Source organism: Larus michahellis, chromosome Z, assembly GCF_964199755.1.
Source record: "Larus michahellis chromosome Z, bLarMic1.1, whole genome shotgun sequence".
Classification (NCBI taxonomy): domain Eukaryota; kingdom Metazoa; phylum Chordata; class Aves; order Charadriiformes; family Laridae; genus Larus; species Larus michahellis.
In genome coordinates this window covers 19,888,644-19,996,573 of record NC_133930.1, presented here as the reverse complement: position 1 = coordinate 19,996,573, position 107,930 = coordinate 19,888,644, and the positions used below count along the sequence as shown (strand labels likewise).

Here is a 107,930-nt window from a genome sequence, read left to right as displayed (position 1 = left end):
TCTCCCATCTCCAGGACCTCTCCCTACTTCCAAGATCTTTCTTCCTGCAGGATGTTCACCTCCTTCAGCACCCAGAGGCTGGTGGTAAACATCTCCTTTTCAAACTGGCCACCTGTCACAAGTGGCCCAACGCTGTTTAGCATCTTCATAAGTGATCTGGATGATGGGAACAAGTGTACTGTGACGAAAGTTTGCTGATGACACCAAACTGAGTGGGGATGCGGACACCTTGGTAAGGAGAGCCACCCTGCAGGAAGACCCAGGTAGACTGGAAGAGTGGGATAACAAGAACCTTACGAAGTTCAACAAGGACAAGTGTAAGGTCTTGCACCTGGGAAAACACAATCCAGGAGTGCAGCACAGACTGGGATCTACCTTGCTGGGAAGCAGCTCTGTGGAAAGGGACCTGGGGGTTCCAGTGGACAACAAGCTCAATATGAGCAAACAGTGTGCTGCTGTGGCAAAGAGAGCCAACAGGACGCTGGGTTGCATCAGCAAAGGCATCACCAGCAGAGACAAAGAAGTCATTATCGCACTCTACTCAGTGCTTGTCAGGCTACACCGGGAATACTGTGGTCAGTTTTGGTCCCCTCTATGCAAAAAAGATGTGACAGGCTGGAGAAGGTCAAAAGAAGGGCCGCAAAGATGCTCAAAGGACTGGGAAGCCTGCCATATGAGGAAAGGCTGAGAGAACAGGCTTTGTTCAACCTTGAGAAATGAAGGCTTAGGTGAGACCTTACCATCATGTTCCAGTATTTAAATGGTGGCTACAAAGAAGATGGAGACTCCCTTTTTAGAAAGAGTCACATGGAGAAGACAAGGGGTAATGGGTACAAGTTGCTCCTGGGGAGATTCCAATTGGACAGGAAAATTTTTCACAATGAGAACAAGTAGCCATTGGAATAATCTCCCCAGGGAAGTGGTGAACTCTCCAATATTGGACACTTTTAAGATTCGGCTGGACAGGGTGCTGGGCCATCTTGTCCAGACTGTGCTTTGCCAAGAAAGGTTGGACAAGGTGATGCCCAAAGCCCCTTCCAACCTGGTATTCTATGATTCTTTCCACGCCCCAAGCCCCTGGCTTCCCCATGTGACAGTCTACATGCAAAAGCACAAGGCATGGTCACCCTACTCACTGGCTAATGCCAATTCGTTAATGGGAGGATTCAGGAAATGCCATTTTTGTTTAGTTGAGCTGTTACAAGAAGTCACAAGCAGCCCACACAGCTGCAGTCATCAAGCAGCAGGTTTGTGCTTGAGAGTTCAAAAGTTCAATTTCAGACCCTCACTCTGCACATGCACCACAATGACTTGTGGTAATTACCCATCAGCATCCACAGTTTAAGTTTTTTGTTGGTTTTGGGGTTTTTTGCCTTCACAACTACCCAGTCCACCTTCTCCCTGCTAATTGCAGTCTGTAAGTGACCAGGCTGTCTGAGAGCAAAATTCCCCCAGCACAAGCCCTGTGTCTCAGGCCAAGCTGTTGGTGGTGTGATGCCCACTTCATTGGCTTGTTCCTACTCCCATGACTTGTACGGCTTTTTCTTTGCATGCCTCTTTCCCTCCATTTGAATACACAAACTCAGCACCCGCTCCAACTTTTGGAGCGCTCATTAGGCTTCACCCTCGTTACCTAATCATCAGATTCAGCCTGGTAGCCTATTAAGTCCCTTTTTTTTTTCATATGATGTTGCCAACTCCCCATCATCCACAACCCCGGTGTAAGGCTGCACTGCAGGCTGCAGTTTTGAAATGGTTTTGAAATTCCCTCTGCTATTTAGAAGTACTGTAGTACATCAGCATGTATACCAATTGTCATGGTTTCACCTGGGAAACAGCTCCTTTTGCCATGAAAGGAGTGTCAATAATACCTATTGTTTCTAGTTGTCACTACGTCATGTTTACACTATTCAAGGACTTTTTTTTCAGCTTCCCAGAGAAGCAAAGACAGAATGATGGAATTGCCAAAGGACTATTCCATACCACAGATGTGATGCTCAGTACATAAATGGGAGTCAGCTGGCGGCGGGAATCTGTGATCATTGCTTGTGATGGTCCCAATTCACTGAGCAGTGAGAGTGACCTATGCCATTATTATTGTTATTTTTCCTTTTCTCTTATTGTTTCTATTAAACTGTCTTTATCTCAGCCCAAGAGTTTTTTTTCCCTCTCTCCCCCTCCTGCCCTCCCACTTTTTTTTAATATTTCTCTCCTCCCCTCCACCCCCTTCCTGAGGGTGGAAAAGGGGAGGGGGGTGAGCGAGTGGCTGCGTGGTTCTAGTTGCCAGCTAGCGCTAAACCACGCCACCAATATTTTGAAAACTTCCATTTATTTTACTACTAGGCAATACATAAAACAGAAGTGTGATTCAACAGAAACAGACTCAAACTGTAACCTAAACTCTCCTTGACAGACCAGGCTACCATTTTTTTCTTTACTGAGCACAAAAGAAAGGTCAGGGCTGGACTTTTTTTTTTTTAATTGTTTGGAGCTGTATTCTGGTCTAATAGTTGCCTGTGCTGACAGATTAATACATTCTTTTTATCGACTTACTGAAAAATGGCTTCTCAGTCTTTCAAAGTGATTAAAAATTGCTTCAGACCTAACAGAACAGTTAGGCAAGTGCTTAACTTTTAAAAAACTTGAGTCATCCTTCTGACTGCCTCAGGACTACTTACACGCTTAAATTAAAGCTCCCATATTGTTAAATGTTTTCGTGTGGACTGGGTTGCAGCACTTAAAGAGATTCCAGGATGCAGAAGGCACTTAATGAAAGTGGCAGTAACTGTTCCAACTACCACCATTTGTAATGATTTAATAGTAAAGGAAAAAACATCTCACAAGAAAAGGTGATGTGATTTACCAAAAGTCATTTTCCACGGAAGACAGGAAACCTTTACACTATAATAGAAGTCATGCCAAAAATGCGTTTCCATATTCACAGACGCTTTTATCCAGTTTGCACATGAACGCTCTAAAAGCGCCAAGTCTTCTGTCGTGAGAGTGGGAGGAAAGTGAAGCTGCTGTTCCTGAAACAGGGGAAGAAAGCGCCTGTTTTCACTGCCCACCCCTCCCTGCCAGTGTTCTTTTGGCTGGTGATTCAGGAATGGCTGCTCCAGGGACTGTCCAATTCCAGATGCCACCCCGTCTTGTCCCTGTTGGCAGGGTGACACCAGGACACTGCAGAACTACTGCTAAAAATTTGACCCTCAACATGCATTAATTTGTTACCTTACAGTAGCTCAGTTTGGAAAAGCATTTGTCTTCTGTATTATGTGTGACCACACCTATAAAGTTACTAATCACGGTATAATTACGGTGAGTCTGTAGAAATGAACGCTTTGGCACAGAACAGAGAACTGTGTGGTTAAGCGGCAAAATGAGGTGCATTTCCACTGGCCAGTATGCAAGTTGACCTTGCAGCATTTAATTGTGCTGTCTTGATAAAAGCAGATTTGATGGAAAACATATACAGAATTTTAGTTCAAGAAGTCGTCACAAAGTTGGTTTTAACCATGAAATCACTGAAGACCCAGTGGTAACTTAAGAAAAGCGGGGACATGCACACACACCAGTAACTGCTAACACGTGAGACTAACATTTTCTAAAACTCACCCACACACAGAGGAAGCCCTCAAGCATTCGGAACTGTAATTTCAAGGAGGACTTAAACTTGGCCCCGCTTTGAGCTGCATGTACATCCTTCTGTGATCCATCCACTCCAGATGCAAAACTTGTACTATCGAAGATACCTCAGTGACAGAGTTGCACAAGAAACAAAACATTTCAAAATTTCAGGGACAACTTCGTCAGATTCTCATTCAAGGAAGAAAAAAAAAGGTAAGACACTTTATGTACACCTCACTTGTTCAGCCATTTCCAATAATTTTAAATAATTTGAAAGTCATGTACTGAAACACATTCAGTGGCAGAGCTGAGGGTTGTGATCAGCGGCGCAGAGTCCAGTTGGAGACCTGTAACCAGTGGTGTTCCCCAGGGGTCAGTACTGGGTCCAGTCTTGTTCAATATATTCATCAACGACCTGGATGAGGGGACAGAGAGTACCCTCAGCAAGTTTGCTGATGATACAAAACTGGAAGGGGTGGCTGACACACCAGAAGGCTGTGCTGCCGTTCAGCGAGTGTCTCCAACCTGGACAGGCTGGAGAGCTGGGTGGAGAGAAACATAATGAAGTTTAATGATGTCTAGTGTAGGGTCCTGCATGTGGGGAGGAATAACCCCATATACTGGTACAGGTTGGGGACTGACTTTCTGGAGAGCAGCTCTGCAGAGAGGAACCTGAGAGTCCTGGTGGACAACAAGCTGACCACAAGCTAGCAATGTGCCCTCATGGCCAATAAGGCCAATGGTCTCCTGGGGCACATTAAAAAGAGCATGGCCAGCAGGTTGAGGGAGGTCATCCTCCCCCTCTACACTGCCCTGGTGAGGCCACATCTGGAGTACTGTGTCCAGGTCTGGGTCCACCAGGTCAGGAAGGACAGGGAACTACTAGAGAGAGTCCAGTGGAGGGCTATGAAGATGATCAGGGGACTGGAGCACCTCTCTTATGAGGAAAGGCTGAGAGACCTGGGTCTGTTTAGCCTGGAGATGATTGAGAGGGGATCTCATCAATGGTTATAAATATCTAAAGGGCAGGAGTCAAGAGGATGGGGCCAGACTGTTTTCAGTACTGCCCAGTGACAGGAAAAGAGGCAACAGGCACAAACTGGAACACAGGAAATTCCAACTGAACATAAGGAAAAACTTCTTTACTTTGAGGGTGACAGAGCACTGGAACAGGCTGCTCAGAGAGACTGTGGAGTCTCCTTCTCTGGAGATACTCAAAACCCACCTGGATGCATTCCTGTCCTGCTCTGGCAGGGCGGCTGGACTAGATGTTCTCCAGAGGTCCCTTCCAACCCCTACTATTCTGTGATTCCATGAAAGCAGTTCTAGGCTAAACACCCCTACCAGCCCAACCATCAGTGACCTGGAAGCAGAAATGAGTGAATCAGGGAGATCTACATGAATGGGCAAAACAATAATGACCAGGAGAATCAAACTGGCCTTGCCCACATTAACTGTTTCACCAGCATCCTGAAAAGCCATTCCTTATTGCTGTTGGCAGGGAAGAAGTCAACACACATGCGACAGTGACACATGTTGAGAAGGTAGCATTGCCTGAGCTGCTCTGATGAAATTGCTACCTTGCTTCACAAACTTCTAGCCAAAGCAACATCAAACCTAGCTCTTCTTTTAACTCTGCCTGTGGCTCCCCAAGCCACACAGGGTCCCCAGTCCTTACAGCAATACTTTCTTTTTACTATCTTTCTACAAAGTCTTCAGTCAGATCTTGCTGAGCCATTCTCTTGAAAAAAAGACACTTTCCCCCCACTTGACGCAAAGTATTGACTAAGTCAAATACCAAAGCCATAACTTTATTTTCATGTAGTCTGGGAATTGCAATGTAGTTGTGAAAGGAAGCATTAAAAAACTCCATCTTTGGTTTCTAAACCAAAGACTTTTATAATGAGTCCTTTTTGTTTACATTCTCAAGTCTACATTAATGCTAATGTTAATAAAGCCTGCAAAAGACCATCTGGTTAATTGAGACTTGAATTTATTTTTACAGAAGTTCAAAGGTAGCCAGGCCACATTTTTTGTGGACAGGTTTTGTAGCTAAAAAAAGGATTAACATAAAAGCAATCTGTAACTTCTACTTCATTTTTATCTAACTATTTTAATTATTTCTATAAAAACATAGTTCTTAAATGTTAATCTATATTTCTAACTACTGAAGGGATAGCAGCACATCTTTGAAAAAAAGGCGTTCCTGATATGCACAACAGCAAATAAAATTGATAGTGTGCATTCACATTTGGAAGTTCTAACTGCTTCAGAACCTACAGCTTCCTCACACAGTAACATTAAAACTCCTGTGACTTCAGATCTGGCAGGTTAATGTCATAGAGATGAGGAGCACGGTTTTAAAGTTATATTGCAAACTGAGCCATGTTGTGACTGCTTTACAAGATCACCAAATACACATAATCGTAAAGCTATACCATATAGTGGAAACCATCACTGGAAGAGTATTTTTTTTTCCCCTGTCAGTAGCAGGATAAAACTTTCTTCTGCGTACGAAGATGCATTGTTACCAGTTCTGCAGCAACACAAGCCAGTAACAGCTGGCACTACCCTGTCCCTCCTTAACCTCATTGACATTCCTGACTTGTCTCTTAGGCCAGTGCTCCCGCTCACCAGACCCCATATAAGCTAACTCGCTCCTACATCACTTGTTACGTTGATTTTTTCCTGTGCCAATGACCTGAACCACCTCATTCCCTTAAATGCGAAGAGGAGGAGCTGGGGACTGACTTTCATTGATTTAAGCCATTGCAGAACAACACACAAATAAAAACCATGAATGTCCTTGTATTCCCTATTGATTTAGCTTGTGAGGGGGGAAAATCCAGTGAAAATAGTCAGATTCTGTTATCAATTTCTGAGTATATACAGCTCTGTTCTTCAGTAAATAACTAGTCAGCAGAAACCTACTGGCATCAACCTCCACGCAAGGCTGCATTTAACGGGTGAAAAATTAACTATGTTCTTCTTAAATTTTATTTTAGGGTAACACAAAAATTCCACAACAGTAGCACAATCGAAACCATGCTCTTAAATTACTGATTTATTACTATATCCTTTGTTTCAATATATCAGCAAAGCTTATAACTAACTGATCACTGAATACACAACGATAATGTGCAACAACTGTATCACTCTGATTTGACATAGTTTTAGAGGCAGACCTACAAACTGTCAGAAACTAACAGAAGGGGTAAGAATTGTGCCAAATGCTATGCTGTGCAGTGTGCAACTGTCCATATTTAATATAAGCAGAAAAGTTTTAATAGCTAAGTGTAATTATTTGTGAATCTTCTTAATCTCTGTTCTAGAGAGGATTTATTCCTCAAGAAAAGAATCAGGTGTTTTCCTAAGAAGGCCACAAAGCCGTTAGCCATTTCAGAATAAGGAACTATGCAATACTTCCTTCCCGTCACATCTTCCTTCACAGTATTGCAACACCATAACATCAGCTGCAATTGCAATGTGTTAAAATGCTGGCAAAGAAGGGACGCTTTATACACAGAGTGCTGCTTTCGGAAGTTTACTACAGAAGTTTTTAAAATGTTTTCATCCTATGGTAGATCAAGCTTCCCAAACCTTTTACTACAATTACAAAGACAGAGAAATGTAATCAAATCCATTTGTACAAACAGACTAAGAGAATCACTGACAATCTCATGTGGCTTTAATAGCAGGAGTACAAGATGCCATTTCCTATGGTTTTCCCTCCCAAGGCCACAGCAAGCAGGCTCCCAATGATGACCACAACCAGCATGAGTTACTCCCAACACAGTCACAGTGATTTATAGTAACCACCGGCACTGAAAGCTAGTGTCTCACAAATGTACATTTTAACAAAGATCAAAAGAGTAAGAGCTACATAGCCGAGAACGGCTTATCATACAGATACTCCTCTCTTCCCACACACACATTTGGCTTTGAATAGATTCATTTTTTTTCTGGAGCTGGCATCTTTCAAAGGCTGTACATCCAACAGCACCACACTTCTCCAAATTAAAGGACAGGACACGCAACACCACACAGGTGATACGTACAAAACTTCCAAGAGCCGAAATAGCCTCCTCAAAGGCAAATTGTGTTAATTATCAGATTTGCAAACTCTTGGATCTCTGGTAAGCAAAGCTCCTTACTGAGCTGGCCCTGAAAGGACAGTGGGGCTGTTACTTCTTGGCTTTCTTGCCTTAAATCAACACGGCTCCTGCCGCACCACATGCCACCCCAGGCTGGCCGCAGGGTTTGGGTGTCAGGAGCCTGCAGGGGTGAGGAGAGGCCAGGGCTGCCCAGTGACAGAGCCAGCCAGTGCCAGCCAGCCCAGCAGGGCCACCACAGGGCACAGCTGAGCCCCTCAGCAGAGCTGCTGGTGCCTCAGGGAAAGTCTGTTTAAGAAAGGGCAAAAACGTGAAGACAGGCAGAGGAAGAGGGATCAAAGAGGAGCAAGAAGCAACAGAGGCAACACCAGGGCCAGAGACAGAGGAGCTCCATGGCAGAGCAGGTATTTCCTGCAGCTCACAGAGGACCCACATCAGAGCACAGCCTCCGCAGCCTGTGAAGAACCTGGGCCACAGCAAAGGAAAAGTGGGAACAGTAAGGAACAGAGTGAAACCCCTACATACTGACCAAAATGCCCCACACCCCTCATTGCTGCTCTAAAGGGAGCAAGTGTAACCTGTGGCGATAACAGGGCAAGAAGTCCCTGGAGTAAAGCTGAGCTTGGAAGAGGGGGACAAAAGGTGTCTTCCCTGTTACGATGTTTGTCTTTTACTGAATCAGTAATTAAAGATATATGTATTCATTGGCAATAAACTCAGTTTTCCCCTAGTCAAGTCTGTTTTGCCTGCAATGGCAATTGGTACACAATTTGTCTTCATCTTGATGAGCCTTCTTGTTCCTGTTTCTCATTATTCTTGCCGGCTATAGAGTGGCAAGGCAGTGAGCGAGCAGCTGGGCAGGAATTCAGCTGTTACCTTGGGCCAAAACGTCATATTCATATATATTCCACCTTCTGCTGCCTCTCAAATTAACTGGATGACATATGCTGATAAAAGTGAGGGCACTTCAGACATGAAGCTTCGCTGACAATCCTGAAACCACCTTGTCTGTACAGAAAAACTCATGGGAGGTTCAGCTATGACCTCCTCATACTGAAGGGGCAGCACCCAGAAACAAACCTAAGGGTAAGCCGGTACAATCAAGCAGCAGTCCACCAAGAACTTCAACAAGAACTCTGGCATCTCAGCTAGAGCACCAACAGGGCAGTGCCATTTTGCCTGGCAGGCCCACACACATGCTGTATTTAGCGTCTGTTGTCATTAACAGCTCACCATGGAATGCTACAAACTCTGTGCACTGGCAATGACATTTTAGTCCACAGAGCGTTCTATCTAGAAGAAGAGACTGTCGACCTCCAGATGGGCAGCTTGGGAACAGCCACTGCAGCAGCTATGAGCCGGCTTTCTTCTCAAGTATCCTGGCATTGTGATGAAGTGCTTTGTGAAACTTTCCGGAGTGGTTAAACCACTTCACTAATGAATCTCTAGCCCTGCAAATCTGAGGTAAATCTTGGTGACTGAAGATACGATATGGAAGTGTAACTGCTCTTTATAAAAATAAAGAAACATCCCCAGCTTAGACAGATGGAGTTACAGAAGCAGGTATAACCAACCTGAATTTGAGACTGCGCAGGTACTTGCTAAGTCACCATGTTTAGGAAATGTGTCTGATACAAATTACTTATTTTCAAATCCTTGAAATTTTCATGAAGGATTCATTGAGCTCTTCCCTTGCTATATGGATACCCATAACTGTACCTCTCCCAAGGAGTCAGGACAAGTCCTTACTTGGTCAGACTAGGCATTTCTGTTGCTGTGTTCTGAGGTCAGGTTCTTCCCTCGTGACTTATCAGATGTCTTATGAAGGGAATATTAACATTTAGCTAGGACTAACATGCTACCAGTTATCTACACCTTCCAATAAATCATTGCTTTCTATTCTTAAGTTGTGTATATTGTACTTCTAGTCTTTGTGCACAAGAAAAATTCCCACAGAAAAGCGTCTCAGTCAGAGTACATTACATATTCACTGGTATAGACAGCAGATGTGAATAACGCAAGTGTGCTCAGTTCTAGAAGTGATGTCTCAAGTTTGAGCAGACAAACTGCTACAAAAAAGCTTCTAGTGTATGCTCAGCAATTCGTTCATTCTGGTGAAGAATGAGACCTGCTGCTTTGCACATTTGAGTATGCTGCACATGACCCTCAAAATTCAGAATCTCCTAAAGAAAAACAGATCTTTCCATTAACATGATTTAGTTTATTATATGACTAGCATGTTTAGAGAGGTAGTTCCACAGTTTCAAATGATACATCATAATGGATTTAGAGGCAGAAAAGCAGCATTTTGAAGCGGGGGAGAGTTGATTGTTTGGATTTTTTGAGTTTATCAAGACAAAGAATTACTGGTAAGTCACCTGCCTGCTTTCACCTCCCTGCTGCTAGTGGTAAAAGAGAAGTGCACCAAAAGGCCAAAATTGAGTAAATTTCTTTCAGTTCAAATCTCATCCATCTTCCCAGGAAAAAAAAAAAATATCTTTGTAAACAGCCATCCCATCTCCTCTGACTATGTCCATATTTCTGCACATAGTGGTGGAATGGTAGAGGAAGAGCAAAACACAGCATTCTTTAAAGTACAGAGCTATTTAGTAAGGATTAGATATTGAAACCTATTTTAGCTGACTCAGTTTAAAAAAAAGGGAAAGACAACAGTGCAAGGAAATCCTGCTTGATAGCATTAACCCTGCAGCAGTGATGACAAGTTAGTACACTAAAATCAGTTAACTCCAGCCACTGTCCGTAGTTTTCTCAGACAATACCAGCACACAACAGGCACATTTATGGTGAGTTCCAAAGAAAATATTATTCTTCATTCATATACAGAAATCAGGCTCTGACAGATGAGCCATATTTCTACCACTATTTGGAAGCATAAAGGGGAAGAAAGGTATTTTCAGTACTGTCTGGCTTCCAAATAATCTGTCCAGTCAACTGTGAACAAAGAGCTGACTCCCAAGTCTTGAACACAAAGTAGTTCCTCTAAGTATCCTTACTCACCATAATATTTTCACTTCTGCTTAATACAAAGAAATAAAAGCCAAACTCATTACACTCAGAGATGCCAGAGACTGCACTGTACAGTTACTTTGAAGAAAATAAACAGCACAAAATGAAAAACATTTAATATTTGTATTTCAAGTACTACTGAACTATAGCCTAGAATTACTGTCCCGCTTCATTCCAACATTTTGGAAAAAACACAAAGATCAGATAAATTTGAAAAGAATGCGCTGAAATATAAGACTACCACGTCCTTGGTCCACATTCCATAGGCATATGATTTCTTCTACTGTTGCTTATTGGCTACTGCAGTTAAGAGATGGAAACAATCATACTATAAAAAAAAAATCTCTAAAAACTGCGGGTTTATAAGAAATGTCATTGCCAAAAACTGAAACTAAACACACATGACAATAGTCAAAGTAAAATCTGCAGTGACAGAACTAAACACTGTGTTCATCTTTGACGATTCCTAACGTACAGCACCACATACAAACACCCATATCTGACCACAGACCCATCCATATTTGGTGTTACTGAGGACAAAGTTGTGACAGATGTCACAACATTCCGTCTTTTCTCACCAGGGAATTCCCTGGAACTGCTGAACAGCACACTCAAACGACTGAATTGGATAACACAAGGGAAAAACCCCACTTATTACAACCTAGCATTACAGGTTTACAGTTTGTCTTAAATCAGAGAGAAATGTAGATTTTGTACAAAGCCAGGGACACACCAACAATGTCCGGTGAGCTCACCTTCTACTCCCTGCCTGAGACCAGTAAGGAGAGACAGGTCCACTCTATGGTATTTTTTAAGATAATTTGCAGGAGAATGCAAATTCCAACAAATATTACCAACAATTAGAAAGACATTTTCAAAACGGGCTATTCATAAAGCCTTCTCTATAGTTTGCTTTCCTATTTGCCAAAACACCGTGAAGAACTTAAATAAATCTGGTATTAAATAGTTTTGAGGAGATACTATTGTATTTTTCTGTTGGTCTGAACTGTTGTTTACAATGCTTCAATTCCTTCACCCTTAATTTTTGGTGGAGATGCAGCCCTTAATCAGCAAATTTAGACATACCATCAGAACATCTGCTTTTCTCAGCTACTACCTGTAGGTCCCTTGGAACTAGTCCATAGTTTGTAAGTAGCTGCAGATCAAAGGCTGTAAGCCACCAATTTACATTTTCCTTTAGTGACAAGCACTGGACATCATTTGTACTCAAACTAGCATCCCATTAGCATGAAAAGCAGAATACTTGCTGTCAATGTTGTTTTATTTTTGTCCCACAAAAATCAAATCCCACTTTAGCTTGGGAAAAAAATCCCAGCTACGCTTCTCTGGACTACCATTGCCTGCTGTTTCTTTGACTACCCTAGAAATTATTTGCTGGATGCACTACTACTTCAATTCATTCCTCTTTAAGACTCATGACTACAATCACACCCTGAAATCAGAAGAGACTGTCCCCAGCCTTCTTCACTCCTACAGCTACCTGAAATCGTACCTTTACTTTGATACCTTACTTTTACCTTTACTGATTACCAACCCTCTTCCCACCCATCCCAAATTCCATAAAGATGAATACTCTTTTCTCAAAATACTGAAGCAGAGCCCCTGTGTTCTGATAAACATCCTGTATACGCTTTTAACTCTTGTAGGAATAGTTGGAGATGTTATATTGGATAAAGTGGAGTAGGTACTAAAAAGATACTTTATTAATTACTTTCCAAGTTACAAATAAAATGCAAGCCTGAGATTGCTGCAGCGTTAACTTCCATCCACCACATCTTGTGGCCTTTAGTCAGGTATGACAAGTTGTACCTTTAACTCCTCTAAAGAAGATAAAACTCCACTGTGTTTAGTTTTTCATGCACTGCTGCTGAAGGAAGATGTTGAGCAATTTGAGCACTTAACAGTTGCCAGCAGCAAAATGTGACACAGCACTACATGGCAGCAGTTCTAAGGTAGAACAGCACCGTTTTTTTTTTAATCTAGCTTTCAGTGCAAGCGGTTAAGAACAAGAGGAACAGAACAGCTCTTTAAACAGTTACAGAACTCCCTCTGTGCCCCCCCCCCCTCCAACTCAAAGAAGCAAAACAGAAAAGACCCAGTGACCTAAGCTGTCCTTTAAACAAGGCTAAGCCACGTTCCCTTCATAGGTTTATTCCGGGTTACAACTGGCCCATGACTGTACTTCATTTGGTTTCTTTTCACAGAAATGAAGACTTTATCAGCTGTACAGCTTCCTCCAAAAATTACAGTTCATGGACATTTGTTGCAGCCAGCAACCTGAAATTCAGAATGGATGCAAAAATCCTCAAGGAGACTTGTGAAGAAAAGCAGTCATGCTGCCCAGGGTATTGTACTTTGAATTACAGGCTTCAAGCTTAAACACATCCACTGCTTACGAGTTGCAACTTACATACACTATCCCTTCAGCTCACTTCTAATGACACAATTAAGACTTACTTTACTTTTTCGCACATTATGTATCAGTAAAACTGCAGTGTACAAAAATAAGTGTTTTTCTAAGTAGATATTTAAGTAGATAAATCCTCTTCAAAAAATATTCATGTAAGTAGTAAAACAACAGCCCACTTTTCCACAGAACAGATTCCATAATACTGCCCCAAGTCCATTCTGATTCTTACAAACCTGGCCATTAAACCTTCAGTCTTGTTAGCAGAGCTTAAAAGTACTATTTGCCTGTGAGGAGGAAGACTGTACAAGAAATAGTGCTCAGCATGTGCACTAAATACAAGAGAAAATGAGACACTTATACACTTGTTCAGCTATGCAAGAAATTACAAATTATGATCACAACTACTTTGCCATTTTACTCTGGGATACAATCACATGCATCTTTGTAGCATACTGCACTGGTAAAAAAAAAATTTTTTTCAAAGAAAAAGCAACTTTAAGGAAATCTCTTTCAACTGTTAATGGCTGCTTACCCTCTATAGCTTCTACAATCCTGGGAAACTCTTTTGGATGTGAGCCAACAAACTTGTTCTAAAGCAAACTTTTCCACAAGAGGTTAACAGAGGAGTACTTATACTTGTCAAAGGCAAAATCATTATACCAGAAGCAACACAGGGCTCCATTCTTCTCTGAAGACAGCTCTGTAAAAACATGTATTTCAACTAAGTTGTGGATATAACCACTGATCTTCAGTTCCATATGGAGATGCACATGTTCTATGCATGTCAAAATAATACCAGTTCATGAAACTGCAATGAGATATGCGTTTTTGTGTATCTGATGTAGAAGCAACCATCAATATGCACTGCTCAAGCTTTTATTAAGTAACTGTTTACAAGATGTTTAACAGATCCTTAATCTTCAGTAACCTCATTACTACATTCAAATTTTATAAACCAATCCACTACAAAACGGAACAAACATTAAGTTTAGATGAGTACTTTACATAAAGCTCTTTCCCAAGCTAGGTCATATGACTATCTCCCCATGCAAAATTATGAAAACAAAGTAGTAGGTTCAAGGAAATTACTATTTTCCACTTGCAAAACCTTCATCTTTTTACAGCAGCACACTAGCCACCAAGCATTGAACATTTAATGAAAGTTTTAATGCTTAACACTTGAAGTTTCTCCTAAAAAATTGCTTTTGGCTTTTTACATTAAGTGATAATCACCACAGGGTTCATCGTAACAGATTACATACACATTGCTGAAAGCTTTAGCTATGATATGAGCTACTCTTTTAAACATTAAGTGTTCCATAAGCTCAACAGTAAGGAACATTAAGTGCAACATTTCACTTAAAGCAAAACAGAATACAACCTAGTTTGGTACTAAAGCAGTTAATCCCATGACTCAAACGCACTTGCAGAATAAGACATCTTCATTCCTCCTGTGTTCATGGTGCCTCTGCCTCTGTAATTCTAGGAAACAGAACAGGTACTAGTTTAGAATCATTAATGCTTTCAATCATTTAACAGTAAAAGTCACTACAAAACAATTTTAGTTTTCTATATGCCTGTGTCTCAATGTAATTTGAACAGCGTATTTTTTTAAATAAACACAGAAGCTCTTTCATCATTAAACTTCTATAAAGTTTTTAGACCCCGGTGTGAAATTAATGCACTTTAATCAACCTCAGATTTTATCAGGTGTGGGAATAATCCTTGCCAAAATTCAAACCCCAACTTCTTCTCTTACCCAACACAAATCAGTTCACACAAGTTTAAGTGTGTAACAGATCCCATGAAGACCCTAAGAAAAAAGATTCAGATCTGACTAGGGAACTAGTCAGACACGTAAATAAACCAAAAACACCCCATACTTTCAATAATTATGGTATGGAAAAAGATAATCAATGAAAGGAAGGTCTGAGCTTGAACTTGAACCTCAAACATTGTGTAAGCAGTGAGAGTACTTATTTCTTTTGTGGTCTCTAAAAGAATATTAACATTTGGAATGCAGCTGAGATGGGATAAAGTTCTTACAGAATCAAGAGATCAAGAAAAGGCTTTTGATGAAGGCATTAAAATCCAAGGAGATAAAAGCAAGAGCTATCAAACATCAGTTGGGAAAAAACCAAAAGAGAGTCATTTGAAGTAGGAGTAGGCATATAATTTAAATCCTAAACTCGTGACTGAAGAATGATATCAGACTTACACCACCTAGGCTGTCTCATTTACTCAAGCTGTATTTTAACATCTGTTATCAGCAACACTGGGATACCAGAAGGATACTCCTCATCACAGACATTAAGAACAATTTTGAATGGATCAGATTGGGCATTTACCTAACTATAATTAGCTGAATTTTTTAGTCAGATGAGTTACTTGGTTGAGTAATTCATAACAAGTAGTGACTGTGTAACTAGCAACTATTTGCTCCTACCCTAATGTGCAGTAGAGAAACTTCTGGAACTACAGCCTTTGCATATGTTCACACAAACCTTTTCTTACACAGAGTAGTTCTTGACACTACAGATCAAGACTAACACAGCTAGTAAGGCCACACTAAAAGAGTCCATGTCAAGCAAGTTGTCCAAAATTAGCTTCAGAAATACTGAGCACTTTGAAGATGCACAACTAAGATAAAGGATACAGTTACAGTGGCGTTACTCTAGATATATAATGCTAAACACACTTTTATTCTGAGACAAAGTTCTGAAAGCCAAGACTTCCAGTTCATTTCCAGACTTACCTTTTGGGTATTAACTGATGTAAAGACCTGTTCTCCTTGAAAACCAAAAGCAATTTCTTCCAACCAAACAGGAACTTCCTGGTGGGCCTACATAATTAGAAAATTAGAATTTAGAGACTTTCACTGCTTTACAACTCAAATTAGGAGTTCCATAACTTTACCAAAGAAATAGTCTTGCTCAGTACATTAAAGTGAAATCCTACAGAACAGAAAAAGTTAAGTATAGAGCTTTGAAACTTACATCTGAAAGCACTTTAACCAGAGATTGTGCAAGATGGCCATCTGAACTGTTATCAAAGAAGCAAACTGCTTTGCCTGTATTTCCACAACGACCAGTTCGTCCAATTCGATGTACATACTCTTCAATGGTGGGAGGAAGATCAAAATTAATAACATGTTGAACGTTTTCAATATCCAGACCTCTTGCTGCCACAGAGGTTGCCACAAGAACTGGACATTTTCCAGAACGAAAATCCCGAAGAGCTACTTCTCTCTCTCTCTGTTCTCTATCTCTACAAAGAAAACAATGGTTAGAATGGATGTCTTGAAAAATATGCAGTATTATTTAAGATACAAGTTAAAAGGTCATGACTCATGGACCGAAGTAGTTCTCAGGAGGGGAAAAAAAAACAAACAACAGAACACCCCCCACACACTACCTGTGTAGGTTTTCTGAATTTTTAACTGATCAGAGTAAGACACAGCAACTATTTTAACTTAAGTCTCCATAGAAGTTCATTTTTTTTTGAAGACCCAGAGACAGCCATGTATCAAACTCCCCACCACCTCAAAAAGATCCACTTGTTTAACAGATTGTTTCCTCATGCCATAGTTAGAAGTGCTCTTCCTACTGCTTTGTAGCAGGGAGACAGAATAGCAAAGATGAAGTCCACCTAGATTCCTCCATAGGCCACTTTTCAGATATGTCGGAAAGTCTGACCAGCCAATAGGATAGAATTTGCCCTTTGTTTATCACCGAGAGAAAAAAAACTAGATTTGCTCTAGGGTTTGCATTTTTAAAGAATATTTACAGATTATCCAGTACTTAAATACAGACATCAGAGTTTAACTCATGTTCTTTGTTGTCTAAACAACAGAACAAATCAGAAAGTTGAAAAACAGTGCTCTCTTGAATCTAACACAGGACATTTACAGAAGTCTGGTATGACCACTACTACAGACAAGAGCAACTATGATAACCAACTTCAATTCAAAAAACTGAAGTGAATCAGAAATCAGTAACACTCATAATAGTTTAGCAGCTTCCATGCTATTCTCTTTGTATGCATACCTTAATTCACAGTGCAATAATTCTAGAGAAATGTGTTAGGAACCTCCTCCCACACAAGACAGGTAGTGGAATAGCAATTCAGGTTAGCCAAGAACAGAAGGGCAGATCTCAAAATGACCCTTCACACACCTGTAAAACTGACAGGGCACAGGATACACACACACATCTTGTATCTGTGTTTTAAGACCATTTTAACCCATCTACAACCTTGATATTCTGATGTCTGTCAGAACGCTACCCAAACTATCAATTTATTGGCAAGAATTCAAGTCCCTTCCTCCTATTACAAGATGAAAAACATTACAAAACTACATTTTTGATGTGCTACAGTTCACTGGGAATCTTAACATCCATTTTGTTGTCCTACAGTTTGAAATATAAACAAACACCACAGAACTACATTCAAGCTCATTACATGAAAAGACAGACCATCTTTTTAGATGGGTTTAGACGTGGAATTAGCAACTATTTCACCTTGTTTCTCAGCATTTGTTCAGGTATGCAACACTAATGAGGAGACTACAAACAAAAGTTAGAAGCATCTTCTCTTTAGATTGATCTGCATACAAATGCTATGCCCAGGAGGGGCACACATCCAGGAGGCAGAAATGACAGCACCAGAAATTTGTATGGTATGTGACTCAAGTTATCTCGTCACTTCGAGGAAGCCTTTAAGACAGAGTGTGAAGTCCACAGCTGTCACTTAAATTTACAAATATCATCACACCAGTAACACCAAAAGGTCTGGGTTTTGTTACAGAAATGACAACAAAAACTACATATAAACAACAGCTGATTCCACTGAATTTATTATATACTAAGTTTTTTTTAGCAGAAGCCTAAGATTCTCCAGTTCACATACGCCATCTGAAGTCCAGTCAACTACAGAAAGATGTATACTCAGCAAATACTGTGAGAACTGGCCTTCAGAAACACTACCTACACTACTCAGGAGGCAGAGCTGCTGAGGATTACAGGGCTATCTGAAACAAGGCAAGCTAAGTCACACAAATATGGCCAAGCACAAAATCTCAATAAAAGCTTCTCGTAAGATATAGTATTATATTCACTTAATACTATTACATGACTTTCACTTAAAAAATACTTACCCATGGATGCTAGTGGCTGGTATTTTTTCTTGACAAAGAAAGGCTGCAATGTAGTCTGCTTTTTTCTTTGTGTCTACAAACACCATGGTTCGTTCATGATCTATGTTAAACAAGAGTTCAGATCCACTGTAGTTTGAAACCTGATGCATTTTCGCTATTCACAGTGGAAGTTATTTATATAAACACCTAATATCAGAACAAGTTTTGAATAAAGTCTTTAAGGTATGATTGTATTTTCTTGCCCATGTTGAACTAATTAAATTCAAGGCATAAATTTCTAGATCAACAGAGAAACCTAGGTGAAGACAAGTGCATTGTATTTTCTCCTCAATAAAAGGAGGAAACAAATATTGTTCTCTGTGATAACTATGCACTCCCCTTCTACAGCATGTGGCTGAAAGTAGCACACCATTCTGAGAACTGAACAGCAAGATACACAGACCATTTTTTAATTCCAAACTCCCTTCTAGTTTTCAGCATTAAAACTTAAGATACATTCAGAGGAAAAAAACGGAAAAATCTCAGCCATTAACAATATAGGCCCAACAGTTCACATAAGTTTAACAAACTTATCGTTTGGAGATAGCACCCCCAGATGCTAAAGTATGGTAATTGACCACGTAACAAAACTAACCATCTGAGAAGCTTGTCTTGCTCATTAGTACACAGAGATTAGACCTTAACAAATACCCCTAACACAAATATGCCCAAAAACCTGCATCTCCGCAAAGTCTGCTTCAAGCTTCAATCAGTAGTCTTGTGAAACATGTAACACACACAATAGAATGGAATCATGACCTGATCAATAACAAGAGCACAATTTTAAAAACAAGCAATTCTGTCCTCTCTGAAAAACAATCAGCAATAAGGAAAATTACCTATTGTTTGTAGAATTTCTATCAGCTTATCCCTCTTGGAATACTGAGGAACCTGAAGAATACTTTGATGAACATCACTACAAGCTCCACCCACGTGTCCAACAACAACAAATAAATAATCAGTTTTCAAAAATTCGCCAGCCAGCCTTGAAAAGAAATAAAATTAAGCAAGACAAAGTCTATTATGTAGCTTGGTCTTTTCCTTACAATCAAGTAATTTCACTTATGTATAAGCAATGCTCACAACAAATATTTGTATCATTCTTCACAAGGCAGTCATATGTGCATTTTTTTTAAAAAGCTAAGTGTCTGTTTGCTTTCTAGAAAGCTGTAAAAAATTGATCAATGAAGAAGGTGCACAGACTGATTACATCCCTGCACCTTTTCATAATACAAACACAGCTTTTTCTAGCCATCTCAGGAAGAGTTCCACATACATGTATGTAATGAAGTAGGTTACTAACGTATGCTCACAGAACCGTTCTCAGGGCACTATTTCATCACTAGATGGAGGGACAGGGGAGAATTCTACACCGGCCAGAATTCAAAATTGCCCTCCAAGAGACAAGTCCATCCTTTTTGACTGTTCAACAAATGCAGTGCTTAAAAATACGGTTTGTTACATGGCATTTATTTACCAGTTGCCCCAGGCAAAAATCAAATTTTTTTGTTCAGACAGCATTCCTCTTCAGTTACCACTTGCATAGGTGATCTTATCTGAGAGATCAAACTCAAGGAAGTAGGTAATTCCTTGGAACGTCCCATAATACTTGAGAGTTTTAATAAGCTGTATTAACTTATCAATATATAAGTGTGCTTCATGTCCAGTGCATAGAAAGCAGCTTGCACTGCAGTAAAATTCAGATGGTAAAAAAAGTCAACCTTGAACTGAGAACAGGCAAACTTGAGTTTTAGAACACATTCCTAGAAAAGCAGAGTGTCTTAAAAATGTTAGGAGACTGCCCTAAGAACTTCAATCTCGCACCTGATTTATAGGTGTAGTTGCCACTGAAATGGTGATTTTCATAGCAAATAATCAAGTTGCTAGAGATTTAGAAGTGTTTGGCCTTAAAATCTGACTGGTTTAAGATCTCAGAGAGATGTAGTTCTAAACTGAAAGTAAAGGGCAAGTTTAGACTCTCTGAAAACTGAACAGTAAAGAAAAAACAGCAGCAAAGAGAAGAAAGAAAAGACCTTTTAATGGGAGATATAAAGCCCCAGATGCTAAGCTGAAGTTCACCAGTTGGCTAGGAAATCCAACTCGCCTGCACAGGAAGAGCCTTGATGATTAGATCAAAGGCTTATGTAACAGCAGAGACCCAAATTCAGATATAAAACCAAGTGGTATGTTAAAACTAAATCCGATTACACTCACTAAATAAGTACAGGAGAACCTGAACCCAGCAGGGCCAAAGAAAGCACCTAGTCCTATATTAACAAAATAGTATACTGTCCAAAGTTGTTTTGATAGCAGAGTATGGGAACACATTAGCTTTCCTAACTCCAGAATCAGAAACGCAGCAAAATCCAGGAGGAAACGGGCTCCAGAAGGATTTTCACTCTCTGAAATGGGAGCATCACCTTTAGGCATTCCAGTTTCAAAATGGAATTTTGAAACATTTCCAGTTTCAAAATGGAACAGTTACAAGACTGTTATTGTGGACTTCCAAACCATGATCCAAGCACTAAGGTTTCTGAAGTCTTCTACTAGCACTTTTATGTCCTGCAAGACTGAGAGCAGAAAGGTACATCTGGGGTCTGGCTTTTTGGTTTTTGGGTTTGTTTTTGGTTTGTTTTTTGGTTTTGGTTTGTTTTTCTTCATTAAACAGAAGCAGACAGTAAACAACTTCCACAGTTGTAGGGGTTTCCTCATTTCAGATGCTGGTAGTTACAGTACTCTTTACTCATCCCTTAGTATCAAAAACACATAGCAAGAGCATTAGCAAAAACACTGATAAAGATAAGAGATCTACAGATCAAGGGATAAAGATTCCTCTCTCAACCTCAAAACCTGAGCCAATCAAAGCACACTGTGCATCTTAAACGGAGACACATCTTTTCCCAGGATGCAGTGTGAAGCGAGACTACATTTCTGCACAAACAGTGAACACCCGGAATGAACATGAACCACACTCATGTACAGTATTATCTGAATACTCGATTCCCACCTGCAGAAAAAAGGCTATTATTCATTCACTACAAGATCTTTCAATACAAAAAACTTCATCAAAAAATTGACTGAGGAACCAAAGCCACAACAGACTACTTGAGACTAAGTTGAAGTGAATTAAATCCTACTTCGAGAAAGGTGATTCATCTCCCCAACAGCTGTCAGTATTAACTGACTGTATAGCAGAAAGCAGCACATTCCACTCTTTCATTCAGGACAAGTCACCTGCTTTCTCCCCACCTCAAAAAAGATCTGTCTGGCTTTTGGAAGGCCAGAAGAAAGTTTTCAGGATTTGACTCACTGAAGTCCCAACATACTTCACCGCAACAGTCTGATCAGTTTACATGCTTTAAGATGCTTACTGGCATTTTTTAGTGATACTGTCAAGAGTATGCCCCCACCACAAAAGCCACCAAAATTACGTCAACTGCTTAAACTGAAGTTTAGACTCCTCTGATTTAAGAATGAGCATTCAGATGCCTGTCTCTTCAGAAGTGGAAACACAGGATAATTTCCATCCATCTACAGGGAGTGGGATGTTTTGTACTGTTACTCCCAGGCTCAGCAAAGCCACTACCACCTGTTGAAGTCTCTTCAGAGTCTGGAAAGGGGAATTTTAAGGGTAGTGAGCATAGAGCTGTAAGATACATCCAAAACCCATTTGTGGAAGCTTTAAAACTACCAAAACCAAATAGCACTTATGTACATAAATAAGAATTGTGTACCAAAAAGCCTGGTGAGTTGAGCAATAATTGGGATCATAGAATCATAGAATGGTTTGGGTTGGAAGGGACCTTAAAGATCACCTAGTTCCAACCCCCCTGCCATGGGCAGGGACACCTCCCACTAGATCAGGTTGCTCAAAGCTCCATCCAACCTGGCCTTGAAAACCTCCAGGGACTGGGCAACCTGTTCTGGTGTCTCATCACCCTCATAGGGAAGAATTTCTTCCTAATATCTAGTATAAATCTACACTGGATGTCTGGTTATATTATGTCCTGGTGCCAAAGACAGCACTACCAGTGCTGCTTATGTAACAGCAAGACCACCGGTTTTGAGCTTGCACAGATGTGGTGGGGAAGGGAGGGAAAAGAAACAAACGCGAAGTATGAGGACTTCTGCACAAGTAGAATTCAAAAGCCTTCGGAAAATCTTAGTAAGTTGCTTTAGAGTCCCCACCTAAATTAAGCAGTTAACCTGTGAAAGATACTAAGTTCTGCTATCTAAAAAATCTGGAAGTGTTCAGCAAGGGATGTTAACATCATAGCTTTTCAGCGTCTTCTAGCAAGATAAGCTTTTAAACATAAGGAGAGCACTTTACAACTCTTCAGACATTTAGCTCTATACAAGTACATCTTCAGATCTATTTCCATTTTTACTTTACTCACCTCCGAACTTCTTCGGGAAAAGTGGCGCTAAACATTAGTGTTTGACGTTTGTCTTTTGGTGGCATGCTTGGGTGAGAAATCAGCTTCTTCATATCTAAACCAAAACCCATATCAAGCATGCGGTCTGCTTCATCTAGCACCAAATATTTCACATTACGCAAACCAATCTGCAAATATTTAAGTGAAAGAAAAGCTGTATTGGTTCACTGACAGTATACACCTATCAAATGTCTTAATTGCCAAGATACAACTTTTACTTCTTTCTTTCTAGTAGAAATTAATTATTCACAAATAAAAGCCTATGTGCATTATGTTCTATTTGCATCTCAATCTCTATTTAACTTTCAAATTTGTGCTAATTCTAACTGTATTTGTACACTGACGTCCTTCAGAACTCAGTTCAGCAATATAAACCAAGATAGACTCTATCAAGCAACTATTGTTCAGCATTCAGCAATTATGCAATTCAACATTTTGCAATTATGTCTGAGTTTTAGATACGTTCTCTTATAACCCTCACACATTCTCAAAAAACTAGTTTTGAAAAAATTTATGTCAGGAAGCATTATTAAGGATATTACAACTTCAGTGCTGCTGACCAAGACTGTCATTTTGACTAGAAGCCTGACAACCGCATAAAGCCAATCTCCAGTTTATTACCAAGAAGTGTTTTTCCAAACTTCATTTGTCAGTGCATCACCGTGCTACCTTTATAATACACAGCAATTAAGATTTGAACTTACAATGAATGGAAAAATAAAAATTAACAACATAATAAAAATAAAAATTCAAATACAGTATTACACCTTGAGTTTTTTGTATTTTGAATAAAAACAGTATTAAAACATTCAAGAATGACTATTAGCAAGGTTCCAGACAGATAAAGGCTACTGTAGCAAAACAAACAGGACATCAAGTGAAAATCTGCTGTGGAATTTTCCACAAGAACTAACAGAAGGTGTTCCATGTATTTAAACTATAAAATTTAATTGCCAAGAGCACTGCAGTCAGTTTGATTTAGACTAATGTTTCCCAGTGGGCCCTGAACGGGACTGAAGAGATCTGGACTCACGCTACTCTTTCAAAAACCTCATGGTATTTAGATATTCCAAGAAAAGCTCACTTGTATTTTACTTAAGTGCCTGTATAAAGGCAGCATACTGACTGGTTTTCATGGCTCTATGTTTGCTTTTATCGAATCCAAAGAACTAAAACCAGTACATAGCTAAGAGTGTTTGTAAGTTTTAGGATCTTACCTTCTCTTTTCCAATGATGTCTAGAAGCCTTCCTGGAGTGGCACATAGTATATTACAGCCTTGCATTACCTGACGAATTGAATGGCCTGTTTGTGTACCTCCATAGATCACAACAGGCCTTACACAAGTTCTATAACAGAGAAAAAAAAATGTATATAAGCATGCCAACAGTACTGCTTCATGAAAATAGGTTAGAAGTCATCAAATCTACCACAAACCAGCTTACAGCGGTTCAATTCCTTCACCATACAGCACATCTTATAATCAAAAGCGGGACCCAAGACCAGAAACTCACCATAAGCTCAAAGTTCCCATTCATACCACAAAATAGAGACTGCACAGGTGGCTTACTTGGAAAGAACATTTCATTGCACCTGCATTCTTCCCTCTCCCTTCAACTGACACTTACTGGCTGTAAGAGCCAAAATGGTGTTTAGACATTGTCCCCTTTTATACAGCATACTTAGAAAAAACAGAACCACCAAATATATGTTTTTAGAGCTTCAGAAGTAATCTTTCCACATCTTGAAAGGACAGTGCAAAAAAAAAAAAACCAAAACACAAAGAGGAATCTTTGTAAAGCAACTAATCATACTGGCCATGCAGCATGCCACACAAACATTACATTGCAAACCCACTCAAACGCTAAACTACCTAGTGCTCTTCCTACTAAGGTTTTCTGTTAGATCTACCACACAGAGCTGCACCAGATATTCTTCTCCTGTAGAAAACCACCTCTAAGAGCAAGAACTGCCTTACATTGCTGTAGAGCAACTTTAGAAGCTTATCTTTACAACCTCCTGCTAAGGTTTTTACATGCATGCAACGAGTATTTTCACACTTGAATTCAAACTGTCTATTCTTGAATATTCTAATTCAGCTTCATACGCAACAATGGTGAACTAGACAAACGTGGTAACTTTTTACCAGGTTTAATTGGAACTTTTCAGACAGCTTTAGTCAAGAACAGAAACAGGCTGGACTCATAACATTTCAACATCTATTAACTATCAATTAATATATGTATTTCATAGCCCTACTTGTGAACTAAACGAAAGAATTTCAGAATATAATGAATCTGAACTGAGCAATATGCATGCAGTTCTTTAGAGACAAGATTCACACCCTAATCTTGTTTAACTGCCCCTCAAATGTAGGTTATCTTGCTTTTACTGCAGGGTAGCTGTAGCAGAAACTTTCTAAAGTCAAAAGCTATTTTGCTGTGAAATAATCTGTATCTAGTCTAAAATAGCATAATTAACAGAACGAGCTACATCTAACTGAACAGTTTTAGAGATTAAGAAGCTATTCTCAGTAACATGCTTAGTAAGCAGACATGCAAACATAATGGTACTTCCCAAAGGCAGAGACAGCCTCCAAGCGTACGTTTGCTTGAACAAGCAAAGGGAAGTCTTAATTTAGCCCAGAAGATTTCATTTTTCATAGAATCATAGTACGGTTTGGGTTGGAAGAGACCTTAAAGATGACCTAGTTCCAACCCTCTGCCATAGGCAGGGACACCTCCCACTAGACCAGGTTACTCAAAGTCCCATCCAGCCCGGCCTTGAACACTTCCAGGGATTGGGCATTGACAGCTTCTCTGGGCAACCTGTTCCAGTGTCTCACCACCCTAACAGCGAAGAATTTCTTCCTATTATCTAATCTAAATCTACCCTCACCCACTTTAAGCCATTACCCCTCATAAAGAGTCCCTCTCTCCTCTAGGCCCCCTTCAGGTACTGGAAGGCTGATAGAAGGTCTCCCTGGAGCCTTCACCAGGCTGAACAACCCCAACTCTCTCAGCCTCTCCTCATAGCAGAGATGCTCCAGCCCTCTGATCATCTTTGTGGCCCTCCTCTGGACCCGCTCCAACAGGTCTATGTCCTTCTTAGGTTGGGGGCCCCAGAGGTAGACACAGTACTCCAGGTGAGATCTCACCTGAGTGGAGTAGAGGGGCAGAATCATCTCCCTCAACCTGCTGGCCACGCTTCTTTTGATGGGGCCCGAGATATGGCTGGCTTTCTGAGCTGTAAGCACACATGGCCAGCTCATAGAATAAAATCACAAAATCATTTAGGTTGGAAAAGACCCTCAGGATCATCGAGTCTAACCATCAACGGCACTCGACAAAGTTCTCCCCTACACCATATCCCCCAACACCACATCTAAACAAGTCTTAAACACACTCAGGGATGGTGACTCCACCACGTCCCTGGGCAGCCTGTTCCAGTGCCTAACCACTCTTTCTGTGAAGAATTTTTTCTTAATGTCGAGAGTGATGAGGTCTCCCCTCAGCCTCCTCTTCCTCAAACTAAACAGTCCCAGCTCCTTCAGTCGCTCCTCATAAGATTTATTCTCCAGGCCCTTCACCAGTCTCGTTGCCCTCCTCTGCACTCGCTCCAGCACTTCGATATCTCTCTTGTATTGAGGTGCCCAGAACTGGACACAATACGCAAGGTGTGGCCTCACCAGCGTTGAGTACTGGGGGACAATCACTTCCCTACTTCTGCTGGTCACACTATTTCTAATACAAGCCAGAATGCCATTGGCCCTCTTGGCCACCTGGGCACACTGCTGGTTCATATTCAGCCGCTTGTCAATTAGAACCCCCAGGTCCTTTTTTGCAGCTCTCCAGCCACACTTCCCCAAGCCTGTAGCGATGCATGGGGTTGTTGTGGCCCAAGTGCAGGATCTGGCACTTGGCCTTGTTGAAGTTCATTCCATTAGCATTGGCCCATCGATCCAATCTATCCAAGTCTCTCTGTACAGCCTCCCTATCCTCATGTAGATCAACACTCCCGCTTAACTTGGTGTCATCCGCAAACTTACTGATGATAACACTCTATGTCCTTATCAAGATCATGAATAAAGATGTTAAACAGAAATGGTCCCAACACTGAGCCCTGAGGGACACCACTTGTGACCGGCCACCAGCTGGATTTAACTCCATTGACCACCACTCTTTGGGACCATCCAGCCAGTGCTTGATCCAGCAGATCGTAAGCTCATCCAGGCCATGAGCAAACAGTTTTTCCATGAGAATTCTATGGGGAACAGTGTCAAACGCTTTTTGAAAGTCTAGGTAGATAATATCCACGGCCTTTCCCTCGTCCAATAATTGGGTCATCTTGTCATAGAAGGACATCAGGTTCGACAGGCAGGACCTGCCTTTCATAAACTCATGCTGACTAGGCCTGATCCCCTGTTTGTCCATTATAAGGCTTGTAACGGCACTCAAGATGATCTGCTCCATGACCTTCCCTGCTGCCGAGGTCAGACTGACAGGTCTATAGTTTCCTGGATCCTCCTTTCTGCCTCTTTTGTAGATGGGTGTTACATTTGCCACCCACCAGTCCACTGGGACCTCCCCAGTTAGCCATGACTTCGGGTAAATAGTGGAAAGTGGCTTGGCGAGCACGTCTGCCAACTCTTTCAGCACTCTTGGATGTAACCCATCCAGTCCCCTAGACTTGTGTGCATCCAAGCAGTGTAGCAGCTCACTGATCACTTCCTCTTTAACTGTGATGACCTCGTCCACGTTCCTCTCTCTGTCTCCTAGCTCATGAGGCCGGGTGCCCAGGGAACAGCTAGTTCCACTGCTAAAGGCTGAAGCAAAGTAGGCATTGAGCACGTCAGCCTTTTCCTCATCCTTTGTGACTATGTTTCCCTCTGCATCCAGTAAGGGAGGGAGATTTTCCCTAATCCTCCAATTTATAGAAACGTTTTTTGTTACCCTGAACAGCTGTAGCTAGGTTGAGATCTAGCTGCACTTTGGCTCTGCTCATTTTCTCCCTGCATAGCTTTGCTATATCCCTATAGTCTTCATGAGAGACCTGCCCCCTCTTCCAAAGGTCACAGACTCTCCTTTTGTTCTTGAGGTCCAGCCAAAGGTCCCTGTTTAGCCAGGCCAGTCTCCTTCCCCGCCTACTAGCTTTTCGGCACACAGGGACATCCTGCTCCTGTGCCTTTTAAGACTTCTCTCTCGAAGTAGGTCCAGCCTTCCTGGGCTCCTATATCCTTCAGGGCAGTGTCCCAAGGGATTTTGTGAAGCAGTCTTCTGAACGGATCAAAGTTTGCCCTCCAGAAGTCTAAGGTGGCAGTTTTACTAACCCCTCTCCTTGTTTCTCCACGAATCAAAAACTCAATCATCTCATGATCACTGTGCCCTAGACAGCCACCAACCTTTACTTCCCCCACAAGTTCTTCCCTGTTCACAAGAAGCAGGTCCAGAAGGGCACCTTCCCTGGTCAGCTCCCTTACCAGCTGTGTGAAGAAGTTATCCTCCACACATTCCAGGAACCTCCTGGACTGTTCCCTCTCTGCTGTGTTGTATTCCCAGCAGACACCCAGGAGGTTCAAGTCCCCAACAAGAACAACAGCAAGCAACTGCAAGATTTCTCCCAACTGCTTATAGAAAGCTTCATCCACCTCACTGCTTTGGTTGGGAGGTCTATAGCAGACTCCCACAGTGATATCAGCTTTACTGGCCCTCAACCTAACCCAAACGCTCTCAACCCCATCATCACTATACTTGATTTCCGAGCTCTCACATAGCATTCTCTAACATACTGGGCCACTCCACCGCCTTGCCTTTCCTGTCTGTCCCTCCTGAAGAGCTTGTAGCCATCGACTGTGGCACTCCAGTCGTGTGAGGCATCCCACCATGTTTCTGTGATAGCCACTATGTCATAGTTTTCCTGGTGCATCATGGCTTCAAGCTCCCTCTGTTTGATGTTCATACTGCGTGCATTGGTATGGATGCACTTCAGGTGAGCTAATGATTCCAACACCTTTTTATGAGTGTGGACCCCATTTCTTACAAGGCCCTTCTCAGGTGCTTCCATGATTTCTAAACATCTATCCCTTCTCTCAAATGAAATGGCAGAGATAGAGTCCTCATTAGTCTGCCATCCTTCAAGCCCTGGCATGCTTCCCTTAGGTTTAGTCCTGACAGGCCCAGTTATTTCCCCTTCCCCTCTCATATCTAGTTTAAAGCCCTGTCAATGAGCCCTGCTAACTCCTGCCCCAAAATTCTTTTCCCCTTCTGGGACAGGTGCATCCCACCTGCCACCAGCAGGCCAAGCATCTCATATAGCAATCTATGATCAAAAAACCCAAAGCTCTGCCGATAACACCAGTCCCAGAGCCAGAAGTTGACCCGTTGCCTCTTCCTGTTAATTTCCTCATTCATGATTGCCACTGAAGGGATAGAGGAGAACACAACATGCATTCCTGACCCCTTAAGCAGCTGTCCCGAGACACTAAAATCTCTTTTAATTGATTTTGGGCTCCTTCTACCCACTTCATCACTACCCACCTGAAATACTAAAAGGGGGTAACAGTCAGAGGAGTTTACTAGGGCAGGAAGTTTGTCCAACACACCCCTGACTCGTACCCCAGGGAGGCTGCACAATTCCCTGTGAAATGGGTCAGGATGGCATATTGGCCCCTCTGTCCCCCTCAGTAGAGAGTCACCCACAACAATGACCCGTCTGCTTTTCCTTTTGGAGCCAGTTGTGATGCTGGATCCACGGCGACTTGGCCTTTCTGATATTTCTGGCCTGGGTGTATCATCCTCCCCTCCAACAGCCAGTTCCTCCTGCAGGACTCCATACCTGTTCTGCAAGGGCAGCTGGGAAGGTGGGAGGGGCCAGGAAGGGATACGGCTGCTTCCCTGAGCAGGGACCTGTTTCCATTCCCCCTCTTCTCTGAGATCCCCTCCTATCGCCCGCTGACGAGAGGGGAGGGGGTCCTCTGATTTGTGTGGGGCCTCAACCTGTTCCCTTTCTCTCAGGGAGTGGGTCCACCAGTCAATCTCCCTCTCACATTCCCTGATATTCCTTCAACCTCTCCACTTCATCCTTCAGCTCAGCCACCTGACTGATCATTTACCTGTTCACATCTGACACAGGTGTTGTCTCTGCCACCCTCCATCACAAGCACCTGGACGCCCACATGTTTGCGTGGTGCCTCTGTCTGGGTGCCCACAGCATTTCTAACAACAGCCTTCCACCGGGTAGCAACCATGGCTGGATCTCTACAAGCAAGTGACACCTTGCAACTCGAGGGTCAGTAGGGGTGAGCACCCTAGTCCTCTGACCACTTAAGAGGGACTGAACTTACCTCGTGCGATGGCAGAGGCTTGGCACCCTGCTGTACAAGCTGCAGTCAGTGAGGCACCCGCCAGGGCACACACACAAGCACTGGTTGCTCGCTCTGTGCTCCCTGCCCTCCCTCAGGCTTCTTACAACCTGGCAGCTTGATCAACCTGGGGTGGTGCTGTCTCCACCCAGGCTCACTCAGCAGCTTGCCCACCAACTGACCACCCCCAGTACAAGCCAAGGGCTTTTCCCAGCTTTGAAAAGCCCCAAAAAGAGCTTTTCGTTGGCCCTTTTTGTTGCAGATCCCTTCCCCAGTGCAGTCTTACCTGCCCTGAAGCTGGTCTCTGTGGCAAACGTCATCTTCTCATCAACCAACACCCCCAAGCCCTTAGGGCTTGTCTCAAGCCATTCTCTGCCCACCCTGTATTTGTGACTGGGATTGCACCAACCCACATGCAGGACCTTGCACTTGGCCTTGTTGAACTTCATGAGGTTTGCACTGGCCCACCTCTCATGCCCGTCAAAGGCCCTCTGGATGACATCCCTCCCCTCCAGTGTGTCAACCGCATCACATAGTTTGGTGTTGTCAGCAAACTTGCTGAGGGTGCACTTAATCCCATGGTCCATGTCACTGACAAAGATACTAAAGATGATGTGACACAACTTTAGTATTTCTCTTCAAGCTGCAGTAAGCCTCTTCCTTTTCCACCTCTCCAATATCCGGAAGAGTAGGTGCATTCAACTGACACGGAAAAATCTTTGGAAGTATTCATTGGGAAAAAAAAAAAAGCATTGCTGATTCAGACAAAGTAATAATCAATACCAGGCAACAGTGCAAAAGCTTACCCATAGACAAATTTCCTTGCTTCTAGGAAGATCTGATTTATCAGTTCTCTAGTTGGGGCAACAATAATACATTCTGGTTCTTGCTGCTCTTTAAAGCTACTGGCAGTTACACCATCTCTCATCATGTGGGCCACAACTGGTAAAAGAAAAGCTGCCTAAAAAAAAAAATATCAGTATTTACACTGCTTAGTCTTAAAGGTGTCATCAGTCACACTAAAGCTGCATATCAATCTTAAAGCTAGAATGATACAGCACACTACCAACTTCAAGGAAATCAGACTGCAAAGGGATTGACCTGAATGCACTACTGAATATTTAAGCTTCTTTCCCTTTAAGAAGCATGAAACGGTCTCTCTGGATCTTAAGAGTTTAATAATACAGAAACACAGTCATGCACTAGCTAACTTGTGGGTTCTTCAGGCAGTTCCACACATCATGCTGACATACATTGATAGTTACGCACACAAGGATCAAAACCCCTCCTTAAGATTTACGTACAAGCTTCACATCATCATCAGTAGATTTTTAAGGTAATCATGTATCACCATTCTCCAGAATACTACAGTAGCAGATCAGTTTGCAACACAGCTGCACCAGCACCCTTACTTCAATGTAAGACTAGTTACCCCCAAAACAAAATCTGTACAGCAGTGCCAAAAGCATTCAGAATATTTATAGCATAAGCTTTGGACATTTGCCCCTCTTTGCAAAACAAGTAACTACTAAGCTACATCACAACAAAGCTAGAATTCCTAATTCTAGCTATATTCCTAGTATAGCGAAAAGCTATACTTAGTATCCCCAGAGCTGTCAACAGTTAGATTTGGGTATATTAGACAGTTTAACAAATTGAGACAACTGTCAACTTGATATCAACTCTCAACACTGTTCTACAACTAATACTGAATCACCTAAAACTAAATCCAGCCCAGACTTGATCAAATCAAGGATGACAAACCAGCACAACATACTGTTACAGGCTAGCATAAGTTAAAAAAACAACACCAAACCCAAAAAACAGAACACAAATACCAACACCAAAAAAAAACCCAACACAAAAACCCACACAACACAGAAAGAAAACCCAACTCTGAACTGCTGAGTTTTTTTTCTCATCACCAGTTTCTATGATTGCCTATACTTCTGAATCTGTATCTGTAGCTCTGAAGACTGGCCTGCTGTATCAAGACACTAGGTGACTGAAATTAATGAGAAATTCAGCCCAAAAATGTGACAACCCATCCATCATTCATATCTGTGCCTAATACTACACCTGCAATTGTGGTGGAAGTCAAATAATTAGAAAATAAGCTGTGAAGCATCTGGCACATGGAAGACTCAAGCATCCATCTAAAAGTTCGTGGTCATACACCTCCAGTAGTACGAATGCTTACAGTTTTTCCCGATCCTGTCTGGGCACATGCCATTAAATCCCGTCCTGCCAGTATAACAGGAATGCTGTACTTCTGCACTGGAGTAAGTTTACAGTATCCAGCTTTAGCAATGTTCATGTTTAAAGTCTGACAGAGGTTAGCTTCTTCAAAAGCCTGTAAGAAAAAAATTATTACTAACAGTACATAACCACAGAAATTGAAGTTTAAGAACTGAGATGCTTACCATACGATACAGACATCCAAACACTAAAAAGTATTAACTTTTGAAGGTGGTCTCACCAGTCATCTAGATTGCCAACGTTCCCACAGGTAAAAGTCCCAAAGGTTTCTTCAACCTGCTCAGGCCATTCAAATAAAGGCAGAGAAGGCCTTCAGCTGGTCTTATTAGCTTTGAGGGAAAATTGCTCAGAAGCCACACATCTGGATTCAAGCAGGTAAACTCACATCATGGCATGCTATGAAAACAAACTAAAACTCTTCAGTTTAATTTCATATAGGCAATACACACTCAGTCTCTGTGCTAAACTAAGAAGGGAGCTAAAGCAACGTCCCTATCCAGGACCAAGAAGCATCATACATGTCAAAATCAGTTTAACTTCAGTGAGAAAACCTTTCAGAAGATTGATGGGGGGAAAAAAAACCAAAAACCTCTGCATCTTCTTTTTCAAGATGCTTGATTTTCACAGGTGCTACTATCCCTTCTGACCTTATTCCTCATTTTCCCTAAAAATAGCTTCTTTAAAAACAAACAAACAACACCAGCCACATGGTATGGAGTAGAAGCAAAGTTATGTATTACTTTTAAACAATAAACAGCAGCTACAGAAAACTTCTAACACACCTCTCTGTCCAAATGAAAACTATTCTAACAGGTGTTCGTTTACATTGTTAAAGATCCCCCAGTAATAGACCTCAAGAAGATGACTCTACTAGCCTTCCCAGAAACTGCTGCCAAAGACCTCTTTCTTTGTGATTTAAACTGGTATTTTTCTGCAATTTCAGGACTATACTTCCTGTCCATTCAGTATTACTTTCTCTGGGCCATTTCTACACTTTACCAATGTTATTTTGAATTCAAATTTGTATCTTTCAAATGGGCAGATTCCAACATAGTAGTGTCCACAAGATGCCAAATCTTTATTAATATTTTCATTAGCAGTAAATATTAGCAGTAAATAAACATACATCCCATAAACCCCAAGGTTAATGAGTTCACTAACCAGTAATGGTGCTGGAGGGTCAAGTCCTGACACTTCGACAATGTTTTCATCATACTTGTCAAAATTAATTCCTGTCTGATAACGTGCAAAGATGGCTTGTTCATCATCAGGTGGAGGAGGCGGCACGTAAGTCACCTTTGGACCTTAAGAACACGACCACAACAATACAAAGAAAACTTAAAATACCTTAAGTAGGGAGCTATTGAACTTAAGTTCAGTCGGATGTCATTTAGACTTATCTCCACTTTACAGGAAGGCAAATTTCGTAATGAATTCTATTGCTACTTAGTTTTATATTATTAGACTGAAGACTTACATACAAATAAAGTCATACTTTTGTAATGCATTCTTGTCTCACATTTCCTTAAGGACCATACTTTTAAGAGCTGTACTCTACCACCATGCAAAAACTAATTCTACCACAAAAACTGATTACACTATAAATGATCCTATTCAGTAACAATGCATTTATTAATACACAAGGATAAAATTAATCTGTTCATGGTAGTACATTTACCATGCTGCACTCCTTAAGGAATAAACTCAGAGGTATAAAATAAATTATTTGATTCTCACTAAAAGGTTAGCAGTAGAAGCCATTTCACAGGGACTTCAAATGAGGAACAATCAAGAACCAAAGTTATTCATACAGAAGTAAGGAGTTCACTATTTGTCTTTTTGCACTTCAAGAGCAAGAGAAAGGCAAAATAAGGGTAAAGCCATTTGCAAAAAACACTGCAGGTAAGTAAATGTTCTAATACATTGTCCCAACTGACATTTTCAATACATGTCAGAAGTCATTATTCATCATACATTTCAATCCAATCTCCTGCACATACAAATCATTAAATTCTATTTATTAACTTGCACTTAGTAAAACACATCAACCCTGTTTTCCAGAAATAGCATACCAAATGCTATAGCATCTGAAACTGAGAATTTGCTCTTCCTTCATGGTTTGCTTTAATGACTATCATCACTTAGATGCCTACACTATTGCCAATTAAGTTATCTTAACACTTGTGTCTCAAGCAGATAGCTTTACCATTAGAAAGAATAAATAGCCAGCAACAGAGGAATTCTACAGCACTTAATTCCAAAAATTTGGTCATTCTCACCTAAATAAAGACTACTGTGTTGCCCAGTAATTTACAGATGAATGAAGTTTAAACCTACTGAGTTTAACAGTATTTGCTTGGCAACTCATGTTACATGAATAGTTTTGAAATGGTTATGCATTTACCCACACCATTACCTTCTTTTTTACCCAATTACTTCCAGCTACTTTAAGTAAGAGAATGTTCCTTGAGTTAAAACTGGCATTTTTGCCAGTTACTTGCGAAGAAGCTACTTACCTCTTTCAGATTCTATTTCTTCATTGCATTCTCTGTGAGCTGCTGTTAAAGAAAGCATTGCAGAGTTAATTACTTTTAGGAATAAATAGCTCATTTGAGAGAAAATCTAATAAGAACCTTAATGAAATGAAAAACAGGCACTTAAACTCAGCAGTGGCTCTTCATATGGTTGATGGAATGAGTGGAAATATTTAGGTAAGCAATGAAAGCTTAGTTACAAAAAGCCAGCAGACAAAGGCTCCATATTTGTGTTTTAAAGGGCAGAAAGAGAGGATGTCAGAACAGATGGATCTTGCAGTAACATCATCAAGGAATTGAACACAGCAGCTTGCTGAGGACTTCACAAACCAGATCTGCTCCTTACTTGACTCGTATTAGGTCCCTTATCATCAAATCAAATGCAATCATCCCAGATTATGAGATGGCCACCGCAAGATGTCTAGATAAAGACAAACCAAGAGGAATGATGCCTCCTAAATCCAGAATATGCTTTGCAAGGGCAGATATAGTTGTCTATATTCACTTGAGATGAATCATGAGACAAAAGAAATGTTATCTATAACAAGAAACTGAAGTGCCACAAAAGGTCCATTTTATAACCTTGATTTGTTACCTCTTAAGTGAGGTTTTTCTCTTAAAAAGTATAAACAAAATACTGTAACAAAAAATTCACACACAATTACTCTTACAGTATCTTGGTTTTAAGAATCATGCAACTTTTCCACAAAATCAGCAGATGCTTGCTTTATGCTATATAACTAACTTCTAAATAACTAAAGAGCCATAGTCACAAACTTCAGTGTCATCACAGTAATATTTCAAGAGGTAGGAGAGAATTTAAATCAGAAGAGAAAACCATCCTGTTATTTCAACAGCCACAGGTTTACAACCACTCCATAAAGTTCTGACCTTGACATCCACATATTGTGTGGGTGCTGCTTTCATTATCACTTGAAAAACAAATACATTTATTCTTAAGAGTGAGGAAGTACCACATGTTTTATATACATAAAAACTGTATTAAGACTGAGGTACTAACAGCAGCATTTCCAGCATCTGTTTTAAGTCCTTATTCTTACTGTACACAAAATAGAAAAAGTCTTTAACCTAACTAGCAGCTTCTAGCTACTCTGTGTAGGAAGTTCTCTTGCTGATTTCAAAGAAGAGTAAAAAAAACCCTAAACCTTTAATATAAGGCCCCTCTGGAAAAGAATGGAGACTAGAAATGTAGATAAGGGACAAGACTGAGTGAAGCGGAGAGAGAACACCACAAGGTGTTAGTAGGTTCTCTACTCAGATGTGCAGCTCAAGCCATTCACGAAAATCATACCATGAAAATGACAATTTTAAGATCAGTACCATAGAAGTACAATCACCCTGCAATGCCTCCTTCACCCTCACTGCAGCAGTGTGAGCACAAAAGAATAACATCAGAGCAGCATATTAATCCAATTGCTCATTCTCAGCAAGACTGAATTATTAACTCAAAACATAAAAACCAGTTCTAAAGAGGCAGCCACTAAAGTGACTTGGATCAGGAATGCTTTGTTCAGCAGCAATGCTCCTAAGCAACTCTGTAAAACCACAGCTTCATCGAGATGGTGACAGAGAATCCACGCAAAGATGCAACCTACAGTGTGTGTAATCAATTTTATGCAAAAATCATAACCGTTTGAAGAAAAGCTAGCACAGCCCTATCTTCATTAACTCTACAAACTCTGTTAGAGTGATGTAAGTGCTATTCAGAGGTGGAGGGAGCGCAACAGCCTAGCAGTGCTTGCTCTGTTCCTTCACTAGATCCAGACACGTTCTCTTACTATAAAAGGGATTATTTACCATGCAACAAACCACTCTTTATGAAGAATTATCTTTTCATGTGAACCTCTATACAGACTGCTGCGCAACAGCGCAACTGTTGCCTACCAATATCCATAAGTCTTTATGTACTAATACTTCATACAATGATCATGAAAATGTAAGGAATGACTATCCTGTGTTAAGGATGCAGTTATGTCCACTATGAGTATTAACATGTTGCCTCTACAAACACTTAAGCTTCTGAAAAATCATTATTTGAACTAAAATTCTGAAAAACTTGATTTGAACCAAGTCAAATAAATAGAGGCAAATTAATTGTTCTTTGGATATTAAACAGCGCTTCTGAAAACGCATATACGAATCACTATCTTTTCTACAATGAAAAATTCTTTTACCAGTATCACACATAATGTTCTTACATTGAGAATATCAGCCATCCACTACCCACTACACTAGTTTAATGGTATTTTTAATTTGAGTTATGGACTTTTGTGAGTGATAAATTACTATGCTCTAGGCATCACAACACATAGGTTACAAGTTACAGTAGCATCAGTAGCACAGGAAGATAGGACCATGAGGGAAAAATCCTTTGCTGACAGCAAAAAACCCCAACATTAGAATAAAGTCATCAGGAAGACCTGGCCTCTCAGAGCTACAAACCTTACTTGTCAGCCTGGACAAACCTAAAACAATACTTCCTTTTATAACTGGGGTGGAAAAGCCTAGAGTGACTATTTCAAAGCTGAGCAAGTTCTTAAAGGCTTGCTTTGAATTTTGGGTTTAGCACCTCTGCTTCACTGTGCATTAACTGACTCAGGAGCAGCAGGACCAAGAAAAAAATTATGGAAAACAACAGCTTTCAATATCCAATTACTAGAATTTATCCAAGTTACAAACACGTCTTGTGTGCTCATGCGAGCAAGCTATCTAGTATCTACAGTAGATTCTTATTTCAGACAGGGAGAACAATCATAGTAACAGCATTTAGCAAAGCTAAGAAGGAATTGCATTGCCACAGATCAGCAATGAGGAAAGCTGAAAGGCTCACTACCATACTAAAACATCTCACCTGCATGACCTCTAAATGCTCCTCTTCCTCTAGAGCCAAGAAAAACGCCAGACTGAGGTCTGTCTCTCTGCTCATCTTTAATACCTGTAAGTAATACACAGTGTAGTGGATATAGTGTCTAAAATTAGTATAATGAAATACTATGCTTAAAGCTAATACTATTTACTCCAAAAACTCTACAGTGCAACAGCTCCAACAGATTCTTTATAACTCCAACCTATGCTGTACTATTCCCAGTGATACTATTTTTCGAAGACACTATCCGTGTTCCGTAACATAGCTGAAGAACAGAAGCTATTTCATAGCTTTCACCTTTATAGTTGTAGTTCTCAGGGAGCAACCAAACCCAGAAAGAATAATCAAACGTATGTTGTTACCACACAAACCAGCCAACATAAAGAACAACAAAACAACTTACTCTCACTACGTCCAAAGCCACCGGGAAATCCTCTAAAACCACTTTTTTGGGTACTAGAATCTTCTATGTTCCTTTCTTGAAAACCTGCAGTACAGCATAGCACACAACAACTTAGTTTGACCAATTTTGCATGTGCAGATCAAGTGTCTTATTTGCCAATTATTCTTCGCAGTCCTTATTTTATGAATTCAAGTAAGAAGTACAATAAAACCAACTGATTCACCTAAACATATGAAAAAATGAAGAGAAGCAATATTTTTTGCCCAAAAGTATGACAAGAAGAAGAGTCTACTCCTCTCCTGTAGTATTGCTTCCTGCAAGAAGTAAATCAAGCACTAAGTCTTGAAGTATTTGACTTTACACGCATGTATGCCTTATAAACTACTAACTTTCAACTCTGCAGTTATGACGCAAATCAGTTTAGTCCTCTGGACTAACTAACAGGACAACTAACAGCATTCGTACCTTCACAGTTTTTATAACCAATACTGTAAAGTGAGGTAGTATTGCAGTTGCTGCCTCCTATGGAGCAAGGATTTGAAAATCTTCCTTTGAGATCTATAAATTTCTATTTTTTTATTACTCAGAATTGCTTATTCAGTTGCTTGGGACAGGCAGTGCCAAGTATTTAGTGTATTTTTATTTCTAACCCCCTCCTGATGGGAAGGGAGAAGAATTAAACAGCCACATGCATAAACAAAGTTACTTCTCATTTTAGATTGGACAGTTTTAGGTGTTGTCTAACATCCAAGCAGTCGACTTATATCATCATTTCCTCCTTAGTCTTTATTCTTCAACTGAACACCTGTTCTATCATCTTGTAATGGCAAAGAGCATCTTCTGCTAAGTAAAACCAAGAAGTTATCCTACCACAGCATCTGTAGCTCCTTCTCTACCAGTGTTCAGTGCATACCAAGTTATGTGTCATTTGAGCTACTCCAAATTCGAAAAAAAATAAAATCACATCTTAAAAGGCCCACATATAAAACAATCTAAATATTAACATTCATAAATACTACAGACCTTAAATACACCTTGTGAGTTACTTCACAACTGCTGGAGAGTCTACAGCAGAACAGTTGCTCATCACCATCCCACAGCACTGCCAAAGTGTTGCTGCCTGCTTAGCTGAACAAGTCTAACGCTGCCCTACCCATAAAGGGCATCAATCCAAGAGATACAGAAATGGTGTAGAATTTCTTGAAGGAACTAACCTAATAACTTCCACAGCTGTTCTGCAGGTCAGAAATTTTGCTAGACATGCCCAAACTAGGATTAGAGCTTCCATCTTCCTTGTTTCATAACCAGTCCCACCTACAGCTATAGAACTATCTAGACAGATGCTACGTTATAGCCACTTCCACTGCCCTATGCGCTTCCAACAGTATCTGGCAGAAATATATGCAGCCATACTGTCAAACTGCCTATTACTAACCTCTTCAACACGCATTCCATACAAGTGTGGCACTCACCCTTACAGCAGGAAGAGGACAGAGATTAAATACTGCTTTATGCATAACTAAAGAAAACTTTCAGGTCTTCCACAGAAGAGCACTGGTTTACTCCCTCATATGGTATATATGTGACTACTAATACTGCTTGTATACTGCCTTGTATACTACATTATGACTCAATGAAATTATCAGAAAAATAGCCCTCTCCAGGGAGAATGGAATCAAAGAAAGATGTAAACAAAACATTGATTTTAAATGTAGAGTCCTGCCTTCAGGCAAACATGGTGGAGTTGTGCAGTCAAAAGTGAGGGGTGATACTGAGTGCCTACATTATGCAGAAATAAGGACTGGTATTACCCTCCAAGTCATAAATACTTTTTTGGCTCCAATACAATAGAACTGAGTACCTTAATAGGGAAAATTTAATGTATCAGATATGACTAGCCACTAGAATTACAGACACTCTAGAAAGTTACCTCTGTTTCCAAAATTCCTTCCGCTACCAAATCTACGCATCGGTTGACACTCTGTGTTCAGACATTCATCGGTAGCTATAATTAGAAAAAAGAATCAACTTAACATTCAAACTTATCTTTGACTTCGGGGTCTGTAGCCTACCTACCACTCAACAAAAAAACCACAACATGACAAAGGGGTCCTTTTATAAGACAAAGAAAATTAATTAAAATTACAAAGCTTAGGATCAGTGTAACTAATGTTTTCTATAAGGAATTGCACCACTCAGCTTCTGCTAACAACACAGTAAAATTGGAGTTTCCAGAATCTGCTGGGACACCAGTTGCAAGGTCGTCCCCATTCTAAATGTTTTGTCCAAAAGGAAGGCTTAATCACCCCCAAAACTGCAAATTTTAACCATGCAACCCTACCTCTACTCCTAGAATACCCTCCAAAATGATCCTGTATATGTTGATTTTTGTTAGGTTTTTCAACAGCACCTGAAAAAGGAAAACTAGAAAGTTAAGTCTTTTCACACCATCTCCCATAACATCCTCATACACAAACCAATGAAATACAGCCTACGTAATTGGATAGTGATGCAGACTGAAAGGAGGCTGAACCACTGGGCTCTAAAGGTTGTGATCAGCAGCACAAACTCCACCTGGAGGCCAGTCACTAGCATAGTACTCCACCGATTGATACCAAGGCCAATGCAGTTTATCATCTTCATTTATGGCCCGGATAATGGGACAGAATGCACTCCCAGCAAGTTTGCAGACATGCAAATCCAGGACATAATACAGGACTGTGTTTCATTCAGAGGAAACTCAAAACGTTGCTAGAGACATGGGCAGGCAGGAACCTTGAAGTTCAAAGATAAATGCAAAATCCTGCATCTGGGAAGGAATAACTCCAGGCACTGGTACACACTGCTGCCAACCAGCTAGAAAGCATCTTTGCAGAGAAAAACGTGACAGCTGTGGTGGATAACAAATTGAACATAAGCCAGAAATGTGCCCTCGCAGCCAAGACCAACAGCCCTCTGGGCTACATTACGAAGATTGTTGCCAGCAGGTGGGTGCAAGTGGTCCTTCCCCACTGATGATGCCATATCTACAGTGCTTGCATCCAGTTGTAAGCTGCCTAGTACAAAACAGACACTGACATCCTGCAGTGAGTCCAGGGAAGAACTGCAAAGATGACGGAAAGACTGTTGCATCTGTCATACAGAGTTGCTGACAGCTGGAACTGCTGTGCCTGGAGGCAAGAAGGCTCAAAGGATCTTACATCATAAGAGAAGTAGGCAAAGACAACGGAGTCAGATTCTTTTCACTGCTATCCAATGAGAGGACAAGAGGAAACGGGCACAAATTGAAATACAGGAAAATACATTTTAACATAAGGAAAATCTTTTTTACTCTGAGGGTGGTTAAACACTACACAAATTGCCCCAAAAGCTTGTACACTCTCCATCCCTGAAGAAATTAAAAATTCAGCTGGACAAGGTCCTGAGCAACCTGCTATAGTTGACTCTACACAAGGATTTGGACAAGCCAATCTTCAGAATTGGTTTCCAGCCTAAGTGATTCTATCAAAATAAAATGCCCTATTCTGCAGTATCAAAGTCAAGAACAGGCTACATCAGCAACCACCATAAAGATATGAATTCTGAAATCAAGACATGAAGTCTACAAAATTCCATGATGTGCAAGTATATGGCACATCACAGAAACTGATTGTTACTATTTTCCTTCCAAGTTAAAACTCCTTAAAATAACAATATGGCTACCTCTGAAAAAAACCAGGCACTAGCACACTCCACAAGAAGACAAACACATTAGTTAAAGAAGCTATCACCTGTATACAGGAGCTTGTCATAAAGGAAAAAAAGAAGACAGATGATGTTTTGTACATATACCAAGTCACTCAAGTACAAAACTTTGCTCATACGACACTAGACAGTGTTAAAACAACTGCTTTCATAGTCTGAACAGTGTTCAGCGTTCCTGCTCACTTGGAAGTTTTAAGTGAGTAGTTTGTGACAAAGATGGCACAAAAGATTCTGATATTCCTGTTTATACAGAACGTGTAACAAGAAGCAAACACACCTTACCAATTACTTAAATTGATATTACTGGTTTACCCCAACAGATTGGGCTCCACTGACCAAGTCTATTTGCCTCTAAAGGGGTGAGGACTCTCTTTCCTTTACTTGTCATTTAATCCATTCTTACTCCATCACTCATAAATCTCAAGGTCCATATAGAAACATTTATTAGCTTCCCAAAATGGTTAGTATAGGTCTTAACAAGTCCACGATAATTGGTTAGGTATACAACAAATTATGGCAACTGGTGAGGTATGCATTGTGTCACTTAACAACACGTATAGGACAACTTATGGCAAGCGGTACTTAAGGTTGTTACTTAACAACTCTAACCATTACTTAACAATTCTACGAGAAAAGAGAAACTGAGGGATAGAGAAAGGAAAAGACAGAGAAAAAGACAAAGATAAAGAGATCACTGGTCCTGGTTCCAGCATCTTTTTCAGGGAATCTTCCCAGGCTTAATCTTCTTCTTTCTTGGAAAAATCTTCCCAGGCACGGTCTTCTTTCTTGGGAAGAATCTTCCCAGGCACTACCTTCTTCTTTTGTTTCTTCTTTGTTCCCCCTCCAGGGGCACTTATTTTCCCCTTTTATGTTTGCTGAATTACCATGGTCCACGCCCCTTGCTGAGGACAGCTTCGTCTCAGGTTTCTCCCTTCTCCCAGGTGACGCGTAGCATGATTTGGGTGGAGAGACGAGTGCCATAGTCATACACGTTTAGCATGATCTCTATAATCTTCATCAGCATATGCAGGCTGCGCGCTTTCATATGCATTTTGCGGTGAATGAAGCAAAGGTCACTTCTCGGACACAATGGCTGTGAGAACTGAGAACTAGCAAGCTCACCACACCAGTGGCAGAACTATCCTGTCTTCACAAGACAGTCCTCCCACACTTTCAGGCACCAGAAGTGTTAGCTTTATCAGTTCTTTGAAGCCAGGCCTGCATTATTTGTTTCCTTGTGTTTGAGGCATTCCATTGAAGGCTTGGAACGCCTTCTGCCCCTTGTCGAGGAATTTACAGTCCGTCCCTTACAACGCTAACAAAATATTTCATAAGGAAAGCATCTGCTTTAATAAGTTCTTTCACCATGCTGCCCCTCTGTGTTTACTGCCTCTACTAATGAAAGATGCTGAACTTATAGACAGCAAACAGGACAGAACCAATAATCATTCTTTAGTCAAGTCTGCTATGCTTACCCCTTTCACCAAATGAACTGTAGAATACACTGCTGCTGTTTGGTTTTGTTTTTTTTTAAATGGATTTAAGTTTCTGTTCAACAACTTCATCTGACCTTTTGTTTTCAACACAACCGTCAGACAGGACCTCGCCAGAACTGCTCAACACTGCATATAAACCTATTTATTTTCAATACCACTCATGGTTAGCACAGCTTGTTTTGGAAGTGCTTGTGAGGTAACACCTATCGACTCTCATTAGAGGTTACATGCTGTATTCAGCATGTAGCTTGCAATAAATAAAGAAGGCCTGATGGTCAAAAAAGAAGTCTACTCATTATAATGTTACCCATATAATCTGATTTTGTTTACTACATGGGGGACACATGAAAATATCACAATGATAATACTGTGGTTTTCTTTAATCTCCTGAACTGTTCAAGGCATCAACTCCCCCAGATGACAGTAAAATCAGAAGTGCCTTTCACATACCGAATGAGCCCACACTTGGCCTGAAGTCAGACGAGGAGCCATTTGGTCTTCCAGAGAAGCTAGCCTACAAAAACAAGAAAGGCACCACATCATGTTAACCCCAGGCCGAGCAGAATACATAAATTCAAATGCAGCTGCTAAATCTCTCACTTGAAAGAAGTTGCCTTCTGCACCTTCTGAAATGCAATCTCTCAGATTCTTCTGTTAACTTTAGTTTATTACACTTCAGTATACTAAAGGACATACTGTTTCCATCTGAATGTCACCAAAATGACACTATACACAACTGACATGTGGAGTTAAGTTGCCTTCTGTCTTGCTTTCTGTCACTGATTATGGAGCAAACATGTCACCTTGCCAACAAACATCTTAAACCTTGAATATAAGAAACATTCATTTTTCAAAACAATCTTTTAAGATTTTCTTTTCCAATTTTTTCAGCCTGTATTGTGAATAAAAACCTGCTTTCAGCAGTTTCATAATTGCATTTCTAGGGTTTTACTAGTGGATATTACAGATGATGTTAAAAAGAAATACCTGAAACATGCAGTCCCTGTTCATTTATTCAAAGATTCAGATACTCCATTTGAAACAATTCAGAACAGCACCTAATTTTCACATTTTACTCTTACGGTCAGTATTATTTCCAAAGGCCATGTTTAACTTTCTCCTGTTTAATGCACGCCAGACATGTACTAATAAGCCAAAATACCAGCTGACTGAGGAATGTCACATAACTACCTTTTTTATATACCTTTTTTTATACCTTTTAGTTCAAGACTCTGCCTTTTTAGCTATTACTAGAGCTTTCACACTTCCCAGTGTGGCTAGCAACCACTACAGGAAATTAAACCCAAACTGGTAAAATTACTATTCTGGAAGTGTATGCTGTAATTTCTGCTTTTGGCAACCTTACTTCTTGCCTTACACATCCATCTTGGTAAGCCCCTTGCCTCTCCTCTTCCTCAAGGCTGAATTTAAACACCCATTAAGACCAGTGCCAGCAATCAAAGCTTCATCACAGATTCTCCTCAAGTTTTCTGCGGTTTCTTCTGATACCTATATTCACTCAACAACACCAGAAGCAGTGAAACAGTGTTATTTAACTCTCTCTTATTACACTCCTGTATCTTATCCTCCATTTCAGACCAAAGCATTTTGCTGCTATGTAAAAAATGGCAAAATTGAATAGGAACAATTTCTACACAAGATTTAACGAAGAACTAAGCCTGACAGTAGGTACCTGACATCACCCTAGTTCTGCTATGAACTCCAGAATTGCATTTTAAAAATTATTCTCGTCTGCTGCGAAACTCTTGAGACCATTCAGCTGCATACAGTTTAACAATTTAAAGGTACTACATATTGGCCTAATTGTAGCTTTTTTCTGGCCAAGAATGTAACTCAAGAATAACTTCTATAAGCACCCTTTTCCAGTTTCAGTTTAAGTGAACCGGGTTTGCAAACACTGCAGCAGCACAGCTCACTTGGGGGCGTGGAGTGGGGGGGAAACACAGCAGAGGCAACTTACAGAAGCAACTTAAACAGAAAATCTCAGAGGAAGCAACAGCTCCACCTGTTTCTGGATATATGACAGCTTCCCGAGAACTTGGGAAGTAAGACTGGGAACTATCCAGATCTGGAAATACAGCTGCTACATAATCCCAGTCAGGATCCATGAGTCTCTTTGCTTTTCTTGCTAAAAAGGTGTGTATTAAAAACAAAATGGCCAGCAAAAAGATTGAATCCCTTTACAGAATGCAGCAACCATGTCAACTTATTTTAGAAGACAACCATCAAGATGAGACCCACTTACACATACAGAGCTACAAATGCACTGAAGTTTACTTAGTTTCTACACACATTTAAGCCTTCTTGAAAGGTCATATTGCCATTTTCTAAAACTGCAGTTTTCCAAGCAAATGAGTCCACATAGCAACTCAATGCTATAAGAAAAGATGAGGTTCCATTTATTTTCTAACAGCTTTGGTGGTCAAAGCCATCTAAGCCATTTCTCCAGAGTAGTCTTCAGGTTAGCAAATTAAAAGACCTCACAAAAGTATACAGCAAGCGCTGGTACCTGAACAAAATAGCAGGAAGCAAACTGCTGGTGGGGAGGTAACCTCCTCTCTTCACTAACATTGAGCTCCTATAGCAGCCTACCATATTTGCAAAAAACACACTGTAAGTGATATTGAAAATCCTATCTACAATCCTCAAACAGGTGCACTCTTCACCCTTCCTACGGTATCTATGCATTTAAGACCATACAGTTTGGAAACAATATGAAATGCAATATTAACTGAACAATAGAGATCATCTGAGAGAGTCACCCATGTTCTATCTGCTGCTGTGGTAAAAAGAAATAGCAATTCAGTGACTGCCAGCAGAAAGAGACAGCAAACAGAACAGCTAAAAGGAGAGCAATAGCGCACAGAGAAGTTACAGTTCACATCCAACCCACAGCCAGGAACTTCCACCAAAAGACACGGTTCCGGCTATTCCCTAATAATGCAGTTCCACCACTGCCCTTTCACTGTACAATACAGTAAAAAGGGACATCAAACCAATCTGACTTGCACAAGAAATTGCAGCGTAGTAAAACCCCAAAACAAGTGATCTCAGTTTATCTTACAACTTCAGAAACACTAGATCTAACATACATAAGAGAACAGGAATGCATTATAAGGTAAAAAGGGCAGGCAACAAGAACCACCCCTTTCACTATCACAAAACTTTATTTAAATACCCCGTACCACCACTGATCTGCAATTATGAGTTTCTACCCTGCCTAAGTTTTTGCTACTTCCCTTTCAGCTTCTACTGGTTCACCAGCCTATCCACACAGGCACTCAATTCCTAGCCCAGGTATCATGATCAATGAGTCACTAGTATGGGCCACTTTTATGCCACATACTTTTCCAAGAAGTACACATCCTCTCACAACCCAACAGAAGGTAGTAGCATTAAGCAACTAGGAGAGTAATACTAATTAGCTACACAGACCATCGCACAGGAGCCTCCACAGAGGCAAGGCACCTCAGCATTTTGAGGGACTAGAATTGCTACTACTTATTAAGAATACACTGTGTTTTCAACACACAGGTTAAGGGCAAATTCCTCCAGGCACTTCTGGAATCACAGGAACAGCCCACCAGCCACCCAGGCCACAGGGTGGGAGAAAAAAAGAGAACTGACATGCTACAGCCCAAAGCTGCCACCCCATACCTGCTCAAGTGGTGGAGGAATTCCTGATGGCTCACCCCCCAGCTCCACATTCCAGTCCTCTTGGTTCATGCTGTGCCAGATCTGGTTACAGGAGGTGAAACATATTAGCAGTGATCCCTGCCTGCTTCCCGCGGGTCCCACAGCACCCGAGCAGGGGACACTATTGAGCCTGCCCATCCCAGCATACTAACGTCCTCATTTGCAACCTCTGCTCCCTCGGAAGGAGGGCAGGGGGTAGTCCTCTACGGGGAAGAGCCCCCCGCTCCCCTGACACAGGCGCCCAACCCCACTCCTACCTCCCGCACAGCGCTCCACTGTGAGACAAAATGGTACCCCTCACCGAGGCCCTAATAAGGCCGCTGCCACGTGCAGTTGCTGGCCTGTCACGTGCCTCGCCCGCCTGCCAATAGGAGCACGGCACGTGAGGGCTTGGTGGAGGGTGGGGGTAGCACAGCGCACGCCTCAGGCGTTGGGCCGTTAGAGTTGGGGGAGGGTGCTGCAGGAGCACCGTTGGCGCCTGAGGTGGCGCCTGTGGGGCGGCGGCCGCGGCCGGGGCCTTTGTGTGGCTGTGGGGGTTTGCTCCCTGGGCGCGAAAGGGCGGGGAGTGGTGTGGGGTATAGTTCCTCATGGCGCGTACCGCTGCCCGCAGCAGTGGGAGTCTCGGCGTCGTCAGGGTGCGTGTGGGGGAAAAGGGAGCTCAGGAAAGTGCGGGTTCACGATATCTGGGCGTTTCTGTGCTTTGGTGGTGATCCTGCTCAGCTCTCTGAGCATTTGGGTAGTCCTTAGTTTCTTCGTGTGTGACTGTTAAAAGTGTGGTTTATTTTACAAATACCTACTAATAAAAGTGGTGTCTTAGTTGCAGAAGTGCAACTAAGATATTAATCATGTTACTGCAAACAAAATTTTCAAGCATTAGCATAACAGCTAGCAGGACATACCCCTTTGCCAGAATTAAAAAATAAAATTGTTTAATTATGCTATTTAAAAAAAATTAAAAAAAACCCCACCAAACTTAGGACAACATCCCCTTCCCACAGTATTTTGTTATACCAGATGTGGTAGAGAAAAGGAAGAGGGCTAAATTCCTGGGTCAAGAGTTTTATTTATGTTGAAGTGCAGAAGAACATAAATAGGCCTTGTATCAGTTTGATGCGTCTATTAAAAATTGCCGCAAGTACTCTGCAGCTTGTGTTTCTGAGGTCCTGGTGCAGCATATGTCTTCTCTATACTGCTTTTTATGCTGTGAAATAATACAGCAGTGCTTATTCTGAAAAACATAAAGGAAGTACATATTGTTCCATGTGATAAATACTCATTAACCTGCTCTGTCAGGTTCAACATTTTCCTCGTCAGAAAAGCTATTTGAAAAACTGTGTGCTTGTTTGAAAACTTTAATGCCTTCTGTTGCAGGGAAGTGACCCCAGATCTGTAATTTTGTGATGAAAGACTAGTAGGGGCTTTGGGCAACAATAAGGCAAATTCCTGCAGCTGATGGAAGTTATTGGAGAGTGGTCTCTGAAGTAATGCTCCAGTTATTTTCACCTTAATCATTGTCAGTTAAGCCCTTTATAGCTGTTCATTGTTCAGGAACATCAGGACAGGACACCGGTTGTGCTCAACTTAGAATGCGAGGCACCTAAGAAGTGTAAGAACCAGCTTCCGTGTCTCACTGAGAGCTTAAAACCATGCCAATAGATTATATGTATAAATGAGACTGTGCTTAACACAGGTAGCAAAGATAACTGCTTGGAGTCATTACCTTTCAATAAGCGATCAGTAAGATACACAATGTTCAACGATGAAGAACTCGCAGCAGGAGCACCTCTGTGCGAAGTGTATAAAGCTATTCACAAATTCCCGAAACAGCATCTGGAACTAGCAGGGAGACTCACAAGCTAATTTCACCCACTGCGCCAGCTCCGTAACACACTATTTTACTTTTCGCCTAAACAAGGAAACAGTAGGCTGTTTCATCAGCCAAAACGGCTTCTGTTTTCATTGCACTGAACTCTAATTTTGAATATCCCTAAAGAAAAAGAGCAGCATGTCTGTTCTCCTAGGAAATTTATAGTTAATGGCCAATGTGCTGCTCTGGTACATCAAAGCCAAAATGAGAGCTTTCAGATTGTTCATCCTCCTTTCCATCAACAGGTTACCGTTCGTCAGCTTTGCCCGCACAGCTTCACGTCCAGCGCTCACTCACTCACTCAAGGAGATACAGTTTAGGTTAACGCTTTTAATGGTAGACATAGGAAGCAACTATGAATGCAGTCATGGTGGCAGATCTGTAATCGCTGGTAGGTGATGTCTTAGTTTATTTTACATACAATCAGACGTCACAGCCTCTAACTAGTAGATGGACTTGCAGATTTTGTATTTTCTTCCTTTGTTCCTTTGATTCTGCTCATTGTAGGACATTATCTGCTGCCTCCAAATTACTTCCCACTACCTTAGAAGCCAAATGATGAAATTTTGCAAATGTCAAGAAATTACATAGCAAATGTAACTAATTTGTTCAACTCAGAAAATTCTTCAGGGAACTACAACTTTTTTTTTTTTTTCTTTTTCCTTTTCCTAAGGCTGCTAACAATTCGATGTAAACCATGGTGGCAGGGCATAAGTTGCACAAGACATTTGCTGACTACCCTGGAGGTCATTTTGTCCAACAAGCCCCACTCAAGCAGAGTCACCTAGAGCCAAAAGAGAACAATGCGATATCCAACATACATAAATGGTACCTTACGTAGTACATTCAACTGTAACACGGAGCTGCAGATCACCAGAGAAACATGTAAAAGTATATTAAAAAAACTTCTAAAAATAACGCTGAGTGTGAGTGTACCCCCCTAGAGTGAGGAAGGAGAAACCAGCAGCATAAACATCGTCCTTCTCTCAGAGAAGGGCTCCACATGCTGACAACTTGCCATGTGGTCCTCTCTTCTCACCACCACCCAAGAATGAAACCACCAACCTGAGGACCCAGAGCAGCCACAGAAGGGTGAGCCTTCCACCAGGAAAAGGGGCAGAAAGTAAACACGTGCATAGAATTATCATCTTTCTTTTTGTGTAACATTTGGAGCTAGACTAATAATGATTAGACTCTTAGGATTTCAGTTACACCAATGTCACGTCCCACTCCCAGGAAAGAGGAGGGGTAAGTGACTTCAGATTTGTAAATTCCCAATGGTGCAGACTAAGGTGAGATAAATCTCAAGGTCCATATAGGAACATTTATTAGCTTCCCAAAATGGTTAGTATAGGTCTTAACAAGTCCACGATAATTGGTTAGGTATACAACAAATTATGGCAACTGGTGAGGTATGCATTGTGTCACTTAACAACACGTATAGGACAACTTATGGCAAGCGGTACTTAAGGTTGTTACTTAACAACTCTAACCATTACTTAACAATTCTACGAGAAAAGAGAAACTGAGGGATAGAGAAAGGAAAAGACAGAGAAAAAGACAAAGATAAAGAGATCACTGGTCCTGGTTCCAGCATCTTTTTCAGGGAATCTTCCCAGGCTTAATCTTCTTCTTTCTTGGAAAAATCTTCCCAGGCACGGTCTTCTTTCTTGGGAAGAATCTTCCCAGGCACTACCTTCTTCTTTTGTTTCTTCTTTGTCCCCCCTCCAGGGGCACTTATTTTCCCCTTTTATGTTTGCTGAATTACCATGGTCCACGCCCCTTGCTGAGGACAGCTTCGTCTCAGGTTTCTCCCTTCTCCCAGGTGACGCGTAGCATGATTTGGGTGGAGAGACGAGTGCCATAGTCATACACGTTTAGCATGATCTCTATAATCTTCATCAGCATATGCAGGCTGCGCGCTTTCATATGCATTTTGCGGTGAATGAAGCAAAGGTCACTTCTCGGACACAATGGCTGTGAGAACTGAGAACTAGCAAGCTCACCACACCAGTGGCAGAACTATCCTGTCTTCACAAGACAGTCCTCCCACACTTTCAGGCACCAGAAGTGTTAGCTTTATCAGTTCTTTGAAGCCAGGCCTGCATTATTTGTTTCCTTGTGAGTGTTTGAGGCATTCCATTGAAGGCTTGGAGGGCCTTCTGCCCCTTGTCGAGGAATTTACGGTCCGTCTCTTACAACCAACAACAAATTTTTGGCTTATGTGTGAGGTGTGCTTTCTCTTTGCCAACAAACAAGACTTTCCATGTAACACAGTTTCTACCTAAATGCTATCCTGATGTATTGTCAGTATTTTTCAGAAAGAAATCTGGAGTAACCTCTAGCAAAAGCAATACCCACTAAGTTCATTAGCCATGTGACCATGCCTCTGTTTGCAATAATGGGAAAAGTTATTTGTTCATCCACTATAGTGTTCTACAGTGCCTCAGTTTTATGAATTTGTGTATATTACAATCATCTTATACCTGCAAGTGCGGAGCAAAGTATGCCTTAAGGCTAAATCAAAAGATTCAACATGGTGTGAGGTGGAATTTTTTTTAAGAGGTGGATTTAATACCCACTTTGTCTTACAGATGTACCAAGAGGTCCTAAATAAATATAGGCTCCCATTTTCTAGACAGTGCCCAGGCATGTAGGATGAGACACTCTTTGCCCAGAAGGTAATGTGTCATCGGAACAGAAAGCCACAACACAAATCCTGCAGGACCGTGACTAAATACCCTTTTGTGAAGTCAGCTGTTGGCAGCAGTTTTCATGAGGGAGCAGGAAGAATCTCTACACTTCTGTTTTGCTCCCTTGCAGTTCTCCACCATAATGTTTTTTCCTAAGCATAACTCTTCTGAGGACTGTAGTTGGTGACCAAGAATGCAATTAAATACAGCAGTAACTATGTCAGTCTTTCATAGCATAGGACACAGAGGACAGGCTTGCAAGAGAAAGACTAATCTTATCTGCTTGCATGCTGAAAAAAATCAGTTCTTCACACATCTCTACTTTTGTGGGTTTAATTCACTTGCATTACATTTCAAATCCATGTGGTAGCAGGTGAACAGACTTCCTGGCTCATCAGCCAAAATCGCCAAAGGTCAAGAGCCACAGCGTACATTTGGATCCCAAGAGAAGCAAAAGATGACAGTGAATTTGCTGGGAGACACCAAAGCAAGAGTTTTGGTCCAGCTGAGCTTGTGTGCCACTGAATTTCAGGATGTTGGGTGGTGTTAGTCTCTGCTGCCTCATTTCCTCCTACAGTCTGAAATTCAGCTACACAGCAGTTTTCTTGCAGGAACAGTCCCACCGCTAGCCACACAATCTGGTTTGCGCTGCGCTTGAGCAGAACATACAGATTGGGGGTTGTGTCTAGCGTGTTTTGTAATGTTCTCACATGAGGAAGCTCTCTCTGCCGTCTTCCTTCCATGCAATTCAGCAGTTCTCCCAAGCATGAGCTATAAATATCCCTAGAAATTTGACTTTAACCAGTGTGTCAACTACAAAAAGGACACATTCCCAAATTGATTTAATTAGGACCAAAAAAATAACCCCTACGATTAAAAACAGTGAATTTCTAAAATGTGCTGGCTGGCTGATTGTGGCTGTTGTCCAGCCTGTGTACCTGTCCTTGGCTCGGCAGGCATTGCATGCCTCCTGGGATAGATCATTCTCCACTGAAGGCGCTTTGCCAGTCCTGCCAAGAGTCGCACGGTTTGTTTTGGCCAGGATTATGCCCACGCTTTGTCACCCCACTGACTGGCAAAGCATGGAGGCGAATGAGTGAGCGTCTTTTTTTTTTTTTTTTTTTTTTTGATTGGCGTCTCATCAACCATCACCAGCAAATGCAAATCTTTTCTTCACGGCTCTTTGGTAAGTGCTTGTCTACACCGTAGCCCCCGAGCACTGGGTCAGGCACGTTCCGCTGTCGCAGCGGTACTTCGCGGAGGCGAAGCGCGGCGCCTGCAGCACGGTGCACCGGCGGCCCAGCAGCAGACCTCGTTCACACGGACGGAGGGAGGAGACGACCGCAACACCGCCGGCGGCCATGACGCCGCCTCCCCGTGGCCTGGCCAGCACCGGGCACCGCCCCGCGCTGCCACCCGCCTGGGCCGTGGGAGCGACTGGCCCCTTGCCGCCCGCACGGCTCCCTGGGAAGCGTAGTCCTGCACTCGGCAGCGCCCGCACGCCTGCCTCGGCGGGGCCGCCCCCGGGAACTACGCGGCCCGCCCCGCCCGCTACCGCCGGCAGCCTCCTGCCGCCGCCCGGCCCCGGGTGCTTCCTGTTGCCGCCGCGGGAGCGGAGCCAGGCGGTGCTGCCGCCGCCGCAGGTAGAGGGGTCCCCTCTGTTGGTGCAGCGCCCTCGGGCCCGGCCGGGAGGGGCGGGAGGGGCGGCTCGGCGGGGCGCGCCGGGGGGCCCTCGGGGCTGGGGCCGGGGGGGCGCCTCCAGCGCGGTGCCGCAGCCGCTGTGGCCGCCCGCAGCCCGGTTTGCTCAGCCCCCGCCGAGACCAGGCGCTGCCTCCCGCCGGGGCGGGCCCTGGGGCGCCCGGCCTGCCGCCGGGGACGGGGGGGCACGGGGGAGGAGCGGTGGCACCGTGTAACGCCGTACGTGGGAAAGCGGACATCAGAGCGGTGTCTGATGTACGGAAACGGCGTGACAGCCTTTCGGGAGATCCAGGAATCAGGGAAAAAGCTGACATCGGTTTTGGCGGGCGTGTGGATCCATTAACCAAAAAAAAAAAAAAAGGTGTTAAAAATTTAAATTAATCCCTAAGGTGGTAACTTTACTGTCTTTTAAGTATTTCTTTACAGTCTCCACAAAAAACCCCACCTATATACAAATGATAGATGCTTCATCTGTTGAAGACAAATCAAATTAATGTTCCATTTCTTCTTAATTTTACTTAGATTTACTATCTGTCAGCAACCACATACCTATTGGTGTATGTGTACCTGAGGTACACAGAAGCTCAACACTGGTTCAGCTTGTATGTTCAAGAGTCTTTTTTTTTTTTTCCCAAAAAGCTACTAACTTAGATTGTTTACGCAGTTTTAATCATCTTCAACCAATACACTTGTAGGAGAGTATGGACAAGCTAACTGGTGACAAGCTGCCCCAGTTTTAAGGAGCTCTGAATGTATGCTACTACACTTAAGACCAGGATAACATTCGTCAGTCCCTTCTGATGGAGGACTCACTATCCCAAAAGAGGAATAGAGGATCTCTTCTGTCCTGCATTGAGGTCCGTGTCTTTCAGTGATAAGACCCTGCTTATTTTTCACAATTCATAAGTGCACAGCCTGAGATTTATGCCTTGAGCTTTATTCATCCATTCACCTGCTTGGAATTTAAGAGAAGGCCAGGTCACACCCAGTGGCACTTTTGAAAATAATATTCCTTGTTTGATCTAAATACTTTCGTTAGTAGATTCTTGCATTTAAACCATGAGTATGAGATGGGGTTTCAGGAGTATTGACTTTAAATAAGAAATGAAACAAAATGTGTCCACACTTTAAATTGTCACAGTTTTATTTGTGTAATCTAATTGACTAGGAGCTATCTCTTTAAGAACCACTAGAAATCTCAAAGAAAACTACTGCTGCACATAAGCACAAGAACAGCTTTTGGTGGTAAAACTCCTACCAAAATAATTTAAGACTGCAGTTGTAATTAAACGGGTTGAAAATTAACAAGTTATAGGTGACTAAGTTCTGTGATCATTTATTTTAAGGTGCGTGACTTCCAAATTAAGAGTTCTGGCTTCATCCATGATGGCTGGTCCACTGGGTTTCCTACACTGAGAAACTGTTGCTAACATCTGTGCAGCAACTCCAGTGTTAGTAATGTGGAGCATAAACAGCTCTTGGAGTTACAGCTGCTGTTTGGCCAGCACCATGTCCGACTGCCCTGGTAGCCATGACGGCATGGTGGAGGCTGTGGTGGGAGTGCCCCTCTCTGCCTTCCTCCCCCTGCCCTCTATGGAAGGTTCTGTGGTAAACAGCAGTCCTACAAACCAGCTAAGCACAGTCTGTGCGCCTGGGATGACTAGGGTGACTGACTAAATGCAGTTGTGTGCCTGCAATGTGGTAAACCTGTTTGGTAACCCTCTTACATGGCGTGGGCTGTAACTCTGCATGATCTGTTATAATGGGTGTCTCATCTTAAAGCACTGACGCACACATCTGTAGCCAAGCTATAAACTACCATCGCTAGATTCACAGTGCAAGCAAACTCATATGGTTTTGTCATCCGGTAAAAAGAAGACCAGATCAGAGCATAAACTAGAATGAGGTTTCTAAATCTGCTGGGTCCTTGTTTTCAGCCCTTGAACTTTTCAGACTTCGTAACCAGGGGAGAAAGAGAGAACCTGAAGGCAGCGAAAGCAGAAACTCATGGGGCAAGCCAGTGAGGACTAATGAAGGTCAAGCCCTATTTAGATTACCACCTGAAAGTCATGTGGAATGTAGCCCAGAGTGGGACTGGGAAAAGTATCTTGAGTACCCGTAGGTATTGCCTCACAGTTTATGACCAGCAGCAGAAAACCTGGATTATTAAATTCTCATCCACGTGTTCCCTTTTGCTGCCCTTCTGATGTAGAGCTTCAGTTGTTTGTAGGAGAATTACAAATAGGGCACAAGGGGCATACTAAGATAGCTTCGCCACAGGCAGCCAGTGAAATTATATCCTGAAAAGGAAAGGGACAACAGCATTCAAAGTCTATGCAGACTTTTGACTATTGAAGGATACCTTGACATTAATGGTGTTTGAACATGTAGGTGGTTAGATATTAATAATGGTGAGAACCATGTTGATAGCATATGATTGGAAAAAGTAATTGCTGTTCTAAGCCCTTACCCAGAAGAGAATCCCAATCTTACTTTATCATGCTAACAGTTTGGACAGATTTTTTCGTATCTGGAAGAGTATTTTAAATTTTCCTTCTAGATGTAGCCATTCCTTTGTAAGCGAAAGGAGGACAACTAGGTGTGCTTTAAGGTAGTGTACAGCAGTTCTTAAAAGATGCTACAAATTTATGGGGGTTTTGGTACTGCAAAGGTATGTCAAGAATATATTTCCTTTATCATAATTGTGGAAGATCTCGCTTTTTATCTTTATGCTAATTACAGACATGAAAGTTTAGGGGGGCATTTCGACAGCACTTGATGCTGACTTTCATGGGGCTAACAAAGCTGCAGTATTTCCTCCTGGAGTCAAATGCTTGGAAGACTAAGTAGCAGGTGTCTGTTACATGATGGGTTAGGAGTTTCACAACTGAAAACACTTTCTTCAACAAAGCCGTATTGGGAAGGAGAAGAAATATGGCTGCAGAGGAAACAATGCAGCATGCTGCAGGAGAAAACATAAAATTTCTTCCTTTGTTCCTGCCTTATCAATAAGATTTTAGTTGCGGGAGAATGCAGTCAGCGCTCTCCCTGGTCTTCATCTCTGCTGTCACTAGCAGAAGTTAAGAGAGGAGAGACATGATGTTTGTGGCAGAGGAGGACAGAAAGCAGGTCCCTGCAGGTGAAAGAAGAGAACTTGCAGAAGAGCAGAATGGTGACAAGCTAATGGCAGAGGACCTGGAGAGACAAGAAGGATTTTAGAGAATATAGGGTGCAATATGTTGAGCAGAAAATCCCTTTTTCTCATTCATCACCAAATATGTTACAAAGTGAACCGACTATCTGTGCATGAATAGTTAAACATGCAAACCTGTGTTTAAAAGGACAGAGTTTGCAAAGTTGAAGTATTCAAAGGTTGGAGTATTAAGCTTAGCTAAGTTTAATGAAAGTTGCCTGGGCAGTCTTAGTCATCTTGGTACATATGAATTATGGTATCGATTAGAAATATTTAGTTACCAGGTGATTATTTTTCTCAAGCTGGACAGTACTCAGAATAGGTAAACTTTTATTAGACCAGCAAAGTGATAGTGTTCAGTTCTCTTTTGCAGGAGACTGATCTGCCTGATTAGTTGCTCAACAAACTATAACTGTTCCTCTTGGGCATTTATGGCAGTGCTTAGTACATATCACAGCTAAGTTTTACGTAAAAGTTTCACAACGTTTTTATGAGCTAAGGCAAAGTATTGGTATTATCCTTATTCTAAGGATAGGGAATAAAACACAGGTTAAAAATCCACTAATTTTGAATGCTCAGTTTGAGAGTTACTAGGTCGCTTTCAAAATATTTAACATTACAGTGGTGCACAGCACAAATGCTCTTATGTTTTGCAGCATTACATGAATAGGTTCTAAGCGGAAGGAAAAAAATGTTGAACGTTCTGTCAGAGGTAGGTTGTCCCCCAGGTTGTGGTTTTAGTTACGCTTCCAGTAGTATTGCCTTCTTTCTTCCACAAACCATGCTTGTGTCTCTTCAACTGGAAAATGAAACTGCTGGTTCTGCAGAACTACAAGCTAGACAACCCCAAGCCAGACTCAAAAACAATTATCTTCCTCTTTAGATTGATTTTTTTAGCCAGTTCTATTCCCCAGTCCTGTTCATTCCACCAATACAAGAAAGAAGACAAATAGCTGTGCCACCACAAATGGGGGAAGGAAGGGCTGGGAGAACAAGCAGGAGGGGAGAGCAACGCCTTTAACTCATAGCACTGCTGAAGACAAAGTACCATGAACTCATATCACCAACTCCAGGTACACCACAGCTAGCAGGCACCTCTTTCCCGCTTGCAGGAAAATCCAGTTTGACAACAAATGAGTCAGGTATCCTTAAAACAGCATTCTCCATTTCCAAGCAGCCATACAATAATTCCCAGAGATCCATAGTAATTCTCTGAATATGGCAGTGGGCGCGTGGAAACGGTAACCGCAATGTGTCATAAAATATACAAGCAGAATAAGAATCAAGCAGCTTTGATTTTTGGCATGAATTCTTTGTGTTTGGTATCCCAGTCCTTATTATACGCTTTTAAGACCATATAGACAATAGTGCATGTCATATCACGGGTTTTTGAAAGAAACATTTAGAAAGAGGTGAACATAGCTTAGATGCTCAGTATAAAAAAATCTTTAGATAACTAGGATGCTGGGAAAGTAAGCAGTTGAGAAGAGGTTTTTGTAATGGAAAATGTCAGGCAGTAAGTTCAGATAGCACAACAGGCTCAATCCAGTGTATTAAAAACATTTATTGAGAATGCAGTCCAGCCAAAAGGAGTAGAAATTGGATAAAAGAGAGGTTAATTAGGTGCATTCTTCTTCATTTTGCTCTTATGCTTACAATTTTCTTTAAGCGGTACTGGTTCCAGCTGCAGCCTTTGCATAATGATAGCAGCATCTATTTGTAAAGTAATCAGTTTGCTGATCATAAGCTTCACCTATGTGCTCTCAAAAATAAGCACTTAAAAAATAAACTGACTTTGCCAATCAAAGTTTTAAGTAGACCCTAAAGAGTCATAAGCCCCAAATCATGCTTTCAAGCCAAACTTAGTGTACGCTATGTTTTGGAAGGATTATTTTTCTTTATGGAATATTATAAAGCGTTGTGGGTTCTTTCTTTATAGCCATAGTGAAAAGAAAATCAAACTGGTGATCAATGTTGTCTGCATTTGTCAGATTGAATTGTAAAGCACAAATGCATTATTTACAACAGGTTTTAAGGCAGGGATGCATTCAAAGCAGTATCTTAAATTAGCATTTAATGACTGCTTAATCTGCACCGTAAACCAGCGCCTGTAGAAGAAAGGAAGGAAGGGAGCTCAGGGCTGTAGTCTTCTGGAAAATTCTGTCTGAAACCACTCCTGAGTATTTGGGATTTGAATTTATTTTGAGTTTCAGTTCCATCATTAGGAATTTAAATTTTCATCTGCATTTTTATGGCTAAATCCAAAGTGTGATTTAAATTCGGAAAGTGCTCCAAAATGCAAAACAAGTGAGGGATCTGTTTTTGAGACCTAGGTGTTATCTGTTCGGAAAAAGCATGCAGGATGTTAAGGTGAAAAAGAGAAAAGAATGGAATAAACCAAGATAATACCACATTACCAGTCTTCTACCTGAGACCACTGGTGAGGTCTTAGAAAGAGACTGTAGTCTCTAGAGGTGGTAATTAAAAGCAAACAATAAAAGTCTGTGAAGGCTGTTGTGTGTGGTCAGAGGGTTGCGAGAACTGTTTTGTAACAGGAATGGCCGAGGAGTAGGTGGGTATCTGTAGCAGTGCATGAAGTCTCTGGGACCTGTGGTTTGGTTTCAGAAGTATACAGTTGCTGGAGTAAGTTGATGTGCACCGAGGTGAATTAAACAGTGGGAGGGTGCAGGGCACAAAAGGAATGGAATGTAGGGAGGAAGGAGGTGACCTAGAACCATGGAAAAATAAGGGAAATCAATAGGAAAGAAATGAACAAGAGGGGAGCTATAAACGGGGTTTGGAAAGGAACAGAGTGACACATGAAAGGAAATCGAAATACTCCTGTGAACTAAGAAATCTCTTCGTAAACAGTGCTTAGTAAAGGCAGGTTTGGAAAGCAATTTTGACAGTGTGTAGGAAAGACAAAAAACAGAGAGGAAATGATGAGCAAGAATCCAAAAGCTGAGCATCGCCAGAGGAGCTGAGAAGGAGAGAATGTAAGACGTTCAGTTGAGGCCAGAGAACCAGCAGCAGTGATGTGGAATAGAAGGGCTCTACCGTAAAGAATCTGAACTGATGGGATAGAGTGGCAAAAGAGAAGCAGCAGTAAGTTAAGGTGGGTAAGAGAAGCCCCATCTTTGAAAGGCTCTGGAAAGAGGACAGGAAAAAAGCTTTAGAGAAGGTGACAGCAAAAATGAAATGCAAGGGAAAGAGGATGCTACCAGGGCGTGTAAATAGGCTCTTAAGATTGCCTGGATTGTTATCACTGATCGCTTATAATGTGCTCTCGAGCTGAAATGAACAAGGGAAAATCATGCCTTTAAACTCAAAGTCATGCCTTTAAACTTAGTAGCTTCATTCAAATCTTGTCATGGATACCAAAACTGGGAGGGAGCTGACAGCACTGCCAGATGAAATGGCTTTTCCCATGCACTGTCCCCTCCTTTGCACATGCATGCAAGTGTGTGCAACCAGACAACAAGCCCCAAGCTCAACATTGATTTGGATTTAAAGCAAGGCAAAGAATGGTTAATTTTCATCTGGATCAGTCTTCCCAGGCCAGTTTAGTGTGGGATCACACATATGCCCTTGAGCTGAAAGGGCAGGACTGTACTCATTTCCAGGAACTGGAGCCTCCAGTGGTCACCTCCCCTTGAGAGCAGAGAGCCCTTACCTGTGGACCGGGAGCAGGTGCCTGTCCTCTAAAATGCACTCCCTCAGCAGATGGAGCCAGTCTCAGTGCTTCTGCAGCCCCCTGCCACGTGCTTCCACAGTGTTTTCCCACTCCTCCTTTAGCAATTGTTTGAACCCCAGAGAGTTGACGTCGTTGAAAACTGCTAACCTTCCTTCCTGTTTCATCCTCTCCTTCAGATTCTTTATTTTTTTGCCAGAGGCATTAGGGGGATGAGCTAACACAAGAGGATTGGCAATGTGCAGGGATAGAGCCATGTCAGTGCTTAACTTAGGTTGGCGTAGTTTCTGGGATTGGGCCTTTACTGTGTGTTTCCATGAGGATGCAGAAGGATGATACACACCTCGTTCTTTCTATCTTCTGTTCCTCCATCGCCACTCCAGGTTTCAAACATCCAGTGCCATCCTTCCTTACCTTGTGCGAGCTCTGGTTCTCATCTGTCTTTCCTGTGTAACATTCTAAAGCATCAGGAAACAGTCGCCCTGAAAGAGTAGATACTTCTGCCGTTTTTGTTTGCAGAAGGAGTCCTGGCTGAGGAATTCTTCAGGAGGTAGCAGGGATGAGGGCTGTTAAAGCCATTACATTTGTTCAGCTGCACACGAGACCACAGTGAGTCCCATGGTGAGGGCTGTAATTCGGTCTAAGTAGAATTCCATTAGCTTAAAAGCTATTCTGTTCCCCATTGTTTGGCCAGGAGTGCCCTGAATGCATATAATACATAATTATTAATGCATTATTAAACCATTCATTGCCTTTAATTCAAAGTGCCTGGGCACGGTAGGCTGCAATAATCTGATCTTTATTCTGGTAAATACACTGGAAAACTGCATGGGTGTCTGCTGCAAAGTTTGAAGTAATTTAGTGAAACAGTAGTCTCTAATAACTGATAAATTGTTTTCAGCTGTACTGTTACAAATTGGAAATACAGCTCCTTTAAAAATCACACTGGTCTTACAGTGGAGCAGTAAGAAAAGGAGTCCCATGCTTTGAATGCAGGAAGGTAAGACCTATGTATGAATATACTTAACATTAATTTGTACATGGTGGACTTGATTCTTAGCTGTGGTGGCTCAAAGGAAATTCAGATTCTGAGTCTCACTTTTTACAAACCTGTTTCAGTCACAATATAAGCAACAGCATCCATCATATTCCTTTCATTTATATTGCTTGTTGCGGTGCTAAAAGAGAAGCAGAGCACCACTGGTGGTGCATTGACCACTTTACTTAAATGGATAGAGTGTTGTAAAAAAATATTGTCCCTGATGTACTTGGCCTGTGATGTTTGCATTAAGGAAACAGAATTTCAAGTGGCAAGTTGAAGGGATTTTCTGGTTATTTTCACCCAGGAGCTTCTGAAGCTGTGGGACTCTGCCAGTGTTGAATTTGTAGCAGAGACACAGTTTTACTTAACTATGGTCATCTTGTTTAATTTCTTTTAGGTCAGAATAACTGACAGAATCTAGAAGGAGGCGGCACATTCACCAAATATGGAAGACGATACCAAACCTCTCTTGGTTCCTGTGGGAGGTGATGAAAGCAATTATGGAATCATGAACATACAGTTTAATCCAGAAGATTTTAAGTGCAAAAGGTATGAGGAAGGTTGAATCTACAGAATAATTATATAGCAATGAGTTGTTTAATCTTTGTTTTTAGCAACAGAATGCTACAAAGACAGAAGACTAACATTTGGAAACCAGGATCTGAGTACAAACAGTTCCTACTTTGTCTCTATATGATATTATTTCCAAGCACCAGGTGAACAGATGTTTTGTGTTTTGTTTATGAGGAAGAGACTATTCTAATGACATCACTTGAGAGAGGGTTCTCCAATAAGAACTTGGCGTGTGGCTTTTAAAGTGCTCTTCAAACACTGAATGTCATGTGTGTATACTGAAGCATGATGGTTTTTATTTAGCACAACAAACTGAAATGTTGAAAAGATGCAAGAAAGCTTGCCAGATGGTATAGATAAATGGCTGTCACCGTGTGTAAATGGCTCTGTATGCATTCTGCAGGTGATGCTGGAAGAATACATTATTTGCTAGTACTGAGGGAATTGGGCAACATTTACTGCCTTTATGAAAAAAAATGTATTATTTTTTTGAGATTGAGCAAATATGAAAAATTTGGCAGCCCAGCCTGTGAAAATAATACATATCTAGCTAAGTGGTTATTTTGCATGTTTTCTTAGAGTTTAACGGAGTTTAAGGAGGTTGGAGTGGGAGACTTCCTCTGCTGTTGCAGTGAAGGTTTGTGCGAGCTGGGACTGGAACCAAAACTGAGATCGGAGTGGGAACTGACCTTCTTATGCTAGCTGGAGGCACTAGCTCTGCACTTTTAGCCGAAGTAATAGTCCCGTGCGACCTTTTTTATGGCTCCTTTTTTGCCCTTTCCTCCAGCATCGTGTTTCAGTAGAGCAGTTTTCCTGAAGGAACTGAAGATGGCACTGTTGTATACAAAACATCTCGGTGAGGCCCACTTTAGCAAGGAAAAAAAAAAGTTTTTGAGTATAGTATTTTGCTGCTGTCCCAGCCTGCAGCTTTGGAAAGGCGTGAGAGCCTGCTCACACGTTAGCCAGGGGCTAAAGAATCTCTTTGTTCTCTGCGAGCAAAGGAAGGAGGATAAGGGCCTGAGTGAGCCCAGGGGATGAGCGGAGCTCAGATGCAGGAGCATACAGAATTGTGCATATAAAGATTAGGAAACAATAGCGTGCTTTCTGGTGGGAAAAGGAAATGTGCGAAATAAATTCTTGCCTTATCTTCTTTCTGAGGAGTGTCTGAGGCCCTCCTGGCATAAGATGACTGCTAATTTGTATGGCTTTTGGGATCCCCTTGTGTTGGAGGAAGTATGTGTTGTGTTTGAGGAGCAATGGTTTCAGGTGGTGTGGTGATGCAGGAGCAGTAAGAGAAGTTTACACCTTTGCAATATATCAAAATGCCAAGATCCACTTTTCAGAAGTGAAGTTAGGTATTGTTTCCTCATTGTGTGGTGTGTTTTTTTTCTTGTGATTTCTTAAGTTTGGAGACTCAGCTTCATAAAAGGTCATAGCTTGTAGCATTTGGTTACTTCCCCAAAAGCAGAAGCATCTACTTCAATTGCGTTCCCACCTTCACAACCTCCAGCTTTGCAGATCCATCTGCTTAATCCTTATTGCTCCTCCCTTGAGTTCATTCTCCCGTTTTCTACAACATAGTCATTTGCCTTCCAAACATGCAGAGGCACAAAGATGAAGGGCACGAGCCCTGGAATATCGGGAAGGGCTGGAAATCGTAGTGGGGCCAAACAAGGCTGAACTTCATCTCTGCAATCTTTAGAAGAAGGAACAGGGGAGAATGGGCTACCGGGGTCTGTGTCAGATGTGGTGAGAGCAGTGGGGGATTTGAAGGACCTCTTCATGAGAGCTTTAGGGAGTAGCGGCTCCTGGGAGAGAGGTTTATTGAAGTATCAGAGAGTGCAAGTGCAATAGTACATTATTTGCTCTGCTTAGTTTACTCCTTTTTTTAACTCACTATTCAGAAACCTGATATGACGTTTGTGGGTGGTCATTTTGCTTTGATTGAGATAGCTCTTGAAGTGTTTTGTCTGATTTGCTTGTAATCACTGTTTGTCTTTCTTAGTGCTGTTCTGTTCTTTTGTTCGGGTTGTTTGAGATTTGACGGCATTTACATAGTTATTTGGTTTTCTTAACAGCTTGGAGGATTTGGGGTTTTTGAAAGGCATGCTTTACAGTGTTTACATAAGAACAATAAGCTAATTGTTTTTTAGAGTTGTAAATTATTTTGTCTATTATTCTTTTGCTAATTTGGGGGAAATATAAAGCCACTCTTAATCCTCTTAAAGAGCATGTTATTGTTCTTCACAATGACCCGCATTACTCATACCGTATTAGGTGTGTTTTGCCCATTTTGTAGGTCCCTTCAAAAACTAGAATGTCATTGCTGCAATAGCTTATTGATGATTACTGTATGCAAGAGAGGGAGTTTCTTCTTTTTTCTTCTGAATGCCCTTTAAATATTTATTGTCAACAGATACTGCAGTTATCTTCAGGAATACTTGAACCTTCAGAGAAACAAATGATGTTTTGTGTTAGTTGTTTTGCATATGAAAAACCTTGACAGTGCCCCCTGCTAAAAAAAGATCCAGCCTTCTTCCTTCTTCTGTTCTTTCTGAAGCCCTGCAGTGTTCTCACACAATGCAGGAGAGAGATCAGTAGGTGAAATTAACCAGCTATAAATTAAACAGTGTCTGTAGATGGCAGTCGGAGAAGACTTTTTCGTGCAAAAGCGGTTGTTTTTCTTTTATTTTCAAAGTTCTTTTAATTTACACAGAGGTAGACAATGGTCGGGATTAACCTGTGCAAAAATACCGTTTCTGCATTCTTTGTGCTTTTACCACTCCAAACCCATGTGGTCTTTTTACTGCTTTGCCTGCTTTTCCTTTTTCTGTGTCGTTAATATTTTTGGTAATTCCTAATATTACTACTTCCTAACTGGGAAGAATTAGGACCTTCTTAATTAAGAACCTTCATATTTGTTTGTAAGGGAAGAGTAGAATAGCTTTGCCTTTGACACAGAAGAGGGAAGAGTGCTTGAAATGTGGTGTGGTAAAGCTTGTGATTCTTTATTTGTTAAAATGCATATCTGGTGAGCAACAGAGGTGTGCTCTGAAAGGTGATTTTGGTTCTGTATACGGGTTTTTAAGATACTTGTGTGGTCATGCTGTCATCATTATAACGACCATGGTGATAGGAATGTGGAAAAAGTTTAGGTAAAACATATTGCGGAGAGAATTATGATCTCAGGATAAACCATAAGCATACTGTTTACAATGCTTACATAAATTCAGACCAGCTTAGAAAGTAAAAATCAAGTTAGTTGTGGAATTCTTTGTAACAGGTTTCCTTAAGATGAGTGCCCTGCCATCTGTAATGTTCCTATCCAGATAGGCAGTTCCTGATTAAGAAGTAGCAACCTGTGAGTATAGTCTTCTCATTATTACTTTTTCTCCTTACTTTAATTTCCATTATGAATTTCCAACTCTGAACTAAAGATGTCCCTGCTTACTGCAGGGGGATTAGACTAGATGACCTTTAAAGGTCCCTTCTACCTCAACACATTCTATGATTCTACGTTGAATCAGTTTTCCTCCTTGGTTTCTCCTGTGCCATATACAGCATTCCTATAATAATGTGGGGACTCAGTAAAACAATAAAGCCATAGGAATTTAGTGGCTTTATTTTTGTGTAATAATACTATCACATCCCTGAAAAAGTAACAGATTGATATGGCGTTTCAAAGAAATCCGTGCAATAAGCTAAAGTGGCTCCTCGTGGTCATTTTGGAGGAGAGGAGGAGAGGAAAGAAATTGTTAAGCATGCTGTAAAGAGGATTTTTTTTTTGTATTTATTTAAACATGAAAAGTTCACCTAATGTGAAGTCATTGATACCATCAGGTAGAGCAAAAACAGCACTGACACACAAAAAATGTATTACATTGTAACAGCTAAATGCTCACACTACTACTTTTGATCAAACGTCCAGAACCAGTTGCTTGCTATTTAAAAACATTTCAGCAAAGGTACTCGGAAAACAGTATTATTTAGTTTAAAACTTCTTGAGATTTGTACTCACTATACTGCTTCATTGCTCTGCAAGATGTAGTACATTGCTAAAAATATCCAGAAAAAGAGATGTAGGAACATTACGGATGCTAGAAATTGCAAGATTGTATGTAGCTTGCCAAACAAATCTTCCTGTTGTGCTGTTCCCCCTAACCCTCCATATGCAACACTTGAACTTTGCCTAGCACAATATTTGGAAACAACTTGGCTTATGAGGACCTCTTTTTTTTTTTTTCATTGCTTGCAAAAATTGCTACCCAAGTTCATAACATGAGGAGGTTTGGACAGAAGCCTTTTCTTTTCCTGGACCAGCACTAGAATTCTTATTAACTGGTCCTTTGTGTGAGGGAGAAATAGCTAGCACATGAGTGTAGCTGCAGGTTTTATGGGAATGGTTTCTGAGGTACATGCATGGGGCGTAGCATATGGGAGGTGTGGACCTACTGCATGAGATCCTGCATCTTGTCCATATTCATCGTGCTGCAGAAAACAGCTGTGTTTTATACTGGTGTGTTTGCCCTGGTAAAAAGAGCATTGTTTTTCAGGCTAGCTATTGAAATATACATTGCAGTTGTGCTTTTTAGTATGGGTATAATGTGTTCATTGGACACTGTAGTCTATCTCAATGCATGGAAATTGTCTGCACTGTTTTGCATTAATAATCACACCCTCTAGTCATGTAACTGCTCCCCTTCCCCCAGATCACATTGTCCCACGTCCTTTTCATAATGATTTTGCCACATGAGAGATATAATGTGATTGCCTGTATAAATCAGAAAGTTTTGTAGGAATCTGTTGCAGCTGTTGATGCTTGCATGTAGAGAGTGCATGTCTATTAGACTTAAGGTCCTTAAAGAGAGTTTTCCAAAATACATCCCAGATTATATCCTACCTGCTTTGGGCTTTGAAAATCTCAGTCTTTGAGAACTTCTTTGAGTCTTTGAGAGCTTCTGGGACTTCTGTGTGAGTGTGTCCTACAGTCAGCCTTTGATCTGGGTGTAGCTGGCAGCTGGGAAATGATCTTGATCGTAGACAAATCCTAGTGGAGATCCAGGAGGAAAGTTGCATGCCACATAGCTTCCAAGTCAGACCGATGTTTTCTCTAACAACCATAAAACCAATGGCTGGACAGTCTTATTTTAACATAGTCGCTTGCTCAGTAAGACTAGAGGTGCAGTGGTACCCTGAGAAAAAGAAATTTAATTGTTGCTTTAGATCATCTTCATTCTCAACAGATGCACACCAGAAGGGATAAAGAGGGAAAGTAGCCCAAGTACTGGCAGCATTAAACGTGCACTCCTCTAGGCAGGAAGCAATAGCAACAGATATATATAATTTCTTTGAGATATATATAATTTCTTTGGGGTTGTTTAAATTTTGTTTTCCTCACCTGTAGATTCTGGGTCATACCCATCTGTTTTGTGCTTAGATTCTGGGTCATACCAGAATGTTTTGTGCTGGACCGTGAATTGCTTGTTCAATCCAGACTCTGTTCGTAGTAGAGAAGAAAAGGAAATATCTTTCTCTAAAGAATTTCTTATCTACAGACAGATAAGTTTTTGCTACACATGAATTTTTTTCTTCATGTTTGTTTTGTTGTTGACTAACAACATTGCTTTCCCCATAAAATAGGATGTTATATTAATGTTTTCTGTTATTTTAATTTTAAAATCATCCATGGCTTTAATTTGAATTGCTTTAAAAAATAATCTCCTACTGTCTTCCAGTCTGAAAGAACTTTTTTTGACATTCATGTCAGCAGTTGTTGAACACCATTTTGAAGGGAATCTTTGCCACGGATCTGCTCCCTTTGAAACAAAATGTAGACTTCATCTCAGTGTAATTTTTCCACAGTAGCAATGGAAGATTATGGGGATGTACTAATAATATTAACTGAAGGTGGGGAAAGAGGTAGTCTTCATGAAGCTCTTCACACTATGCAGCTGCCATATAATTAGCAAAACACGTACTTTTAGTGTTCTAAATATAATGTGCAGAAAACAGCAGAGCACTGACTGGGGGTGGGGAGGCATTTAAACATATTACATTTCCTGTTTTCATAACTACAGTCTTTATTTTACAGGTCTTCTAATGAAATATTTTTTAGCAGTGTCCAATGATTGGATCAGTCCAATAAATTTTCAGCTAAAACAAGTGAAGTCCTTTAGAGCGGACAGTCCATGAGTATTTTTGTACGTTACATATCTGTGGAATTAGTTAACCCTGTGTGCCTCTGACTTAAGTAATAAAGCTATTGCTTTAAATTTATTCCCGTTTAATTGCAGTATCTCTCTTAATTGTTTGTAAGAACACCAGAAGTCCACACACAGAATTTCCCCCTTAATGTCATAGACATGGGGGGGAAAAAAAGGTCAATTGAGAATGTTTTAAAAATTGAAAGTGTGTTCACTTTCATTACAGTAAGTGGGAAATGACTTAGCAAATGTAAGCCATTGTTTCTGTGATGAAGGAAGATGTAAGAATTAATGAAGTCTAAGGTGAAGGAAAGAATGAATTTGTGGAGAAGGAAGTTATTTTTCACTGTTCTCCACTTTTGTCAGTCAGGTTTTTTTAGTCTCATAAATACTCTTACCTGCTGTGTCCCTGTAAGCACACAGGACTAAGGATCTACCTTCATCTCTTCCAGAGATACAAAAACCAGCTTCAGAGTTGTATTCCATTTCTTCCTTGAGATAAAAGGTGGTGCCATGGTGCAAATGCTTGATGATTCACTGGGAAAGAGAATGGGACCTTTGTCACTGTATTGAGAGCTGGGGCAGGAGGGGCTGACCACATTCCTTTGTAGTCTGAGCCAGAAATGGGCATTGGAAAACAGTTCAAGTAGGCTTCGCTCGTATTACAGGAAAGATGGCATGGATTTATTACTGACCTAATTTCTGCTTTTGGTAGCCTGAAACTTGTTGTGATCTGTACTTTTGTGGGTTCTGTCTTTGGGGTGGTTCTTGTTTCTGAGTGATTTAAACATCAACTTGGAAGAAGAATATCAGAAAGCTGTTGAAATTGCTTTAGGAATTAAAGGCACTGGTGTAAGGGAGGGAACCCCAAAACCCTGTATGAAGGCTTACAGGTCACAAGTATCCCCTCTCTTGTTTGAGAAATTAGCCTGTCAGTGTTAAGAGTGAATGTCACATTTGCCTGTATGGAAGTAAATGATACTTGATTAAAAAAAAAAATCTCTGCAATATCTTGATTAGGTTGCATATTTCCTGTAGCACCCCTTGCAGGAAGCTAGATTTATATTATGTTGTAACTTTAGGAGGAGCTTTCACTCTGATTGCTCTGTACCTGCATGTGTGCAGAGAAAACAAGTGCCATGTGGTGTGGCTGCTTTCTCCTTTAGTGGCTGTGACCATACCTGCAGTCTGACTCAGCTGAGGAAGAGGGAGCGGAGACCACCTGTATTCTGTACATCTCTGTATTAGAGATTAGACCATCTGTTGCTGACAGTCCTGTTCTCTGTGATTACCTTAACTAAATATGAAGGGAAGTTCTGAAGTAGTTCAGAACTGCAAACGGACATCTGTTGTTCCGTGCTCTGACAAACTCCATTCCTGGTTGCATTGGCTTAAAAATAGTGTGAGCACATGGACTTATTTGAGCTTGGTTGCTTCCCGTTAAGCAGAATTTCATACAGTGTTTTTACCTAGATTAGTAGTTCCTAGTCTTTTCATAGGTGGTCCTCATTACCACCACTCATTCCTCTCTTTTTCTCTTTTTTCTGCTTCTGCATTCTCATGCTTTCTGCTTCTACTTCTCTTCCTCATCACTGCTTCTAGCAACACCAGTTATAAGCACTAATAAGCTTGGCCAAGCTTATTAACATGTAGTTCTGGTGTGACTCATTGTTGAAAACTAATAGACTGGATATTAGGTCTGGATTTTGACGTTAGGTTGCCCTGCAGAATCTGGACAAGAGGCCATGTTAATATGGATGATAAGAACACGTGGTTCTTTAATGGATGGCAGCTTCCCTGATGGCAGTGATTTTTTTTTTTGCATTTGCTTTGTGTCAGTGAATGACAGACTCACCCTGAGTGATGCTGAACTGTTCTCTGAGTTGTATGTTGGCTCTTGTGTTCTAGGGTTTTAAGGGGTTTCCTTTTCTTTCTTTTTTTTCCCTCCTTTAGACCATTTCATGTGGAACCTACAAACATAGTCAGTGTCAACGATGACATTCAAAGAGTCACTGATGAAGCTTCAGCAATGAATAAGCGGATTCATTACTATAGCAGGCTCACGTCTCCTTCAGACAGGGCATTGGTAAGGCAAAGACAGGACCAGATAAACTGAGTGGTCTCTGGCATGTTGGGTCTTCAACTGCCTAGGTTTATAAAAGAAGCACAAATAAAGGTAGGGGGAGAACTGTTCTGCAGCTCGCTTTGAAGTAAATATCTAGTAGCTGAGTGCCTTAACAAAGTGTTTTCAAAAGTTACGGTTGACTTTGTGCAATGCCTTCGCCATCCAAAGAAAACATACAAACACCTTGAATTTTTTAACAGTGGTCCAGGCTGCCTAGATGTGTGTACTCATTTATCCCATCTGTAAGAGGATTTAAGCAGTGGTCAGCTGCAACGATTGAACTAGCATGATTTGTGCATAGTATGTCAAAGACATTTTGCAGAAGAAAAATCTATTTTTTTGCTATCTTGCTAAAAATTCTATCAACTGTTTTTTTCATGGGGAGAAAATTAATGTAATCTAACCTTTTTTTTAAAAAAATGCACTTTTCATGGAAAGAGTTTTGTGATTTACAACAGTTGGCTTGCTGTATTTGGGACAATAGTTACTTTGGTCTTTGGTGTTACTAATAAGTCTTGTTTTTTATCCATTTGTTAGATTGCTCCTGATCATGTACTTCCAGCTCCTGATGAAATCTACGTGTACAGTCCATTAGGAACTGCTTTTAAAGTTGACAGTTGCACAGATGGCTATGGTAAAAACTCCAGTATAGTGACAATGTATGTGAAGCACCTTGACATATATTAGCCAGATAATGCATTAGTATTGAATGTTCTATATTGTATTCATAACTATTGTAGCTAAGAGGATAGCATGAAGTAAAATTGCTTCTTAAATTATTCACTGGTGGTTTTCTTTTCTTCCTAGATTTATGATATGGAATACAATGATGGGTACATCTATATTAAGTATCCCTTGGGGAATAAAACAGGTAAAACTATGAAAAATATATGCATATGAAAATGGTTCTGGCAACACGGCTTGCTCTTCATTTTTCTGTAGTGTTGCTGATAAAGAAAGTAAACTGCGTTTCTCCCTCTTAACAGGCAGGCTTTACTTCTGGAATCATTCTCATCTTACTGATGGGCATTTTGACTCTTTATTGCTGCTACAGAGTTGTGAAATCACGGAAAATGATACGTAAGAGATACAAAGCTTCATAATGCAAATATTTCCATTAAGCGTGAAATACAGAGATCTAATAGATTCTTTGTTTGTCTATATCTTTACTATATGTTAGACGTGACATGCCAATAAAAGCTGTTCCTTTGAATGTCTCCCTACTTTTGTAGTCTAGATCTAAGCTCTGTAAGCTAAATGTCTGTCTTCCCTTATTAGATAATCCTTCAGTTCCTTGGGACCTAACTATTCTAGCCAAAGCCAAACTCTTAGCAAGCAACATTTCAGATGTACACTTACTAAGTGTTTGGGGACTTACGGAGCTAGAGGCTTCCCTTCTTCTCCATAAGCACTGTCTAGTTCACTACGTGTGTTTCTGATCGTGTTCTGCAGTGGAACAGCCTGGGCTGTAGCTGCATGCACTTTTGTTTCATGCCTGTAGTACCCTAATATTTGTATATATTCTGTGTTGGAAGCAGTGTATGGACAATTGCTTCACTGGCAGTGGCTCAAAACTCATCTTGCAGCTCTTGTAGTTGGTGCTTTTATGCACCAGCTCCTCACCTGTTCAGTTAAGACCTCCAGTTTCTGACAGCTCATTTCAGGGCATTGTTGAGGACTAGTTCATGATCTGGCGTACTTTGCCATAACTCCTGCAAAAGGCTACGCCTGCAAATGCAAGGCTGCATTTTTGCCACCATGTCTTATTCCAGTGCTTCTGGAAGTACACAAAGTAGTATTACGGCTGCAATAAAAGCCACTACTTCTTCAGGCTCCTTCAGTCAAACGCCTAATAAGTGTTATACTTTAAAGTTAACAGCAATTTTCTTAGCCCTTGGAAGCACTGTGAATTTGTGACAGAATATTCTGAAACAAGAATGCATCCTCTCATGAAGAGTTCTACTGATTCTAATATAACATTTTGTTTAGATATATTTCTATTTTTGTATCTTCTTCAGCTTTAATAGATACCTCAAATTGGGAATTCCCAGATGTTTGCAAGTATTACTTTGGATCCTTTGGTCAATGGTCAAGCCTCTTATTTTCTATGGTATCGCTTGTTGGAGCCATGGTTGTTTATTGGGTGCTTATGTCCAACTTTCTGTTCAACACAGGAAAGTTTATATACAGTAAGTAAACACTTTTTGTTAATGTTTACAGCTGCCTTATGAAAAGATCAAGACTTGGCTTTGTACTGAAAAAGGATTTTCCGTTTTATTTAATCTTGATTTTTCTGTTGCTTTGGGTGAAAAGCCAAGTGAGAATAAGCAATTGTGTGTGGAGTTACTGGCACAGTCATGTATGTCCTCAAAGCCAGTTTCTCAATCTCTGTCTTAAAGTGTGGTTTTAATGAAAGACAAAGTACCAATTATCTGATTTGCATGTCTGTAATGAGGCTTCTTGGTATAGTTGAACAACCCATACCTAGTTGCTTGTTTCCACTTTGTATTTTCAGCCCCCCTTGTTTGCATGGCTGTAACTATTTGAACAGCCATACACCAGGCTAAGCTGTTGAAATGATCCAAGTTAATGAAAAAAAATGTAGTTTCATTCTAGATTCCAGCAAACACACTTAGAATGCTGCCGTAGTGCAGCAAGTGTCCCTGAAGGAACGATGAACCATAGCACTGTGAAAGAATGATTCCTAGACTGGCATTGCTATCAAAGAAAACATACTCACTATTTACATACAGCCTCGTATGTGCACAGACACGAAAGCTTTTGTGGATACAATCAATTAGGTATATAGAGTTGTGGGATTAAATGATGGAATTCAGAGCTCTGAAAATCTGACTCATGGCATTAAATAGCACATCTAAGACTTAAGAGTTTCTATTTTGAAGGTAATTAACAAATCTCTAAGGCAAATAACAGCACAGACACTTACACCTCTTAAACAATGTTTAATTAGAGTTCCTACCATCCCTGAAGGACATACTTTAGTTTATTGGTTAATGACTGATGTATTTTACAGCTGACCTAATTCAGATGTTGTTAAATTTCATTTTAGACTTTGTGGGGTTTTTTTAAATAAGGTTAGCACTTTAATCCTATATTATTGTAAACCAAATAACGCTGATTCTAGTAAGCAAACTTCAGAATGATCAAGACAGTTCCTTTTCTAGGAGAAAGGTCCTGCTTTTCTCTGAGACTGGCACGGTACTTTATTACTTACCTGTATTTGCTAGGGGTTCTCACTGAAGTTGTTTGCTCTGTGATAACTTCAGTCATTGGATTCTTGTCCTAACTTTCGTTGTGGCTACATAATCACTAAGTTTTGTAAAATGGGTAACAGGATGTAGGTTTGACACAATGGCATCTTCCAGCCATGTGTTTCTAAGTTATTCTAAGCAGGCTACTGTATTTAATTCTAGTATACTCAGATGACTTTTTAAAAAGTCTGCACATGCAATTTAGGTGGGAACAAATTGTTTTCCTTAGGGAGAATTGTCTAGAAATTAGTAGTACACAGAGAGTGCAAGAACTGTAAACCAAGTATGATATCCTGTCTTTTTTTTTTTTTTTAACATAGTGTCCCATGCTTTCTTCTGTTTCATGAAACAGAAATAAATCCACAAATGCAATTGCTAGTCCTAAAACACTTTTTAAGTACAGAGGAAACATAAGTTTTGGCTGTCCATTTATAACTGGTTTTAAGGTGCTCTAATTCCCTAAGAGCCATCAGTTCTTTTGATGGCTTCACACTAAATACATTTTTTTAAGTAGCAGCACAAAACAGTGGTGAAGTGAGGAGGTGACAAATGATTTTAATTAAATCTTCTGATTGTTTTATACACTGAACTGATATCAGTAAGTATGAGAAACTCAGTTGTGATTCCGGGTGTCATAAATCAAAGTGAAGAAACAAAAAATAATTTTCTTCCCACAAGACTTGTCCTCTCTTTATGAGAAACAAGCTGCTGTTAACTGCATTTTAAAAATTTGAGGCCTACTGCCCCAGTTGATTTTTTGTGTGCATAATACTCCCACGTGCAGCAGAAGCAAATTTTAACCAGAAACACAGTAATTAAGTTTCTAAGATGATGGGCATTTTCTGTATGTGTATATATACATAAATATAAAGAAACATCTATCCAGTACTCTCATACTGTGAAATTGCATAAAGTCGAAAATACCTGTTGTGGCAGAGCATTAAAGTAGCACAGGAGCGTACTGGAAACAAAGTACTACTAGAGATGATTGTAGACAGTGAGACTTAAACCTTTTTCCAGAGATTACCTGCTTTAAAATACAACATGGAAAAAGCGTCCCACAGAACCTCTTCTGAAAAAAAAAGACATTAGAAAAATGAGTAGGGGAAGCTTTTTCCGTATGATACCATCTGGACTAAGGGTATGGTTGCATGCACTTTTTTTCTGTCCTGAAAGAGGCTGGTTTTAAGATGCATCTCCTTGCTAACCTGCTGTACAACGCTGTAGACAGAGGAGCTGGGACACGTGGAGGTGTGCTGGGGGAACAGGAATGAGCAGCTGGGAGGGGAGGCTTGGGAACTTCATAAATGGACCAGGCTGCTGAGAAGAAAGTAGTGCAGTGGGGGTTATTTGAAAACACTTCTAAAAAAAGGTTTTAAAATACCCACTCGGGGCTGGGGGGAGTGGAAGCTGCCGTATCACACCTCTGATGTAATTTTCCAAAATATTTCCTTATTTAATTTTCATCAAGTCAACAGATAGAAGCCTAATAGCAGGTTTGGGACATGGATAGTAAGGTTTTCTTCTTCTTTTCAGACTTTGTTCATGACATTAATGTAACAGATATTGTTCCTGGCACGAATGGAAGTAACAAAGGTAAGAAGCACTTACTAGTATTGCGTTTCCTGGTTTAGGTCGAGGCTGTGGGTTTAAAGGCACATCATCATGTTTCCTTGCCTAACCACATTCCAGTTTTAAAGTGTATATCGTAAGTTCGAAATACCTGTTTTTTAAAAAAAATGTAATTTTCTGTCTGGAATTTGTACTTCCACAAATAAACACACACTTGGAAAGCTCAGTAATTAGGAAAAAGAAAAAAGGAAAAAAGAAAGAAAGAAAGTAAGTAGGGGTGGGAATGAGGATTAAAAAGCAAATTACAAGTTTGCATGTACCCAGATAGATCCTGCTTAAAACAATTAATGTTAGACCTCTTAACTGTAGTTGCACAATGAGGAATTGCCTTAAGGAATTTTAACTTTCGCACCCTAAAATTGAAGTGCATCAGATCTGTTTACTGTTTAAAATCGTGGCTGGGGCATCTTTGCTCCTTATCACCTCTGCAGCAACATTCTTATTTAAAAAAAAAAAGGCTGTAAGAACAGATTTAATGATGCCAAGCACAAAAAGAAAGAAGTGTCAGGCTAGCTACATGACTGTCCGCTCGTGTTTCGTGGGGAGTCTGACATTTGCACGACTCAGGGAAGAAACTGCAGTCAATTATGAATAGAAGTCTGTTGAGAGTTCTTAAGTAGGCAGAATAATGTAGAATGAAGGCAGGAGCTACACATTGTCAGCCTCTGGTGTTTCTGCCCATCTGTAGCAGCTGAAGATGTGCTTAGTTATGAAGCAGAACAATTTCTCTATCCTGGGTGCTTGTGGGAATGGGGAAACATTTCAGTCCCAGCTGGACAGCTGTGTGTCACACTGGCTGCAGACGTGTTTCTGGAGAACAGCTGTTGGAGTCAGGCAAAGAAGTTGAGAAATAATTCTGAAAACCAGTTCATTTGCATTTGAAGTAGTGTTGAATCCTGTTCCTCCTACAGTCCTTACCAGCAAGGCACCAATAGCTGCGGCAGTGCTCTTTCTCTTGTGTTCTCTCCTGCTTCTGCTGTTCTGTCCCATTCTTATGCAGCAGGGGGTGTATCTTGGGGACAAAGTAGACAACAATATTCCACTGCATCCTCCAGCAACTGGAAGATTTAAAGCATCTGCTTCACAAAATTAAGGGCTGCCAGATGCTTAAATGACTCTTGGCAGGGCATTCAGGCAAGGACATCAGTAAGAACAAAAGCATTTTTCAAGGTCTGTGAAACAATCCTCTTACAAGCGATGGAGAGAAAGCAAGTGAGAAAACTGGAAGTAAAGTAACATAGTGGTCTCTCAAGAAATTTGACAGAACACTTTTTACACCTTTGCATTTGTAATAGAACAAGTGTGCAGCCAATGTGGGAGGGAGGCTCTCAAGTATTGTGGGAATGCAAAAATTGAAAAGACATTATGAGGACAATAAGACAGGTTCATATTTCAACACATAACTTTGTAGGCATGTGGTAGAAAGAAATGTTGATTTTAGCAGAAATGAAATAAACACATTTTATCAAGGGATCTTTTTGTTTGCTTGGTTTTGTTCCAGTCAACTTGTTCAGGTGCTGCCATTGATCAGCCATGGTGTAACAGGAGTGTGACATTCCCTTTTGGCAGTGTTACGGGGGCATACCTTAAATTGCTTCTGTTGTGTTGTCTCTCAGTAATGTACTTGCACCTAGCACAGCACTACAATGATAAGGTGGTTTAGTTCAAGTGGAGGACTTTTAGACCTGACAGTTGTTATAGTAGCTTTCTTATCATCCTCATTTTGTGTTCCCAGAGCAATGTACAGTAATACAGGCTCTTCTATACCCAGATGCACATGCAGATTGGTTCATATGATCTTACTGAAGTGTGCAGGGACGGATTACAATGCCAAATAGGCAGCCAGATGCAGAGGTGTGTTGCTGTGACTTGATTCCAGCAGGTGCATGTAGGCACTGAACACACCTACTTATAGGTATGTGACCTTGAAGGCTGATCCTGTGCCACAGCTCAGGCTTAAGATGAATTAGTGTCTTTGTCGTGCTCAGCTGAAAGAACCATAGCACTTGTGAGCTTAGAGTGCAAAGTGCATAGCAGTGAAATCTTAGTGCTGAACTCCTGATAAAAAAACAAATAGAAGTTAGGAACTGAGTTGTCAAATATTGCTTTTGAGTGGTCCTATTGGCCGTAGGTAAAACTATCCAGAAATGATGGGATCTTGGCTGTGAAGATTTTGTGCAATTAAAACCCTTTTCATCTCAGGATATTTTTCTTTTCTTCCAGTCATTTGTCCAAGTGCTGCTAGTGGTCACCCACCACAGAACAGGAGTGTGATGTTCTCTTCTGGCAACGATACAGGTTTTGAACTCTTCGAGGAGTGGTGGAACAAATCAAAAACAGTACCATTTTACCTGATTGCTGTTCTTCTACCCCTGCTAAATCTGAAATCTCCATCCTTCTTTGCAAAATTTAATGTCCTGGGTAGGTAACAAATATTATTAAAGCATTGGTTCGTTGTGGCTAGAATGTATAGAAAACAGTGAAAGCTACTTCAATGAGTAGAATCATAGAGTAGAATCATTTAGGTTGGAAAAGACCTTTAAGATCATCAAGTCGAACCATCAACCTAATTCTGACAAAAACCGTCACTAAACCGTGTCCTTAAGCACCATGTCTATGTATCTTTTAAAAACCTCCAGGAATGGTGACTCCACCACTTCCCTGGGCAGCCTGTTCCAATGTTTGATAACCCTTTCAGTGAAGACGTTTTTCCTCATATCCAATCTAAACCTCCCCTGGCACAACTTGAAGCCGTTTCCTCCTGTCCTATCACTTGTTACTTGGGAGAAAAGACTGACCCCACCTCACTACAACCTCCTTTCAGGTAGCTGTAGAGAGCGATAAGGTCTCCCCTCATCCTCCTCTTCTCTAGACTGAACACCCCCAGTTCCCTCAGCTGCTCCTCATAAGACTTGCGCTCTAGACTCCTTACCAGATTTGTTGCCCTTCTCTGGACACACTCCAGCACCTCAGTGTCTTTCTTGTAGTGAGGGGCCCAAAACTGAACACAGTATTCAAGGTGGGGCCTCAACAGTGGCAAGTTCAGGGGGGACAATCACTTCCCTAGTCCTGCTGGCCACACTATTTCTGATACAGGCCAGGACACTGGCACACTGCTGGCTTCTGACCTGAAGTCATTTGGTACCAATCAGTTGATTAATTAATCACAACATCAGTCAATCAGTGTAAGCTGCTGCTGTGCTTTGCCCCAGCTCCAAATATCCCAGCCTATTCTGTGCTACAAGGACAAAAATGGTGACTTTGCCTTGCTTCGGTGTCTTGAGATAGAAGACCAAGGCAGATGGGCTTGGTAAAGTGGATAAAGTGCATGGATGATGGGTGGGGTTGGTCACAGTTTATGGAGTAGGACAGGTCTGAGGGCATAGCATTGAAGGCCAGGATGAAGAAAAGGGGAAATGGAGATCACAGAATGGATTGAAAATCGTGGAGATGTATTGTAAAGGAGGTAGAGGACAGGGAATTGAGGGTCTAGTTTGTCCTCTGTTCCAGTGTGACACTTAATTAGAGCTTGGGTCTGTGGTTGTTGGAACCACTAAATGAAAATACAGCACAGGAACTTGTGTAGGTGATAGTGCTTCTGTGTAAAAAGTAAGGTTTTTATGTAGACTAGATATAACATTAGGGATAAGAAAATATTTTATTAAGTGCAATCTAGCTGTATGTTTTTAAAATAAACACATTATTGTAGGCAACTATTTTTTTATTTGAGAAGCGGAGTATTAAAATACAAAATTTCTCATAGCTTCAGTAAATTATTATTATGTAATTCAGCTGTTCAAAGTTGCCTTAATTTTTGTAAACCTTGGAAGTTGATAGGACAAGAAAAAAATGGAAGAAAACTTTAATGAATCAAGAACTTTTACGTATCTTTACACCTACAGAAACCTAAATCATTAGGAAGCTACAGAATGTTTTAGCTGTTAAGCTGATCCTTAAGTACAGAACCTTATATATTTTTAATTGCTTGGCTATGCTCTGTGCAATCAAATGATAATATCTTCAGTTTATTTTTTGACCTTGGAGGTACTGCTAGAATGAAATCATGTCTTATCTGAATCTGCATTTTAAACTGTAAAAATGCTGTTTCTTTGTCTTTACTTACTTATAGACGGTTCTCTGGTGACTAGCAGTATTACTGGCCATGAGGTTGCATTGCAGTAGCCTTAATTACTGCTGCACAATTTCTATCTGTAGTCCTCTAGCTGTGCAGAGTATTGCCGGATGCCTCTGAACCAATGAGATGGAATGCAAGTCCAGTATTATGATCAAGGTTATCCAAGGTTATGATCAAGACAAGGTTCAAATTGGTAGTGATCAAATGCCATTATCAGCTTCTAGCTCCCAGTGTAAAGTTCACAGTTGCAGTAAACATTCATATATCTCAGTGGGCCATTTTGTTTCAAAAAGTCAGTGACGGAATGGATGTTGTAATAGCTGCAGTACTGTGGCTGAGTTTCTCTCATGTTAGATTTAAATCTTGACAGCTGAAGCTGTAACTGATCTGTTATTGCATAGAGACCTCCCTACCTGCCCAGCAACAGGGATTACAGGGTATTTCTTCCACTGTCACTAGTGCAGCGTCTGGAAAACATTCAACATACTGAAAGCTTGCATTATGTGCAAGTGCATCATTCTTTCTGTCTGACCTATAAAAGAAATAAAGAAAAATAAAATTTAGACCTAGTCTGTACTTTTAAGAATGTATACCAACCCTGAGTGTTTGGGCTAGTTGGATGGAGCAGGAATGAAACACAGCACAAATACTATCTACTGCCTCATGGCTCTTGTCTTTTCCAGGTACAGTTTCGGTTGTCTACTTAGTTTTTCTGGTTACTGTAAAGGCTGCTCATCTGGGAATCCACTTAGAGTACAACTGGTTTACAGAGAATGACTTTTTTGTACCAGGTAAGATACATAAAATGCAGTAATGAAGCAAATATATGATGGGGTTTAAGATATTTTTTTTTAAAGCAGTTCATGAATGATTTTCTTATTCCCCTTTTAACACCTCTGTGCTATGAATAAAGTGAAGAAATGCTGTCTGATGTTGCATGGGGAGGCTCAGGAAGGAAGCCTTGTGACAAAGTGACAAGGAATCCCTTTCCCTGTGATGCTCCTTAATTAGGAGACAGTATCAACACTGGGGAAGAGGAGGAGTGCCCATCAGAGGTGTCTCCAACATATATCGTGTGACAGAGAGTTTGCAGACAGACTGACTAGGAAGGGTGCTGTGAGTTCTTCACATGCTGTCTTGCTTAAATCAAATAGCTCGTTGACCGTAATTTACGAGTATGATTTTCCTGTACTTCCCAATCTATGTCAGGTTTTAGTCCATAATCTTAGGTCTTCTCTTCTAAGCACCCATTAGCTCTCCAGTATGTTTATTTTCTTTTCTTGAAATTTGTTGTGGTGGCTATTTATTCTTTCTAAATTACTGTTACAAATTACTGTGTGAGATGTCACAGTCATAAACAGTGGTATGGCATGAACAGATAGTCTAAAGAGATCCATTTCTTGTTTTAGGAGGCCTGGAATGAGAGGTCTTAGTGGTTTTTTCACCACCTTTTACAGCAGGCAGGGTGGTATGACCAGTTAGCTTCAAGGAGCTGTGTCCTGTGCTATTGAATTGTATCACTCCTCCTACTCTTAGAAACGAGTATTTTGTCCTTCTGTAAAAGTTATTTCTTTAAGGCAGAATTCAGAGATATGCACCTTCTTAGGGTTTCCTTTGTGGGTCTGGGCATTTCTAGTTTCCCAGTCACAATAAACTCTGTACTAGCAGTTTTACACATGGGTTGCAGACAATTGTTAGGTCCAGTAATGTAGACTTAGAGAAGAAAACAAGAATAACTTAAAACATTGGGATGGGTTTTGAATTACTGTAGCAAGCTAGAGATCAAAAAAAAAAAAAAAAGAAACACCAGAGTTTTCCCCTGTTTCTAATAGAATCTGATCTAATTTGTGGAATCATGGTAACTCACTGTGGCAACAAGAGTAACAACTCATTGATTAAGCTACAGATAGTCGTTAGTTGAGTAAAGTTACTGATATGAAATTCAACTGATTTAAGCATGTTCACGTCACAGTTAAAGTGGTCTTGCAGCTACTTTGTCTTCTGCCACTCCCTGTGGGTTGATTCAGCTCTCTAGTTGAACTGAAATTGATCTGACACAATAATAACCAGAATAAGCAGTTTAGCTAGTGTATTCCATGTATGTTTGGCAAAGAGGTCTGCTCAAAACCCAGTATTCCCCTTCTCTGCCGCCCAGCCCCTAGCTATCATCAAATCTGTTTGTTCATTTTTCCACAACTGCTGAAGGTCATTCCTTCCTCATCTCAGCTAGGCATTCAGAACCCTATTTCAAGACCTGAATGCCAAGAAACGAGTAAAAGGCTATGTAAAACAGTTTCTTCAGCTTATTTATTCTTTGTTTCTTCAGCAATTAAAAAAAACATTATTGTCTGGCTGAGTCTTCAAAGCCAGGCAAGTTTTGTTGAGTATGTGTGGAAGACCAAAGCAGATGCTTTGAGGATGAACTGGATTATCTCTGTAATTCCCTATGAATCCTCCTGACTACTGCACCATAAGTACAAACTTAAAGATAGATGTAGGTAGTTCTGAAACAGGGCTATCTATGCTGTTTTCCTCCATCACTGCATTTACATTTAGGCAGAATTTTTGGACTTATAAACTGCTTTTGTCTCCAGTTTAAAAATTTGGATTTCAGAGCACTGGATGATTGGCGTCTGTGTTAATGACCTAATTTATTTTGTATGGTATTATTTTTATTGCTATCTGTAGGTAAAAATGGTACTCAAGCATGTGCTGCTCAGACAGTAGATAGACAACGATGTTTGGTCTTGCTCCGTTGCCAGCATGGAAATGTGGTTTTAACCTGAACTGCCTCAGAAGAGAGTCTTCAAGTGCTCACATGCCTCATATCTACAGACTCTTCCTCAGAGGGCAGGAGAAAATTTGCCCAAACTATGGTTCACTAACAAACCCATGTAAACTAGAAACCAGCCTAAGTCTAAGAAATCAGGTTTTAGGCATCTTGAACAGATCTTGAAGCCCAAGATCTATTAAGTGGTCCTAGTCTAAAACGAGTTATAGGATGATATGTGTGTCGCGGGTCACTAAGAAGTGGAGCAACCAGTAGTTTGATTATTTTAGCAATGCTGATAGGAGATAAACAAAACATGTAGCAAATGCATACAAATCCAGCTACTAATGATTGTTGTAGTGATGGGCAAAACACAGAAAGAGATTCAGAATCTGTCAGTTTGCTTTTTATTATTGAGATTAAAGCCCAGAAGTCGCTTGCACTCTCAGTTCTGTCAGTAGCACATCATGCTAGTTAGGTATTGAAGATACAGTGAATCCAGCCCTAGGGAAGGCATGTCCTCTCAACCTGGATGAGCTCTTCATTAATTGCCTGGGGTATGTTTACCTTGATGACTTCATAGCACTTTAGAGAAATCTTGTTTAAATATATTTGCGTGGAGCTCTCTGTGGTTTGATCTGTAAGGGTTTGTGAGCCTCTGATGAGTGTTTTGCTATATTGCTGGATGCTTTCCAGAAGCTGAGCTAGCTCAGGGATTTGCAATTGCTGTTAACACTCTGAGAAGTACATCTATCCTTCTCTAATACCAACAAAGGTGATGCTTTAATAATGTTATACATTGATGAATTCCTAGACCAGTTGTGGCACTTCCAGAAACACAATCTTGTGAACATAATCCTTCAAGTATTAAAAGAAGCAGAGCAATGCTATTCCCATGGAAACAAAAAAATAAACAATTTTTTCATAGGTGTTGTAAGTTGTATGGTAAGACAAGCAGTTGCTCTGCCTTTCTTTATGCCCTGGTTTGTAAGCAGAACCTCTTAAACATCTACAGATGTCATTTTTCCTTTGATAGCGTATGTGACTTCTTAATAACAAAAGATGCTCACAGAGCAAATTATTCCTTCCCCCCATCCCCCTGTTCAGGGACCAATAGATGTACAGCCTCATTGCAATCAATTCCTGCCTCAAAAATGCTTTTCAGTTAAACTGTTGAAAAGAAGAAAAACTTGTATGTGTAAATCCTAGATTACCCTAATAGTCTTTGATGGTTGAGGTCTCTCGAGAAACTTGACTGGAGGGTGTGTTATATAGCAACCACTGTCTTCATGCATTTTGCACTTCCTGATTAAATACCTGCATTGGCTATGGTCAAAGGTAAGGTAGATTGTCGCATTTCAACATGGAGGTTCATGTTTCTGCCAGGAAACTCCACAGCATTGTATGTCCTCTGCATTTTGGCCTTATCTGTTTCAAAGAAGTAAGTTATTAACACTTTTTTTTCCGTCCCTTAGAGTTTAGAATTCTGTTCCCTCAGCTCACAGGGGTTCTTACACTTGCCTTCTTCATCCACAATTGTGTCATCACGCTTCTTCAAAATAACAGGAATCAAGAAAACAATGTAAGTAATTTCACAATACTGTGCTGATTTGTATCTGCATTGCCAGGCGACACTAATATTTTCCTGTCTGCTTCTCTTGAAATCAATCCAGGGACTGTAATAGCTTCAGAAAATGCAGCTCGCTCTTGTGATCTGATAAGAAACCAGTTATACATACTTTTCACTGGCTACCAACAAGTAACAGATTCATTGCAGATTTATTCAAATGAAAGCTTTGAGGAGCGTCCCAGACTTATTTGTGATCAGGCTGGTATTACATGGCCAAATTACACACAAGAGGCAGAAGGCTTGACAATGTTGTAAGACTCTAGAAAAAATGACCCATTTTAGAATTAAAAATGCTGGAGAATATTCGGTACAGGACTGATTTTAGCAGAGTCCTGAATAATAGTGTTGGGGTCTAGATAACATCTTTTCTCAGAGTTGCTTCAGTAGTTTTATGTCACAATCGAAGTCAAGGTTCATAGAGAAAGCTGACTGTATTTAGGAAATCCTCATAGTTGAAGCCTGGATTGGGAACCTTTGTGATATGTAGTCTTCAGACTGGTCCTTTGCCCTTGAAAAAGTTATGTACTGCTCATCCAGATGGAACTGTATTATTTTTTAATAACTTCCCATTATAAAATACAAAATGGAGTAAACATGATACAGAGTTATGAGTCCTAGAGTATATCTTTACTGTAATTATTTTGATTATTTAATTTTTTCCTCCCTACTTTCCAGGATTCTTGTCCAGCTTTATTAAAATTTTAGCTGTAAGGTAACTACAGTAACATAGAAAGATTTTTAAATATTAGCTGTATGAAAAACTGGTATGGAATCATAGAATCTCAGAATGGTTGAGGTTGGAAGGGACCTCTGGATATCTGTCATCTTGTCCATCCTCCCTCCTCAAACAGGGCCACCTAGACCTGTTTCCCTACACAACACATCAGATAAAAGATATCTGATTTGATTATTCAGAGGTAACGTGCAGATTATGTGCCAATGCAGTGAGACAACCTTTTGCGCTAGTAATCTGCATAGTTACATTTTTGTCCCTGTGAACCAAGGCCAGCTTGCAAGTGACCACCTCTGCAAAGGAGTCATCAGTTCTGCTCCAGGAAAGCTTCTTGGGGTTTATGGGCATTTCTGAAAATAGTTTAGCAACTAAAGAGGGGGTTAGTGGAGCTCTGGAGAAAGAAAACTAAGAAAGTTTCTTCTCAGTTGTCTCAGGAAGATCTTACTACGTGGAAAAGGTCAAGATTTCTCTTTCTTTAGCTGTGGCTTTCAAATTCTAAAGGGACGGTCACTACAGCAATCAGGTCTGTATGCAAAGGAGGCCTAATGCCTCCAGGGCACCTTCAAGAGTTTTCCTGTGGATTTTCCCCTTCATTTACATCAGAGCAAGCAATCAGCTGCAAAGAGCAGCACCTGGAATCTTCTCCAGCTTGCTTTTCCTGTGTTAAGGAGGAAGAAACTGCTGCCTGCATTTGAGTCAGCTTTTCTCAATGCCCTCCCTGGAGCTTAGGTTGGGTTTCCAAGTCAGCCCTAGCATGGATCCCAAGCCCGCCACAAGACTCTTGGATTCTGGAAGAGTGTTCAAATTGCACAGAAAGAGCACCTTTAAGTATAGCAGGAAAGGTTTGTAATGGGAAACCAAATCAGTGCGCAGTTCTTCTAGAAGTTTTACTTGGCTAGAGATTTCGTTCCCTATTTGTAGCTGTACAGGAGCCTTTCACCTAGGTCTCAAAGTGCTTTCCAAATGCTAACGAAGCACGGATGCTTTTGAAGAGCTAACAGTTTTGTGATTATTTCACTAAGCTGCTGGACTAAGTGGGAGGTTTACATGCATATAGGGGTCTCAACCTGTCATTAGTCACGGTGTTGAGGGTATTTTTGCCTATGTATTTACATCAACAAGATGCTTTCTTGTATCAGTATCTCGACACCGGTATAAGGACAGTCGAATGGAGACTTCGCTGTTTCATGGATCGACCCGTTAACATGTCACTTCCATCAGAGTTCTGTGAAAAGGCACAGAACGTGGCAATCTGGAAAAGTACTGTTTTAGTTCTGAACAAAACTTGCTGAAACTAGTGGTCATAAGAACAACTTTTTGAGGGGGTGGAAAAAAGTAAGAGAAACAATAACATTCCTTTTATGGAGTCAGAAATCTAAAACAATAGCAGCTTCTATTCCGGTCACAGGCGTGTATCACCGCACAAAGCTAAAACACACATGGGGAGAAGATTCCTCTGGCTGCTATTGCAGGACAGTGGTGTGGGTGTGAGAAGAGCAGTGCACTGAAGTAAGCCAAATGTCAGCAGCACAGCCTGGAGAAGTACTGGGAGCAGAGTTCTTAGTCTGCAGTTCAAAGTTGAGCTCCCTGTTCCCATCTGCCACTGCTGCCCCCTTGTATTTATCAGTGTAAGTTCTGTGCACTGCACAATCAACCGCTTTGGAAACTTGATGGCATAGAAAACTAACCTAGCCACCAAAACGCAATTAGTTGGGTTTTTTGTTTGGGGCTTTTTCTGATTCACATCTGTTCCCTGAGCAAGTGTACAGATGCTGCAGAAGCCCAGAGCATGATCTACAGGCATGAATACACTAGTGCTCTCTCCTAATATTTGTGGACCTACCTGGGGGAAAGGCTGGGAGTGGGGAGATGGTTTTTGTGCAGGTGATAGCTGCAGAAGGCATGGAACTGTGGATGGTTCTTAATTTCTGCAGTATTGAAACACTGTTTATTCCCTGTAAACAGAGTGAGCTTCCATCGATGCTGTCCTATCATTTCTCTTTCCGGCCAAAATTATGCACAACATTATGCATCTTGGTGAAGTACTTTTTAGTCATCCTGTTAAGTGTTAGCATATGCCCTTGATGCTTGAACAGGTGAAGTCCGTTTTTATTCAGAGATCAGAGTCCTGTTGAGGTATTACAGAGGCAGCATCTCTGTTTTGAGAAGTGACCAATCTGCAATGAGGTGATCAGAAGGTACTTCTTCTGATGTGGTAATAAGCACTGATACAGGCTTCTCCATCCAAGAAACTACTCTACAAACTAGCTTTCAATATGGTACTGAGGAAAAAATTAACTATTTTCTCCATGGCATGCAAGAGGGAAAACAAGGCCTGAAAGTTGCCTGTTCTTTCCAGCATCACGTAGGAAATACCTGTAGAGCCACAGAGCCTTCACTGTGCTGTATCCAGTCCTGTGCTGCCAGTCCAGCCTGCACCTGGGTACTAGTCTGTGGGTGGGGTATAACGTCTTACACTTTCAGCGTTTTCTTTGTTAGCTCCACCTGATTTATCAGACTCATCTTTTTTGTTAGGAGGCTGGTCTCTGCCTTCGTTCTGCTGCTGGTGCCAGCCTTAGTCACCCGATTTTCTGTTCTTCTAGAGGCACATTTAATACTCTGTTCTGTGCATCTGACCAGAAAAGCTCCTGGTCATCAGTAACTGCAGCTAACATACGTTCTCCAGGTTCCACCTCAAAATCTCAATTTCAGGTGTACTTGACAAAGGCTTGGCAGGTGGCAAGCTGTGGTCCTTATGGACTGTGACCTGCATGTTAGCTTTGGTACTTCCCTTCCAGTCTGATCCCCCAAATACTTCCTTATTTCAGCCATTTTTTCTACGCTTTATTTGTAGATTATAAACTCTAGGTATGAGGACTGATGTATCCTTTATGCCTAGGTAGCTTCCACCACAGTGATGTCCATTCTGAATATAAACGTCTTAATATAAAATTTAAAATAGACAAATGCGATTATTGCTCTGTTACTTAAAATGAATCCTTTTATCTCTCTCCCTGCGTCCTTTGGTTTTATCTGGAATTATGCTGTGTAAACAGTATTTATAGTAAAGGTCTTTAGAGTGTGAACCTAAGTCTCCTGAAGAATAATGAATGAAGAGTTCCTGTTATATACACAAACACATGCGCTTGTACAAAGATAACCGTCTTACATGCAGAAGCAGATGTTTGCAAGAGAGCTGACAGATGTTTGAGAAAAAATAAATTCAAGTTTTTGTGTTGTCTTTATTTCTTGCTCTTACAGAAATCAAAATCTGGGTATTCTTTGTATGATGACAGCACCTAAGAAAAGGGTCTATTGCTATAAAAATACATTATCAAAATTATCTCAGCACTCAGTTTCAGGGCAGAGTAAAGCATACACCCTTAAGAACTGTAGGAACATGAGCTGGTTAGTATAATCAGAGGTAATACCACACCAACTATCTGCCCTTAATTCAGTGAAGTCCAAAGGAAGCAGGAAGAATTTTGTTTCAGAGTGCTTGCCCTCAAAGCTGCAAGTATTTGTCACAGCAAAAAATAGTTTTACAGTTAGTTCTAGTTCTTACACGTAGGCTGAGTACAAATAACAGCTGTGAGTTACTGTGCTGTCTTTATGCTGAGGAATACACCTAAAATACCAAATTTTAAGCAAGTGAAAAAGTTTTGTCAGATGATATGCCTTAAGAAGGTCTTGGGTGTATTTTGAAAAATTGTACAAGTCCTGTCTTCAAGAGATTAGAGTCTGTGTCTCTCTGCAAAACCACCTTACCCTGATTAGTCTCTGGATCCTGCAATTAATGGAAGTTACTCATAAATACCTGTAAGAAATCTGGATGCCCAGATTTAGTATTCCTAAAATCACTTTATAGGGTGGGCACTAGCGCTTTTGAAGATGTAGCTGTTATATAAAAACCTGTAGAGCTTCTCATGTCACTGAGGAGAAATTCTGGGAGCAATTTAAAGAAAATGCTATTGCTCAACCGCTGATGGAGGTTTGTTGTCCTTACTCAGTGACCAGTGCAGTGAGGGCAAGACTAGAGAAGCATCGTCCAGCTGCAGGTAACGGGTCAGCAGGAGGAAGAGGCTGCAGCTGGAAATGTGCGGCTGCCCTGAGGTGCACGTTAACAGCACCTTGTGGTCTGATGAGAAATATCATTGGCCTCTTGCAGGCTGATGGGAAAAAGCCATCAAAAGCACTGGTAAAATGAGCAGGAGATTCCTGTTCCCTCACTAAAAACTGTCTTCCTTCTCAACTTTTCTTGAAACTCATAATCTAGCATTTTATACTTCCCTCAGGGACTGCCTTGCCCTCGGAAGACCCCCGAAAGGCATAGGACATGCTTCTTTTGTCAAGGAGATAGCGTGAAGAAACACTTAGGGAAACATTTCCATGCATGTGAGCGAGCTTTGCCCGCGCTCAGTGAGCTGGCTGCAGGCCATGTAGTCCTAACAATTTGGTGCTGTGCCTGAGCTAATAAGACTTGCTTCTCAGTCATAGGAAAATAGGGTAATGTATTGAAGCATTACTAGTAATCCTTTTAGAAGCTGATTATTAGCAGCAGCTGAACAAATGGCTTGCAAGAGGGTAATGAATGTTTTGTAGTGTAGCATAAGCTTACACAGAATATAGTTAATAACTAGAAACAAATGGTCTGACACCTTATTTCCAAAAAAAACAATTGATGTAGAAGAATAGATCACTAAATTCATTGCTGTGAGATCATTCTAATTTCATAAAGTACTTGAGTAGATTTGCTGCTTATTTTCCAATACTAAATGTTGCTAAAAACTTCTAATTATTTTTGTGTAGTTGACAATCTTTATACATTAGATACTTTATAAATATAGTCAACATTTTCAGAAGTGAATATTGAAATTAAGGTTTAAATCCATATTTAGGTATATGTACTATAGTTAAATAAGGATTTATGACCCTAGCTTCCACACTCTCTCCTAAAAGTCTTTGACATACTTAGTGCATTTGCCTGGGCTGTTTATAGAAATTCAGTAATAAAGCAGATGATAGGCAATTGTAAATGAAAGAGTCATTATAAAATACAATGCTGAAGCTAAAGGACATATATACTTCTGTGCCTACCTATGCCTTTCTGTTTTATTTGTGTTGTATTCGTATTTTTTATTTAATGGTGTATTGGCTATGCCTACCGTTATCGTGCCATTCATACAGAAGCCAGATGTATTAGTTTCTGGTTTGGAGCCAGTGTGTGTGTGTATCATTCTTTTAGGTTTCAAAGCAGCTTCGTAAAAAATGTCCTATACATTATATCTGCAGTTGGGTAGGCTGATGTCTTTAATTGCAAGATTTTAGTCCTGACAAGAAATTTAACATACAGCATTGCTGAGCTTTCTGACTTCAACAGTTGTCTATGTGTCCCAAGGCTCTCAGTAGGAATAGGTGAATGTAAGAAAGCAGAAGGGGTTTCTTGTGTTTTTTTTTTCTTTTAATAGCTAGTGTACGTTTCTGTGTGCAGCAGTAACACGCTACATCTATTGGCACATCTGTTTCTTGATGCCTTTTCTGTATGTGGATAGATACTTAATACTTGTTTAGCTTCACTTTGAGGTATCTTCTTGCAGCTTTCTAATCTGATCCAGGACCAGATTTGAAGTCCTCATTCAAGTAATAGAAAGTAGAAGTAAAAATATAAACGTAATAATAATAAATATAGAACAGTAATAAATATAAAAATAGTAGTAATAAATGCAATAGGGATTCTCGCATGAGGTTTTTACTTTGCCTGTTTTGGTGTGTCACTGGTGGCCAAAATAAGATTTTGTTTTTCCACAGGTGAGAGACCTCTCTATTGCATACTTCCTGGTGGGATTAACGTATCTGTATGTTGGAGTGATAATTTTTGCATCTTTTCCTTCTCCACCACTATCCAAAGAATGCATTGAACAGGTGAGATATTTTACAGTGGTATATATTTGTCCTTGATCTTTTAGTAAATATGTATTAAAAAAAATTAGAACTGCTGCTGCTTCTTGCTTCATGACTCACCCTGGCAGATGCACCTGTCCTTGACTCTGGGCAGTCGGCTAATGCTTCACGGGCACTACCACCAGCAGATGAGTAATGCTTGTGTTATCTCATTTATATTCATGTCTGGTTGCCAGTAGTTCTGTAATAAACAAACGTTTAATAAAGACTCTGTGGATATGATGAAGGAAGGACCAAAGTCAACAAGGGAATACTTGAAGCTTTAATTTCTTTAGTTTCTTTAGTCCTGAAAAGTTCATGTTTAGTTGTGTGTGCAGTGACCGATCCCACTCATTGGGACTGGTTCCAGGTACTCCAGAAAAAAAAAATTGAATGCGAATGCAAGCTCATTTAGATAGGAGTCCTTGCTATGGGTAGGTTTGGAGGCTAACACTATGGTGAGCCTTGCCAGCAGAGTTCTTCAGATAATAGTACCACATGAAACACCCTGAGAAGGCTATTAAATGCTTATCTGCTTATGGGCAAGGCTGATTCCCACACCCTAAATTACTTCAAAGATAGGAGTTATCAGTTGGTGATCCATTTTATGCCATGTGTTCTATGTCTCTTGCATAATATTTAGCAGTAAAGCAGCATTTAAAGGCTTCCCCTGACTGTAGGTTAGTTAGAACTGGTACCACTATTTAACCATGAAATGATTTTTTGAAACAACTTTGTGGGGTGAAATACACAGTTAAATAATGTATGTCAAGTTATTTTCTTCCCATTTATTTTCTGTAGTTATTCTAAGTACTTATGAAGCCATTTGTATATTTCCATGATACTTAAGAGTCTTATACTACTTTTTCAGATGTTCCCACTTGTAGTATACGATCCTTTCCTCATTTGTGTATGATCCAGTTTTACTGATTAAATAACTGTTTTTAATACCTAGATATGATATGACAGGTAATAGGAGCATATGAATCCATCTGCCTAAAAAATTGTGTGGCCCTTCCACAGCCTTGATTATTTGAGGATGTTCAGAACACTAGACATTAATTCCATCTTTAATACTAACATACATCAGCCCTGTAATATTTAAAAATCGGTTGGTATTTGGTGGCAAGGCAATTGTAGAAGAGGGAGAGCGTATTTCATGTTGTGAAGTTCATTTAGCAATTGTACTTGCTTAGCTTTTATCCCTTTCTTTTTTGCATACAACTATTAAAAATCAGCATATACATATAATCAAGCCACCATTGGTAAGTGTAATATTATTCCTATGTTTAGAATTTTCTAGATAACTTTCCCAGCGATGACATCATGTCATTTGTTGCAAGAATATTCCTGCTCTTCCAGATGATGACTGTGTACCCACTGTTGGGCTACCTGGCACGAGTACAGCTGTTAAGACAGTTTTTTGGAAATGCTTACCCAAGGTAAGGAGCCTGCTCCTTGACAGGAGCTTGGCACCCTTTGCTTAACTGGCCTTCTGTTGTCAGAAATTTGGCTGAGCTTTTGGGGATTTCCTTTGCTGCATTAGGTGCATTTCAAAAGCTAATTTCACAATGGTTGTAGAGTCAGGGGGTGAATAAGCATGCGAAATACACTTGCCTGCAGATCAGGACTGCTAGAGCTTGGCAGAGCAGAAGGGGGGGGTTTCTTTTGTTCTAGCCCTTCATTTTGTCAATAAACAGAGGAATTTTGTCAACACAGTTCCTTTGTGTTATGCATTTATATGACAAAAGAAAAGTTGTACAGGAAAAAATATTTGTTCAGAAATATTTCATCAAGCAGTCTTTAAGCTGTGAAGGGCGTACACTCTGGATATTGATCTTTCAGGGTGACATATCTGTTTTGATTGTGCATAATTAGTAATCATCCATCTGTTTTTAAACATAGCTAAGTGAGTTGTTAGTTGTGTTATCTAGGCTGCTTCTATGCTTATAAAAATAGCATTTTCACATGCTAATTTCAGAGATGAGCCACACCCCTGCATTTGTACACTGTCTGAACTCCAGGGAAGAGCTGATCCAGATTTCAATTTTAGTTTGGGGTTTTTTTTTTTGAAGATAAAACCTAGGACATTTCTATTTAGAGTGTTGTCTGGATTTGTCGCAGCAGAGAAGCTGGCATTTATCTTTGAGTTTCTTATTTTATATTGTGAATTACTGTTGATGAAGGAAAGGAAAAAATATCCCAGGAAGAAATGTGTATTTCCTCTGTGGCACGAGCAGTAGCATACAGGTCTGGGAAGACGTTGTTCCAAGTTTCAGGTTTCTTCTGGGTCCCAAAATAGGTATGAGAAGGTCTAGAAATTGGATGCCTAAAATTAGGCAGTGAAATAAGCGCCTGCTTTTTTTGGTGCTAAATTGTACGCCATTCAACGTTGAGGAGATTTTTAAGAACTGCTGCAAGTTACTATTGGAAACAAGGCCATTGATTTAAGTGCTAAACATGGATTTCACAGCCACTGGAAAATAGCCACGTCCTTTATATTGTGTGGATGTGCCTCTTCCCATCTCCTCCCTCCTGTTACTCCCTGACCAGAATGGTTTTCATTTCCCTCATGCCCTCTACTAGAACCTACAGCTTCATACAAGTCTCTTCTCAGGTTAATTCCAGCTTGCTGTTTTAAGCCTTCATGGTATGACGAATGTGATGATGCAAATACTTGCTTGGTTCTTGTCGCCAGGATGTCCTGTGGGTAGCTTCACTCACTTTTTTTTCCCCCAAGACTCCTTATAGGGAGGTATTTAAAGTTTCTGAGAAGTCAAAAATGGTTTCTAGGAAGCCACTTAAATTGCTCCAACCTATAGTGATAAGGTAGTCCTTTCTGGCTGGCTGCGTCTCCCTCTCTAGTATCCCAGGTATCTCAAATATAGCAGAAAAATCACTCAGCTAACCTCCAGGCTCTGGCTTCTGTGCATTTACAACCAGGAAGGTCAACCCTTGATTTTTCTATGCAGCGGGGACTAACTGAAGACTCCTAGCAAGCACAGGACCTGTCTCTGGGAGGACAGTAAACATTTACTACTTGGTTGTGAAATATATATTTGATGACTGGTTCTCACCTGTAGCTAAAGCTGATGATGGTCTTTTAGCAGCACTGTGCCTATGTCACCTTTCTAGGAAAAATTTCAGTGTTCTGAGTTTTTTCCCAGAACTGCTTTTGTATGGGAGCATTTTACAAATATAAAGAAGTAGCTCTTACTGACACAAACTGATGTCTCACTGGAGAGCTTGATCCACACTGAAGAACCTACCTGGAAATATCAAGTTCCATGGCTTTTGTGTAGGAGAATGAGCACTCTACTAGTGCTTGTGTATGCTTGGCTTCTTTTATCAAAATCTTTAATGTGCAGGGCTAACCGTTCTCAGGCAAAGACTCGAGATGTGTGCATAAGGTGTATATATGGAGGGGAATATTCCAGTCACTTGGCTGGAGAAAATTTCAGCGTAAGCAAAAGGATGAAGCAGGAAAAAAAGGGCAGAACAGAAAGCGGAATTCTGTGCTGTTCCTCTAGAAGAATTAAAAAAAAAAAAACAACAAGCAAACCCAAAACAAACCCACAGTTTAAAATCTTGTATTTTTGTGACTGATTCAGTATGCTTACACGATTTTCCTGCCTTTTCCTATTTTTATTTTCAGGTTGTGGAAGTGGGGTTTAGGGGAGTGCACTGATGGTATATCCGTCCGTTTATACAGCACATTGGGTAGTGTGGTCAATTCATGCTGATTGAGGATCTCTCTTGGCGACCTAGCCTTGTTTAACCCTGTCAGTCATTGTGCTGAATCGTGTGTATTTCCTAGGTGCATCCTTCCTATATTAAATTTCCTTTGCAGCTGAGAGAATAAGTTTACCTTCTGTCTGTAATTGTCCAATTACTTCTTTTTTTACAAAAAAAACCCATCCACCTCCTCCTTTGGTCTAAGCACCCACTGTAAATTTTCCTACCTTCATTTTTAAGCCCTGGGTTGTTCCATATGGATGTGCTGCAGCTTTCACATGAACTGGAAGCTCCTTGATATTAAAGCTAGGCTTCTTCATATGAGCAATTGATTGCAGATGTGGATACCTGCTGCTGCTATGTGTGCTAGTGTGCAGACTACAACATAGAAAGTGATGTACTGGGATGAAACCCAAGGAACTGTTCATTCTCTTCTCCCTGGTGTTGTAAAGAAAGGCCAAAATGTCGTGTATTGGGAAATTAACTTTCTTTTCTAAAGTGAGATGTGTTTGCAATGGCATCATTTAAAGGGTGACTTAGGGCCAGAGGCATGTGGTTTATCTGCTGTTTCTTACGTGACTCTGGATCTTCTTATGTGTACAGAAAGCTGATTTTGTTATTGTTGCTGGCTCTTGGCTACAGTGATATTTGTGACAGAGAATTCCCTTGATTAATTAGATGCCACGCATTAAATGCTTTGTACAGTCACCTGATCAGTTTTTAAAACTTCTTAACATCTTTCCTGTTCTGAGAGGTTAAATAAGCTGATGGACAGAAATCACTTGGCTTTCCTCACAGATTGTCCTCCCTTTACTCCATGGTAGCCCAGCAGACCTGCCAGTTCTCCCACAGATGTGTGTCTTCTGATGCAATGAAACACATTTCTGCTGTTTGCATGCATGTTTAGTTATCCGCTCTTCACCTAACCTCTGTCTTGCTTCTTAACTGCTGTGATTCATGGTCTTTTGACCAATGTCAGTTGAGTGAGATTTCCAGGAAAAAAACTACATGTTTAGATACAGTAACTTTCAAAAGTTCTTACTTAGATGGTTTGCTTTTTTTCCTCGCTTTCCTCTTTTCCTTATTGTATGTGTCCACCCTGTGACTCCAGGCTGAGTCCAGCACTTCTAATTTCCTTGCACCTGAGCAGAGGGGATTTAAAATCTGTCTTTAAATGTCCCCTGCCCTAGGGTTTGGTTTCATAGTTTTCAACGTGATTCTTACTTTGAGGATGCTGAAGTTAATTAGATATATGTGGTCACTGTCATTCAGTGGCTTAACTGTAACTGCTGCTTCCACAGAAGAGGTGGTAGAGCAAGCCCTCTAGCACTCTTCTGCCACACCAGGTTGTTTCTCAACTCTGTCAATCTGAAAAATTAACCTTGCAATGGGGGGGAAAAAGTAAAACTTAGGGGAAAGCTTGATTGTATTTTTTTTCACCTCTCTCTACTATTGTTTTTGTGGGACTGAGGGACTTTTTGCAGGTGAGCAATAGAAAAGAGCTAGAGTCTTCATCTGCCCAACCGAGAATGTTGAGTCTGAGAACAGAACATAAAGGCGGGAGAGCCACGTGCCGCGGGTGTGCCTCTTTTGCGTGTTCCAGCCTCCTCGAGGCAATCCAGCCTGTGCCTGAGAGCAGCATCCCTCATCAGGCTGCGCAGGTGGACAGTCCAGCCCTGCCATGGGCCACCCAACTCCGCTGCCATTGACCACGAGGAGGAAAGTTACGTTGCTTAGAAAACAGCCGTGTGCCAGCAGGGTGGTTAGGTAAAAAGGGGCCGAATCTTTTCTGATCTCTAACATCACATAAACACTTTTCTTCCAATAGTCATAATAAGCAGAAATGGTACAGTTACACCCCTCAAAAATACTGTTTTTCTGACTGCCCTTTTGCAATGTGCGGTGACCGTTAATTGTACCGTTGGCCAGCGTCAGGCTAACACTGAGCAATTTGGAACTTGTTAAAGTATCACGGGCTGTGTGAAATGCTTGTCTCTTCTGGAGCACACCTGCATGAAATTTACAGTCTTATGAAAAATAATGTCTCAAATAATACAGCAACTAGCGGCCCTAGATATTAGATTCATCTTTATTCAGAAGGGTAGTTCTTTTCTAAATGATAACGCCATGAAGAATGAGGCTTTTTCTTTTTTTTGTAGCTGAGATGCACTATAAATATCTGCCTAGGTAAGAGAAAGGTTTTGCGGGTTAAACACCTGTGATCCACTAACATGGTTATAACTCAAAGGCAGAAGAAGGAGCAGTGATGTTCCAGGAGAGAAGTACAGTTAACCTTTTGTCCTGAAACAGATGGATTTAAATCCTTTTCAGACTTTTTGATTTTGTATTGTTCTTGAGGATCCTGCTTAATTGTAACAATTGAAACTGCAAAGCACTACTCCGCAAGTAATGAATTGTTTTGGAGGCTCCAGCATTTTGAGACCATTGTTTTCAATTGAGCCAAAACACATTCCCGCCCCCCCAACCCCAGATCAAGAAGTTGAAAAATGCATCATTTCACAGCAAACGCACACACGCACCACTTTGCTTTTGAAGTTACAAGAAGCCAGCGTTTACTTTTTAAAAAGCAACAACTTTGAACTACCAAATCACTTATTCTATTTTAAAGCATGCCAGAATGAAGTACTTCAGAGTTTTTTCATGTTTTCTACAAAAATATTCTGAACTGACCCAAATTTGCAAAATATTTTTGAATTACTAAACCTGTACTCTTTTTAATCCCTCTCAAAAATTAATCTCTGCAAAAATAGAATGAAGAAGTGCCGTTATTTTCTGTCTTCATAAAACTTTGGCTTCAATTATGCTGTCTGACAGAAAGATTCACAGTCTGAGAGAGGAAGTAATTTTTAATGGCAAACACTTTTTTGTGAACAGTTTAGTCAATTTGCTTTCCTTAGCAATATTAGAGAAGCAGTAAACATTTTGTCCTTCTTTCCCTAATAATTCTGATTCTTGGGATTTTATTTTTTATTCTGGGGTTTTTACCAGGTTTATATCCAGTTATGGTTTTGTTAAAGTTTCAGCTGCTGTATTCGCACTGTTATCTTCGGTCCCTGAGGTACATCTCTTGCACCACTGTTAAAAAGTCGTGTACAAAACTAAAGGTATTATTTCTGTCTTTTTGACATCAATTTTTAAGAGCAAACGTTAGAAATAGTCCAGATCCTAAATTATTCCTTTGTGTTTAAATTACCTCCATTCCCCTAAGCTTTAATAAGACTACTCTATGTCTCTACTCTTTCTTCCAAACTTGGAAACTGGCAGCCAGCCTTTTAGCCATGGAAGTGGTCGCTTCTTGTTAGTTAGTGACATCCTCCATAATGCAGATGCTTTCTGCAGTTGAGAAAAAGTAGCATTCGCTTACTGATTTTGTTTATTTTAAGAAATCAGATCCTCCAGAAGAATAAACAAAATCTGTAAGTGTATGCATGTTTCCTCTGTGTGAATTTACTTCCCTTCACAGAAACAGCTGCGTGACCAAAATATCACAGTTTTTTATTATATTTCCTGACTTTACCTTATGTTAAAATATGCCAACATTTTATATTCTCTAAAGAAAAGTGATACTCTCCTGAGTCCCAGCTCTGTGCATAACTACATGAGTTTGTCTGATGCATTAAAAGCTGCTTTTGCAGAACAGAAAATCACATTTTGTTTTCATCTTAACGCTAAAAGGAAAGCAACAGGAAATTATTTGTAAAAACGAATTCAACACAGAATTCCAGCATAAACAGTGTGCAGGTCATACATTAAATGACATCCAACATTCTATATGTTTGTTCTCGATCAAAATGCATTAAAGTTCAAGTTTTAAAGTGTTGTTTGTCCCCTAGTATTCTATGTAATGTTTTCCTCTCAATGCATCTTTTAATTTCTTCTGGTTTCCATTAGTTCACTTTGAGCAATTCAGATCATTCTCTGAACAAGCTAATTCTTTCTTGTGGGAATTAAGTTATACCGTATTGTTTCTTTGGTATTTGAATATCCATCTGAAATACTTGAGTGCTGAGTACCACGTATGGCGTTTTTCAGAAGAACTGCCAAATTACACATACTTACTCCTTAAGAATATTTTGAGTCAAAACACTAGGTATTTAGGAGTTTGGCACTCTGAATATTCAGTAGATGTTATGTTTGCTGTGAAATTAATTAGCTTTAACAGAGCAAGTCATGCAAGTGGAAACACCATCCATGTACCAGTTAAATGTTAGTGTAAATGAAGGATAATGGTGGTATTTTGTAATAAATACGGCATAGATTTTAACACTCTTTCCTCACTTTCCTGTAGCGTTTTCCACGTGCTGGTCCTGAACATAGCAATTGTTGGAGCTGGAGTGGCAATGGCGAGATTTTATCCGAATATAGGAGGTATCATAAGGTGAGTGTTGGTTGCACAGTGAACGTGCCTGTGGTGTTGCTGCATGTTTGCCTCTTCACGCTGAAAAGGAACAGTGTGAGTGCAGGTAATTGTATCTTTCTATTTTGTGAGGCTTACACCTTTTTAAGTTGTAAACAATGATTTAGAAGTATAACCAATCAGCTCTGTTAAAGTTCTGACAAGCAGCTATATGTAATTGTGCCTCTGAGGTGACTGGGATGATTCCCCGAGTTTCACTGGAGCTGTATCTGAGGCCCTTGTAACTACACACGTGAAAGAATATGGTGTCATTAGAAAAGTTGCTCTGTTATTGTGTGGCTTCTCCCAAGTTTTTGGTTTGTGTTAAGACTATTCCAAGCTGTTCTGAAAGTCCATAATAAAAATCCAAGAAAGCAAGTTACTTCAAAGGGAAAAGTAACATAAAAGTTGTACTTTTAAATTATATCTTAAACTTACCATGTTAATAAACACCTATGATTTCTCTAATTGAGAAAGATTAGAGGAAATAATCTGATGAGTTTTATTTTCTACATTTGACACCCCCATATGTGTGATTGTTGTCATTCATTCCTAGTTTGCATCTTTCCTACAGCAACCAGGAGAGGGAGGTGTTTAAAAATATAGAAATATGCAATTTTAAAACCAGAATGACAGGCTTGGGTCTGACTAGAGTAGCAAAATAACTTACTTTTGCTCAGTGACTGATCTTTGAGGTTTTTTCCATTTCCTTTTTTTTTCTACCTCTCCTATTAGTGAAAGTGATATACGTGGTCTGGTTATTAATTCCAAATAAATATAATGCAGTAGATTTCTGTGTTTGCAAACTGATCCTGACCTCTGCTAATGTGTGCGTACTGTGCATAGTAATGAAGCATTTTGAGCAGTAAATTTCCAGCTGATAAATCGTATATACAGTCTAACTTAAGTATTTGCTTGTTTTGTGTTGCAGATGGTTACTCTGTATTATGAAGCTTCCTCTGTTTAAACCGAATGTCCAAATATTTGGAATAAAATATGGTTTTAGTTAATAATGCACATTTGGCTGCAGTATAGCTTAGTAGGTTTTGGTAAGCAAGGGAGTGGTTAGAAAAAGAACAGTTAAGTGTTTCACTTACTGTGCTTACCTCCGTGTTAGCAGGAGAGCACGTTGATCATTTCATGTCTGGAGAATGGTTTGCTAGGAGCTCATTAAATAAATCCAAATAAAAAAGTTGCAGATCGAGGAGCATTTCTATGCTTACATGCTTTAACATGTGCCCTCAGGTGGCTGGGGTGCAATGAGATGTGCAGTTCTGACAGTAAAGGATGCCTAGCAAAGGATGCACTGTCCAGTCTTTTTCTGTGGCATGTTGGCAAATCTCTTTAGATAATAGAAACATCAAGTCAAAGATAGGAATTGGTCCCCAGAAACGTCTGGGCATGTGACTGAACGGCCAGAGGCATGTCAGAGAGCAGGTACAGGGGAGCAGGGGGCTGAGCAGCACAGAGGAGGATAATTAAATGCCAGTGAAGGAGGTGATGGACAGCAAGGAACAGAAACTGATGTTTAGCAACTGCAGATAGTCATTGTTCAGCCAGGCTGTTCATTTGTTTGAGGGGGGGAAAATGACAACAAGAAATAAGAGTTAACACAAAGCATTCTTTTTTTTTTTTCCCCTTTTTTTTCTTCTTTTCTTCTTCCCCTCTCCCTCCCTTTCCTCAGATACTCTGGAGCAACTTGTGGTCTGGCCTTTGTATTCGTGTATCCATCCCTCATCTACGTGATCTCCCAGCATCGTGCTGGGCAGCTGACGTGGCCAGCATTGATCATTCACATCTTTATAATCCTCCTTGGACTGGCTAATCTGATTGCACAATTCCTATTGTGAAAACTCCCCCTTCTCTCTGTGGCTGTCACAAGTGGTACTCTGATATTTGGCAACAGCCTTGAGCAACACTGTCACGCGTGAGAATGAACAGTCCTCAATATGATCTTCTTGAGAAAAGCTGCACCTTTGAAACAAATTCAAACCACATCTTTCAGGAGCTTGACAGGGAACCCATTTTGCTCCTCTAAAAACACAATTTTATGAGAAGTGAAAAAGTTCAGATTTGAGTAAGATAGTTCTTCTGGTTTTGTTGAACCTACATCAAAGATTAACAAAGTTCAGATATTTTGATTTTTTACAGCACACATCTCAAAACACACAACTTTCAGCCTCAGGCCGTGGAACTCCTCTCCAAAGGAACTGACCTTACCTTTATTAACAAACACGCTTTCACAATATTGTTCAATGACTGTTTGAAATGCTTTTTTGTTGCAGTTATTTCCCTGTTTTATTTGGAAAATGAAGAAATTATTGTCTTTTGTTTGGGTTTTTTTTTAGGTTAATTTATAGTCATTTGGGTCAAAATGCATTCTTAATTTTGAATATGCTATTAAATTGTTTTGGCAATATTTTTCCTCTAGGAAATTCCAACTAAGAGAAACAATAACCTCATGTCTCAGTGTTTTGTTCAGAACCAATATGTACACAAGTTATTTGTGATCTTACAATGAAAAAAGTCAGGAGGACAGAAAAAAATTAGAACAAGACAATTAAAATTAGAATTCCAGGCTTGACCTCACTTCAACTCTGTTAACTGGGCTATTATGTGTTGTGGAGTTGTCTTGTCAGGAGTTGCATGTGGTTTTGTGGATGCATGTTGGACACAAATGTTCATCGCAGGCTCGCTCCCTCCCTTGTAGGGTCGGACTCTAGTGGTCTCTCACTACGCTTGTCCACTGCATTACTCTAGACATTTTAGATGTGAGCAGGGACACAAAGCTGGCACTCTTCAAAATTGTGGACTTAATGAACTAAGTTAAGTTTCAGATAATTCCAAACAGAAGCTGGAAGAATCTGGGAAGAGTTTTATTGTGGTTTTTTTTTTTTTAACTTATTGTTTAGTAACTTAAGAGGGTTTACATGTGTAAGCACACAGACACCTTCCCTCACCTACTGTGAGTCTGAGTCTTAACCCAAAACATGCAGTAATTAAGTTGCCAGGCACTGGTGGAATGTCATCTTTTGTGGTTGGAGAGGGAGTAAAAACTTCTCTTTGTACAGAATTTCAGTGCATTAAAATAATCAACAAATGTAGAATAATTGAAAGAGGACTCTGAGCAATGCTAAATTCCAAAGTAAGTAAAAGAGGAAAAAAGTTGGGAGTGATGCAGTATTTGTGAATTAGGAGTTAAGTTGGGAAAAATAATTGCATTGCAGGGTAAGAGTTTGTGTTTTCATTAGAAAGACAATGAAAAGCATAACCTAGATAATCTACCATGCTTCTCTGGCAAATGATGCGAATTTTTGTAGTAATGAAATAAATCCATTTGTTTGAGTTAGGCTCTTCAAACTGTGTAAAGGACACTGACTTGCATAAGTGTTCGTTCATTTGTATGAAATACAGGATCATATGGATTTGGAATATTATCTGCAGGATAGAACAATTATTTCAGATTCTCACTTTTTTTCTTGTGAAACTTTTTGTGCCTTTAAATCAGAATTGGAGAATACATCCATCATCTGTTCTGTCTTAGAGAGAAGTATTTGCCCCATCCTGGTAATTTTCCCCATGTATACTCTTACCTTCCACTGCTTGGTTTCCTTATTCTCTAGGGCACATCTGTCCACCCTTTTCACCGCCTAACACTGAGCCTATCTTGCAGCGCTGACACCACTAGCACTGGCCAACGCACCTGCTTTTTTGGGACTGGGTCTGACATCTCCCATAAAATACTACTTTGGATGTCTAAGTAGTCATCACTGCATGTAACTTGATGGCTGCATTCTCAGTGGTGTATTTGACCAGTTAAACCCGGCTTTTTGTTTTGTTTTGTTTTTACTTTCCAACAAACTTCCTTCTAACAAATTTTACGAATTTACAGTTCCACAACTTTAGCATGTTGCTAAACCCTCCACAGCTATTTGATACAGAAGAGGAGTACTTGAACACCAAAAGGAAAGGACAAAAGATGCAGGCTGTCAAGCATCATTGACTCATTCACATTAAGCTCTTGTGCTTACTTATTGTAGGTTCAGTGCTTAATTTAGGTGCAAACCCTGATGAGTGCAGGTACTTCAATTTTATTATGTCCTTCCATGTTCCATCTGGATATGATTCCATGAGTTAAATCCTTGTCGTTGAAGCAGATAGTAAAATGCCCACTGATTTTAGCAGAATTAAATTCCATTAGGATCTAGTAGTTCAACAGAAATTCCCAAGAAAGACAAAGTTCACGGTGAAGTGTCTTAATTACATCTTCTGTCTGTTTGTCTCCTTTCCAGTTGTGCAATGTAGAATGATCTGAGTTAATATTTAGAAGGAAATTATTCTGTACATTTCCAAAAGCCTGGTTTAGCTGTGGGTTACAGAGAGAGGTTCTTGCTGCACTGTTTGTTTTTACAGGCCTTTAACAGGCTTGTTTGGAATCATAAACTGATAAGTATTAAAGTGATACCACATATTTCATTGCACTACATTTTCTTATGAGAAAGTTTTATTCTACTGCATGCAGTTGAGATATTCACAAGTGTCAGAAGTAAGTTAGGAGTGTGTAAGTAGAGTGGCATTTTCAGGGGTTTCTTTCTTTGTCAACGGACAACATCCTGAGTTAAGTAGTATTTTAAAATGTAACAGCAACTTAAATGGTCTAAAAGACCAGAAGTAGATTGCAGAGTCTTTTCATGCAAGCACAAAATGTAGTTCTCCACAAATGCGCACTTCGTCTTGCTTGCTCATGCGACCTGCAGTAATAGCCAGCTAATTCCAATTCCTTATGGTCTCTGTTACAGCAAATCATCATGTGATTTAGCAGAGCAGAAAAAGTAATATATGGATCTAGTAGTATATTGTGAAATGTAATTTATTACCTTCTCATAGAAGAAAAATAATTTCTGCTGAAAATATTGAATTCTGCCTTTACATTTGAGCATTGCTGGAGTAAGCTGTGAGGTGAAATACTGTCAGCTCTGGGCATTGAGTAAGAGCCTAAAGTTTACTTCATAACAGTACCAGGCTCTTTGTTTGGCACCATCCCTACCTCATTGCAGTCTGAAAATCCATCCCTCTATATTATGTGGCAACTCTGTCACGCAGACTGGAGTTTCCATTAAACTGGAGTTTTCGTTACATGAGGCTCAAGCAGCTGTAGTCATCTGTGCTGATACCATCAAGCTAAAACCCAGATCTCAAGATACGTAAGGCGTTAACCCAGCATGACCTTTAGACATTGCCAAAGCGTCAGTAGCCAGGGAAATTCCCAGGAAGCTCCAAGAGCAGTTGTGGACATGCCTGCGTGGTGAAGTTGTGGATGTGTCTGTGGGTGATTACACACAGGCCGAGCACCAAGACTGAGGGATTAGTTTTTCAATGGGAGCTTTGTGATGATCAGAAACTGTACTTTCTAAGGACAAGGACAGATGATGGGGCTTTTATGTCTGCCTTCTGCCATGAGGAGAGAAGAATTACCTTCTCCATATCTATGCTCGTGCTAACCTCATTGCCTTCTCTGTAATGGCCTAGCATCATGTGTTCCAGTTTCTTAATGTCATTGTGGCCTAGATTCTTCCTTTCAGCTTCTAGCAGTCTTCAAAACGTCTCCTGTGCTTCTTAGCTCTGCGTTTCCCCTTGCTCTTTCAGTCACTCACAGCTGCATCCATTTCTACAAATCAGTTTTTCCTGTTCTGTCTGGTTTAATAACGTAGTGTTAATGTATTAAGTCCTTTAGCTCAAATGATATGCACAGTAAAAATGAACATTCAGGATTCAAAGGTATCATTTAAACAGAGGGGCTCAGGGAGGACATTTCATGTAACATTTCCTTTTTTCTTAAAAGTTCAGCCTTTCTAACTCCAGGTACAAACAATTTGTGAAGACACTGACGTTTGGTTCCAATGCTGAAGGCTTTGTCAGATTGACAGTTTGCCCGCCCAAGCTCCAGACTTCCCCCTCCTCCACCAAGTTCCTGCACAACAGCTGGCTTTTGATTACAAGATCACGTAACTTTTTCCATAGGGTGTCATCTTGAGAGTGCGAAGGTTGCAAGAGCAATCACTTCCCTATCGCTGCTCAGACCTGGCATCTCCTAACTTTGAGTGATGGACTTTGGGCAGACGTTAATTAACATGCACAAGAATGTGCAGTTAGCCCTAAGGTTGCTTAAAACTCCTTCGTGGACAGTGTCTGTGAATGTCCCTGCAGCGGAAAGCTGGGAGGCAGCGACAGTGTCACTGAATGCTGGAGCTGCTGTGGGAGGGAGGAGAGACTTCCCGGAGTAGCCGAGACAGTCGAGTCTTTGATACAGTCAGCCCTCTGGGAAGGCCCAGGGACTCTGGTGTACGTACAGCCAGACCGATGCCACGATGGCCGTGTTCTGCAGCAAAGTGATGGTAAGGGAGGTGAGAGATATGGTAGCCTCTGGAAAGCATATGTTTTATTTTCAGGATGTTTTGCACCAGAGGACAGCTGCACTGAACATCTGTCAAGGTTGTAATGGATATGAAGGCACCCGAGGAAGAATAATAATGGGAAAAGGATTAGTGCCTGGTAATAGCTGGCACCAGCTGTACCAGCAAAACAGTATCTCTCTCACCTTCAGTCAGAAGCAGAAATTCATTTCCGTGGGCCGTTCATTAAATCTGGGGGCTGTCTTCAGCAGTGAAAAAGCTACTTTAGGAGAACTCCTGGAAACTTCCTAATAGGAAGTAAAATATCAATGATATGCAAAGCACTGATATATTTCTTATAGCTCATTGTACCATGCACGATGGCGGAGTACAGTATAAGCTTTTCCCTCTGAATTGGTATTCTGTGAGGTTGGAGTCATGATCAGCATATTTTATTTCTTCTGCAGTTGAGAATACCATTAAAGTTCTCTTGGAAAGTAACAGTACTCAACTTGCCAAATCTACTTCTCACTCCTGCAATTTTGATGGTGGAACCGGTGCTACATAACTGTTTCTCTGTGGTTTGTATTTCCAAACACTAAGTGATCTGAGCAGGGCAGGAAGAGTCTCTTTCTTTTTTTTCAAATTTACCTAATTATGGTTTTTCCCATATACCTCCTTTTTGTAATACTGAAGTGGATTAAACGGTCCAGATGAAAAATGTGGCTTTATAGAAAACATTTTTTGGTCCTTTCTTAGTATGTTTATATTGCAGCTTGGCTAAAGCTCATTGAATTATTTCCAATAGCCCAAAGACTGTTTAAAAACTGCTGTCCATGTGTTTCTTTTCATCGTTGTTTGAATGGTCTTTTTTCAATTCCATGGACCTTGTTCACTTCTGACATTTCATTAAACTGTTAGAGGAAGTTGAGATTAGTCAGGTCATTTCAAATCAACACAGCAAAGTCATTCAGCTGCAATATGAGGGGAGGAGAAATGCCTACACATTGAGTTCCAGGCTGGATACTAAATGCCACACCAAACAGAGACATTGTCCCCACTGCCCAGCTGGCTTCATCTCTTAGAGCAAAAGGAGATTGTGTTACGAAATTACCACAGGGCATTCAAATTACAGGCCGGTTATGGGAGGGGAGGCTGTTTTGCACTGAAGCTAGTTTTTTTATTTATCTCCTCAGTGAATATCTATTTTTTTGCATACAGGTGTGTAGTAAGAGCCCAGGTTGGGATACCAAGTTAGTATAAGCAAACTCAGAGACATCCCTTCACCTTGCAGCCTAGGCGTTCAAGGGGTCTGGGCTGGTACAGGGTGACAGAGGCAGTGAAGATGATTCTTGCTGATGCTTTGTGCTGGCTTTGGAGGCTTGGGATTTGGTGAGCTCATGTTCACTCTTCTCCTATAGGAGCGCAACACTCTACTAAGGGAAGGCTGAATCCCACCTATCCTGTCTGCAGTCCTTCGGCTTGAGAGGGAGGATTTGCTTAACTAAAGTCCTCTGTTGTGGAAATACAGCTGCTATTTAGGGTGCAGCCAGATTGACAACAATGGGCAAAAGATCATATCCTGCCTCTGCGAAAGGTACCATGAGCAGTTTACTCTTGCTGTGGAAACTGCTGTTGTCTTCCTGAGACTGAGATTTTTTTCAGCCTTTGAAATGACTTCACGTTTCTTTATGGTGCCACCAACTCTAACTATTTTTACAGTGGTGGTTCAGGTTTAAGTGTTATCTTGTCTCTGCACTTGATACGTCATACACCAAAGAAGTGAGATGTTAGGGGTAACCTCTGATAGCCAAACTCCAGCTAGCTGTGATTTCTTCTCTGAATAATTAGTTGTGACATTGAAGGTGTAACAAAATTTGCTATTCTTAATGCTGGGGGATGAGGTGGGGTTGCATTTTTTTTTTAAACCAACCGAAGTCTGGCCTAAAACAGTATTGGTTTATGAAAGCAGTGACTTGCAACTGTATATACTGTTCCTGCTCCTACTTCAACAGAAGAAAACAAATTTAGTTAAAGAAAAGCAGAAGATGACAGTCTTTGCACTCTGAGTGCAGTTGTTTATACCACAGACGGCACTTATTTTCTGCAGGCAGACAGCTGACCCATCATAGCAATTGCAATAAATGATGGGCTAGAGCTCCTCCAGACAAAAATTCCTACCTGAAGGTGCACAGTTTTTCATTCCTATCACGTCTGGTTTTGTAGATAACTCAGATGCCCCAATGAGCCCCTTTCAGACAGGTTTGTTCACCTGATTTGCACCTTGGTAATAAATTGCCATTTAATGGCATCAAAGCAGCATGTATGTGACCAGAGGCTCCCACACCTTCCCTGGGAGCTTATGAGACTGTCCCAGTTCTTTCCACAGTGAAATCTGCCCTCAATCCCTATCCGCACTGGAATGTCTATACTTAACCTCCGCGGCCAAACTGCAAGTAAACTTCAACCATTGGGTAAACTTGTTAAAAACCTGGCTTCTATGGTTTTATTGTGAGCACACCGCACCGTTTTCTTTAGCACATGACTGAGTCTTTTACCTTCATCCCATGTGTTTATATAGGGAAAATCAGGCCATTGGAGGGCAGAATGTTTTAACGTTGCATATGCTTCCCAGAGCACCCTGACTAAAGTGGGTCTCTTAAAAATTAATCTGATAAAGTAATCTTCTGTGTTGAATAAGAGATAGAAACACATCAAACCCGCTTTATCCAGTATGTGAAGTGTCCGGAAAATATTCACTGAAAAGTAAGATTCATAAGAAAGACAACTACAAAAAGAGAGGCTTTAAAAGTCATCAAAATGCACATAAACAAAATTTTCTGGCAAGAGTAGCCTAGACCTCTGGCTTACTTGGGACGGCTGCCATCAATAGGAATCTTTTCCTTTGCTTTCAATGGGCACTGAGTCAGGCCTTGCAGAAATTGCTCTTGAAAAGATTTTGGC

General features: G+C 40.7%; 2 protein-coding genes across 8 annotated transcripts; one reads left to right on the top strand and one right to left on the bottom strand.

Moving 5' to 3' along the window:
* Positions 1-14,057: 14,057 nt before the first annotated feature.
* DDX4 (DEAD-box helicase 4) lies at positions 14,058-47,520 on the bottom strand. 3 transcript variants are annotated; one of them, XM_074569403.1, is made up of 18 exons: positions 47,483-47,520; positions 47,187-47,267; positions 43,959-44,022; positions 40,610-40,678; positions 40,199-40,273; positions 38,269-38,352; positions 37,851-37,934; positions 34,961-35,002; positions 33,606-33,748; positions 32,386-32,538; positions 30,992-31,146; positions 24,045-24,174; positions 22,789-22,955; positions 19,231-19,376; positions 18,353-18,452; positions 16,194-16,464; positions 15,953-16,039; positions 14,058-14,679 (listed from the first exon to the last, which is right to left on the bottom strand). In XM_074569403.1, the coding sequence occupies exons 2-18, from the start codon at positions 47,253-47,255 to the stop codon at positions 14,599-14,601; spliced, it is 1,920 nt and encodes a 639-aa protein (XP_074425504.1). In that variant the 5' UTR covers positions 47,256-47,267; positions 47,483-47,520; the 3' UTR covers positions 14,058-14,598. The 3 variants fall into 3 exon arrangements, with proteins under 3 accessions (XP_074425504.1, XP_074425505.1, XP_074425506.1); XM_074569404.1 differs by lacking the exon at positions 40,610-40,678; XM_074569405.1 differs by lacking the exons at positions 18,353-18,452; positions 19,231-19,376.
* A 5,779-nt stretch (positions 47,521-53,299) lies between these two features.
* Positions 53,300-103,057, top strand: SLC38A9 (solute carrier family 38 member 9). 5 transcript variants are annotated; one of them, XM_074570298.1, is made up of 17 exons: positions 53,300-53,428; positions 54,179-54,340; positions 61,269-61,367; positions 61,807-61,958; positions 70,139-70,271; positions 70,848-70,969; positions 71,118-71,181; positions 71,297-71,390; positions 72,329-72,499; positions 75,119-75,178; positions 77,438-77,635; positions 80,033-80,140; positions 83,595-83,701; positions 90,291-90,404; positions 91,716-91,864; positions 98,467-98,556; positions 100,259-103,057. In XM_074570298.1, exons 4-17 carry the CDS (start codon positions 61,855-61,857, stop codon positions 100,422-100,424), a joined length of 1,680 nt encoding a protein of 559 aa, XP_074426399.1. In that variant the 5' UTR covers positions 53,300-53,428; positions 54,179-54,340; positions 61,269-61,367; positions 61,807-61,854; the 3' UTR covers positions 100,425-103,057. The 5 variants fall into 5 exon arrangements, with proteins under 5 accessions (XP_074426399.1, XP_074426400.1, XP_074426401.1 ...); XM_074570299.1 differs by lacking the exon at positions 61,269-61,367; XM_074570300.1 differs by lacking the exons at positions 54,179-54,340; positions 61,269-61,367 and having other exon boundaries at positions 53,308-53,428; positions 80,039-80,140.
* The last annotated feature ends 4,873 nt before the right edge of the window (positions 103,058-107,930 follow it).

Coding starts and splice junctions, on each gene's coding strand:
- DDX4 (XM_074569403.1), bottom strand. CDS start 47,255: ATGAACCAAGAGGACTGGAATGTGGAGCTGGGGGGTGAGCCATCAGGA. Junction 22,956..24,044: donor ACATCATTGGAAAAGAGAAG/GTAAGATCCTAA, acceptor AAATATTTGCAG/ATTGGTTTGCGTAATGTGAA. Junction 14,680..15,952: donor CATCAGTTAATACCCAAAAG/GTAAGTCTGGAA, acceptor TCTGTTTCCTAG/AATTACAGAGGCAGAGGCAC.
- SLC38A9 (XM_074570299.1), top strand. CDS start 61,855: ATGGAAGACGATACCAAACCTCTCTTGGTTCCTGTGGGAGGTGATGAA. Junction 71,391..72,328: donor GAAATCACGGAAAATGATAC/GTAAGAGATACA, acceptor TATCTTCTTCAG/CTTTAATAGATACCTCAAAT. Junction 75,179..77,437: donor CACGAATGGAAGTAACAAAG/GTAAGAAGCACT, acceptor CTTTTCTTCCAG/TCATTTGTCCAAGTGCTGCT.